Raw genomic sequence first — 143,232 nt, 5'->3', positions numbered from 1 at the left:
GTAGGCCATTCAGGCTGGCCTTAACTGGCTATGTAGCCCAGGGTAGCCTCAAACTTACAGTGATCCTCCTGCCTCAGCCTCTTGAGTGCGGCAATTACAGGCATGAGCCACCACACCCAGCTGCCATTTTTTTCTCTGTCATTTATCCTTTTCCAGAATGTCACATATTTGCAGTCATTCACTATGTAGCCTTCTCAGATTGGCTTCTTTCTCTTTTTTTAATTTTAAAGTCATTTAACTTTGTTATTAATGCTTTATAATGTTGGACTCCTTGTGTGGAGCTGGTGCATGTACATAACACACCCTAATTCCTCTTTCATCCCCTCCCCTCCTCAGTCTTCTCATCTCTTGACCCCCTTCCCATTGGAGAAAGATCCATCTCCAGACTGGGGATGTAGCTCAGTGGTGCTGTGCTGCACCTGCCTTGCAAATGTAAGGTCCTGAGTTTGATCCCTGGTACGAGGGGGAAAAAAGAAAGAATGATCTATCTACTTACTTCCTATTATCTATCTTGTATTTTGATCTTTATTTATACTTGGGTTTCTCATATAAGAGAAACCATGAAATATTTAATCTTGTGTGTCTGATTTATTTCACTTAACATTATATCCTCAAGGTACATCCATTTTACTGCAAATGACTCAAGTTAATCCTTGTATGGGGCAGAGTAGTAGGTCCATTGTGTGCAAGTATATTTTCTTTATCCATTCATGATGGACATATAGTCACTTCCAAGAGGTGGCTATTATGAATTGGACTGCTGTAAACATGGATATGCATGTATCACTATAATATAATGTCTTTAACTGCTTCAGGAAGATACCTAGAAGGGAAATAGCTAGATCAAACGAAATTTCTAGTTTTTAGTGTTTTGAGGAATCTCCATACTGATTGCCAGAGTGTTTGTACTACTTTACATTCCCACCAACAAGGTAGAAGGGTTCCTTCCAACCCTCACCTCCCACAGCCTCACCAGCATTTGTTATTATTTGATTTCTTGATAATAGCCATTCTTTCTGGGATAAGATAGACTCTCAGTGTTGTTTTAATTTGCACTTCTCTAATGGCCAGCAGTGTCAAAGATTTCTTCAAGTACCTGTGACAAATGGCGCATGGTAGGTCACCTGGACACAGGCTCTGTGGGGGCCATGAGGCGAATGTGTTCCACCTGGGTGCAGACAGGCTGAGATGGAGAAGGATGTCAGCAGTTGGCCAGAGAGGAGAGAGGAAGCAAAGTCTTCACAGGGTTTGGGGGTGCTGTCTTAAGGAATCTGGGGGTGGAATACTTGTGGTCAAGGTTCCCAGTGCAGGTGTGTAGATGACATCAGACTTCTCAGCACTGGGGAGACTGCACAACCTGTCCTCGATTTTCTTTATGGTCATGTTACTGAGGACATCATGGCCCTTTAGTGGTTTCCTGTTGTTTGTTGAGAATGGTATGGTTGCTGAGAGAGTCTCACCCAGGTCAGACATGACATTCTCATCTTTTTGTTGTTATATACAGAGAGGGGCGGAAGGTGGGCAGTGTTTCTCATGGCCACTTAATGCATGACAAATGGGGTGCCATGGGCAGCCTAATATGGAGAGAGATTTTGAGGAACAGGGGTATATAGAGGAGTGGTCAGGGTCATCATTTGCCAGTTGGTGATCTCCTGATGTGGTCCTGTAAGAACTTTGAGAAAAGTCTGAGGCATGGCCCATGAGAAGGAAGAGAATGATACAGACAAGAGATCCAGTTAATGGAAGAAGCATGAAGCCCAATCCCAAATATTGGTCCAAGAGTCTGACAAGTGCTGTCTAATTTTTTTTTCTTTTTTTTTTTCTTCTTAAATTCTTTTATTGGTACATTTTAGGTATACAATACGTTTACATTTATCACTGGGTGCTTGTGCCTGTACATGATGGATCTTGGTTCTTATTTTTTCCCCATTATCTGTGCGCCCTTCACCCCCACCGCCCTTGCCTATTTACATAGACTTCATTTCCATTTTTTTTCTTTTCTCATAATTTTTCCTTTCCCTTCTTTCTTGTAGAAACTGTCTAATTTCTTCTTTAATTTCCTCTCTGACCCATTGGTTGTTCAGGAGAGTGTTATTCAATTTCCATGTGTTTGTGGGTGTTCTGCAGTTTCTTATGTTATTGATCTCCAATTTTATTGCACTATAGTCTGATAATATACAGGGAATAACTTCAATTCTTTTACATTTACTTAGATTTGCCCTATGAGCTAGCATGTGATCTATTTTGGAGAATGACCTGTGTGCAGCTGAAAAGAATGTGTATTCTGATTTTGTGGAGTGGAACACTCTATAAACATCTAAGTCCATTTGTTCAATACATTGGTTCAGTTCTAGAATTTCATTGTTAATTTTTTTCTAGTTGATCTGTCTATTTGTGATAGAGGGGTGTTGAGGTCCCCCACTACAATTGCATTAGTGCTTATTTGGTTTTTCATGTCCATTAATATTTGTTTTGTATAGTTGGGGGCATTCATGTTTGGTGCATAAATATTTAGGATTGTCATCTCTTCCTCTTGGATCATTCCCTTCACAAGGATGTGGTGACCATCTTTGTCTCTCTTAATTAGTTTTGGTTTGAAATCTACTTTCTCTGCAAATAAGATTGCTACCCCTGCTTTTTTCTGGGTTCCTGTGGTGTGGAGAACTGTTTTCCATCCTTTTACTTTCAGTCTATGAATTTCTTTTTGAGTTAGGTGTGTTTCTTGTATACAGTATATTGTTGGGTTTTGCTTCTTAATCCATTCTGCCAGTCTGTGTCTTTTGATTGGTGAATTGAGGCCATTTATATTGATGGCTATAATTGATATTGACTCATCCTTGTCATGATGCTTTACTTTTGTTGGCTCTTTTATTTATTTTTCCCCCTTTCCCTTTAGTTTCTTACCTTGCCTGGTGGCTTCCCTCTGGTTGGACCTCATGGAGTTGTGACCTTCATTGCCTTTTTCTAGGATATTGTTTAGAATTGCTTGCAGTGCTGGTTTGGTGTTCATGAAATTTCTCAGGTGTTCTTTGTCATGGAAGTATCTAATTTCCCCATTGTTTTTTAAAGATAATTTTGCAGGATACAACAGTCTAGGTTGGAAGTTATTTTCTTTTAGGGCTTGAAATTATTCACTCCAGGCTCTCCTTGACTTGAGGGTTTGTGTTGAGAAATCTGCTGTGATTCTGATGGGCTTTCCTTTGTAGGTGATTTATTTCTTTTCTCTAACTGCCTGTAGGATTTTGTTCTTCTGTTGGGTTTCTGGGATCTTGACTATTATACGTCTAGGTATAGATTTTTTTGATCATGGCTAGTTGGAGTTCTATATGCCTCACTTGTCTGTAAGTCCAATTCTCCACCTCTGTCTAGGAAGTTTTCTACTATTACTTCTGTGAAGAGTTTTTTATGTCAATTGTACTTTCTCCTGTTTTTTCGTGGACTCCTATCAGTCTTATATTATTCTTCTTTGGATCATCTAGCTGTTGCTGGATTGATTTCTTGTGGTCCCTTACTATTTTTTTTAAATCTCTGTTTTCCTGGTCCTTAACCATGATCCTGTCTTCTATATCTGATATTCTATCCTCAGATTCCCTTAATCTGCTGTGCATACTTTCAATGGAGTTTTTAATCTCCTGAATATCTGTTTGAATCTATTTCATGGATTCCACTTCTTTCTTATGTTGGGCGATCATGGTTTCCATTTCTTTCTTATGCTGGGCATTAATGGCTTCCACTATGTTTCTGAACTCATCTTTTTTTTTTTTATCTGTTTCTGTTCTAGAGCCTTTAATCATGTCTTTCACTCAGCTCACCATCTCTGTATTTATCTGGGAGATTATTCCTGCTTTGAATTTTTCTAAAGCCTCATTCATCTGTTTTGTTACTTCCTGTGCTATCAGTTCAGGGTGTCCAGGTGGTTGATTACCAGACTTTTCCACCTCATTTCCCCCAGAGTTTACTCCTGGTGTTGTGGAAGTCTGAGTTTGTGCCTTGCTTAAATGTCTTCTCATTTTTGTTTTTGGTACTGTCCTTGGTTTATTTCCTGGGTTGATACTTCAAAATTGATTTTTGTAAATATCTTTGTTGCTTGTAATTAGAACCCTTATGGAATGATTGCTTCTCAGAGGTGTCTTCCAGATATAGCTTGTCTTTAGGTTTTGAGTCTCTAATGACTCTGAGGCTGTCTCATTTTCATTATACCAGGAAGGACCACTGACTAGATCAATAACAACACCTTAGCCCAAGTAATACAATCAGCAACACCATAGCATCAAGTACATCTTAGAAAATGACAATTTGTGGTAGTGAATTGTCTTTAACTGTGTGAATTAAATCAAAATCGAGGACCAACCCAACATATGTTTATAGTGAATAAATTCTTCAATATAGCAGCTTTACCCTTCAGGATGGGGAGTTAGAAGGAATTGGAGAGGGAGGGATAAATAGGTAGAAGGATAGGGGAAGGTTAGCAGTGAGGCCAGAGGACACAGGTGAGAGAAGGAAAAAGAGAATAAAAGAAAAATAAAGAAGAAATCCAAATTAGGGCCAGAACAGGAACAAAAAGGGAGATGAAGAACAATGCGGGACAGCAAGAGAGTGAGTGTGAGAGAGAAAGGAAAGAGAAAAGAAAGAAGAAAAAAAGAAGAGAAAAACAAAAATTTGTAAAGAGTAGGAAAAAAATAAAAAATAAGAGAGAGAAAAAACCAAACCAATACTGCTAATTTTGGAAATAAAAATGAAAATGAAGGGCCTCCTTCAGGGTATGTCTCTGCTGTCACAATAGACAATGTGGGCAGCAGTGTGCAGATCTAAGTCAGTGAGTCTCAGTAAGCCAGTAGCAGACCCCTGAGATTCAGGCAGATTTCTGGCTGTGAGTCCAAGTTTGAGCTCCCTGACCTCCTGCAGGTTCCAGCTGCCCTTCCTCTGATGATAGTCTAGGTTCCAATGGGAGGTGATGATCCCTCCAACTTACCCAGTATGGTGGTCTGGTGTCTCCTGTGTCTTTGTAGTGTGGAACCAGGTGGCAGTACAGCCAAGAGGCCAGAGAAGCTGGGGGGGGGGGGCGGGGAACTGCAGGCCCCCACGTGGCTAAGTGGATTGAAGCCATGGGAGTGGGCTGGATGGGGTGGGGCTCCCTCGGTGCTGTCTAATTTCTGAGGCCTTTTCTGTTAGTCTCTTAGCTGTGTCTCACACTATGCCTGACTGATTGGTATAAATGCAAATTTTTTTCCTAGGAAGATGCATAAGTCACGTTTTTTGGCCCCTATGATTTTGGAGGGTGACTGCCACCAGGGAGTCTATCTGGTTCTTTAAGGTAAGAATGGAGTCAGCTATTTCTTTGAGGCTGTCAGAAAGATCTCAGGAGAGGGAATGATAGTAGATCAGGGAGGTAGATAGACCTGCTATGCCGGTCCCTGCAGCAGTGGTAATACCCAGACCAACAAGTAGGGGTATTAGTTGCATAGCTCAATGTTGTTAGACCTGGGCTCTACCAGCAACAGGCAGACTCTAATTTCCCAGGGCAATGTCTATTTTGGGGCTGAGGTATGTCAGTGTGCAGGTGCTGGTCCAGTTAGTGGAGAGGCACAAGTAGGTAGAAGTCCCACAAAGGAAAGAGACATTGGCTGGGTAAGCAGCATTAGCTGTGAATGTTAAAGAGGTGTTTGAGTTTTTGTTTTCTTTTTCCCAGATACCCAGAGTATCTGACAAGGCAGTGAGTGCTTTTCAGGGGCTGGAAGCCCCCAGCAAGGAATTTGACTGGATCCTACTGTTCTGTTGTCCCATTCTAGGAAGAATCTTTTGGTGTCTATTAGGAGGCATTATGAGGAGTGGTTAAAGGTAGGCAAGAGGAGTCAGTCTGAGCAAGTGGGAGATTGATAACAAGGGGTCCATGAATGGGTGTATGGCCATGGATGGAAGGTGGCAGCTGTCGCTGACTGTCTATTGAGCAGTGATGTTGTTATAACCTTGGGAGGGCTGGAAAAGCAGGCAAGCTGAGTGAATAAGGCATCCTGAGTAACCTGGTAACTGGCACGGTCAGCTGAAGCCAATAATAGTAGTGTATAGTCACATTGAAGAGGAGGTGGATGTCCTAGTGGTACACTGGAGGACAGAGTATACTGAAAGCAAACAGGGGCTTGGAATACCAGAGTAGTATCAGTGATTATGGGGCCATGTATGGGCTTTGTTGGGCTCTCACATGCCGAGGTGTTAGCGATATAGGGCTGGAGGAGTTGGGAAGCATGTCCCGCCTGAAGCATTTTTGTCTTGTCAGTGATGGGAAAACTGGCTAAGGATTTTTTGTTGAGGAGTTGGAATGGGCCCTTTATTTCATATTTGGGTGGTATGTAAGGTTAGTAAGGACCCAGACCTGAGGAGGGATCAAAAAGTAGCCTCATAAGTGGCTGTAGACATGAAGATACTGAGCCAGCAATTTTTAGCTAAGGTAGGATTGGACTAGTTTAGCAGGAAGTGAGTTAACTGCAGGGTTCTATAGAGATAATTATGGACCATTGGGAGAAGTAGCAGGGGTACAACTGTGGGCATGGTGAAAGAAATGGGAGGGCTAGCCACACAAAGGAGTGTAGGGTGGGGGAACCTACTTAGGACAAGCTTGAGCATGAGCATGAGAAATGATTCCATCCTTCAGGCAAAAGACAATTGAGTTGGAGTCCCAGAAGAATTAAGAGTAAAACCCACAGGAAAATGTATAATAGAAATACAGAGTATTTTGGACTCCCTATATCAATCATGGACACCTCAGGAACTCTCCGGGATTCAGGAGAGTCTGGCAGAGGTGGGGGAGATTGTTTTCAATTTCCACAAAGAGAGGTACAGCTTTCCCTGAGAATGATGTATCCACTGGGGAGGGTCTCCTAGATGGACAGATGTTGGAGTGCTGTAGATGACCAGGAAGGGTCCTGTCCATTTGGGCTTTAGATACTAGAGGTTTAAATCTTTAATTAAACCCCATTTGCTAGCCAGGCCATCTTTGTAAGGCTGGGTGTTAGGAAAATGGAGGAGAAGCTTAGCAGGGAATCATATCTCTTTTCAGGCTTGTTGTAGGACAGGAGGTAGTCTCTGCTGAGGTTAGCCTCTGTGCTGAGATGTGGCCTGAGTAGAAATGTGTGGCCATAAAATAGGTCAAATGGACTATATCCCATAGGTTCCTGGGGAGTGACATAGATGGGAAGGAGAGAAATTGGGAGTAGGGAAAGCCGGTCCTCATGGAGCTAGAGTGTGAGCTTAGTAAGGTGAGCCTTGAAAAGGCCATTAGCCCTTTCTACCTTTCCAGACTATTGAGGCTGATAGGGGGTGTGGAGGTTCCATTGTAAATCAAGTGACTTTGACACCTCCTGGGTAATTTGACTAATGAAAGCTGGACCACTGTCTGATTGAATGGAGGGGGGAAAACCCAACCAGGGGCTAATGTCAGCTAGAAGGGAGTTGACTACTGCTAAGGGCTTTTCTGAGCTGGTGGGAAAGGCCTCTACCCACCGTGTGAAGGTATCAACCCAGACCAGGAGGTACCTTAGCTTATGGCATATGGGTGAAATCAATTTGCCAATCCTAAGTTGGACAAAAGCCTCATGCTTGATGGGTAGGAAAAGGAGGGGACTTTAGGAAGCCCTGAGGTGTGATCACAAGGCAAACAGCATTGAGTGGTAATGATTTTTTTTAATTTTTTATTTTTTTTACTATTTTATTATTTTTTTTTTAATTTTTATTATTTTTTTAGAGTGGTAATGGTTTTAAGAATGGTCTTCCAGAAGGGAAAACAGATAAGAGGATCAAGCATTCAGGTTAGGGGTTTGTAACCTGTGTGAAGAACATTGTCATGAAAGGATGAAAGAATGGCATGGGTCTATGAAATGGGAAAGAGAAACTTTCCTTGACATAGGAACCATCCACTGGGGATTTAGCTCAGTGGTTCCACCACCTGCCTCACAAGTGCAAGGACTTGAGTTTGATCCCTGGTATCAAAAAAAAAAAAAAAAGGACATAGAACCATCCATCTTTGGTGGGAAGATCTTGATATTGTTGGCATTCAGAGAGGGAGTAGGCCAGGGTGAAACTGGAAAGGGCAAAATATTGACCCTTAGGGGCATGAAGGGAGAGGTTGGCTGCCTCTTTTGTGGTTTTATCTGCAAAGTCACTTCTCGGGATCTGAAAGTCTCTTTGCAATGGAGCACAGCTGCCTGTGTCAGCAAGAGGGCAGCCTGGAGAAGGGCTTTAATGGGTGGGGCATTAATTATTGAAGACCCTTGGGAAATGAGAAAACCTCTTTCTGCCTGGATGGCAGGATGATTGTGTAATATATGAAATACATATTTGGAGTTTGTATAGATGTTAACCTGTAACCCTTTAGCTAGTGCAAGAACATGGGTCAGAGGAATTAATTTGGCCTGTTGGGAAGTAGTGGGCAGATGGAGAGCCACAGCTTCTATAATAGAATCATGAGAGACACAGCAAGGGAGTTGGGGGTGGGCTTGTATGAACGCCTGTCCATAAGCCAGGCATGGTTAGGGTTGGGAAGGGGGAAGATAGAAATGTGAGGAAAAGGGTAAGTTGCTTAGTGTATTAAAGACATACAGTTGTGTGGTTCAGGCCTTTTAGAAAGAAGTGGTAGGTTGATAAAGAGAGGCTGGATCAATGTCAGGGCCCAAGGCAACTGTAACTGTGGGGGGTTCCATTAAAAGCACATATAGTTGGGCCAGGGATTTAGCTCAGTGGTTTTGCAGCCTGCTGCACAAGCGCAAGGACCTGAGTTCGATCCCCAGTACAAAAAAAGAAAAAGCACATATAGTTGAAGAAGGTGAGGGGCAGAGAGAAAATTCAAGAGGTGAGATGAAGATATGAGTCCCTGAAGGTTATAAGAAGAGTAAAGGGTGAGTGGAGCATGTCTAGTGATTTTGAGTGTTTCTAGAAGCAACAGAGCCATGGTGGCAGCCACCCATAGGCATGTTGGCCAGCCCATGATGGTGGAGTCAAGCTGTTTGGACAAAAATGCAATTGGACATGGGCTGGGACCTTGTGTTAGAACCCCAGCTACACATCCTCTATAATCTACTGTATAGATGCTGAAAGGTTGGATGAGGTCTGGAAGGACCAAGGAGAGGGCTATCTTTAGGGTCTCTTTTAAGATCTGAAAGGATGAATGAGGAAAGGTTTTGTGATCCAAGGGCTCAGCAGTGTCTCTCTTTACAAGCTTGTGGAGGGGTTTTGTGAGAAGAGCAAAGCTGGGAACCCAGAGGCAGAAGTATCCTATCCAAGAAAGGAGAGAAGTTGTTGTTTTGTGGTGGGGGTTGGGATCTGGGAAATTAAATGAATGCAGTCTGGAGGTAGGGCTTGGGTATGTTTTCAGAGAACTATACCCAGATAGGTGACAGATGGGGAAGAGATTTGAGCCTTAGAGTGACAGACATGATACCCCTTGAATCTAGATATTGTAATAATAAGAGGTTGTCTTTACAGGACAAATCATAGGAGGGGCTGCAGAGGATGAGGTCATCTACATACTGTGTGAGATGAAAGGAAGAGGGATGAAAAGATCAAATCATCTACACAGCCCTGACTGAAGTAATGAGGGCTGTCCCAGAAATCCTGGGACAAGATGGTACAGGTCAGTTGTTGGGACTGATGGGTTTCAGGGTCTGTTCAGGTGAAGGCAAAGAAAGGCTGTGAAGATGGGTGTATGGGAATAATGAAAAAGGAATCTTTTAAATCTAAGACAGAATAATGAGTGGTAGACAGAGGGATGGAGGACAAAAGTGTGTAGGGCTTTGGCACTGTGTGGTGTATGGGAAGAACAATCTGATTAATAGTGCAGAGATCTTGTACCAGCCTGTAAAATCCATCTGCCTTTCATACTGGGAAAATGAGAGTGTTGTAAGGGGAGTTGACAGGGATTAAGAGACTGTGTCAAAATAAGTGAGAGATAATAGGTTTGTAGGCCCCACAAAGTCAGGTCAAGGCTGAGATACTCATTTGGCAGGGTAGGGCTTGAGAAAGATGGTAAGCCATCATTGAGATGAGGCTAGGGATGGGTGGAAGCATCCGAGACTCTGAAGTTGAGGTGAGGGGAGATGATAGGAGCCACAGGGGGAGATAGAGAAGGAGACAGTAGGGCCACTATAAGTGTTGATTGTGTCCTGGGAATGATCAGAATGGCTGACAATTTGGTTAAGATGATTCATCCCAAAGGGAAATGGGACAGGTGGGAATGGCCAAGAATGAGTGTGGGAAAAGGTATTGGCCCAACTGACACCAAATTGGGTGTGTTTTGAAAGGTCTGGAGACTTTGCCATCTATGCTCACAATAGTAGTTGGGGCCAGAAAGAGTGGTCCTTGGAAAGAAGGAAGGGTGGAGTGAGTGGCCCCTCTATTGATCAGGAAAGGGATGGACTTACCCTCTGCCATGAGTTACCAGGAGTTCAGCATCCACAATGGTCTAGGGGACCTCCAAGGCCTCTGAACAGTGTCAGTCTTTGGTGGCCAGGCCAAGAAGGTCTGGAAAGGAGCTGGTTGAGGGTCCCTGGAATCATAGCCTAGAGGCAGTGAGGCTAGATGCCATCATTGAACAATCTGACTTCCAGTTGGGGACCCCACAGGAAGGACATGGCTTGGGGGGAATCCCAGCTATGGGCATTCCCTAGCCCAGTGACTGTTCTGGTGGCATTTGAAACACAACCTTGGAGGGGTGCTTCAAGTCAAGGGAGTTTTCGATCCTTTTTTGGCCAACTCAGTGGTTGACTTTTGGGGGTTTCATACGATGGAGGCTAGCAACTGCAGGTCAGAAATGTGCTGCTTTTGAGCACTTTCAACTCTATTATTAAAAACGTTAAAGGCCAAATGGATTGGCTCCTGCTGTGCAGTTTAAGGGCAAATCTTCAGCTTTTGTAGTTTTTTTACAAATGTCTGGGGCAGACTTAGTAATGAAATGCATCTTAAGGATGAGTTGCCCGTCTGGCTTTTCTGGGTCTAATGCTGTTTATTGCCTAAGGGGACCAGCCAGGTGAGCCATAAACTGGACCAGATTTTCATCTCTGACCTGAGTGGTCTCTGAGCACCGCCTTATGAGCCACCAGCAAAATCCCTCTATCAAGTAAGAAACCATGTGGTCTCAGTTGGCTACATGCCTAAATCTTGCCTGATGGTTCCAGTTTGGGTTTTCCCAGGGGACAGCTGCAGTGCCCACTGGGAGGTCAGTCTGAAGGAGGTATTTTTCATCCCCATAAGACTGGGCCAGGGAGTTCACTTGTTCTTGCTCATCTGAGGAGAGTAGAGCCAAGGATAACATTTAAATCGGCCCAGGTGAGGTTATATGACTGGGTTAGGTATTGGAATTCTTGAATATATTAGGTGAGATCTGAGGAGAAAGAACCTAGGTACTGGTTAATTTGGGAGAGGTCTGTCAAAGAGAAAGGAACATAAACTCTTAACTATTCCCTCCACCCTTGCCACCTCGCTGAGCAGGAAGTAAGGGGCAGAGGACAAGGGTTTGGAGGTGAAGCAAGGGGCAAGAAGTGGGGGGCCAAACCATAATCTGGACTGGGTATGAGTGGGGTGGGATTGGGCACAGCATATGGAGGAGGCTTGAGTCAGGGGGTAATGTTGGATAGACAAGAGGCCTAGAGGGGGGCTGGCTGGGAAGAACAGCAGAAAGCTCAGCAGGAAGCTGATTAGGAGCACCAGGAAGCTTTTCCAGGGGGCAGGGGCAGTTGTGTCAATGCCCACAGCAGAAGGCCCTGGGGGAGAGGAGGAAGCAGCTGTGGTGGTGGCTTCCTCAGAAGGTGTGGGGAGCTGCCAAGAGAGCAAGTTCAGTTGGATCTGTCATCATGAAGGAGTCAGCATCAGGTGGAGGGGGTGCAGATAGGAGAGAAAGAAGAGGATTTGAAAGGAATTTCAGGAGACACACAAACTGAGAGGGTTATGGCATGTAAAGAATGCCTGGACATAGGGCACCTTGAACCATTTGCTTGGATCATTTGATCCCACAGAATAGAGAAGTCAAAAATGCTGTTTTCTGGCCATTGTGAGCCATTTTCTAGTTTATTCACATGTGACCATTCAATGTTACAGAAGAATATTAGATATTTGGGCTTCAGATCAGGATAGAGATGGAGAGGTTTCAGATTTTTTTTTTCCTTTGGTACTGGGGATCAAACTCAGGACTTTGCACTTACGAGGCAGGCAGTGGAGCCACTGAGCTAAATCCCTGGCTCAGGTTTCAGATTTTTTAAGAGACAGGCTAGGGGAGGGGAGGGAGGAATAGAAGAAGGATGGTTTCCCATGGAGAACATAGAGAAGTAATGAGAGCAGCAGCAAGGTCGATAGCAGATGTCTTAAGCTGTGACTCAGGGCCATAACAGAGCATGGGCAAGTGGCCAAAGCAGACATTTCCATGGTTGGCCAGACATCAAAGGAAGATAGTTCCCCTCAGGAAGTGTTGTGTGACCAGTGCTGGATTTAAAGAGCACAGAAGGCAGGATGTCTCTTCTACCCCAGTGGGCAGAGGGTATAAAAGCAGAGGTGAAGTGGCTAAGAGGCAAGGAGAAAGCCTTACCCAATCTGAAGTGGCTAGAGTGATAGGAGCTCCCTGGAGTGCTGAAGCAAGGTCTGGGGGCCAGCGTCACTGGGTAGACTCAGTAGGACAAGAGGTTCAGGATAGGGTGTAAGGAACCCCCAGGAGGGGTACCGTATCCCAGGTTTTGGCACCAAATGTGACAAATGGTGCATGAAAGACCACCTGGACACAGGCTTTGTGGGGGCAATGAGGCTATCTATCCCACCTGGGTGCAGATAGGCTGAGATTGAGAAAGATGTCAGCAATTGGCCAGAGAGGAAACAAAGTTTTTATAGGATTTGAGGGGGGTGCTAGTCTAAGGAATCTGTGGTGGAATGTTTGTGGTTGAGGTTCCCAGGATGCTCAGTACAGGTGTATAGATAATATTGGACTTCTCAGTGCTGGGGATATTGCACATCCTGTCCTCACTTTTCTTTATGATCATCTGTTCTGTTTACTGAGAAAAACATGGCCCTTTAGTGGTTTCCTGTTGTTTGTTGAGAATGGCATGCTTGCTCAAAGGGTCTCACTCAGGTCAGGCATGACAGTACTTATTCACCATTTGTACTTCTCCTCAGAAATATCTATTCATTTCCCTTGCCTATTTTTTGATTGGGTTTTTTGTTTTTGTTTCATTTTGTTTTTTGAGACAGGGTCTTGTTGTGTAGTTCAGGCTGGCCTTGAACTCACTGTGTAGCCCAGGGTGGCCACAAACTCACAGGGATCCTTCTGCCTCAGCCTCCAAAGTGCTGAGATCACAGGCATGCACCATCACACCCAGCTGATTGGGTTTTTAATTTTTGGTGGGGGTCTAATTTTTTTTAGTTCTTTATGTATTCTAAATATTAGTCCTCTTGAGGTGGTATAGAACAAATTAAAAATAGGCAAAAGGAAAACAAAAAAAATCAAGATTTTACAATTATATTTAGTTTTAGTTTTTAAGACGCAAAAGTTACTCAAGCTTTTCCCCTTCCAAAAATCTCAAAAAAATTCCTAAAGACCTTAAAAACACAATAAGCCTATAAATTGGGCTCTAGACCTATACTTTTCACCTGTAAGCTGCACTTCCTCCACCCTCAGGAAATAGCAGTATTGGTAGGCAGCATATATGAAATTCAAACACATGTAGATGGCTTGCATTCTGACATAATCTGCAAGATGGGTAACCTGACAGACAGTAGAAACACACAACCTAGATCATTCATCTTGAAGATACCCCCAAGGCCCCCTAAGTATACCAGCTCTGGATCATAATGCATCTCATTTTTCTCTGAGCACCTGCAATTCATGCTTGAATACATCCTAAAATCAGTGTCTAATAAACCCTTCTCATGCCTCTTCACACATCCTAAAAATTCTTTTTCTGTGATGGGAGTCAGCAAACCTGCTGCAAAAGGTGATCATTTCTTCATGTATTGGTCATTGGTACTTTTTCTGTGAAGTGTCTTCATTTCCTTATTTCAGTTGTGGGAACCTCGCAGACCCAACCTGGTGCCATTCTTTCTGAGGAATCGCTGGCAAAATTATTTTCCCATTCTGAAAGGAAAAGATATGAGAAAAGGAAAGAATGGAAACAAAGTCATTGTAAATAAGGAGGGGTGGAGGGGTTGAAGAGAGGGCAGGGGAAGAGGTAAAAAATAAGAACCAAGATACATCATGTAAAGGTACAAGTTCCCAATGATGAATGTAACTGTATTGTATATCTAAAATGTACCAATAAACTTAATGGAAGAAAAAATTATTTTCCCTTTCTGTAGGGTATTTTTTACACTCTATTGGTTCTTTCTTTTGCTGTGTGGACCTTTTTAAATTTGACATGATTTAATTTGATATGATCTCATTGAGACAGGAAGGTAGGGTGTGGCTAAAACTGTCTGGGAAAGGAGACATAACAAGTCCTTGAACATATGTGCAGAATGGTTCCCAAAGCCCTGCATGTGGACTTCTCACAAGAACTTGAGCAGGTTTTCAACAGGATGGCCTAGACCTGAGGAGCCTGAGGAGTGGTGATACAAAAAGGACAGTCCATACTGAGCTTTTGGCTGCTGTTCACTCTTGAATAGTGGCCTGTCCTTGTGCTGTAGGGTGTACTTCTTTTCCTAATTTTACTTGGCTCAAACTCACTCTGCAGAGCCTGTTTCTTTTCCTACCTTTAATAAAATTTTGCTGCTGTTTGTGCTTGTCTTGACCAATTCTTTGCTCAAGACAGAAGGAACCTAGAAACCACCTCCAGAAGGAGACTCCAGCACCTCAAAATCCAGTAACACCATTTATTGGTTCTTGGAACTATTTCCTGTGCAATTGGTGTTCTGTTCAGAAAGTCCTTGCCTATACCTATGACTTCAAGAGTTTTACCAGCATGGCGCATACCTGTAATCCCAGCATTTGGGAGGCTGAGGCAGGAAGATCACTGTGAGTTTGAGGCCAGCCTGGGCTACGTAGTGAGTCCAAGGCCAGCCTGAATTACACAGTGAGACCCTGTCTCAAAATGAAACAAAAACAACAAAAAAAAGTTTCACCTACAGTATTTTATCTTCTGATGGGTTAAGTGTTTCTGGTTTAGCATTTAGTTCTTTGATCCATTTTGATTTTAGTTTAGTACCAGGTACAAAATATGGTCTAAAGTCAGTCTTCTGCACATCTATAGCCAGTTTTCCCAGCACCATTATTAAAGAGTCTGTCTTTCCTCCAGTGTGTGTTTTTAGCCCCTTTCTCAATGATCAAATAGTTGAGTGCACTTGTTTCTGCATCCTCTATTCTGTTCCATCGATCCTCATGTCTGTTTTGTGTCACTACCATGCTGCTTTTATTACAGTAGCTTTGTAATATAATTTCAAGTCTGGGATTGTGATGCTTCCTGCTTTGCTCTTGTTATTCAGTGTAGAAAATATTTTATTTAGGTAGCTTATCCATAAGGCAGCTAGCTAGTGGAAGGGCCTGCGATAGACCAGCAGTATTGGTAAAAATTAAGAATAGACAGTGAAGCAAGACTTTGGACCAAGAATGAGTTTCCTCAGGCAATATGGGATGCAGCCTGTAGGGAACAGGGAAAGGGGATGTTACTAGAACCTCTGCAGTAAGTCCTAGTCTCCTGCGAGCCACGACAGCACAAGGTGAACCAACGCCTCTGTGATCCAGCATGCAGGCCTTTCTGCTCTCCCCAGAGTCAGAAGACCTCAAATGTATCAGGTTACTTCTATGATTTAAACCCTTCAGTGGCCCCTTCCCTATCCTGCCCAGTAAGGCCCTTCCTGCCCTCCTATTTACACAGCCAGCCTCACCCTCTCCACCACTCTGCTCAGTCAGCTCTTTGTTCCAGCCATTCTGAACTGCACCTTCTGTCTTCATTGGCCATGCTTGGCCATGCTATTCTCTCTTCCCAGAAACTTCCCTTCTCTCCACCCCATTTTTCAGGCAGCCAAATCCTCTTTCAAGTCTCAGCTGACATATCACTTTCTGTGCATGTCTTCATGAATCTCCCAAATTTGGATACAGCCAAAGTAATGCAGGACTCTACTAGTCACAATGCCTGTGGAGTATTTTGTCCAAGAACAAATCAGTCAGATTTGCAGACAGTCAACAGCACAGGGTAAGCGCTCTGAAACAGTGTTTAAGATATGATGTGCTAAGTTACTGACTTCAGGGGTAGTAGTCCACATAATGCCCACATGATCCTGTTGACTCAAATACAGGTGAGATAGGTACAGGTGAGGAAATGGAGATTTAAAGATGTTGAGCAATTTGTTTACGGTCTCCTAAACAGTAAATGGTACTGTGATGTTTGGATCCAGATCTGCAAATTCAGAGCCCTTGTCTTCTATCTCTGCATAATACCACATCTGGACTGCTTTGGTAAGAAAACAAAAGTTATTTAGCCTGAAGAACAGATGACCAAGAAGAAGTGTGAGCACTCCATTCACCCCAACAGTGCAAAGGCTACCACTTGGAAGAGTAATGGGGAAGTAGATGGCTCAATAGAAGATAGTCCTGGAGAGAAGATGGGCCTCTGAGGGGAGAGGCTCAAGTCCCAGTCATCTGTGTGCTCAATATCTGGCACAGAGAGGGGGCTTCATAAACGGGGAGAGGTAGTGATACAGAAAGGCTTTAGATAACTTAATAGATTGAATACTAAGATAGTTGTAGAAGCAAAATAAGTAATGCTTTCTTTTAAGATTTGCTTTTCCCATAACTCCTTGTTTAAGGTGAGGATTATCTGACTCTAACAGGTAACTTCATTAACCTAACAAAGTTTCCAGGCCAGGGTGAATTTACCATGTATATGGCCTATCTTGTGTCTGTGACTTGTAAATAGGAACTGGAATTGTATTTACACATCAAAGACAACTGGGGATGAGATAATGGCTTAAAAGGATACAAAAAGGGAAATGGTGCACAAAGGGGGCACGGATGCTGACCAGACTGGTTTCTGGCATTCCTATCCCCTCGCGAGAAGAAATTTTATTATTTTATCCAAATTCTGTGTCTCTGTGTATTTCTTTCCGAGATTTCCGTAACAGTAGAGCTGCCCACAGTACAATGTGCTCCCCAGGAGAAAGTGAAGCCCCACTGACACTCCCCAGACTGGGGCTGGTTGGACTCCTGACACAACCCCACCAGAGGGGTCATAGGAAAGAGATTCCGCATTCTGCATCATTAACCTGGAGCTGTAAAGCTCTTGGCCATTCCAGGATTCTTCAGTCACTGGACTGAGTGTAAAGTCAGAGAGCATCCAGCACTCTTCAGGACATCAAGCTGTCAGGGAGTGGAGACCATGGCAGAAGGACTTCCGGGTGTCTAGGACCCAAGTTACCACACTTCCAGCTCCACCCTGAGGAGTCTGAAGTGGTTTACCATTCTAGGGAGCTAGAAACCTCTCAACTCTGTCCCTAAACTGATGTGGAGTAACAGACATCTCAGTCATTGGCAGAGAAAGGCTCTGTTTGTTGGTTTTGGTGGCCATCAAGGAATGGAAGAGAGAAAACTTCCTTCCTAGCAGATGATTAGAAGAAATATGCTGTCAACAAATGTGCTGAACAGGATTCCATGGGCCCCACAAAGTACACCCTAGGCCACCCACTGGTCTCAAGGCATAGTCTCCTTCATGCTATGCTGCCTGTGGGAGAAAAGCACTTGGCGCCACCTCTTCTACCTGGCACAGTGAGTCCCAAAGCATGGCCAGAAGCAAGTGCTTCTGCCTGGCCTAAGGGCTTCGCAGGTGTGGGAAGCTCACAGAGATGGCTGTTCACACAGTCACTGCCAGACCTTCACACCCACTTCCCAAAGGTTCTTGCTCCCTAAAATGCACAGATGCTGCTGGAAGACAGAGTCCTTCTTGAAGGGGTAGGTCTGCGGTGGGACCACAAGCTGCAGCTCCTGCCAAGGTACACAGATCACCACACACAACTCCAGCTGATGAGGCATGTCTCACTTGCCGTGCGTCTTTTTAAAGAACAAAGGGAGATATTTATTTATTTATTTATTCAATGAGACTGAGACCTTGCTTTGTAGTGCAGGCTGGTCTTGAACTCATGGGGATCTTCTTGCCTCAGCCTCCTGACTGCTAGGATTACAGGCGTGCACCACCACGCCCAGCTTTGTGGAGTTTGTTTCTTTCCTTCTTTCCATAAATCTCTTTAGAACTCTGCACCCTAGCAGCCTCTGGGTGGTCCGACTTCATTATTACCCATGGTCCCTTGACCCTTCTCTTCCCACGGTCAACCCTCCAGGCTTTCCACTTGCTTCTCTGGGCTTAGGGATTAAATATCTCCAACTCAGGGTGCAGCAAGAGCCTCACATTGTTCCTGCAGCTGCTTGTGGATGGTGAATCTCCCATGGGTCACCGACACCATCAGAGCCTAGCCCTGTCCTTGGGATCTGAGCTCAGAGGCCTTCTACAACGTTTTCTGTCTCTACAGTGACATGAGTCAGATGTACACAACAAGTAACCATGCAAAACCCCCAAACAGCAAGGGATGATCTCTCACACTTCACAGAAGGGCAAAAACTCCCACTTGCCAACAGCAAACAATGGATGCTGAGGAAGTGCCAGGTACTTGAACCTAAAAAATGGGTTCTGCCTTACTTACTTTCTTCATCTTTGAAACACAATGTCGGACACTCACAATTTAAAGGAGGAGAGATTTATTTTAGCTTACAGTTTGTAGAGGTATCAGTCCATTGTCAGCTGGTCCCAAGGCAGGGTGACATGGCAGAGAGGCATCTCAGAGGAGAAATAGCTCAGGGCCTGGTGGTAGGAAGCAGAGAGCGGTCAAAGGAGGGAGGGAGATAGGCTATTTCGGGCCACACCCCCAGTGACCACCTCCTTCAGCTTCCCCTCCCAAATCACATGTATCTATTTATTTGGTTTTCTGTTTGTTTTTATTTTTGTTTTTTTTTGAGACTGGGTCGGCCTATGTAGTTCAGGCTGGCCTTGAACTCTTGATCCTTCTGCCTCAGGCTCCCGAGTGCTGGAATTACAGGCAGGCACCACCACACCTGGCTTCAAATCACATTTAGCTGTGAATTCATCAGTGGGAAAAAGTCCACTGAGTATCACACCTCCATGATCCACTCACCTCCCAAAGCCCCACCTATGTGTGCACAAGGCTTTGGGGCAACAGCTAGATATAAACCATGACAGGTTCCCTCATAATTCTGGACAAAACCACTTATGCCTTTCTAGCAATCTGCCTTCTTCCACTGCTCTCAGTAACAAGTTCATTTCCAAGGAAATATCTTAAGAAGAAAATGTGGTACATAGGAGTTGAATATAGACACACAAACTTCCCAGGACACAGTCTGCTCAGAGGGGTGCTGCCCCTCAGATGTGGCCTGCAGACACACATGCTTCCCATAGACAGCCACAAAGACAGAGGCTATTCAGGTAGACAGAAGTCTGCCAGGATCATGACATGTACCAGTGGTCCCCAGGGTGTCTTGACCAAAAGTGTCTGGTTCTCAGGGGTGTTCTCAGGATTGTTCCCTGGGTCCTAAGGGCACTGGAGAGATGTACAGGGTCCCAACAGCAGCATTCCAGCCAGCTATCTGCTCCTGCCTTGGGCTTAACCTATTTCCACGCCCCTCCTTGTCCATCCCCCTACTTCCTGGCAGAATGTGGCTACTCTACCCACACTTGTGCCTCCTGCCCTCCTCTGAGCTCCTTGATATAGCTGAGGTGACAGCGATGGGTGGTGGCAGAGAATGAAGCTGTGAAAGGGAAGCATCTGTTCCACTTGGGACACTCTGGGATCTCATGGCCTCACGTTCTCTGTCAACCTAGCTCCCCTACCTCACTGCACCCCCAAGCGATGGCAGTGCCAGGTGCCCCCTCTGACCAACCATGCGACGGGCTTACAAGTCCCAGGCAAGTCACAAGAAGACACAGAGATTCCGTCACTTTTTCAGGTCACCTTCCCCCACTAAAAGCTTCCGTCAGCCCCTTCTCTTGACTCTAGCATGCCGAGAGAGACCCCCCCTCACCAGTGTTTTGGCTGCTGCGACAGGGGTGAGGCAGCAGCTGGACACCAGGGCCTCACATCTTCTCCCAGAGTCCATCCCCAGGCGTTCTGGCTTGGGACTAGGGACACCGTGTCAGGGACAGCACAGACCCTCAGGGTCCCCTGTGGTGGAAGGGGCCGCTGTGGGTGGGTTGTCCCGGCCTCCGTTCCCCAGCTTTTGCAGCTCTTGCCTCCCAGAATTTCCCACAGCATCCAGGGGCAAGGTGCCCTCTGGTGCCCCCTCTCACCTGGAGGAGCAGGGAACAAAGGTAGGGGAGCCAAGCCAGGAGAGAGCCACATCTAGGGGTCTGGGAGCAGCGGCCCTCACCTCCTCTGGCTCTGCCTCTGTGGGAGCAGCAGGAGGACAGGCCAGGATGGTGGTTAGTCCTGTCACTCTTCCGCTAGTCCCAGGGGACAAGAAGGGGAAGCTGTGAGGAAGCTTGAGTCTGACCTTGAGGAGGGAAGAGAAGGGAGGGTGAGGACGGTGTGCGCTGCAGATGAAGGAGGCATGGGTGGCAGCGGCAAAGGCTGGGCTGCAGACTGTGCCCGGAGAGGGGATGGTCACTGTCCCCTGGTGAGTGGAAGGGGTGACTCCCCTCCCAGAGCCCACTCCAACCCTGGGAAAAGGATAATGACAGGAGAGGCCCCTGACGCTAACAGCTGGTGTGAATGGAATAGGGCCTGCAGAGTTCCAGCTGTCAGCTCTTTCTTTTGAGGTTTGCTCTCATGGCCTATGAGTGGGGAGCAGCCATGGAAGGGTGTCCCATGAGGCTGGGAGGCTCAGTTTAGGGAAAGGCTATGTCCTGCTGGGTAGGATGAACCAGAGAGAAAGGCACAGACAGTATGACTGGGACTCCTCACAGGAAGCAAAGTGGACCCAGCTGGGCTGCCCATGTTTTCCTATGGCCCTGCTTACTGGTGGGCCCGGAATTCCAAGCCTGATCACAGAATAGGAGTAGGAGAGATATCAGGACTTATCTGCTTTCTTTCCACCTCAGTCTCTGACTAAACCCCTGGCATAGGCCCTCAAGTCATCCCTGCCTATGCCCAGCTCTGGCCTCTGGTCACCTGCCCTGGCTCACCTACAGGCAATTGCTATGCCTCAGAATGGTGCTGGGGGCCACCTTACAGTTCTACATCTTATAGCTGCAGGGGGCTGTCCTCTCCCCACCTAGGGCTACTCTGTAACCACATGAACCTGAAGCCCACCTTCAAGTTCAGCAAAGCATCAGCCTGGTGGAGGTGTCCAGTCTGGAGTGTCCCTATAAGGAGGTCTTGCTTCCAGACTTCCTTGAGCTGAGCTGAGCCTCCTGATAAATCAGCATACCCTGGCCTCTAAACCAGGATTGAAAAAGCAGGTGTCATATCCTTGAGTCTGCCACTAGAAAAGAGTAAACTTCCTACATGTCTGGAGCTAGAGACTTCAGGGAGCCTTCCTAGGTGGCTGAGTGCCTGCCTCTCCATTGTACCAGCCAGCGGGATCTACTCTGAGATGCCTGTTTTTTTGCTGGGGTGAGAGGGTAGGAGTAGGAGGAACTGCACCAGTGTCAACTACCTGTTGACACAAGGAAAGGGGAGCTACTGCCTCTCACCCACAACCCTTTTGAACAATTGCACAAGGACTCCTGGTTTCCAAAAGTGGACTCATAATAGGCATGAGGACCAGGAAGCCAACAATGTGCTCTGAAAGCAGGAAGAAAAACAGGAGGTGGTTTCTGCATCCTTTTGGGTAATTCTGAGTTTTGGAAGCAGTTTGTGATCAGCACGGCTTTCAGTGAACTGCGGGAGGTTCATCATGTGACAAGTCTCTGCATTCTGAGAGCTCAAAGCAGGCCAAACCGGTCACATATCAGGCCAGGATGCAGCCTGTTGTTTTCCCTGCTGTTGAGCACTCCCCTCATGTGTGTGATCAGCCCATATGGCCCAGGAGACAGGTTATGCAACACAGTTGGAAAAACGTTCGAAGCATTCCTATGATGTTTAAACTTCCCCTAGAAGTAAAAACTGTGACAATCAAGTGGAACCTCCTTGATCATTTTGTTTCCAGTACTTCTCCACATCCTTGAGCCTTTACAGGCTTCTTTTTTTCCTCTTCAGTACTGAGGATCGAACCCCAGCCTTCGCACTAAGGTACATTCCCCAGCTCATTATTTGTATTTGTTTTTGTTTTTTTTTCTGGTACCTGGGATCGAACTCTGGACCTTGCCCTTTCCAGGCAGGTGCAGCGCCACTGAGCTAAATCCCCAGCCCCTGTATTTGTATTTGTAATTTTTTTTTTTTCTTTTTTTTTTTGGTACTGGGGATTGAACTCTGGTCCTTGCGCTTACGAAGCAGGTGGCAAAACCACTGAGCTAAATCCCAGGCCCTGTATTTGTATTTTGAGACAGGGTGTCATTAAGTCTCGAAGTTGCCTAGGCTGGGCTAGAACTTGCTATCCTCCTGCCTCAGCCTCCTAGAGTGCAGGAATGACAGGGGTGTGCCATCATGTCTGGCTTCCCATTACAGGCTCTTCATCTTTTTTGTTAGAAAAGACAACCAGTGTCAGGAGAGCCCTGAGGCTCAAACTGCCTTTCGACCATTTCAGTCTTGACTTTGAATTAAACTCTTGTGTTCAACTTTTGGCTTGACAACTTACTAGTAATATATGGTTCTGGGCAGGTTGCTTTTTTTTTTTTTTTTTACAGTACCAGGGATCGAACTCACGACATTGCACTTATGAGGCAGGCATGGCACCATGAGTTAAATCTTCGACCCCTGGTTTACCTATCTGCAAAGTGTTTTTAGCAATCCCTGCTCAAAGTGATCTAAAGGATTGTTTCAGGATTAAATTCTAGGATGTAGAAGGGTTTATAAACTGTATTCTCTGAAGCACAAACAGATTTAATTTGTCTTTCCATAATACCTGTTCTTTTGCTGGCCACTAGTAGCTGATGGTGAGGTAAATAACTTCAGGCAGGATTCTGTTGACACTGTCTCTGACATTCATGGGACCAGAGTAGTTGGTGTTAAATCAGATATGACACATTCACACAGAGAGTGATTGTATAGGAATTAACACTATTTTAAAATATTTAACGTTACAAGAAAATGCTCGTTGCATGTTGTGTGGAAATTACTGGCATACATGCCTACAACATAACAGAATCCAAGTTTTATGTGTATATTATAACTGCATATATGCGTAGAAGAAAATGAATTAAAATTAGCAGAGGTTATCACAGGTACTTTTTGATCTCTTCATTTTTTTCTACAATGATTATGAGTACTTTCATATGCGTCCAAAATATTATTTTTGAAAACCTAGTAGTCACTAGTTCTGAGACTTGAGACCTATTTTGATCCCAGACTCAGAAAAGTTTGCGGCTAGCTGTCTTCACACATCAGCTCTCCACTAGGGCAGGGCATTGTAACAGTTCACATCTTGGCGTGGAAGTCATCATGGAAGCCAGTTTGTTCCTCAGCAGCTTGCACCAAGACATTGTCCTAACAGTGATTTCCGTGGCAATCCCAGCAGGAAGGAATATGGATGAAACACGTGACAAGCACGAAAAGAGCCATGAGAAGCCCAAGCGAACAGTGGTTCAGAGGAGGGAGAGTGATTGGGGAGGAAGCGGGAAAGCCAAGAAGGGAAGAAAATGGCATTGGCATGGACTGTGAAGGATGGGCGGTGCTTCAAGAGACAGCAATAGAGTGTAGCTCCGGGTGTGGTGGTGCACACCTGTAATTCCAGTACTCAGGAGGCCGAGGCAGGAGGACTGTAGCGAATTTGAGGCCAACTTGGAGTGCATAGTAAGTTCAAGGCCAGCCTGAACTACATAGTGAGACCCTGTCTCAACCTCCACCACCCCCCCCAAAAAGCCTCAAATGCCGGACAATTGATTCATCAGGGAACGGAAAGACAGAGATGATTTGTGAACAGAGTAATGAAATCAGAGCTCTACTTTATGAAAAATAGACAAGTGGGCTGGTGTGGGGCTAATTTATCACAGATGTGTGCAACTATGGTGCTGTTTGTTTTTTAACAGTGCTGGCCTAACCCAAGGAAAGTCTAGGCGTTCGGTTTTGAGGCCAAGATTCCGACTGTGTTTGAAGCAGAAAGACCTCACCTGCCAGAACGAATTTTCATGCCTGCTCTCTCCAGCCAAATCTCAGCCCTGCAGGCCACAGAGGTGTTATGGCCGGCTATGGCCACCAGGTGGCAGCAGGACCTTGGCCCCCATTGCTATCAACGTGAAGGACTGCCCTTTTCCGCAGAAAATCTGATCTACCAGTTTGGAGGGCTGGGAGCTCAGAAGGCCCCCAGTCTAGGCGCCATCTCTCTCCCCAGCTCCTTCCTGTGATTTACTCCATTCCTCCTGGTGACTCAGAAGCTCATGTCTGGCCCTCCCAACAGGTCCTATGCCACAGGGATCCATTAATCTAGAAGCCTGGTAAGTAGCCTTTTGTGGGAAGCTGGATCTTCTGGGAAGCAAACACCAAGACCAGACAGGTGTGCTGGGGTTTCAGGGAGGGAAGCAGTGGTGCGGGGATGCAGGGGAGGCTGTCAGTCACGATGTGCATCTGACCCCGAGTGAGCAAGGAGGGGAGCGGCTTGGTTAGACAACTGCAGCATAGTCCAAGTAAGGATTGCTGAGACTTTTAGGGAGCCACACTCGGCCTTCCTTCAAGAGAGTTCTGTGTCCTCCCAGGAATGGGCTTGCCAACCTCCACTATTGGCTGGGTTGCTCTGTGCTGAATGTGGCCACCGGAAATGCAGCTTCAGGTAGACACTCGGAGCCAAAGACCCTCCCTGTACGGAGGTCTGTGAGGCCCATCAATGTGGCCTGCGTGCCTTCCTTTAGTGAAGGGGCAGCCTCAGCCCTCAGGAGTCTTTGCCAAGAGCCCTGTCTGCTCCCACCTCTGGAGGAGGCAGTTTGCTCCTCAACTCTGACCTCCTGTGCTGATCTCACACCTGTCTCCCAATTCTTCTCCAGCGACCAGAACATGGACTTTGCCTAACCCTGGAATCAGACTCTGCCCCTGGTCTTCTGGATGAATCAGGCCAGTCCTAGCTTTGCCATGCCTCTGCCTTTGAGTCTTTCTTGTGCTAAGTCCTAACCCATGAAAGGAGTAATGGGATTACCTGGCTGTTGGGCTCAGCCCCTATCCATAGGCCAGGTGCCTCCTGCCCTGGCAAGAAACTGGTTGGGTGGCATCAGGCCCCACTGTTTTCCTGGGGTCCCTGTTTCTAAACTGGACCTTCCTGGCACCAGATTCCTCAGTGAGGTTGTGGCCCTGGCAAGGAGGTGCTTGGGCATCAGGAAGAATATGCTGGTAACTACTGGAAGAAAGCAGGAATTTGGTGAAGAGGATGTTTAGGGACAAGAATGCTGGATGTAGGGCACGTCTTGGGGACTGACAGGTCTCTAGTCCCCTTTGGGGGTCTGCAAGGCTCTTGAGGAGGGAAGAACAGAGGTGGGGTTGAGGTCTCTGAACTCAGCTCCTCTCGCCCTAGCTGGTCCCCAGCTAAAAGGGGATGAATGCAGTTATCTCTCTAGAGGAAAAAGTAGGGTGTAGGGAAACCAAGGCTTCCACGAGACTATGCCTGGGTCAGACGACACTCCAGAGTCCCCATGAGAAGTGAGAAGGAAAAACTGGGCTTTGAACAGGAATCCAGAGAATCCCTGGTAAGGGGACAGCAGAGAAAGGTCCAGAAACCCACTGAGATTGCATTCACTGACACCTTGGGTGCCAAAGGCAAAGCTGAGGACTGGCATAGAGTTTTTCCATTTTCCCTCTAGGACAAGGAAAGACAGGAAAGAAGGTGGAGTTGGGCAGCAGAGTAAAAGAAAGATGCCTGGCTAGGGCCGGGGATGTAGCTCAGTGGTTTCACCGCCTGCTGCGCAAGCGCAAGGACCTGAGTTCGATCCCCGGTACCAAAAAAAAAAAAAGAAAGATGCCTGGTGGGCCTTCCAAACAGCACCTAATCTGGGACCAGGACCGCAGTTATCAGCCTTGAGTGGAGCTCTGTGCAAGGATGGGTGGTGGTGGGACTGGCAGAAATAAGGCTGAGCAAGTGTCCTACCCTGTTCAGCATGTTTATTCCGTGATTGAAAAGCGCTACTTACCAGACAAGATACGGGAAGTCCCTGCTCACACTTAGCAGATGGCAAGTTCTGGTATGTTTCCATCCCAATATCCCCCACCCTAGCAACCTTTTCTGATCCCTGGGTAGTAGGAGTAATTTGGGGGTAAACCACTAGATTACCAGAGCACTGAGTACAGTACACATAAGTAGAAACTTTAGGAATACTGCTGCATCACTCTATCTCAAGCCGTTCTATTGTCCTCCCTGACACTAGGAGCTCCTCTACTGGGAAAGGCCCCTTCTCCCTTCCTGACCTCCTGTCCCATCTCATATTACCAGTCTGCGCCCATCAGATGCTGACTTGGGTAGTTTGCTATTGTGCTTTGTCCTATTTCTCTTAGAAATCTGTATGCTCCCCAGAGGGGGCAGCAGAGCTTTGGCTCTGTCCCCACACAGAGGAGAGCAGTGACTTTCTGCCGGACACAGGGCAGGCTCTGTCAATCCTCAGCTCCCGGGTGGATACTTTGGCACGATGTGTTGGGACGTTGGCGATGCAGGTTCCTCGCTGGGAAATGCTCTGGGCCAGCTTGGCTTAGGCCATGGGCAGCTGCCCTCTGGACTGTGTAACCCTGCTGTGTCTGGCTCAGTGCCTTGTCAGTGCAAAGCAAGGGTGACATCAGTATGGGTGAGGTTATTTTAGGGCAAAAGGAAGGTCAGGGAGAGCGGGGTGGTTGCTGGTGCTCCTTTGGCACCCAAATCTAGATGGATGTCTTGTAGGGAAAGCAGCTGGGGAAAGAAAGAGGAGTGGAGAGGAGTGAGAACAGAGACTGAGGAGGCGAGAATGGCTACTCACCAAAGGAGGACAGAGAGGTGCTGCTTCAGGCCTCTGGAGGGCAGGTGGGACCTCCCTCTGGGCACTCCTGACCGCTGCAGGAAGCCAGTGGGGATGCCTCTCTGTGACCATAAAGACAGGGCTGGGCGAGTCCCTCTTCTGTCCTCACCTTGGCCCAGAAGCTGAGTCAGAAAAAGAAGGACTTTCAGCTCGCTCATTTGTCAGTTGTGGCCCTGGGCCTGGATCTGTCTGTCCTCTCTGGGTCCATCCTCAATGGGAGGCTCAGGTGTGGCTGGCTCTCCAGGCTGGGGAGATTCCTGAGGTTCCTAGAGGGATTCCAGAGGTGGGAGGGAGAGGGTGAGGTCTGGAAAGAGCCATCCTTTCTAGGTCGGGGCATTCAGAAAATCTCCAGCCCTAGGCCTGTCCTAAGACCTTTGTCCTCAGGTGCCACCTGCTTAGGCTGTCAGCCCCCGCCTCACACCCAGTCCCTGAGACATTAGGTGTCCCAGTCACACCCACTCTGATCTGCAGAGCTGTCACCAGATCCCAGTAGTAGCCTGGTAGAAGCTGCTCCCCTCATACCCTGTGCCAGCAGATAGGCCTGTGCACACATGTGTGTGTTAGTACACATGCACCACCTGCATACTTCAGCTCTGTGTGCAGCGGCAAGAAGAACTGGAGTAAGAGGGAGATCGGGGGCATCTCTGTGCACAGTGAGGCATGTCTGGCACCTTGGGGAGCTTGGTGGGACAAGTGCACTGGTCTCTTCTGGATTGGGGCCACTTAGCAAAAGATCCACAGTACCCTCTCTCTAGCCTGGGGTCCAAGAGGAGCCAGGTGTAATGGTCCTAATCCCTGAAATGTCACTCTAGACCATTTCTTTCCCTTAAGTGAGCCTCTGAAGTGTCACATGCTTCTCTCCATATCTAATCCCAATGTCCCCTTGGGATTTTACATCATCACCTCCTCCAGGAAGTCTTCCATGCTTCTCCCAGGCCAGTCTGGCCTGTGCCTTCCCTCTGGAGTCCTCGGTGCTCTGTGCTGAGCTCTAGAGCTGGAGTCATAGAGATCTCCTTCATGATGGGAATGCTCAAGGGAAGCTCCTGGGGCCTCAGCTCTTACCCTGAGCCTGGGCCCTGGGTGTTCCATAAACATGTGCTGAAGGAGTAAGCTCCATGTTCGTGACAGTAAAGGCCCCATGGTTCTCTCCGCCCCATCTCCTCTGGAAGCCAGTGGTGCCCAGACAGGCTGCAGGAGGGCAGATTAGCCTGGGCCCTGGCACTGGGCCAAGAGGAAGGGGCATCCATTTGCACCATCTCTCTGAGCTCTCTGCTGCCTGGGACTCAGCCTGAACCCTGGGACAGGGCAGAGCCCATAGCCTGGGAGGGCCTTTCCCCTTTCTCTGGGCCCAGAGAACTGGCTGGGGCCCTTCTGGGACATGAGCAGGTGCTGGTTTCCCTTCTTCCCTCCCTCCCCATGTTACCCAAAGTCATGTGAATCCTGTCAGGTCCATGGTTATGAGGACAGTTTTGCTCTGACCTCCTGCTTTAATACCACCATGCCAGGCGTAGTGTGAATGGACAGGTATGTGGGGCTGGTTGCATAACAATGTGTCTCAGTGGACATGTTTATTTAAGCAAGATGACAATCTCAGGATCTGCAGTGGCTGAAGTCAATGTGGCTAGATGTTTTTTGAGATATATGTTTTATACTATATAATTCACCCACTTAAATCACATAATTTAATGGCTTTTAGCATCTTTATAGGTTGATCACTACAATCAGTTTTTAAATGTTTTTATTACCCCCCCACCCCTGTATGCCTCAGTTATTATCTCTCTCCATCCTCCCTCCCAGATCTGGGCAACAAATAATCTGCTTTCTCTCTCCATAAAATTTCCTATTCTGGACATATCATATAGATAGAAGTATGTACTATGTGGTCCTTTGCCACTGGCTTTTTTCACTTAGAGTTCTATTTTCAAGGTTCATTTATGTTGTAGCACATGCCAGTACTTTTTTTTTTATTTAACAGTACTAGGGAAACCCAGGGCCTTCACACTCCCCCCCCCCACTTTTTTTATTGGTACATTTTAGGTATACAATAGAATGACATTCATCATTGGGAATTTGCACCTTTACATAATCTATCTTGGTTATTTTTTCCCCATTTCCCCTTTTTTTTGGTATGGGAGGATTGAACTTAGGACCTTGTCCTTGTGAGGCAGGACAGTGCCACTGAGCTAAATCCCTGGCGCCCACGGTTCCCTTTTTCTTTTCTTTTCTTTTCTTTTTTTTTATGGTACCAGGGATCAAACTCGGGACCTTGTACTTGGAGGCAGGTGGCAGCACCCCTGAGCTAAGGTCCTGGTCCACTTCCCTTTTGTTTTTTATTTTGAGAAATTATTTTCCCCAAGTAGAGCTCCACCTTGTGGTCCTATCCCAGATTCCCAGAGTGCTGGGACCACTCTCTGCTTCCATTCTTTTTTATTGTTAAATAATATTCCATTGTGTGGCTATATCACTTCTTATTTATCAGTCAGTGGATGTTTACACTTTTGCTGTTATAAATAAAGCAGCTATGAATATTTGTACTCAAGTTCGTGTGTGTGTATACCTGTTTTCACACTCTTAGATATACACATAGGAGTGGGATCACTGGGTAATATTTTGAAAGAGAAAGTTGAATAGAAGGAAAAGTTGTGAGGACAGAGCATGTTTAGAAATCAGTAGGCGGGCCAGGGATTTAGTGAAGTTCCACTAGGCTTCCCTCACAAGGGCAAGGTCCTGAGTCCGAGCACCGGGACTGAAAAAACATAAAATAAAAAGTAGAAATCAGTAGGAGTTATCTTGTGATTGAGATCAAGTATAGAAATCAGTAAGAATGTAATCTTGGTGAAGATAAAAGTTATGCTAGTGAGATATGGGAATTCAGTTCAGAAGAGCACATTCAGAAAAAAATTACAGACAGCTCTGGATGTCCAAACAAAGTAGCCTGGATGTAAATGAAATAAGGATTGCAACTTACTGTGTGCCTATTGCAAGGCACTATTGTACTTGCACGTACTGATTGTCTCAATACATCATTAAACAATCTGCTAAAACAAATGTCCTCATTTTGCAGCCGAGGACATTGAAGCTCATAGAATAAATTCAATTGCCAGTGGTTACCTGGTGTCAGTAAATTTCAGAAGCAGGATCTCAGCCTAATATTTTCCTTCTCTTCCATAATATAGTTTTACATTGTTGAGATCACATAAAGGTATTTTTACATCCTTATAAGTAAACAGCAACATAGTATGAACATACTCCAATATAATTAGAAATGCTTCTTAAGCAATATACTTTTTTCCCAGAGTGCTAGGGCCAGAACCCAGGGCATGTTTCGTGCTGTGCAAGCACTCTACCGTGAAACTACTCACCAATCCATTAAACTACTTTTTAGTGTTGGCGCAGAATGTAAACAGCATATATTCATAGGTGTATATATGCAACATATATTGGAAATATATTGAAGAAACTATGATATAGCTATATCATAATCTATCATTGTTTATCATTTATAATTGTTTTATTATATTATTTTGAAATATTAATATAAAATTGTGGTGACTATGTTTGTGAACCAATTTATCCTGCCACCAGAAGTTTTATCTCAACTCACTGAGCGTGGTGGTTGGTGCACGCCTGTAATCCCAGCACTATTAACTGGGAGTCGAAGGCCAGCCTGCATGACTACATAGCGACAGCTTGTCGCAAAAAAAAAAAAAAAAAAAAAAAAAAGGTTTATCTCAGCTGAGTGTGGTGGCACACGCCTATAATTCCAGCGCTCTGGTAAACTGAAGCAGGAGGATAACAAGTTTGAGTTTCGCCTCGCAATTTAGTAATTTAGCAAAACTGTCTCAGAATGAAAAGGGGCTGGGAATGTAGCTCAGGGCGAAGATCCTGAGTCCAATCCCCAGTAACGCACAAAAAAGAAAAAAACCCAAAAAACCAACAACCCGGATTGCTCATCTCATCCTCTCAGCACTGACTATTTTGGCCAGTCTTCGGCAGTGCCAATTCCCTACCATTCTTATTTTCCTTTAATAAGTGTTGCATCCACCCACACGCTCCCTCCCGCAGTGCCCGGCGGTGGCCGTGCCCGCGGTGCGCCCGTGCAGGCGCACACATCTGTCTGCGCCTGGAGGCGGCCGAGCTCGCGGCCTCGGGTCGACCAGTGCTGGTGGGGAGGCTGCGTCAGCGTTCGCTGCGGCCGGAGCCCCTGGCCCACTGGCCTCCAGCCGGCCGTTCGGGGTAGGAAAGGCAGTTTCCCTCCCCCGTGTCTGGGCAATGGGAAGCGAGCATGGAGCTGGAGTGGTTCCCCACATTCCCTGTGTGATCGATCTCTCCACTGCTCCCCCTGGCCCTGAGCGCGGGTAGAGCGTTGAGTTTGTGCTCCACCCCCACTGCCGAACCGAACACTCTCGACAGAGACCTCGGAGCGCCCCGAAGCCCCGGGATGCCGGGCCGCAGCCCAACGGCGGGTCGGACTCAGACAAGAAAAAGAGGGGGAGGGGAGAGAGGAGCGGGCGGCAGAGGGAACAGCAGATTGCTTCGAACCAATGGCAACGGCAGAACGAAGTGGCACCAAATTCCCTTCGGCCAATGGCAGGCCGCAGCTTTCAGGAGTCATTAGCATTTCCCCGGAGGCAGGGGCCCCGGCGCGGGCGTCGGGTCTGCAGCATCCCGGCTCCGGGGCTCCGGTCTCCAGCTCCTCGGCTCCCAATCCCCTCCCTTCTCCCGCCCTCGCCTCCACGCGGGGCTGCCTGGGCCGGCCTGCTCCGTGCACTTTGCCCCTTTTTGGCAGCGGATAAAAGAAGTCAGGAAATACGGGACTCGGCCGGCCGCTGCCAACTCTACCCTTTAAATCCACGGCTCCGGAGACCACGCACAGCGAGGCAGGCCTGGACGCCCGGCCGCACGCAGCAGGTTTGGAGCGCAGCTTCACCAGATCGCCTCGCGGAAGAGGCCTCTGGCACCGAAGTCCACCCTCTGGATCAGAGGTACCACTTTGCGCAGTCCCAGCCCTCGGAAGTGATCCCAGCAACCGAGAGCCGAGATGCCGGCCCACATGCTGCAGGAGGTGAGCTCCCCGGGACCTGCCCGCGCCGCCCGGTAGCCGGCCGGGCTGCGCCTCCCCGTGACGCGCCTTGGGGGCGAGGTGGGGGCGCCGAGGGGCCCTTGCACGTCTTCCGAGCTGCACTGCCTTCCCTGATGGGGTATGGATTATAATCGGGAGCGCTGATTCCCCAACACTTACTTCCTAAGGGTCAAAGCAAGAAAAATGCGGTCGTGCCTGTCCCTTTATTATGCGCACGGGGTTTCCTTTGTGCGTTGCTAAGGGTGCGAGAGTTTCGTCCTCCCTTGCCTCTTCACCTTAAGGTTTCATTTCCAATCTCTGCACAGAGTCTGCAGGCTGCCTTCTATTCCATCTCTGGGTGCACCCTACTCCCGGGTAACTTCTGCCCTGCCCTGGGCGGGGCAGTGCCTTCGTGCCCTTTCCCCGGCTGCGGTACAGACCTGAGTCCCCTGCTGTCCTCGCTTGTCCTACGTCTCCCAAGTCTCCCCTCATCTGCTTCCAGATGTCTGGCTCCTACACCACCACCACTACCATCACAGCGCCCCCTGGGGGCCTGCAGAATGGAGTACAGAAGCCGGACCCGGCTCCCCAGTACGCGGAAGCAGACGTCCGCCCTGAAATAGATGACACGCACGACCCCAGCTACCAGGACGAGGAGGGCCCCCCGCCCAAGCTGGAGTACGTCTGGAGAAACATCATCCTGATGACCCTGCTGCACACGGGAGCCCTGTACGGGATCACACTGGTTCCCACCTGCAAGTTCTACACTGTCCTGTGGGGTAAGCAGAACCCTTGCCCCCTCGGCCAGTACCCAGAGCTCTCGCCGCTCTTGACAAGCTGGGTGGGATCGTAGAGCAGCAGGGCTCCTGGCCACATCTTTTTGGTGCCTGGGAATGCAGCCCAGTGGGATTGGGATGCAGCCATGTCAGGTCTGGGGTCCCCTTACCAGGAGTCTTGGGGAATGAGCCTGACTGAGGCTCTGTGCAGGGCACTGAGGTGAAGACCAGGGCAGAGGGCAGCTGCCCTGGGAAAAGCTCTGCTGATGGAGCCGAGGTCTCTTCCTGGGGAAATGTGGGCATGGGCACTTGGTTCTGGAGCATGGGCTTCACAGGCTCTATGCTGAGCCAGTCAGGGGGCAGAGTGAGGGGAAACTGCTCAGAAAAGGATATCATTGAAAGGAAGTTACCCACAAAACTATAATATTTGATGCCTGGCATGGCGGTGCACGCCTGTAATCCCAGCACTTGGGAGGCTGAGGCAGGAGGATCACCACAGAGTTCAAAGCAAGCCGGGACTACATAGCGAGAACCTGTCTCAAAACAAACAAAACACTCTGGCCCTCTTGGCTGAGCCAGGCCGATTTGTCCTGGAGGGAGATGAAGACAGCTCCTGTATGAGCCAGTTGTACAGATCTGTTGCTCTCACTCCAAGCAGGCCTCACAGTGCAGCATGTGCCAGTCAACCAAATGTTCTTAGCACAGTATGGTGGAAGTGTCTCATGTTCCACTCCCCAACCCGCCTGCTCCAGCCCCTCTCTGCTGAGGCCATGGCATGCCAAGGGCCAGAGAAGAGGGCTTTGAGCAGCTCTGCCACCAAGGTAGATGGTCACCGCCCTGTCCTGCCCTGCCCTTATGGTCAGGGATCTTCTGGAGCTGAGAGCAGTGTCTATGCCAGGGACCCACACATGCTTTGCGGGGGATTGGGAAGCGGAGTAGGGAGCGGTCCAGGCCCAGGGCCCCATCACTGCCCTCTCAGGGTCAGTGGGCAGGACAACCTTCGGAACACAACCGGAGGTCTGGAGCAGTCTCTGCTGCCCGTTACTAGTCGTGTCAAAGAACTGGTTGGCCAGGTGCTTGCTGTCTCTTTTTGGGCTTTTTAAGGTTTTCTAGGTGGTAAGGTCTGGTCTCTGGAGCTCTGTTTGGGAAAATTCTCTAGGAGCCCCAGGGAACTGTAACTGATAAGATCCTCTTTCTCAGAAACACCGTTATTCAGTGTACCAAGCAGGTGTGTCAGTACCTTTTAGGGTTAGAAAGTTGTATTCCTTAGGTAAGTGTGTCATCTCAGCATTGCTCCCGTCTCCGCTATCTCTGAGTTTTATGTTGTTTTGCAGACTCTAGAAGAGCCTGTAAGACAAGGGTGAAGAGGTGTCCCTGGCAACAGCTTTGCCAAAGGGCAAAACTCCTCTGGTCTTCTCCGTAGGGCAGAGTTGTGAGGTGTTGTTTTATTTAACCATCAGTGTGACACTAACAATCCTTTCCTGAGTCAGAGGGAGAATGTGTCTTAACTGACCCGAGTCTTCTACTTGATGGAACTAGTAGTGTGGTTAGAATGGAACGAGTGTGCCTGGGTCCTTTTCCCAGTTCCCCTGTTAATAAGGGGTCCTAGGTACTTTACGAGCTAATCCCACATGAAACAAATGGAGATGTTTCCTTGGCCCTCATCTGCTTCTACTTTGCCCAAGGCCTCATTTTGTTGTGGGGTTTTTTGGTTTTTTTGAGCAGGGTCACCTTGTGTAGTTCAGGCTGGCCTTGAACTCAAGGCCGTCCTCCTGCCCCAGCCTCCCAGGTGCTGGGATTACAGCCATGTGCCACCATGCCCAGCTTTGCTCTGGGTTTTTGAAACAGGGACTTGCTACATAATTCAGGCTGACCTTGAACTCTTATGTAGTCCAGGCTGGCCTCGAACTTGTGGCAATCCTCCTGCCCCAGCCTCCCAAATGTGTATGCCACCATGCCTGGCCCAAAGCCTGTTCCTGAAGATTCCACAGCTCTGGCCCCACAGGGCTTTACCAGGTGCAGGTGTAGTCAGACACTGAAGAACAGCTGGAAGATCAGGGCTGCTGAAGGTTTGTCGATCATCAGACGAGCAGGTTCTGTCGATCAGCTGGGACCTCGAGCCCAGCTCAGAGGAAATGTGCCAGAATTTTACTAGGGCAGATGCTGCTGGCAGTGTGGCTCTCCTGGAGATCCTGTGGGAGGGACAGGACCAGGTGCAGAAGGGAGAGGGAGAGATGAGTTTGTTTGGAAACTTATCTCTGGAGAACACAGGACAGTTTGTCACAATATGTGGTGTCTTCAACCACAGCTAAGTCCTGTGATCACTGAGGATCCATTGTTTCCAGCTGCCCCCAAGGAGTGATACATTGTTAACAGTTTCCATTAGGGCCTCAGCCCCTGCCTCTGGCAACCGGTCAGAGGAAGAGATGGTTACACCCTGTACCCCTTCCCTGTTAGAATACAGGCTGCCTCTGGACTTGCAGGCCTGGAGGATGATGAGGCAAGACAGTGTCTCAGAACTGTCTAGAACTGGTGTTGGGCAGAGTCTGGGCTGGCAGAGGGATGCAGTGAAGGAGAGACCTGGGAACTGGGCATAGGTTGTTCAGGGTGGGTGGTAGGTCTACAACGTGAACTGGGTGGTCACAGAAAACCTAGTTCTTTTAGTTTTACTGTGTAACCCTGGACGCACACAGCATCTGTTTCCTCAGCTGGGATGTGTAGTATTATGAGCACCTACACCAGTCAAGCTATGTAATATATCCGCAAATGTAAGCATCCTTGGTGAAGCTTTGGCCCCTGAAAATATGGCTGTGTCCAGGACTGACGCTCCCCGATCTGGCCACACTGCTTGCTGTAATACTGAGATGTTTAGTACCCGCTGGTCAATAGCCTCAGCTCTGAATCCCTAGTGTCTTTGACGGCATGAGACTCCACCAGTCGGTCAGCTCCCAGATTTCTCTGGCTATCATTTTCAGAATGCCCTTGATCATGGGTTCTAAGCTTGAGCAGAGTAGTTTGGTCCCTGAACACCTTAATGAAGGTCAAAGGAGAAAGGTCCTGGGCCAATGCCTTTTCAGACTGACAAATGGCTCAGTGGTGAAAGCCCTATTCCCTCTTCTTTGCGCTTCCTTCATTACTGGCATTTCTGAGCTTATCTCCATTCCTAGGTGGAGAGGCTGGGAGGTGATGGTTGTTTTTTTTTTCAAGTGCCAAAAGCTAGGGTTCAGGGGAAAGCAGATCCTCAGCCAAAGCATAAAAACTTAAGACTGTGACACAAGGAGAGTGTCCTTGGCATGCTTTCCCAGATGGACTTTGCATATTGCTGACTCCTATGACTTGTCCTGGCAGCATATCTGTACTATGTGGTCAGTGCCCTGGGCATCACGGCAGGAGCTCATCGACTGTGGAGTCATCGAACTTACAAAGCACGGCTGCCTCTGAGGATCTTCCTGATCATGGCCAACACAATGGCTTTCCAGGTAAGAAGCTGGTGCAGCTGAGCCATCCTGTCTCCACCCTATTCATGGTACAGGGTGGAAAGAAGAGGAGATCTGTGCTCAGAGAGGAGTCCTAGCAGGGTGGTCATTGCTTTTTCCCTCTCCTGTGGTCAACTCAAGTGCTGGCGCAGTGCTGAAGTCCATCAGTCATAGGGAGCTTCAGAGTCACTGGGATGGGAAATGGGAGGTAAATAGGTCATGCTCTTGAGGTACAGATTTATTTTTATCCCAAGGAGCATCTGTTACCACGGCGTGGCTGCTGTCCTTCAATGTAAGGGCCAGGTCACAAAGCCAGGTGCTGAGTTTGTTTTCCTGGACAGAAAGTGGGCACTAAACTCTCACATCACAAGGACCCTCTTAGGAATGGCCGCCCACGGACACACACAATGGGCCAGGAGGTGATGTGTCACAGATACTGACAGCAATCACTTCTCTGTTGCACCAGCTATGTGCCAGGTTCTGTGCTAAGCACTAGGCACAGACTAATTCATTAAACCCTTCCAGCATCTTAGGAAGTGAGTCTTAGTATTAATTTTCATTTGAAAGACGAGAAAACTGTGGCACTGGGAAGTTGGGCACACCAGTGTTGTGGTCCTGTCTGGGGTTGGCATTCTGGCTATGTCAAGTGTGGGAAATGATTCAGACAAGTTTGTAAGAGACAAAGTGAAGGGAGTTGGGGAGGAGAATTTCGTAGTTATTAGGCTCTAACAATGGGCAAAAGACAGCTCCTGGTGCGGGGCATAGCTTGCAACAAGAACAAAACAGGAAGACAAATTAGCCCCCTTTGTGTTGATGATATCCCCAGTACTTACCACCTTTACATATTCATCTTTTCCCCAGCAACTTTTTGGTACCTGGGATCGAACTCGGGTCCTTGCGCTTGCGCAGCAGGTGGCAAAACCACTGAGCTAAATCCCGGCCCCACTTCCCCAGCAACTTTTAAACCCTGAGATTCCTGATGGGTGGGGCAAAAGAAAAGAAGAGATATATTGGTACATTTTTGAATGGAAGGAAAGAATCCCAAACAAGCCCTGAAGTCCTCATGAGTTACATGTGGCCTTGTTATTGGGTTGGGTGAACGTCGCTCAGGAAGGCATCAGGGTAGAGCTCCCCGAAGCTCTACTCAGAGACCAGCACCCTTGGACCTGCGGTACCTACCTCTCTCTCTCTATGACCAGGGATTAGGGACACCATGAGGACTTGTCCCACATTCCACAAGGATCTTTCCTAAAGAAGCTGAGTGTTGGATTCACCCCCATTCTCCCCACACTCAGCCTTGAGGATGCAGCAGTGCTATTCCTGTGGTCTGAGACTGTAAGGTGCTTTTCCCTGTAAACTTCTGGGCAAGGATGCAGAAGAAAGCATCTTCTTTGTGGCTCCTTTGGAGCCAGACTCTTGGCTATGCTGTGAGGCTGGGCTGACAGCAGTGAGCCCATGCAGACGTCTGGGCATTTATCCTCTCAGGGGGACATGTCTCCTCAGGCCTCTGTTCTCTTTCTCCATCCTCCAGAACGATGTGTATGAATGGGCCCGAGACCATCGTGCCCACCACAAGTTCTCAGAGACACACGCTGACCCTCACAATTCTCGACGTGGCTTTTTCTTCTCTCACGTGGGCTGGCTGCTTGTGCGCAAACACCCAGCTGTCAAAGAGAAGGGTGGTTTGCTGGACATGTCTGACCTCAAAGCCGAGAAACTGGTGATGTTCCAGAGAAGGTGAGTGGGGCAGGATGGAGCTGGGACTGTAGCTTTGGGCACCTGGGTTGGGGATCCAACCTTTTTCCTTAGGACTTATAAAATAAAAGCTGAGGAATTTATTTGGTCTGCATGTTTAAAATCATATAAAAGCCCAATTTTCAACATTTCACGGGCCCACACCCATAACTTATTGCTATGTTCCTTTCTCTGAGTTATCTTAATGAAATCAACTAATGCAACATTCACTGTCCTAAAATGGTTATGGACACAAACATGAGTACAGCCGAGTCCTTCCCTTCATGAAGTCTGTAGGCAATTACAGGTAGAATGATAAGCCCAGGGCCCAAATAACCACAATATAGGTCAGAATGCTGTCTGTACCACGAGAGGTTCAGCGGAGAAGGATTTGGTTGCTCAAAGGAGTACTCCAGGGAAGGGTTTGTGAAAAAAATAGCAGCGAATCCACCCAGGGATAGACTTTCACTTCTGTGTGAGCAGGCACAATGTAAAAGGAAGAACAGAATGAGCTATAGCACCATCCATGAGTGAGGCCCTTCTGCCAAAGTATGGAGCTTGAGAGAAAAAGGACCAAAAAGAGGCTGTCATAGAGAGTCCTACATGCAGATCAGGATCTGATTCTGTTGCAACAGAACCACTGAAGGTTTCTCCAGCATAACTGTGCTGATCAGGTGTGCTGCAGCTGGGCTGCTTTCAGGACAGGGATGGGACTGTAGACACCAGGGAGAATGTAGGGACCAGCCAGGCTGAGGAAGCATTGGCAGCAAGGGAAGAAGTTGGGCAGTGGCAGTGGGGCCACTGCTGAGGGATGCAGGCCTCCGGTTCCCTTGGAATGTCAACGACCAGGTCTGTGTGAGCGTGGGGAGTGGGCCGGAGCCTGTGGAAGGGTATGCCTACAAGGGTCAAGCACACTCGGGGTGCCTTCTAGGGAAAGGCACAGCAAAAGATTGGGGGTGATTGCAGGAAAGGGAAGCAGAAAACTTAACACACCCTCTGTGCAAAGACTGGGGTGGGTAAGAAAGGAGCCCGGGGCAGATGGGCAACAGCTTAGGCAGCAGAACTGGGCTGATGACTTCATGACTCGACCAGCAGGGCTTTATGCTCTTGTGAAAAAGAATGAATTTCAAGTCAGAAGACAGGTGTTCCTATCATTCCTCCACTGTTTCTCAGTGGGGTGATCCCAGAAAAGGGACTGAACAGGTTGCCACATCCAGGAAATGAGGTAAGAACACTATGTGTTCCAAAGATTTTCGACTCCATTCCTTCATGTTGACTTCTGCTACCTGTGCTCTTGGTGGTGGAGAAAACACAGCCCATGCTAGTGAGAGAGAACCATACAGGTAAGCGTGAGAGTTCTCCCTCCACAGACTCTGCTTGTTCTCTCCACATAGGTACTATAAGCCTGGCCTCCTGTTGATGTGTTTCATCCTGCCCACACTAGTTCCCTGGTACTGTTGGGGTGAAACTTTTCTACACAGCTTGTATGTTGCCACTTTCCTGAGGTACGCTGTGGTGCTCAATGCCACCTGGCTGGTGAACAGTGCTGCCCACCTCTTCGGATATCGCCCTTACGATAAGAACATTGAATCTCGGGAGAACATCCTGGTTTCACTAGGAGCTGTAGGTAAGTCAGCTGTCCATAGCAAGACCACATCTGGGCTCTGATGATAAGGGTATTTGGCTAGGAGATGTAGAACCAGAAAGACCTGCTTTTATGGCTTGTCTGTAGCTCATTTTTTCACTTTAAAAAAAAGGGGTTCATATATTGGGAAACGCTTAGTAGAGGCAAACCGCTCTTATGTAAAATGGAAAGGGTAAACATAATACTGCTTTTGATTTCAAATTGTAAAACAATCTCCAAATGGTACTAGTTATCTCTGAGCAGGTCTGTAGTCTTACTTGGTGCCACAGATGCATAAATAGAAAAATATGGTCATCTGGGTGGCCTGTAGGCCTAGTGCTTTATATTTAAATGTCTTGTAAAATGTAGGAAATTATAATTTAGTTCAGTAATCTTCAAGTTTGTCACATTTATAGTATTTTTATCTCCCCATTGTAGTTGGACATAGCATACTTTATTGTGGGCTGTGCCTTATTGGCTCTGATGCCAGTATGAAACATATCAGTGCCACTCTTGGGGACGCTTCCCCACTGCCTATCCTTTATTTTTCTGTCTTCTTTTCCTGCTGTCTGTTAGGAACTCTCCTTTCCCCAACATGGGTTTGGGAGCCCTCAGATAATGCAAATGGTTTTCTCAGAGGTACTATTCCAGGATCTGATGTTGACTATTCCTGAAGTCACTTCTCTATAATTCAAGTCTCAATTGCCATATCAAAGAAAACAGAGTTCTACCATTTGTCTTATTTCCCCCAGTCTTCTTTCCAGATGAACACAGGCTTTGACATCCCAAGTTGGTCTTACCTGTGTAGATTCAGGGGCCTCTTTACCTTGTCATCAGAGCTGTTGTTCATCCAGTAATGCCTATGCCTTGTCAAACACTGCTCACAGCTTCATGCACATCATTACAAAATACTTGTTCTCACTGATATCTTCCTGTATACTCTCAACCTTGGTCATATTTGCTATCTTTTCTTTTTTCTTTTTTGTACTGCGGATCGAACTCGACCTTGCACTTGAGAGGCAGGTGACTGAACCACTGAGCTAAATCCCTGGCCCCGTATTTGCTATCTTTATTTGACTTTCAAACATCTCCTTCATCCTTCTAGGGACCTTTCATTGTGCATATTTGTTCTTTGACCCATCTTTGAAATAAATCACCTACGCTGTACAAATCTGCGGTTTGCTAGAAGTGCGGTAGTCTTGACTGAGATGCGTCCTGTATTGTTAGCTGAACTGTAGTGATCTTTCCCACCTGCATCCTGTGTGACCATCAGTTCAGAGTGGCTGCCAACTTTGTCCTGGATGTCACTGACTTCCACAACCCTGCTCTTTCCTTTGACACCTGTTCTCTTCTCCAGCTGTCTTTGCTTCTTGAATTACCTCCCTCACAGTCACATGCTCATCTTCTCTGACACAGCTCACCTTCCCCTTCAGCCTTCCCTGGGCTGTGTCTTGCTGCCCCAGTCGTCACTTACAACTCCCCTCTCTCCAGAGCCTGGCCTGTGTGGAAGCCAGCCCTGCTCTGTCAGGACCTTGGCCTTGGCGTGATCCTACACAGTTCACACCTTGGGCAATCCATGTGCATGGTTAGCACATTCCTGGGAAGCCCTAAGTGGAATCATTGCTACCCTAGCTTGGGTATTGTTATCTACACAGTGTTCAACAACCTTTTTATTAGGAGTTTTTTTTACCCTGGTCCGATAAGGGTCAGTATTGTTAGTTTTGGAAATGATTCAGAAAGAAGATTTGCAAAGAGTTGGCAAAAATTTCCCGATTTCAGAAAATTGTCCTCTGCAGCACCGTGAAGCATTTATCCCAGAGATCTTAGAATCTCAGAGGGGATCTCTTAAGTATTTTCACAGAGGTTCTGTTTTATCAGCACATCCCTCACTTCAGGGTCAAAGCTCGGAGACTTAGAAGCTAGCAAATCACTGTGACCCAGCCGTGGCTGAGAAAACCCCAGCCCCTCCGTGGACCTCCTTCCCTCTGGCTTTTGCCAGCTGAAATCCATTCTCTCCAAACCTCCCGCTCTCTTAGGGAGCACTAATATGGTGGAAAAAGGAGTTCCTCCTTTGGATCCTGCTGTCTGTGCCCCAACACATGACACAAGAGCCTGTGTGGTCTTGGGCCAGTATAACTGAAGCTCTGTTGTTTTTTTTTTTTTGAAGCTCTGTTATTTCCTACTGTAAAATCTTATCCCAGCAATACCAGCTTTTCTGTTGTCCTCTTATCCTCTTGAGAGAAACATCCTCTCACCAAGGCCTCCCCACAAGTCATGGGTGACTAGAGCCTCTGAACTCTTTGCTTAGTGTGCCTCTGAGGACATTTGCTTCAGAATTAAAGACACTAGGTTCATCCATTCATTGACAAACAGCTGATTTCTCTGAGCTTTGAGGTACACTGCCAGATAATAGATCTGCCAAGATGAAGAAGCCAACAATCCACTGAGTTCCATAACCTCTCTCCTTGCTTTGTTCCAGGCGAGGGCTTCCACAACTACCACCATGCCTTCCCCTACGACTACTCCGCCAGTGAGTACCGCTGGCACATCAACTTAACCACATTCTTCATTGATTGCATGGCTGCCCTCGGTCTAGCTTATGACCGGAAGAAAGTATCCAAGGCCGCTGTCTTGGCCAGGATTAAAAGAACTGGAGATGGAAGCTACAAGAGTGGTTGAGTTGGGTCATCTGGGTTTCTTTTCCAAAAGCCAGACTGTCAGAGGTTTAATGTGTTAATTAACTACTGAAAAATGCTACCAGGATGCTAAAGATATATTAACCTATTCCGGTACAGTATTCTTTAAAATGGGAAAGTTTTGATAACTTTTTAAGGTAATACATATTTTAATTAGCCAGATTTAACCATACCACAATATATGTACAAACATGTTGTACATGATAAATACATGGCAATTTTATGTGTCAATTTTTAAAAATAAATAATAAATTGGAACATTCTTTAAAAAGAGTATTGAAAAGCCAGCAACTATGCTCATAATGTTAAACAGACATGCTTCTCTCTTCTCTTTCCATTGCCCTTTGCACTGTTTCTACCACCTTCCTTTCTCTTCTTCCTCATAGCCTCCCAGGCAAATAGCTGGTCAGTCACGGATCTGTGCCCACCTTGTAAAGTGTACACAACCTTCCTAAAGGTCTAAAGGTGATGATCTTTCTCTATATAACTTTATTTGATCTCCCCTGAGTTTCAAGATAGGTGCCTCAAACCAGAGATAAAATTTTCTGGGAAGTCCTCTGCTAATTGTCTTCAACCCCAGGCTTTGCTTGATGGAAAGGAAAAATGTATTTGGCACACAACTTGTAAAGCAGGAGAAAGTTAACATGTGGGAGGGATATGGTTCATTAGTAAGGATAGCAGATTAGTAAGGATAGGAGAGAAATGGGGAAAGAGGAGAAGGCAGATCAGGCCCAGCTGCCTGCCTAGCAAAGCATGGAGCCCTCCACACAGCACACCTTCCTTCTCTCCTGATTGTGCCAGGAGTTGGATGATGTGGAACACAACAGGTCAGTGACTGAAGATAAGGAGGAAGCATTTACTGTGTAGAAAATGTGGTCTCTGCTGGAAGTATTTTTTATTGATAACAAGAAGAGTTCTATGCAGCAGCTGTTTTGAGGATTCCATGAGCTGCTTATCTAACTCCTTTGATCTTTCTGCTCTCCATCCTTAGGATATTTGTTGTTCCCTCACAGTAATAGGATTTCTATGGCATTTCTACACATCCAGAAATGAGAGGATTTTAACACGTGAAGTCGAGTCAAACAAAAATATTCAGACATGTAATCTTTGCCTGGAACATGAAAATAATTAGTATATTTCCTTCTGAAGGAAAAGCCAAGGAAACTTGGAGAGGAGAAGTTAGCTGCTTGTCTCTTCCTCCCATCACTGGACAGGAGCTAGATTGAGGGGCAGCGTTTGTAGCAGCTCCTTAGATAACTTTCCAAAGGACTCGGAGAACACATCCGGGGGATTCAGAATTAATATATGGAGTTATTAGGTGTCCTAACGGAGCACGTTCGATGAGACCTCCATGTAGCAGCCCCATTTGCTGCAGATTGAATAAAAATTAGTCATTTCTCCAAGGCATTGTGCTCTTGCACTCATTGCTCGCCCTGTGACCATCAGCCTATTGTGTATGACTGCCTGGGAGTAGGGTAGGAGTCAGTAACTGTCCTGATTCTTGCTTCCTGCTTCTACCCCATGTATCCCTTTCCACTTACAATTGTCTCTGTTCCCTGACCTTTGCTTCTTCCTGCCTGTTTTCAGGCAGCCCCCTTTCCTGCAGACAATGCTCACAGGCTCTGAACTTCCGTGTTTTGCAGTGGAGATGACTGTTACTTTCCTGTGGCCTCTAGATTTCTCTGCACCTTCACTATGCCCACCCTCCCCCCATGGCTCCAGAAGAAGTTTCCCATAATTTGTAGAGGTGTCAGTGACTCAGAGGTTCTCTGACGGAGCAAGGCCAGTAAGCTAGCCATGGAGCTTGTCAGTCTCCTATGGGTCAAAACAGGATTCTAAGGGCCCTGTGTGCTCAGCAATGCTGCCCCATTTGATCAGCACTCCCACTTGGCATTGTAATGGTTGCATTTTTTTTTTTTGGTGCCCAAGATCGAACTTGGGACCTTGGCCTTTCAAGGCAGGTGCTGGAACCATTGAGCTAAAATCCCCGGCCCTATCTGTAATGGTTGTAGAAAGAGCAAGCTGCTCAGTCCTCGCTGGGAAGCACAAGAAGCAAGGGCAAGTTCCCAGGTGCCTCACATTGAAAGGAGACCCCAATCTCTGGAGCCAGGCTGTTCTACCAGTCTTCAACTGAGACATTAGATCTGATGGCATCTCAGATGAACTTTGCAGAACATTGTGTGTGTTTTGAGGACCAGGGATCTTTCCTGTTCCTGTACCACAGGTGTCAGTGCAGAAGCCTGGCTCTGCTCTGTCAGGATTAACAGTGCCCAGTACCAAATGTTTTGTCCATTGTTGATTCCTAGTGGTGAAAAGGAGCAGAGTCTTCCTGTGTCCATTTAATCGAGGCTGCAGCCACCAGCCTGTGCTGGGTCAGCCTTGTCTTTGACCTGTTCATTAAAGTAGAAAAGAGTCGTGGAAGATCACTGATCAAATCTGCAGACCTATATGCTTACCCCTTGCCTACTGCCTGTTAGGTGTTTTTAATTCTACAGGTTATTAGATGCCTGCTTTAAAATATATGGACAATAAAATCAACTTTCTCTTCTAATCCTATTCCATGGATCTGATCCATTCCATGTCCCTATAACAAGGCTGGACATGGAGACCACAGAATGAGACACCCAGCGTACACTTGGGTGTGTATGCAGGGGTATGTCAGTTCAGTGAGGAACACTTTGAGATTCTGAAGCTCAGTTCAAGTGGCACATTAATGAGAAACTGATCTCAAGAGTGAATTTCTAAGTCCTTGTATGGATATGGATTCATCCGTGTGGATTCACTCAAGGTTGAATTTCTTTTCTTTTCTGGTACCGGGGATCGAACTCAGGACCTTATGCTTGCAAGGCAGGCAACAGCACCACTGAGCTAAACCCCTGGCCCAAGAGTGAATTTCTAACAGTCCTTCCCATATGGACAACGTACTTACTCGGTGCCTTACCTCTTTTCTAATCCATGTTGCATGTGAGCCTGGCCTCCCTCTTCCAGTGTCAGCAAGAGACTGGCTGGAAGATTATCAGTACAGCGAATAGCAGGATTCTTCTGGGTTTCATTTTGGGAACTTTAGGGATACTTTTACCAAGAGCACAAAATTGATGAAGGTTGGAAATTATTTGAATGTGTGTGATTTATTATCTTTAAACATGTGGTAGCACTTAAAATGGAAAGTTTTCTCCTTAGTTTGCTAATATTCTGACTGAATTCTCTAAGTGTAGCTCACATGAATTACTGTAAAAGGCAAACAAAGCAATGTGACTAAGTTACATTGGTTGCCAAAGCGGTCCTCTCCTACCACTATGCTACTGACTTCTCTCTGATCCTCTGTTTTGTAACAATCGTACTTCTGAGATAAGGTCATTAATCTCTTCACAACCCTTCGAAACTAATCACCTCTTAAATGTCCCACCTCAAACTGTTGCATTGGGGATGAGTTTTACAATTCATGAACTTGGGGGAGACTGAAACCATTGCACTAGGCAAATCACATAACTATAATGTGCCTCACTTTTCCTTCTGTTACAATGGGGTAATAAAACTGACCTACCTCAAAGAGCAGTTCTGGGGTGTGACTAGAGCTTTTATTAAGCATTTTGGCATCCTCAGCAGAGGAACTGTCAAGTCATGGAGACCTTTATAGTAGCAGTGTCCACCGTGAACTTGACATGTATGTATGTTCTGGATACCATCATTAGTCTATATGGTTCTTTCAAGAGATTCAGTACTTCCACTGGAAAAGTGGTGTATAACTACAAGTTAAGACAGAACTTGCGAATGTATACTTATTGCCATGAAAACATATGCAGTATACTTTTTCCTTGCCTGGGTGGGATTTTTTTCTTTTTTATGTGAAATAGTAGTTTGTAAGCTAAGAAATTTTGAAATGATTCTCATTAATATCAATTCTGAAGCTAGCTGTACTGATCTGAGATCATGTTTGTTCATAATAAATGTGAATCTGTACTGTCTGGAAGCTTTTTGGCTGTGGTATAGTTCCTGGGACCTGTCGCTGTGGTCCACCTCACTATATATGTCCTGTACTTTTAAGAGTAATAACTAGAAGCTACAAAGGGTCGACTTTCCTTTAAACCCTAGGCAGCTGGAAAGCAAGGGTGGAGTCTGCCTCGGTTACACATGCTCCTGCCAGCTGGCATCTTGGCCTAGTAAATGCCAGTTTTCTGCACATGTCATGTAGTCACATGGTTCCCAAATGGAGACCCTGGGGGAGGCCAAGCAGCAGGGAGTGCACCGTGGAGAAGCGATCCCTACCAGGCAGCCCTGGGCTGGGCAGCCTGGAATGTCCTCCCCTGGAGGGAATAAAGGGCTTTCTGGGAGTGCAGATGCTCAAAGCAACTGGAGGAAGGAAACAGCTCAGAGGTTGTGTTTTCTGAAGTAGAGAGGACTTCAGGGTCCCTAGGTGGAAAAGGTGGCTTCAGAGTTTCTGCTCTGTTACTTTAGCTTTTACTTCTTTAAGACCTTTTCTGGGGGAAAGAAGACCAGACTTTATGCAGTTTGTAGAAGCTCCATGTTCCAGCAGGAGCCTCCTTGACTACACTGAGCCTCCTAAGAGCTCTGAGAACCAGCTCTGCCAGTTCACCTCGGTCTCGTTTAGGGTGTCCTCACCTTGGACAAGAAGCATAACTCTGAGTCATTCTGAAGTTTATCCACGGTCAAAGGTTTATGTACATCAGGACTTTGAATTGATGATGCCATTTTCCCCGTCAATTAATATCTGGCTTTCTAACTTGAGCCCCACTCTCTTCTTATTTTGTTTAAATTATTTAGGCCAGAACATGTTTTCATTTGCTCCCCCTTTCCCATCTGTTTTGGTTCTCATGAACTGGCCTCCAATATATTTATTTATTTATTTATTTATTTATTTGGAGACAGGGTCTTGCTATGTAGCCCAGGCTGGCCTAGAACTCACAGCGATCTGAGTGTTGGGATTACAGGCATGCACCTCCACGCCCAGCTGGCCTCCAATTTAAACAACGTGTACTCACTGTGTTCTTCACTACTTTCTTTTTTTTGGTACTGGGGATCGAACTCAGGTCCTTGTGCTTGCGAAGCAGGCGGTGGAACCACTGAGCTAAATCCCTGGCCCAGTGAGATATCTAAGCAAGAAATTTTTTTTTTTTGGTGCCAGGGATCGAACTCGGGTCCTTGTGCTTGCCGGACAGGCGGCAGAACCACTGAGCTAAATCCCCGGCCCTCTTCACTACTTTCTTACTCCTATTCTACACTTGATTGTCCTGCCTTTGAACACTCCACTACCCATCCTCCAAGAAATCTGTATTTTCATATTTATTTCAGCCTAAGGCTGTTTTTGTCTTCTTGTCTGCAAAAGTTCTGAAAGAAAATGGAAGAGGGAGAGACCTAGAGCTGAGGGAGTTGAGGTAATCAACAACGGGCTTCCCTGCAGGGCAAAAGATTCCAGGGGCAAAACAGTCAACCCTAATTCCGACATGTTTTGTGTGGGAAGAGGTAAAAACATTAAGGTACATTTCAGGCATAAAGATAAACAATAGGGGCTGGGGATTTAGCTCAGTGGTTCTGCCGCCTGCCTTGTAAGCGGAAGGTCCTGAGTTAGACTGGTACCAAAAAGAAAAGATTAACTAATAGGATAAAAGAATAAAAAATGTTTTAAGATAATAGACAAATGGGCCAGGGATTTAGCTCAGTGGTTTCGCCGCCTGCTGCACAAGCGCAAGGACCCGAGTTCGATCCCCGGTACCAAAAATAATAATAATAATAATAATAATAATAATAGACAAGCTAAGTAATAAAATTCCTTATACCCGGTGACAACCATATTTTCCCTTTTCCCTAAAAAACCAAGATAGCCCCTAAAGTGACCCCCGGTCAGGAAAAGAAGGGGAAGTGGGTGTGCCAGCATACGCTTATAATTGCAGCACTCTTGAGGTTGAGGCAGGTAGACCAAGAATTGCTATGAGTTTGAGGCCAACCTGGACTACATATCTAGACTGTTTCTCAAAAATCAACAAAAAACCAGAAAATTCACAGGGAAACTCAAGAGACCCAGAATAGGCAAAACAAACTTGCAATAGGAAGCTAAAAATTGAAGGACTTAACTGGGCATGGTGGCACACTCCTGTGATCCCAGCACTCAAGAGGCTGAGGCAGGAGGATCCTCATAAATTCGAGGCTAGCCTGGCCTACATAGTGAGTTCAAGACCAGCCTAAACTACATATTGAGACCCTGCCTCAAAAAAAAGAAAGAAACAAAGAAACAAAGAAAGAAAATTGGAGGACTTTCTGATTTCAAAATTACTTAACAGGTCCCTAGTATGATGGTGCATACCTGTAATCCCAGCACCTGGAAGGCTGAGGCTAGCCTAGGCTTCATAGCAAGTTCAAAGGCAGCCTGGAATATATAGCAAGATCCTGGCTCAAAAATCCAAAACAGAAAAAAACAAAAAACAAATTTACTTAAATGGTCAGTAAATAAAATCAGACATATTATTGATCAATGGAATGGAATTGAGGGTATAAATGTCAACTCATATCTAGGGTTAATTGAGTTTTGACAAAAGTAGACAACTTAATAAGGAAAGAATAGTTTTTTCAACAAAGGTTGCTGGATATCCATATGCAAAGGAATGCTGGTCTGCTACTTGGTACCATATACAAATATTAATCCAAATAAAGCAGCTAATGCTATAAAACTCTTAGGAGAAAACACAGGTATAAATCTCTACTAACTTGGATTAGGCAGTGGCTTATTAGATATGACACCAAAAACATAAACAAAAGAAACAAATAGCTGGGACTTCAAAAGAACTTCTGCACTCCCAAATATGCTATTGAGAAAGTGAAAAGGGAAATCACAGAATGGAAGATAATATGAAAGGAATGCTTAGCCAGGTGTGGTGGGACACATCTTTTAAACCCAGCACTTGGGAGGCTGAGGCAAGAGGATCGAAATGAGTTTGAGGCCAGCCTGGGCTACACAGTGAGTTCAAGGACACCCTGAACTACATAGAGAGACCCTGTTTTAAAAAGAAAAAAAAGCCAGGGATTTATCTCAGTGGTTCTGTTCCCCGCCTTGCCAGTGCAAGGACCCGAGTTCAATCCCAGGTAGAAAAGAGAGATGAGAGAGAGCGAGAGAGAGAGAGAGAGAGAGAGAGAGAGAGAGAGAGAGAGACACTTACAACTCAACAATAGAAAGACAACCCAATTATAAAATAGGAAAGTATTTGAATATATATTTTGAAAGAAGATGTAGGAATGGCCAAAAACCCATAACTAGTTGGTTCACATTATTAGCCACCATGAAATTACCAATCAAAATCATAAAGACACATCACTTCACACCTACTAGGAAGGCTATAATTAAGAACAATTGGCCAGGGATTTAGCTCAGTGGTTTCGCCGCCTGCTGTGCAAGTGCAAGGACCGGAGTTCGATCCCCGGTGCCAAAGAAAAAAAGAACAATCATTAACAACCATTAGTGAAGATATAGAGAAATTTCATACATGCTGGTGGAGATGGAAAATGGCACAGCTGCTTTGGAAGTGTTCAGCAAAAGGTTAAAAATGTAGAGGTAACTAAAGGGGTAGGGGAAGTGGGAGGGGCAGGGGAAAGAAAAGAAGGGAAAAAAAATATGAGAAAAGGAAAAATTGGAAACAAAGTCTTTGTAAATAGGGAGAGGTGAAGGGGTTGAAGGGAGGGCAGGGGAAGGGGGAAAAATAAGAACCAAGATACATCATGTACAGGTACAAGTTCCCAATAATGAATGTAACTGTATTGTATACCTAAAATGTACCAAGAAACCTAATGGGGAAAAAAAATGTAGAAGTACCATGTGACCAGCAATTTTACTTGTAAGAATATACTCAAATGAAAGGAAAACACGTGCCCACACAGAAACATGAATGTTCATAGTTGTATTGTATGAGCTGAAAAGGAACAATCCATGTGTGTATCAACAAGTGAATTACTAAACAATGTGATATGTTCATTCAAAAGAATACTATTCAGCTGTCAAAAATTAATTTTTTTGTATTAAATTCTTTTATTGGTACATTGTAGGTATACAACACAATTACATTTCTCACTGGGAATTGTACCTTTACATAATGCATCTTGGTTCTTATTTTTTCCCCATTCCTAGCCCTCCCTTCATGCCCTCCACCCTTCCCTATTTACAAAGACTTTATTTCCATTTTTTCCATTTCTCAGCATTTTTTCCTTTCCCTTCTTTCCTTTCCCCTGCTCCTCCCACTACCCCTACCCCTTTGGACCTTTTCTTCCTATTTTACATTATCGATTATTCATTCTAATCATTGGTACATTTTAGGTATACAATATAATGACATTCATCATTGGAAATTTGCACCTTTACATAGTCTCTTATTTTTCCCCCTTGCCCAGCCCTCCCTTTAACCCCTCCAGTCCTCCCTATTTACAAAGATTTTGTTCCTATTTTTCCATTTTCTCATATTAATCCCATTCCCTTCTATCCTTTCCCCTAGCCCTCCCACTTCCTTCCCTTTTGCCCCTTTTCTTCCTATTTCACATTACCTATTATACATTTAGTCCTTATTTACACTTTCAGTTTCTCACACCAGAGAAACTATTCGGTATTTACACGTGTGTCCTATTTATTTCACTTAAGAGTATTGCCTCAATGTGCATCCAATTAGCTATAAATGTCTCTAATTTCTCATTTTTTATGGCTGAGTAGTACTCCATTTTATAAAAAAACCACATTTTCTTTATCCAGTCTCCAGTTGATGGGCATTTGGGCTGTTTCCAAGTTTTAGCTATTACAAACTGCGCTGCTATGAACATGGGTACACATATATCACTGTAGTATGATTCTTTTAATTCTTTGGGGAAGATCCCCAGCAGTGGAATAGCAAGGTCAAATGGGACTTCCAGTCCTAGTTCTTTGAGGTATCTCCATACTGATTTCCACAGTGGTTGCACCAGTCTACACTCCCACCAGCAGTGGAGCAGGGTTCCTCTTTCCCCACAGCCCCGCCCCCATTTGTTATTGGTTGATTTCATGATAGCAGCCATTCTTTCTGGAGTGAAGTGGAATCTCAGCATTGTTTTCATTTGCATCTCTCGAATGACCAGTGATGTTGAACATTTTTTCATGTATTTATTTGCTATTTCTACTTCTTTGTCCGAGAAATGCCTGTTCATTTCAGATGCCCATTTTTGGATTGGGTCTTTAAATTTGGGAGGTCTGATCTTTTTAAGTTCTTTATAGATTCGAGATAGTAGACCTTTGTCTGAGGAAGAGCAAGTGAAGATTTTTTCCCACATTGTGGGTTGGCTCTTCACACTGCTGGTGGTTTCTCTTGCTGTGCAGAAGCCTTTTAATAAGAAGAGATCCCACTTGTTGATTGTTTGTGCTAGTTCACGGGCAACTGAGGTTTTGTTCATAAAATCTTTTCCTACACCAATGTCTTCAAGGGTTCTACCTAACCTCTGTTCCAACTGGTTCAGAGTTTCTATTTTAATATTGAGATCTTTAATCCATTTTGATTTTAGTTTAGTGCATGGTGAGAGATATAGGTCTAATTTTAATCTTTGGCAAGTTGAAGCCCAATTTTCCAGCACCATTTATTAAAGAGGCTATCTTTCCTCCAGTGAGGGTGTTTGGCTCCTTGGTAGAAGATGAGACAGCTGAGTGTGTCTGGCGTTGTTTCTGCATCTTCTAATCTGTTCCACTGGTCCTCAAGTCTGTTTCTTTGCCAGTACCATGCTGTTTTTATCACAGTAGCTTTGTAGCAGAGTTGCAGGTTGGGGATTGTGATACCCCCTGCCATGTCTCTGTTACCTAGAATTGCTTTTACTATTCTGGGTCTCTTCTAGCTCCAAATGAATAAAAAATTAAATATTGCTGCATGATACTACATGGATGGACCTTGAAAACATTATTAGACACAAAAGAACATACACCGTATGACTTCATTTATTCAAAATGTCCAAACTGAGCCAGCTGTGGTGGTGCGTGTCTGTAATACCAGCACTCAGGAGGCTGATGCAGGAGGGTCCCTGTGAGTTCAAGGCCACCATGCACTACCTGGCAAGACCCCGTCTCACAAAAGCAAAAAACAAAGCAAGACAGCAAATAGAACGAAATGTCCAAAATAGGCAGATATAGACACCAAGCAAATTGGTAGTTGCCAGATGCGATAGGTAGGAAAATAGGAAGCCACTGTTAATGTGCCTAAGTTACATGGCATGAAACTATTCAAAAGTTAGATTGTGCTATTGCTTACATGGAAGTAAAAATGTACAAGTTTGATCCCCAGCACCAAAAAATAAAAACCAAAGCAAAACAAAAAAAGTACTAAAATAGAATTGGGCTGAGGATTGAGCTCAGTGGTTCTGCTGCTTGCCTGGCAAGCACAAGGACCCGAGTTCGATCCCCAGTACCAAAAAAATAAAAATAAATAAAATTTAAAATTAAATATAGTAAATTAAAATGTATTCAAATACACTAAGGGAGCAGTGATGCAAATGTCTGATTAAAGGAAGCACTTCATATTCTCTTAATTGTACAGTGATATACTCTCCAGTTTCAAATTTCCATGGGAACAAATATTAGCCACGTGACAAAAACAGCTCTTATAATTAGAGTCTAAGATGGCAATCTTGATATGCCAAATTACAGTCATTGGAAATATCCGAATACTGTGTGCTACATTAATAATAGAGGTTTAGGTCACTGTACAAACACAGATCCAACTTCCTTCAGAGTGGGAAGTCCAAGTACGCAGCCCACCAGACTGAAGACAGGGTGGTCACACCAATAGAACCTGTCTATGGGCAGGCGTTGCACTGCGTGCTGGACAGCATGTTGCCTCTCCCTACCAGAAGCACACACTCTTACTGCCCAAACTGAACTCGTGTGTTGAGTTCACCTAGAGAAAACTGTGAGACAGTGAGCATTCTTGCTGTGGTCTGGCTCCAGAATGGTGGCCTTGTCTCCTGGCTCTTCTGGGTGTGGAGCACAGGACAAAGGAGACAGATCTGAATCTCTTTTTTGCCCAAGTACCTGCTGGTGACATCCAGTTATACTCAGAGGCGAAGCCTGGTGGTTATTACGGGGTTGGGTCTGTGACTTCCTCGAGGCTGAAATAAAGAACCTATCCCACCCTTTTAAAGCAAGTCTGCAGATTCACTGGCTGCTGTCCCAGAAAAAGAATTTTCAGTATGTGCCCGTAAAAAAGAGACAGGAGAAGGGTGTATTTGGGTGGACTCCATTCTTGGAGTGGAGGTGGTCAGAGAAATGTGGACGAGTTACGAGCCGGAGCAGGGCACCTTTAAAGGTTGTTTTCAAAATAGGTGATCTAGCGTGTGTGTCCTCACTGTTGGGTTCCAGTGCAGGTGGTCTACTTGGGTCTGAAGTTAGACACTTGACCCCAGTGCAGCTGCTTCCTGGGGTGGAAGAAGGGCAATCTGCAGGCGCAATTTACAGGTGAAAAGGACAGGGAGGCTGCCCAGAATTTATAGACTATTGTGAAAGGACTTATAGGAATTTAACACTATTCTCTGTAGGGAAGGCGGGGAGGGGTGGTTCACAAGCTAGGGTGGCCTCCAGACGCAGGAAAAAAGCTTGTCTTGAAACTGCAGTTTTTCTTAAAAGTACAACCTTAGAATCTCGGTTTTCTTGTCTCCTTTCTATCTACGTTTTATTTCTTCTGTCCTGCCCCAGAGTGGCCCTTGTGTCAGCTAGCAATGGCAGGGAGCTGGATTTGTGCGCAAACAGCATAAGCGTTCTTTGTTCTGAGGAGTTCAACCCACACCATCTCATAACTCATTTAACATTCGACTGTACCTGAGTTTTAAGCCCACTTCTCTGCCATAGGAGATCTGATATTTCCTTTCTACTTTTCCAATTCTACTTCAACTCTCTGTAAAGTCTGAGCTCCTTCAAAGACGTTTTCCTTTATTGGAAAAGTTTCCCACCACCTGAAGAGTCAGTATTTCATGGAATGATGGAAAGATCTCACGTCTTTTGGATTCCGTCTGCTACAAAATGTGGGAAGTGTCACGGGGAGGGAAAGTGCTATTCTGTGACCTATAGTTAACTTTCTGTATCTTTGAGTGCTGATTGTTCAACACTGACTTTAGGGCAAATTCCACAAGCTCTAATCACAGGCTTCAAGGAGAATCCTCTCATTTGGGTATTCAGGCCTTCCCTCCCTCACAGTACTCCCCAGCCTGCTGAGCCCAGGCCACAGAGGCTCACAAAAGGTCAGGGTATGCTGTGCTGACTCATGGTGCGTCTGGCCTCAGGCAAGGACCTTCCCAGAAGAACCGACAGACCCCCGTACTCTTTGGCTGGTTATTTCCTAGTGGAAGCAGCTAGGGAACACCTAGCTAGACCAGGCTTTCACACATCTTGTGAACCAGGACAGGAGCTGAGTGAAGGAGGAAAGTGTGCTTGAGAGGCCCCAGAAGGCCCAGGCTTGCTCCTGCCTCCCTCTTCATTCCTTTCTAAGAATATTTTGGACAACAGGAAAAGTTCCTTTTAGATTGTTCCTTTCAGAGATACATACATTTTATTTGAAGAAGAATTGACACAACAGAAAAGTAACTGTTTTAAAGTAAACAATTCTGTGGCATTGAGTACATTTGAAATATTGTGCAACTACCAAACATTTTCATCACTCCAAAGGAAGCCCCACACTCGTCAGCAGTGATTCTTCACCCGCCACTACCCTGAGCGATAGCAATGTGTGGTCAGTCTGTGCACTTACCTGTTAAAGCTCTTTTGCAGAAAAGGAATCACACAACACGTGACCTTGTGTCTCACTTTCCTTCTCAGCATAATGCTTCCAGCATTCACCCACAGTGGTGACGCAGGGACAGCACTTCATTGCTTTTTACTGTTGAGTAACATTCCATTGTATGTGTGTACCACAGCTCCTTTATCAGTTCGTCCTCTACTGAACCCTAATTAGAGTTGTTTCCACCGGTTGACTAGTGTGAATAGTCCTGCCATGGACATTGTGTACAAACCTTTGTGCACCTGCTTTCTTTTTTTTTTTTTAATTCTTTTATTGGTACATTGTAGGTATACAACACAATTACATTTCTCATTGGGAATTGTACCTTTACATAATGCATCTTGGTTCTTATTTTTTCCCCATTCCTAGCCCTCCCTTCACCCCCTCCACCCTTCCCTATTTACAAAGACTTTATTTCCATTTTTTCCATTTCTCAGCATTTTTCCTTTCCCTTCTTTCCTTTCCCCTGCCCCTCCCACTACCCCTACCCCTTTGGACCTTTTCTTCCTATTTTGCATTATTGATTATTCATTCTAACCATTGGTACATTTTAGGTATACAATATAATGACATTCATCATTGGAAATTTGCACCTTTACATAGTCTCTTGGTTCTTATTTTTCCCCCTTGCCCAGCCCTCCCTTCAACCCCTCCAGTCCTCCCTATTTACAAAGATTTTGTTCCTATTTTTCCATTTTCTCATATTAATTCCTACCCTTCTTCCTTTTCCCCTAACCCTCCCCCTTCCCCTTCCCCTTTGCCCCTTTTCTTCCTATTTCACATTACCTATTCATACATTTTAGTCCTTATTTACACTTTCAGTTTCTCACACCAGAGAAACTATTTGGTATTTATACATGTGTGTTCTATTTATTTCACTTAAGAGTATCGCCTCAATGTGCATCCATTTAGCTGTAAATGTCTCTAATTTCTCATTTTTTATGGCTGAGTAGTACTCCATTTTATTAAAAAATCCCCACATTTTCTTTATCCAGTCTCCAGTTGATGGGCATTTGGGCTGCTTCCAAGCTTTAGCTATCACAAGCTGTGCTGCTATGAACATGGGTGCACATATATCACTGCGGTACGATTCTGCTTTCAATTCATTCGGGTTCACAGCTCCCGTGCACTGCAGGGGTAATTCTTTGCCTGTCATTTCAATTCTGTTTCCCACGGTGGGTGAATGTTCCACATTCCCACCTAGACTGTATGACTGTCACCCTTTATTCTTTACACACGGAGCCCCTCCTGTCCCCACTCCTTCCAAGAAAGCTAGCCCCACAGACCCCCCTTGTCCCTGGGACAGAGGGTGGGAGATGCTGCACTGGGGCGAGACTGTCCTCAGGCCAGAGCCTCCAGACCTCAAGGAACTGCACAGTGTAAGGCTAGAGAGGGCAGCTGCCACCACATCCAATCACGTGACCCTAAAACAGTCCCAGCGACCTCCACGCCTCCGCCCTCAGCCCCACTGAACTGAGCAGCAGAGATGTAGGAGCCAGGAGGCCGCTCGGATCCGGCGGGCAGCCCAGCTCCCTGGCGATGGCTGCAAGACTCGCCCCGGCCGCCGAACAGGGCGGTGCCAAGCTCGCCCCGTTCCTCCCTGGGGTTACCACCGTTCACAGACCGGCTTGGGGGTTATTTACGTTCACTCTCCTGACAGAGCCTGACCCCACACAGCCAATCAGCGGCCACCCCGCCTATCTGCCAGCGTCCGCACCAATCAGGTGGCCTTGCCCCTGGAGGCCTGCCGGCACGTCCAACGCCCATAGCACAGGCCTTTCCTTCCGGCGCCAAGCGCCTGCTGCTCCGCTGGCCGCGGGAGCCGGGCGAGCCAGTCCTTGTTGCTCCTGGGCCGGAGAGGTCTCCTGGGTTGGGAGGCGCAGGCCTGCCCCCGGAGGAGACGCGGGCGCCCCAGACGCCCGCCCTCCCGCCCGCGCTCGCCCTCCCGCCCGCGCTCGTCCTCCCATCCGCCTGTTCCTCGGCGCGGGCTCCTGGCCGAGGAAACCGAAGCTCCAGTCAGCGGAGCAGCCGAGATGGGGCGGGCGGGGTGTCGCCGGCCTGCGGGGCGTGTAGGGGAGCTGTGACGCTGGCGTGGGCGAGCGGACCGCTTCTTCCGTGATAAGGAGTTGTCGGCTGAACCCAAGGGACAGAGCAGACTGTTTGAGAAAGATGCTCCGAGCCGAGGGACCAGACTTGGTCTGGAAGGTCAGATGGGGGCTTTGTCGCTACTGAGCTGAGGCCCCGTGGGAGCGGGCCCCCACCTCGAAGACCGCCTTGCTGGGAGCACTTTCGCTTTGGCGCAGAATCAGCAGTGGCCACCGGGATTGGATCTTGAGATGGTGGAGGAGAGCAGTCAGGACGCCTAAGTGTTAGCCCAGAGGACCGCAAGGAGGGCACCTGCACCAACCCGGGCGACCCGGTGGAAAGGAGCAGAGTTTGAAAAGGTAGAACCGCGGGGCGTGGTGTCGCACGCTTGTGATCCCAGCTCTCTGGAGGCAGAAAGGTCACTGCAAGTTCCAGGCCAACTTGGCCTACATAATGAGTTCAAGGCCAGTCTGAATCACACAGCAAGGCCCTGGCTCAAAAAACAAACAACAGGGCGGGGGATTTAGCTCAGAGGTGCTGCCTCCTGCCTCCCAAGCTCAAGGTCCCGAGTTCGATCTCCAGTACCGCAAAAAACAAAACAAAAAACCCAAAGACAGACTAAAGATTCAATGACAGGATGTTGGGAAGTAGCAACATAATAGGTAGAAAGGTCACATAGTGACAAAAAATAGACAAAAGGCAAAACTAGAGTAATGTAATTGAAAAATAATTCCACCAAGAGGGAGCAGGAAAACATAAATACCCATTCATGAAAAAGAACTTGGGAGGCTGGGGATTTAGCTCAGTGGTTCCACCGCCTGCCTCACAAGCAGAAGGACCCGAGTTCAATCCCTGGTACCAAAAAAAAAAAAGAAAGAAAAAGAAAAAGGACTTCGGTTAAATTTTTGTCTTTCGCTTTGTATGCTTTTTACTCCCCCTCCGCTGCTTTGATAAAATAAATTTGGCACAGCCATTTGAGGGACTACTATACAGCTGTTAAAATTATGTTGTGGGACTGGATACTGTAGTTCAGTGGTAGAACATGTGCTTAGCATGCGCAAGGCTGTGTCTCCAAATCTCATCATCAAACAACAAAAACCCCATTGTCATGGAAACACATTAATTGCCTAAAAATGCTCAGTGCATTTTAAGAGAAACATTTGAGTTAAAGAGTACTATGTATGCAGTTATGACATTTTAAAAAATTACATATGTACTCTGGTTTCTCTTCAGATTGAATAAGTCTTTCGCCTTTTACTAAAGATTTCCGTGGAAAGAAGTCTTGAGTTCTTAACTAATTTTTTGAGGCCTTGCTTTGGCAGGATTTAAAAAAAAATGTGACAGCAAAAAGGCATGAGAGGGAAAAAAAGACATGAGTGAACTTTTAGGGTGCGGGACCTGTTCTGTTTTGGTCGCAGTGGTAGTTACAACAGCCACAAATCCTCAAACTATAAGGCCAGTTTAAAAAGAGACAGCTGTTGCTAGTCTCAGCTTCATAGGGCTGCATCTTATAATGTAAGATACCAGAAAAATATGATTAAATTTACGTATGATGTTTTATAAAATGACTTGTTGCTCAAGAAGTATACTTTCTATATTTGGTTTCTTTGTATGCTTTGAGACAGGTCTCACTATGTAGCCCAGCCTGGCCTCGAACTTGTGGCGATCCTCCTGCCTCAGCCTCCTAAGTGCTGGGATTACAGGCGTGCACCACAATGCTGGACTTTCTATATTTGTAAATAATATTTGATCATGATAATGATAGAATTTAAATGTCTTCAGCCAAATAGACCTTCCAAAGAACAGAATCATGATATTTATATTTACATAATGCATTGAATTGATTTCTGCAGTCCACACTCGTATCTCTAGTAGGCTTGCCATTGTTCTGGGCATGGGAAATGCAGACAAGTAAGACATGAGCCTTGCCCTTATATAAGAAAATACAGTCAACTAGTCAGAAATTTGAGAGAGCAAAAAGAAGCTCTCCTTTCACACAGTTACTGCTTTTTTTTTTTTTTTTTTTGAGACAAGGTCTATTCTGGGTTGGCCTTGAGCTCACTGTGTAGCCCAGGCTGGCCTCAAACTCACAGCAATCCACCTGCTTCAGCTTCCGCAGTGCTGGGATTACAGGCATGTGCCACCACACCCAGCAGAAATTTTAGAAATGGATGTAACCTTTCTGCAAAAGAAGGTAAGAGGATATGAAGGATTTACAGGAACAGTGAATGGTCAGAGAAGTAAGGGAAAAAGGAGACCATCTCACATCTAATGATACAGACTTTACACCTTTGTGGTCTTGCCTAGTATCTTACATAGCACTATCTTAGCTGACTTAAAGCACACCTATGATCATATTTTTTTACCTGCTCTAGAGCCTGCAAGAATTATGTTAACTACTTAATAAAATCTAAATTCCTTAGGATGGTATTTTATCCCTGACATAATGAGGGCCAAACTTTTAAAAACACTTTATGAAAAATTCAAGATATAGATAGCCACCTAAATAATACATAGTTAAGTTTTACAACATTTGATCTGTACATAACATAATAGGAATTTTCTTGAGGCCCTGGATTTTCTCCACTTATTATTACATTTTTAATATTTTCCACATTGACACATGTATCTCATCAGTAGTACATAAGTTTCTACTGCTCCACTTTTCATCAACACTTGATTCCACCATACCTACTTGTTGACCTACTTCTGTAGATTTAATTCCCGTGTCTCTGTCTCTGTCAGTGTCTCTGTCTGCCTCTGTGTCTCTGTCTCTTTCTCAGTCTCTCCCTCTCTTTCAATTTCTTATTTACAGTGTAGTGGATAAAATCCAGGACACTCCACCATGGAGCTACATTGTCAGGCTGAAATTTTTTTGAGAGAGGGTCTTGCTAAGTTATCCAGGCTAGTTTTGAACTTCTTTTTCTTTCTTTTTTTTTTTTTTTTTGGTACTGGAGATTGAACTCGGGTCCTTGTGCTTGCACAGCAGGCGGTGAAACCACTGAGCTAAATCCCCGGCCGACGCTTCAAATATTTAAAAATTGCTAAATTGGACAGCTATTAGCTGTTGCCAAACTAACAGAAAGACTTTTTAAAAACATCGCTGACTCTTTTTTAGCTGTTTAATTTGTAGAGAAGAGGAGTTTATCTGGCTGGTGGTTCTAGAGGCTGGAAGAATGAGGGAAGGTCCTGCATCTGCTCAGGGCCTGCGGAGGCCTCTTGCTGCGCCCTAGCACAGTGGAGAGCATCACTCGGGGACGGGGACGGGACGGAGGGAGTGTGCTCGCTCAAGTGTCCTCTACAAGCAAGCAAACAAAAGGAAGGGATAAAACCCAAAAATAACAAAGAGAAAATTATTGAGTGTTTCCTTTTCTTCTTCCTAGTGCCACCCCAGGGACCCCGCCCTGGTGATCTTGTCGAACCCTAGTGACCTCCCAGAGGCTCCACCTTCAAATACCATCAGTGCACAAATTTGAGGACTAGATTTCTAACAACTGAAGTTTGGATGACGCATTCGAACTATGACAGAGGCTAAAACAACTTAAGTAGTGATCGAGGGAAAGACACAAACAGAAGCCCTTGGAGACGGGCAGACGGGGCAAGAGCTTAAAAAAAATCTGGAAAGGAAACTGAGGAAGCAGAAAGGCAAAGACTTGACAAATGAGAGGAACAAGAGGATGAGCCAGAGGATCAGATGCGGGAGCAGCCACGGAGTGAGATGCAGGCTGTGAGGGAAAAGACAGAGAGGGAGCGGAGGGAGGAGACGAAGACAAAAGCTGCGCCCGGCACCCCTGCCGGTCCTTTCCAGGGACACAGCTTCCTGGTGAGCTTCGCAAACTTGGAGAAACACCACGGACTCTTTTTTCAGTACCAGGGGCCAAACTCAGGACCTTGCATTTGGGAGGCAGGCGCGGTACCACTGAGCTAGACCCCAGCCCAGCACCACCGGACTCTGACCGTCACTTTCCCTATCCACTGTTCCCTTGCTGCAGTGGACACGGGCAGCATTTTACAATCCGGCCGACCCGTGGGGTGACCTAGGGTCCCCTTCCCCTCCTCCTCCTCCTCCTCCTCCTCCTCCTCCTCCTCCTCCAGCTCCTATTCCTTCTTCCCCTTCCCCTTCCCCTTCCCTTTCTCCCTCGCTGTGTCCCTCTCCCTCTCCTTTTCCTTCTTCGCCTTCTTCTTCTTTTTGAGCCAGGGTTTCTCCGTGTAGTTCAGGCTGGCCTTGAACTCACTGTGTAGCCCAGGCTGGCCTCAGACTTGTGGTAATACTCCTGCCTCGGTCTCCCGAGGGCTGGCATCACAAGCGCCCACCCCATGCCCGCCTTCTGCTCCTTTAGGAAATGTGATGTCGTCGTTTCAGAACACCCACCCCATGCTGACCAAGGAGCAATCTACCCACCAGCACAATGAAAAGCACTGCACATCTTTCGGCTGCAGATGCGAGGATGAAGAAGGGAGCGAGTGAGGGAGGACAGGGAGGCTGGTGACTTATACGCTCTCTATAGAATGAATCTCCCTTGTTCTAATACTGGGGACAATCGAAAGCCGTCTGCTTTGAGCCATTTAGCACATACAGTAGGCTTATAAAGGACCACTCAGGTCCGGGGAGCTGAACTCAGGTTACTTACATCAGACTTGCAGAAGTGTCACCATTGTGCCAGGCTTCAGGAGTGCCCTTGAGAGCACAGTGTCCTAGGGAGGGAGCTGCCAGCTGAACCCAGCAGAGCCCAGCCATCTAACATTCAGGGCCTGGTGAGGGAAGGCCTGCCGCGTGTCAGGTCATTGTCCACACTCAGCTCCCATCCCATATGGATCAGGGAGTTGGATTCTGCCCCAGACTTCTGTGAGAGGTGTGTGCTAACACTTAGCTCCAGGCCTGCGTGAAATAGGCTTCGTCCTTCTCCCATAGTTTTCTATGCATAGCTACCCAATGGCATTATCTATAAAGGTGAGATCAGAACATTGTAGATCCTGAGGTGGAAGCCTCTCCACATGGGCTTCTGCAGCCCTGTGTCCTAACCCAGGCTTGAGGTAGACAACGGTGGAGCCAGCAGCAAAGACGCCCCAGGGTCTCTGTGCCCCTGAGTCCTAGCCCTCACCTGGACACACCCACGGAAGCTGGGCTTGGAGCCAGTCTCCTGACCGGTCGACTCGACGGAGGTGGGGGTGCTGTCCCATCAAGGAGGAGGGAGGCTGGGATTTGCATATCCTAGTGAGAAGATTTTGGTTCCCTTCATGAGGGAATTCACTTGCATGTAGGCTTGGGACCAAGATGTGAAGAAAAGGAAGAAATGATGATCTTCATGAAGACATTTGCAGAACAATTGCAGTGTTTTAATTTTCTTGCAAGATTTCACAGAAACTCTCTTTTTGCAATCAAAGGATTAGCTGCCCTGAGAACCAGGAGGACACCTGCAAGAGTTGTGCTGTGCGGGGCTCTCAGCATGAAGACGAGGCTCCTGCTTCCCTCCACACGGACCTCAGATGGAGAAAGTGAAGGTCCTTGGGCTGTTTCTGGGGTGAGGGGCTGGGGGCCTCCGCAGCATGAGCAGGTGCTGAGACTCAGCAGGGCTCTTGGTGCTGGTGGGGCAGTGCTCAGCTGGGGCAGGACAGGATGGGGCTTCCTTTCTCCTGCCACAGCTCTGCCTTTAGGTCCACAGGCCTAGGTCAGCGCCCTGCCCACCTGCTCCATACCACACGCTGTCTGGGAGGACCAGGTGCCTCAGACTCCTGTAGTTGGGACCACCCGGAGGGTGCAATTCAATTATCTTGGGCTTCAGAGACCCACAGAATCCACCACCCGGCCCCCACTCCCTAGCCAGGTAATTAAATGAATGATGCAAAAAAGGAAAAAGGATTGGTCAAGCTTTTTTGGATGTAACTGAAAAGCATACTTTCTCATCTTTTATATTCATCCCAACAAAGGTAACCCTATTTTAAAGCCCTGTATTTGTATCCTGTGTGACCGAGACTAATTTAACCCAAAGTAAGACAAGCGTCACGCTCCGCCTGAGGCCAGCGGCCGCTCCTGCCTCTTGTGAGCATCACTCACCTCAAACTCTCACACATTGTAATACTCGAGAAGCTTAGGCCTGGAAGGGCTGTGTCTCCGTGGGTCGACCCAGGAGACTTTGCACAGAATTGTCCCTTTACATGAAGTCAGTGTCAGGCACAGCCAAAAGTTTTTGGGTTACCTCTTTGTAAATCAACAGTTGAGATTGTTGTTGTGCGTACGTGGGTGTGGCTGGAATCAAATGCCCTCTGTGACCAACAGTTCTTTCTTCACACTGCACTGCTTTCATGCTGGTTCTCATGAATAAAACATATTCACATGACAGCTTGTACTTTTCCGTCTTTGCTCGGCTTATGCAGATAGCCACTTCCTTCAGGCAGTGTGAGGAGAGTCTGGCCCCTGTGGGGAGTGCTATGAAGAGGCTCCCAGCAGCTCAGAGTTGTTGCAGAGCAAGCAGAGGGCCCACCCGGGAAAGGGAGGTGTCCTTGACTCTGGGTGCATAAATTAGTCCACCTGCTTCCCTTAACAAGCGTGTTTGCTTTCCAGGACAAAAGAAACCCCACTAAATTTCTCTTTCTGGGAACAGATGTCTGTGTACCCTGTCAGGCAGGCCGGCAGGCAGGCGGGCGGGCGGGCGGGCAGGCAGGCAGGAAGGAAGGAAGGAAGGAATTAGGGAGCGGGGAGGGAGGTAGGGAGGGAAAAGGGTGGTTCTTCAGAAAAACACAAACTTTGGCCAGTTTGGGAAAATGAACTCTCAGCACCCTGTACAGGGCATCCTGCCATCTTGGCATTTGCAGAGGAAGGGACTCGCCTGGAGGATCCTGTCCAGCAGGACAGCGGGGCGCTCTGCATGGAGCTGAGGCAGCCACAATGCCCAGCCCAAAGTGCGGGGGCACTGCGCCCACTGTACCCGGGGTGGGGGTCTCCAGCGGCTGACACTTGGCTGTAAAGTGACTGCTTGGCACCTGCCCGCTGTGCTCATAGCTGAATTTTTCCTCTGCCAACTTGGCTTATGACACGTTCACCCCCAATATATAGCACTATGACAACAGGCAAGCCCAGAGGGCTTATAAAACTCTACTTTCTGGGCCAGGGATTTAGCTCAGTGGTTCCGCCGCCTATCTTGCAAGCACAAGGTCCTGAGTTCGATCCCCAGTGCAAAAAAACCAAAACAAAACTCTACTTTCCTAATTTCTGTTTTTAGAATGATGGGGTAGAAAGCAACTGACCAGGGGGGTTGTACAACAGGCCCATGCTACCGCTCACAGGCCCGTGATGGAGAAGCAGGGAAGGCCGGGGACCTGGGTGTGTAAAGCAAGCTGGCAAACTGATCAATGAAATGCACCTTTATTTTCTTTCCTGTCACCTGGAGACACATGGGCCTTCTTACCCTTGAAGGCCTGGCCTGGATTTAGCATTCTCAAACCCCTCAGAGGCCCACAGCAGAATGTGGTGGTGTGGGATGAACCGGCCACCGGCCCTGGCCTCTGGCACCTGGCAGAGGGCAGATACCCCAATGCCAGCGAAATGCTGCATTCTTCACCCAATGGAGGATTCTTCACTGCCCTTGGGTGCAGCACCCCCCCAGGCGCCTCCCTCAGCAGGGTTCTTTCCATCCTCCTCGGCCTCCAGCAGGACACCCCACTTCTGCTCAGACTGCGGCTCCCCACTCGGGGCACCTCTCTACCTGCACGCCACCTAACTGCCGTGGAGATGCCACTCTGTTTACCTAATGTCATTTGGGTTGAAATCGTTCAGGAAGGGAAGGAAGAGGGGAGAAAGACAGAGAAGGGAGAGGGGAAGCACACTGGGTTACCGTCATTACGGAGAATATGGGAATAGTCTGAATCAATTTTTTTTTTTTTTTCGGAGACTGGGTCTCGCTTTGTAATTCGGGCTGGCCTTGAACTCACAATGTAGCCCAGGCTGGCCTCGAACTCATGGTGATCCTCCTGCCTCAGCCTCCCGGAGTGCCTGTATTATAGGAATGTGCCAAAGTCTGAATTAATCTTAATTCCACATTAGAAAATATTTACTTTGCATCTGAAAATGACAGAGAATAACTGAGTCCACCAACTTTTAACTATCATTTTTCCTGTTGGTAAGGTGAGCTCACACTGTGGCGTCACTGTAATACAGAAAAACTGAGAAAGGGTTTTCTCTAGGTGAACTGGCAAACGATTTGCTGTCTAGAATTAAACCTTTACAGGGTGAAGCCTGTGGCGCCTTCGCCTGGCTAGTTCTTGTGTTTGGTGAGTAGTGATAGGCAGAGGCCATGCCCACAGGCTCCCATTCCTGCTGGACAAAAGATCCCCCACTGATCTGCTGTATCTCCACTCCGCCCTTCAGCACACCCTGAAACGTGGGCAACATGTCATCCCTTTGTGGAAGAAACAGAAAAACAGAACACATCCCTGGAACACAGCTCCCGGTAAGTCTGCTAAATGCACATTTAATTGCACGAAAGACCGCAGTCCTTAAAGAGAGTGCTTAAAATGTCTCCTAGCTATGATTTATATGAGAAGTTCACTGAACAAATACCTACTGAAAACCCCCCTTGGGCCATGTCCTGCTGGGGAGATGGCAGTGAACCGGCTAGGAATGGCAGTGTGCTCTAGACAGAGGGAAAGGAACGTTTTCAGGCTTCAGCAGAGGAGCGTCCTGGCACTATGGGGAAGGAGGGCATGATGGAGAGACTTAGCACAGAGAGCGCCACGCAAGCCATGGGGAAGGCAAGTGAGAGCGAGTGTGGGAACATGGCCCTCGGAGCAACCTCCAGGACACGAAAGTGCAGGGCTAGGAGAAGAGTCACCGGCAGGAAGGTGGCCCATGAACTGGGTCAAAGGGCACCAGAAGATGATAGAGTCAGGAAATTCAAAGGAAGAATGTTTCCAAAATATCCAAGGACAGAGTACAAGGAGGAACTTGAAAGATCTTCATTGGCTGTATTTTTCTTATTCTAGAATCAGGCATGACGTCCTTCAATAAAGGAATGCGTATTTCAGTGGCCTGAGCAGAAAGACGGGTTTATTAGATGAAGTTTGAAGAACTCTGACAGGAAAGAACAAAAAGGAGGTTAGTCATCTCATCTGTGAGGAGGGGAGAGAACCGGAGAAAGTGGCTGCTTCGTTAACATCAGGAAACTTCAGGTTGCCTTTTCATGCGCAGACTGAGGCCAGAGGGACAGCATTAATGTGGCAATTGAAACTGGCCTGCTTGGAAAATTTGACTGCTACCTCTCGAATCCTGGCAGACAGCTGAGCTTCAGCATGGTGAGAAACTAACGCAAGTGACTCCGCTTTGATTTTTCGTCTGGTCTCTTGGAACCTGGTGCAGGAGCTCAGTCCACAACAATGCCCTCCTGTGGTTTCTCCTACAACACACAGTAAGTCCCCGACTTACTTACGAACGAGTTCCATTTCGGGAGAATGTTCGTAAGTCACATTGGTTCATAAGTCCAACAAAGTGTGTCTTACACACCTTTGACAGATACACAGCGTGTGTTGCTCTGAGCTTCCTAGCAGTCCCCTCCGCATCACTGCTGCTTTTCCTCTTGCTGCCGGACGCCCTGGGCTCCGGCTGGGCACTGGACTGCTGTGCACTGTCACACTGTACATCAGCGCACAGCAGCACAACTGTTACACTGTCCGGCAGACCCATGAGCTACTTCGATTTGTTCGATTTGTTTGTACGAAGGTTTGTAATGTGAGGTCTGTTTGCATCTGTGAAAGTTTGGAGACTTACCGTACATGGTGGAGTCAATCGAGCCCAATGCTTCCGAGATGTCAAACAATGGAGGAAAAGGACAAAGAGTCACACTACAGTGGCGGGCCAGAGCCAGACTGACTGGAGGTGAGAGTGGAGAGAAATTTGTTCAGCGAAAGCGGTCACTTCCTTTGTTAGGTGATGAGGCAGCTGTGTCTCGGAGGACTATTCAGAGAGCGGCAGATAAAATCGAACATTTTATTTCTATATTTCTGGGGTGCTGTGCTGGGTATTGAACTCAGGATCTTGTGCATGCTAAGTATGTGCTCCACCACAAAGCTACACGAGCCCCAGAAGGTGATTTCTTTAAAAAGAGGGAGACTAAAGTAGGACCTTATTCAAGCCCTTCAGGAGGAGACAACACAGGCTCAGGGCCAGGACGCCCAACGTGGGGCATCTGGAGGATGCAATTATTGTGTCATTTTGCCCTAGGTGGCCTGATCCCGGGCTTCAAAGAGGGTCAAGGGTTCCTGTCAGGACTGTCAGTTGACCAGTGGAACGGCTCCTCCCATGAACTGATCTTGTTAAGTCCTTACTGAAATAATAGACGATAAAGCCCTCTTGAGACATTCCAGCACATTTCTGTCATCTCAACCTCTCCTCTGCAATGATGCTATGCAGTACAGAGAGCAAATCACATCTAACAGTAGGATCAGAACCTCTGTCAGCTGAGCAGACAGACAAAGTCACGGTTAACTGTCTTTTGGTTTAGGGATGGGATTTGCCGTGAGTCACCACACCCACCTGTGTGGGAGCCCTAAGCCTTTCTGCCCATGGTAACACTGCAGGGTGACACTGCCTTGCCTAAGGGTGCTGCATCAAACGCTAACCTAGCCTACCACTTCCCATGCAGCTTTACGCACTCAGCCCATTGCTGAGGAGACTCTCTTGGGAAAGTGCTCTGCTCTTGCTATCTGGTCAGGAAAAGTTGGTGCGAAAAATGTCTTCGCAAGCCTTTAGGACACAAAAGCAGACCTTCGAACATCCCAGACCTCTGACGTCTGTCTCACACTGAGCCCTGAGTGCCCTTGGATCCTCCTAGCCCTGCAGTCAGGGTGCCGAACACTCCCCTGCTCTGTCTGGCAGTCAGCTCTCAGCTACTTTGATTCCTGAAGCCATAGCTTTTTAGTCTAAGGGGATGGAGGGAGAACAGCCCCCTCCTCTGGGCAGTGCAGTCAGACACACACACACACACACACACACACACACACGCACACACGCACACATCGCCACATCCTCACCCCTACCACAGAACTAACTCCTGGCTCAGAAGAGGCTAAAGTTGCTCTGAGCAGAAATGTGGACTAAAGAGCAGAGAAAGGCAGATGGCAGTCTCTTGTTAATAGGTGTGTTAGTTCAGAAGTGAGGCAAAATCAACAAAGAAGGAAAGGATAGGAAAAATTTAAAAAACAAACAAACAAAAAACAAGGAAAAGATAGGAAAGCTGGCCTTCCCATATTCTTTGGTACCTGCTCACATGTTTTTGTGCATCTGTGTTTTCACTCAGCCCTGTTCCCTATGGACATTTGAGATAATGAGGTTTAAGGGATTTACAGATAAGCTCAAAAACACCAAGACTGGAGCTCCAAAAATGATAAATCTTCATTTCCCTTAATCTTTACTCAGCTCTTCTGCCCAGCAAGTTTTTCTGGACACCAAAACCCCTTCTACGAACATTTTCATTTATCTTACAATCTAGCAGAGGGCCCTTAAGTGAATTCCCTGAAATGCATTCAATCAGCAAATACTTATTAGTTTCCTTTTATTTTAATTTGGTATCAAGCCCTGTAATGCAGATGCAAATTAGACAGCACCATGGGCTTCACAGAACCTACGGTTTAGTGATGAGGAGAGGGTAAGTTTTCTGGAGCAGTGACCGTACACAGATGTCCCTTGTAGACTCAGTCCAAACACACCCGTGCAGGCTGGCATAGATGATGGCACGGCTACATTTTATCTATTTTCATTGCTGTTGTTTTCCTTTGTTTTGGGGGACAGGGTCTCTCTGTGTAGTTCAGGCTGCTCTTGAACTCGCTATGCAGCCCAGGCTGGCCTCAATCTCACACAGACCCTCCTGTCTCAAGTGCTGGACTTATAGGCATATGCCAGTCCTCCCAGTAACAGGTAAAATTTCAAACTGGTACTTAAGGGAAGGGCGTTCCCCACTGATTTAAGCAAACTTATCAATTTTGAGAGTCAAAGCCACATCTGATAATAAGCACTGTCTGTGGTGAATAGAAGAATAGAATAGAATAGAATTTTCTATTCTCCCTTTTGGCTTCTCACTTTGGCTTATTTGTTCGCTTGTTCGTTGCAGTAGTGGGGGTTGACCCCAGGTCCTCACAGGGAAGTACATACAGCCTCAGCCCATTTCATTTGTTATTCTGAGGTCTTCCTGAGTCATTACATTGATAGGGTGGGCTCAGACTCACAATCTTCCTGCTTCAGCCTCCCAGAATGCTGGGATGGCAAGCGTGTGCCACCACTTCCACATGTTCTGTTGGCTTTGTTTGTTTTATTTAAAAAGCCACGTACTAACTTAGTCTGTATAATTCATATTGAACAACAGCTTTAAAAGCTGAGTTTCGACATACCTATTTGGTTAATTCATTTGACTATCATGACAATGATCTTACAGTTTATTATTTTGAATTTATTTTTATTTAATTTTGTCTGTTTCATTGTTAGTTTGCTTGTTTGTTCGAGACAGGGTCTCACCATATAGTTCACGTAGCCCAGGTTGGCTTTGAACGCGAAGTGACGCTCTTGCCTCGGCCTCCCGAGTGTGTGGGTTACAGGTATGCGCCACCACGCCTGGCTTGTTTTTACAGTTCAAGAATTGGGCTCCTCTCTGAAAACACTTGGGACTTTTTTTTTTTTTTTTGGTACCGGGGTCACACTCGGGACCTTGCGCTTGCGAGGCAGGCGGCGGAACCACTGAGCTAAATCCCAGGCCCACACTTGGTGCTTTTAACTGAGCCACACCATGAAAATGACACTAACTTCAAGATGTTTTATCCCAACAATTATTTGATATTTATTTTTTCTTTTATTTTCTAACTCTGTCCAAGAAGTTTTGACTAACTTCTAACTCATAACCTGTATGTCTTAATGAATGCCCAGTAGATTTATGCACAGCCATGTGTAGCCCATGAGTTCAAAATCAAGTTATCTTGTGTGTATTAAATACTCAATCAACATTTCATTACTTCATCTAATAACATTTATTGGGCCACCCTACAGGGCAGGCATTGGCAGACAGACAAAAGACCCTGCCGCAGTAGACTGACATTTTAGTGAACTTTACATTCGTTTAACCAAAATTCTCAAGAAACCAGGGCCGGGCATTTAGCTCAGTGGTTTCGCCACCCGCTGCGCAAGCTCAAGGACCCGAGTTCGATCCGCAGTCCCCCCCCCCAAAAAAAAAAGAAACCAATTTTGAGACTGACACAAAAATAAAGACAAATAGCAAGACTCTCCCATCACTGCACACCGTGGTATCCCTGGCTGTCCAAAAGGTCCCTGCTATGCTAGGTTCCAACCTCTCTCATTTGGTGTACAATGGTATTAAGTTTCATAATTTCAGAGGCCTTATGGATTGAATGATGGAACAGCGTATCATATGTAACAGGCACTTACTTACGTAACTATAGAATATTTACACATAATAAAAGCACAGATGACAACCATTTATTTATTTTTGCCGTGCTAGGAATCAAATCCAATGCCTCACCCATGCCAGGCAAGCGCTCTCCCACTGAGTTACACGAGTAACCTCCTAAAGAAACATGCAGGAGCCGCTCTAAATTTTGATGCCTTTTGCAGGTTCAGTAAGTATGGAATTGCATATCATGTTCCGGGTAGCGATTCTGGGGTATTGCAGGGCCCCGAATCACTAAGAGAGATTAAATTGGGTGCAAACATCATAAAAGTGTGGGTGTCCCAGAGAGACAGGCAGACGGGGGCATCGAGGACCATATGCATAATTAGAGCTCCACTGCCGGCCCAACCGCATTCTTTCAACACGCACCGCGGGCGGAAATATCCGCGGGCAAGAGGCCCGATCCACTCATTACCGCCTGGCTCGTGGGTCCCAGAGCAGAGCTTTCCAACACCTGTCTGACGGCGGTGCCATCGCCGACTGTGTTCACGGTCGCACGGTGCCGCGGGGTGCACCGAGTTTCACCCGGATCGAGCCGAGCGGCTTTGGCCTCAGCACGAGGCTTGCTCTTCCCCTCGCAGCCGGCCTCCCCGGGTCCTTCGGGTTTCGCGGCGTGGAGGTCCTGGCTTCTGGCCGGGCACCGACGCTGCCGGCACCCGGAGCGAGCGTGGGGACGCGCTGCCCCCTGCAGGCCGCGCGGACACCTGCAGGCCGACGTCGGTTCGGGCTCTCGGGGCGCGCAGGACCGCTGCCCTCCGCCACGCGGCGCTGCAGTCGCGAGCGTCCTTGGCCCGCCAATGGACAGCAGGAAAGATGCGGTGACAGCGAGAATGAAAGGGTCAGGGAGGGATCCAGGCAAGTGGAGGAAGGAGAGGCGGAGGAAGAAAGCCAGCAGGCGCTTTCTGCCAGGAGGGGGTTCGCTAGCACCGCGCGTCTGACCCATCTCCACCGGGAAAGTTGTCCCTTCCCCTGGCGCCCAGCCATTGGTTCTGGGATAGCTTCATCCAATATTGTTCCAAACCTGGCTGAACAACAGAAGCACCAGGGAGGCTTTTAAAAGGCATACAGATTCCCAGATCTTATCCCAAGAAACTCATTCATAAATTTGAGGCGGGGCCAGGTCATCTCTTTTTAAGAAGCTCACCGGGAACCACTGGTGTATTTTTAACGTCCGGATTGTTTTGGGACAACGAATATTGAAGCCGATGAAACAGCAAACAGCAAGTGGCGGGGGATGGCCACATGTGTGTTTACTAGAAAGAATAAAAGAGCAGCTCTCCAGCAGTCGGAGAGAGCTGTTCCCTAAGGCGGACACTGCAGACGTGTAGGTCTATTGGGGTTTTCTACAGTCTTTGGGACCAGTGTAAGTGACAGAAAGCAGAGACGCTCCTGGTTGCAGGTAGGCCTTTGAGGTCTGGAAAGCAAGCTGCTTCATTTGCATTTTACTTCCTCCAAGGTGTCCCATTTGGTTAGGGACCTGTTCTTTTTGTCTCTTGCATTTCATTAGGCCGGGTAGTCTGTTTTGGTGTGCTAATTTGCTTAGGCCCTGACTTTCCGTTTACTTTAACTATTCAGCACCTGTGCCCTATCTGCCTAAAGTCCCCTGTCTCCTGGCTTCATTTACACAGACCACGGAGAAGTTATGTGGAGGGGAATCGGTCCTTGCAGGACTCTGGGAGCAGGGGTTCGCCCTCAGTCCCATGAGCACAAGCCCACGGCCAATGCATCCCAGGAGACAGGCGCCTGCCCTGCCGACTAAGCTCATCTGTGTCCTCCAGGAACCTGCCTGCCTGCGTGGCCTCTGCTCAGGGTCCCCTGCAGCCCGGGCTGTGGCCCTACAGATCGCCCTTCCCTACAGCACCCCACTGGCTCCCTTCTGCATACTGTGCATTCAGGGACAGAGCCTGGGTTTGAATCCGATCTCAACAACACATTCGCTGTGAGACAACAGGAAGGTCCCTAACCTCTCCGAACCCTGATGTGCACCGGGAGTCCACACACACCTGCCCCCGAAGGCCGTTAGAAGGCTTGGTGAGGCCGTGTGACATCATGGGCACCCATGCGTGTTACTCATGAGTAGTGTCGGTGGGGGGGGGGGGTTTGCTGTTTGCTGCCTTCACCTCTACAGCTTCCCTCCTGTGGCCTTGGTGATGGGCAGCTTTAGGCAGGTGTTCTTTCCTCATCCTAAAGTCCCACTTTAGGTCAGCTGCTTGGCCTTTGCTCCAATAACCTGGAAAGAAGGCAGACCAAAGGAAGTGTCCTTCCTCTTCCAGTCAAGGCAGCTGGATAACCACTGTATTCTCCGTCCATCTCCACTTTCATCCACCCCCTGTCTCGCACAGTGATGTCCTTGGAACTCCCTTCAGCAGTGGCTTTCAAAGGTTGGGAGCAAAGAGCACATATTAAAGGGGGAACACATTAAAGTGCCATTTCCTGAGTGACTCTGCAAGATTCTGAATTGGTGCACTGGATGCAGAGCCCACGAACCCTCAATTTAACACCTCCTTGTTCGAACCCAGAGAGAAACATGGTCTCATAAGTGACCCAGTCCCAGGTTACACTCTCCAAAGCTGTCAGGGCCAAGCAAACAACATGGGAGGTGGGAGGGAGGAGGGACAAAGGGGCAGGATTTACCAAACAGAGCTAGATGGCGCGTGCCCTGCCTATCTCCTTGACCTGCTTGCAATGAGATTTAAGTGCATTTGAAACAGTTTGCTAGACAAATAAAACTTGCCTGTGAGCCCAGAGTAGGAAAGCAACTAGCTCAGTGTGATTCAGGCTGTGGCGGAAAGGAGCCAGACGCCTCCTCCTTTGGCCCAACATTAATCCTGGTTCCCGGGGTGTGGTGGCGCATGCCTGTAATCCCAGCACTTGGGAGGCAGAGGCAGGAGGATAGTGAGTGAAGGGTCAGGCTGAGCTGCATAGCAAGACCCTGTCTCACACAATTTAACAAAAAAAGAAGAAGATTAAACCTCATGCCCAGTTGGGGAAATGGAAGAGCAGCCCTGAGAAATCTCAGGCCAGAGGGACCCTTTGCCTTCACTACACTCCAAGCGGGATTTGCTTAAAGCAAAGCCTGCGCACAAATACCCCAAGTGCTTGTCATGGGCTTGAACATGAGCTAAATGTTTACTTTCAAGTCACTAGAAGCTCTCTGTATCCTTTGAAAAGACGATCCACTTAGCGACTATTGTGCTTTGTGTCTAGATGTCCCCCCAAAGCCTGCTGTGCTCATAGCCTTTTGCAGATGTGGCTTGATCTAGATTGTGTGATGCTGGAACTGATTCATGATGCAGTGCTAGGCTCAAGGGCACTAGGATTAGGGTGTTAGTGCTACCCACCTTAAGTAGTCTGAATAAGATGAAAGGGGCAGGAAGACACTATTAAATTCCCTGTTGCTTTACTACCATCTCTCTGCCATGAATTGTTCTCTTTTTCAGTTACCCTCTGCCAAGCTGCCTTGCTTTGGAGCCAGCTGATTATGGACTGAAACTTCTACAAACTGTGAGCTAAAGAAACTTTTCTCCCTTTAACTTTGAGTGTTGAGTATTTTTGTCTCAGAAATGAGAGAATAGTAACTAACATAGTGACTATGATCAATAGCAAAAGCTATTGGAATTTACCGGTCTTTAGAGACATCCCCAAGAGTATTCCTGTTAAGTGGAAAACAAAGCTGTGAGATGGGTGTGTGGCTCAGTAGTGCAGCTTACTTAGCATGCCTGAGGCCCTTGATTCTATCCTTAGCACTGCATTTATATAAAATCACCATGATCAGCCTGCTGCAGACAGGCAGGTATGTGGATGTGGTCCCGAGGTTGCCAGTCTCGCAGAAAACACCGATTCAGCCTGTGCCCCAGCAGCAAACCACTGGACACCCCCCTGCCCCACTCCTTCTGCCTCTTCTCTGTACAGCCACCTGGTTCCACACTACAAAGACGCAGAGGACACCGGACCACCAGGCCACTGTACTGGAGCTAATCAAGTTCTCAGCATTTAAAGAATTCCTGCCCAGAGGTAGGGGCTTCTAAGCCACCGTCCAACTGCTCCTGGTCCAGAGGAAGGGGCTTTTGGGCCACCATCCCTACTACCGCTCCCGGCCTCTGGCCCACCTCTCCCAGCTCAGAGGAGGTGAGCCGTGCAGATGCCAACAACACACCCCCTGCTCCCCCAGACAAAATGAGAAAACACATAAATACATCTCAAAACCAGACTTCCAGATCACCTACAGCAACCCCAAAGGGAAATGAGATGGAACACTCTGGTACTCAACCACCTGGACCCACTGAACTGGCAACAAAGGGGGATCTGGAAAAAATGAAATCAGAAATAATTTCTCAGATAACAGGAGAAATTGTGCCCCTAGTGCAAGACATGAGTAATAAATCTAGAGAGGAGCTCAGGAACATGATGGAATCCCAACATAGGAAGCAAATGGAATCCATAAAACAGATGCAAATAGATTTCCAGGAGATGAAAAACTACATTGAAAGTCTACACAGCAGAATGAGCCAATGTGAGGACCGAATTTCAGATATAGAAGATAAGACTGGAATTAATGACCAGGAAAAGAAAAATTGTTTCAAAATTATAAAGGAACATGAGAAATCAATCCAGCAGCTGCTAGATGATGCAAAGAAGAATAACATAAAACTGATTGGAGTCAGTGAAGAAACAGGAGAGAGTGCAGATGACATAAAAAAATCTCTTCACAGAAGTAATGGCAGAAAACTTTCCAAGCAGGGGAAAAGAACTTGACATGCAGATAAGTGAGGCATATAGGACTCCAAATAGCCTTGATCAAAAAAAAATCTACACATAGGCATATAATTGTTAAGATTCCATAAACTCACCAGAGGAACAAAGTTCTACAAGCAGTTAGAGAAAGGAAACAAATCACATACAAAGGAAAGCCCATCAGAATCACAGCAGACTTCTCAACACAAACCATCAAGGCAAGAACAGCTTGGAGTGACATATTCCAAACCCTTAAGGAAAACAGCCTCCAACCCAGATTGATGTACCCTGCAAGACTATCTTTCAAAATGGATGGAGAAATAAGATACTTTCATGACAAAGAGCACCTTAGGAACTTTGTGAATACCAAACCAGCACTCCAAAGAATTTTATACAATATCCTAGGAACAGACATTGAGGATCACAACCCCAGGAAGCAAAGCAAAATGAACCCATCTGGCATGACAAGAAATTAAATGTAAAGGGGGAGAACCCAACAAGAAGAAAAAGTCATGGCAATGATAAGTCAATACATTTCAGTTATAACCATTAATGTTAATGGTCTCAATTCACCAATCAAAAGAAACAGACTGGCAGAATGGGTCAAGAAGCAAAATCGAACAATATGCTGCATACAAGAAACACAGTTGATTCAAAAGGAAACTCATAGACTGAAAGTTAAAGGGTAGAAAACAATACTCCACGCAACAGGAACCAAAAAAAAAAAAGCAGGAGTAGCTATCCTCTTGGCAGATCAAGTAGATTTCAAACCAACACTGATTAAGAGAGATGAAGAAGGATACTACATCCTTGTAAAGGGAACAATCCAACAGGAAGAGATGACAATCATAAATATCTATGCACCAAACACTAGTGCACCCAACTATATAAAACAAATACTAACGGACATGAAAAGTCATATATGCACTAATACAATTGTAGTGGGGAACCTCAACACCCCACTGTCACAAATAGATAGATCCACTAGACAAAAAATAAGTAATGAAATACTAGAACTCAATCGAACTCTTGAACAAATGAACTTAACAGATGTTTACAGAGTGTTCCACCCCACAAAATCAGAATACACATTCTTCTCAGCTGCACATGGGTCATTCTCCAAAATAGACCACATACTCACACATAGAACATGTTTAAGTAAGTGCAAAGGAATTGAAGTTATCCCCTGTATATCATCAGACCATAGTGTGATGAAATTGGAGATCCATAGCAAAAGAAACTCGAAAAATTTCATAAACACATGGAAATTGAACAACACACTTCTGAATAGCCAATGGGTCACAGAGGAAATTGAAGAAGAAAGCAGACAGTTCCTTCAATTAAATGACAATGACAATACAACATATCGGAATCTATGGGACCCAATGAAAGCAGTCTTACAAGGGAAATTCATAGCAGTGAATATGCATATTAGGAAAACAGAACAAGCCCAATTAAATAACCTGATGCTGAACCTCAAGCTTCTAGAAAAAGAAGAGCAGGACAAACCCAAAGCTCATACAAGGGAGGAAATTATAAACATCAGAACAGAAAGCAATGCAATGGAGACTAAGAGAACAATACAAAAAAATCAATGAAGCCAAGAGTTGGTTCTTTGAAAGAATCAACAAAATTGACAAACCCCTAGCCAACCTTATCAGAACAAGGAAAGAAAAGGCCCAAATCCATGCAATTAGGAATGAAAAGTGTGAAATTACAACAGACCCAGCAGAAATCCAGAGGATCACCAATACATACTTCCAGAACCTATATGCCAATAAGATGGAAAACACAGAATGGACAGATTCCTAGATATGTATGAATTACCAAAGTTGAACGAAGAAGACCTAAAAATTCTAAGCAACTCAATATCAATCAATGAAATTGAAAGCATAATTAAAAACTTAACAACTAAGAAAAGCTTGGATCCTGATGGCTTCACTGCTGAATTCTACAAGACATTTAGAGAGGAACTACTGCCACTACTCTTTAAACTCTTCAATGAAATTGAAAGGGAAGCAATACTCCCCAATTCATTCCTAGAAGCAAGCATCACCTTGATCCCCAAAGCAGAGAAAGACACAATCGAAAAGGAGAGCTATAGGCCAATCTCACTAATGAACATAGATTCAAAAAATCCCTAATAAGATACTGGCAAACAGAATGCAGAAGATCATCAAGAAGATCATACACCCTGATCAAGTGGGATTCATCCCAGGGATGCAGGGATGGTTCAACATATGCAAATCAATCACTGCAATACACTATATCAATTAGAGCCAAGGACAAAAACCATATGATCATCTCCATAGACGCAGAAAAAGCATTTGACAAAATCCAACATGCATTTATGATAAAAACCCTACAAAAAACTGGAATAGATGATCTCTACCTCAAACTGATAAAAGCCATCTATGAAAAACCAACAGCCAGTCATACTAAATGGTCAAAAATTGAAATCCTTCACACTAAAATCAGGAACAAGACAAGGATGTTCACTATCACCACTCTTGTTCAATATAGTATTGGAAACATTAGCCACAGCAATTAGACAAGAGAAAGAAATAAAAGGAATAAAGATAGGAAATGAGGAAGTCAAATTGTCATTATTTGCAGATGACATGATACTCTATATAGAAGACCCCAAGAATGTCATGAAAAGCCTTCTAGACTTAATAACTAAATTCAGTAGAGTAGCTCGATACAAGATCGACACACAAAAATCAATAGCTTTCCTGTACACAAACAAGAGACTCACCGAGAGAGAAATGGAGCAAACAATTCCTTTCACAATGGCATCCAAAAATTGAAATACCTATTAATCAACCTAACGAAAGAAATCAAAGACCTCTACTCTGAAAATTATAGCACTCTGAAAAGAGAGATTGAAGGCGATACTAGAAAATGGAAAGACAACCCTTGCTCCTGAGTAGGAAGACTCAACATAGTGAAAATGGCCAAACTTCCAAAACTGCTATATAGAAATGCAATCCCAATTGAAATCCCGGCAGCATACTTCATGGACATTGAGAAAACATTTGGAATAAGAAGAGACCCAGAATAGCAAAAGGAATTCTAGGCAACAGAGGCATGCCAGGGGTATCACAATCCCCAACTTGCAACTATACTACAAAGCTACTGTGATAAAAACAGCATGGTACTGGCAAAGAAACAGACCTGAAGACCAGTGGAACAGATTAGAAGATGCAGAAACTACTCCAGACACACTCAGCCTCCTCATCTTCAACAAAGGAGCTGAACACCCTCACTGGAGGAAAGATAGCCTCTTTAATAAATGGTGCTGGAAAAATTGGGTTTCAACTTGCCAAAGATTAAAACTAGACCTATATCTCTCACCATGCACTAAGCTAAAATCAAAATGCATTAAAGATCTAAATATTAAAATAGAAATGCTGAACTAGTTGGAACAGAGGTTAGGCAGAACTCTTGAAGACATTGGTATAGGAAAAGATTTTATGAACAAAACCTCAGTTGCCCGTGAACTAGCACAAACAATCAACAAGTGGGATCTCTTCTTATTAAAAAGCTTCTGCACAGCAAGAGAAACCACCAGCAGTGTGAAGAGCCAACCCAAAATGTGGGAAAAAAATCTTCACCTGCTTTTCCTCAGACAAAGGTCTACTATCTCGAATCTATAAAGAACTTAAAAAGATCAGACCTCCCAAATTTAAAGACCCAACCCGAAAATGGGCATCTGACATGAACAGACATTTCTCAGACAAAGAAGTAGAAATAGCAAATAAGTACATGAAAAATGTTTAACATCACTGGTCATTCAAGAGATGCAAATGAAAGCAACGCTGAGATGGCACCTCACTCCAGAAAGAATGGCTGCTATCATGAAATCAACCAATAACAAATGCTGGCAGGGCTGTGGGGAAAGAGGAACCCTGCTCCACTGCTGATGGGAGTGCAGACTGTTGGAACCACTGTGGAAATCAGTATGGAGATACCTCAAAGAACTAGGACTGGAAGTCCCATTTGACCCCACTATTCCACTGCTGGGTATCTTCCCCCAAAAATTAAAAGAATCATACCACAGTGATATATGTGTGCCATGTTCATAGCAGCACAGTTTGTGATAGCTAAAACTTGGAAACAGCCCAAATGCCCATCAACTAGAGACTGGATAAAGAAAATGTGGTTTTTTTATAAAATGGAGTACAACTCAGCCATAAAAAATGAGAAATTAGAGACATTTATAGCTAAATGGATGCACATTGAGGTGATACTCTTAAGTGAAATAAATAGGACACACATGTGTAAATACCAAATAGTTTCTCTAGTGTGAGAAACTGAAAGTGTAAATAAGGACTAAAATGTATAATAGGTAATGTGAAGTAGGAAGAAAAGGGGCAAAGGGGAAGGAAGCGGGAGGGGGAGGGGAAAGGAAAGAAGGGAATGGGATTAATATGAGAAAATGGAAAAATAGGAACAAAATCTTTGTAAATAGGGAGGAATGGAGGGGTTGAAGGGAGGGCTGGGCAAGGGTGAAAAATAAGAACCAAGAGAGACTATGTAAAGGTGCAAATTTCCAATGATGAATGTCATTATATTGTATACCTAAAATGTACCAATAAAATAAAATTTTTAAAAAAGGAAAAACTGCAATAAAAATGTTAACCAGAAGGTTAAAAAAAATCCACAAAAAATGACAGAAGCCAGGTGTGGCGGCACACATCTGCAATCCCAGCACCCAGGAGGCTGAGGCAGGGGGATCCTGAGTTCGAGGCCAGCCTGGGCTGCACAGTGAGAACCCATCTCCAAAAACCAAAAAGAGAAAGAAAGATTACAAAACACATAAAAAGAAAGCAGCATGAGTGTGAGCTAGAAAGAAAAATAAAATGAGAAATTGACTAAAAAGAGTTTAGACATTTGAATTATCTAGCACAGGATTCAAAATAAATATCTTGAGGCTGGCACAGTAGCACACACCTGTGATCCCAGCACTCAGGAGGCTGAGGCAGGAGGATTGCTGAGAGTTCGAGGCCAGCCTGGGCTGCACAGTGAGTTCAGGTCCCACCTGAACTACAAAGCAAGACCCTGTCTCAAAAAAAAAAAAAATGCAAAATAAATAAATAAATAAAAATATCTTTTTTTTGGTACCAGCAATTGAACTCGGGACCTTGTGCGTGGAACCACTGAGCTAAATCCCAGGCCCTAAATATCTTCATGAGTATTTAATAATATTTATATCTTAATATCTTAAAAATAAAAGCCTGTAAAATTACAGCAAAGATTTTTAAATAAGCATATAAAAGTATCGAAGTGGGCCGGGGATTTAGCTCGGTGGTTACACCACCTGCCTTGGAAGCGCAAGGTCCCGAGTTTGAGCCCCAGTTCCAAAAAAAACCAAAAACAAAAACTATTGAATTGAAAAACATACCAAATGAAATTTAAAACTCAATGGAAATGTTTAGCAGCAAAAGCCAAGAAAAAGAAAACCAGTGAACTGGAAGATAGATGTGAAAAATTATCCAAAATGCAAACAGAATGACAAATATGAAAAAGAAGAAAAGGGGGGTAGAGTGAGGAAGCATTAACATAGATTCAATCACAACTCCAGAAGAAGAGGAGCAAGATGATGGGGCAAATGCAATACTTGAAAAAGAAAATGGCTGAGAATTTTCTAGAACTAACAACAAGAACAACAAGAACAACAACAGCGCAGCAAACCACAGACTGAGGAAACCTAACAAATCACAAGAAATGCAAGTAAAAATAAACCCACCTTTGCAGACAGCATAGTGAAACTGCAGAACACTCAAGGCAAATAGCATCTTCAAGGCAGTGGGGCAGGAAACCGTTCAAAGGAATGATTATTAAACTTACAGCTGACGTTCCAACAGGAGTGGCAAAGGTCAGGGAACAGTGGCAGGGTGGGAGGGGTAAAAGAGGAGGATAAAGAGAAAGCCAAGAGGGAGAACAGGATGCTGTGCAATTTATAATGAACCCAAAGGAAATAGTGAGGGTACAATCAGAAAATAAGGCCAGGCGTGGCGGCACGCACCTGTGATCCCAGCACTCTGGAGGCTGAGGCAGGAGGATTGCCATGAGTTCAAGGCCAGCCTGGGCTACACAGTGAGTTCAAGGCCAGGCTGAACTACATAGTGAGACTCTCAAAAAAAAATTATATATATATATATATATATAGAGAGAGAGAGAGAGAGAGAGAGAGAGAGAGAGAGAGAGAAATTAACATTTCCATGTTCCTTAGGAAAAAGTACAACAAAAACACTATCACAGCCACAGAGATTAAACAATATAGGATCAGGGCATTAATAATAATTTAAAAGAATTATATCAGAAATATTGCTTTCTTCCTTGTGCCTTAATTTCCACACTTTGAGGTCTAAAATAATATTACAATATATTTATCAATAATATTATTAACCTTTAGAAGATAAACTAGGACTGAGGCAGGAGGATCGCTGTGAGTTCAAGCCCAGCCTGGGTTGCACAGAAAGAGCCTGCCTCAAAAAACAAAACAAAACACACACAGCCAAAAGGAAGATAAACTAGGATAGAAAAAGATTAAGAAATTTAGTTGTAAAATGCTTCTGCATATCAGTTGCTGGTATAAACTCCCAGGAGGTCTAAGAATATCTTATTTTCAAATATCTATACTTGTAAAAGATACTGATAATGTAATACTGTATTCTTTTTTCTAGAGGACTGATGCAAAGGAAGTTTATTGTTGTGTGGGACCTCTCATTTGAAGGCACCAAGAAGAAATTCCAAAACTAGCATTTGGACATGATGAGAGGAGATTAAGAGGTTCATAAAACTGAGAACAAGTGGGGCTGGGAATTTAGCTCAGTGGTTCCACTGACTGCCTTGTAGGCACAAGGTCCCAAGTTCAATCCCCAGAACCAAGAAAAAAAAATTGAAAACAAATGCAAAGTACAGTGGAACTTGTGGTTCTACTTATAACCACTGTGCCTGACCCACTGAGCTAGACACTGCCTCAGTAGGTCTCTATTTTTTATTCCCCACTATCAAAGTGATTGAAGTAGCAATAATTAAATCAAAATTGAAAAAAATTAAAAGGTTGTCAATTTCTTCAATATGCTGAACACAACTCAAATATTTAGCAAAATACTAAAATTACCTGCATACCTGACAATTTACACTATCCCAGTCCTTAACAGAAAGAGAAAGAAAGATACAAAGAAAAAGACAGAGAGAGACAGTGAGAGTTAGATTTTTAGGCCCTAATATAGAAAGTTATACACAGGCAGGGACTTAGCTCAGTGGCACTGCAGCTGCACAAGGTCCTGAGTTTGATCCCTGGTACCAGAAAAAAATATATATACATACAATATATGCAACTATATTATTAAGTGAGTAAAAGTACTTGCAAAATATAATGTACATAGCCAGGTTTCTATAAAAATGTTTATATACATATTTGTGTATGTATGTTAAAAACTTGAAAGACTGTTCAAAACTTAACATTGTTTTCCTGGAGGGAAGAGAGAAGGGCATTAAAGGGGACTTGCACTCTGCATATTTCTGTCATGTTAGAGATTTTATAAAGAGAATTATTAAACAATAAAAACAGTAGAACAATAAAAAATTAAATTTTTACCTGGTGGAATAAATTCTGAGAGAATGGGGTGTACTCCAAGGAACTCATTTTTTTAAATTAATGTTATTGGTATATTTCAGATGGGGACTAATGGGGGGCTCATTTTAAATCAGCTCTCTCTTTTCACACAAAAATTACCCCAATCTGCTCTACCTCCTACAAGTTTTTCCATCCCCTAGGAATTCTCTGGTCAAGGAAATGTGGAGAACTTGCCCCCTGTGGTGGAAGGAGTTGCTGCTCCTTCCCTTCCAAGGACTCAGTTCTGAGCCTAGACTCCATCTGCTACTGCCCTCTGGAGGCAGAGACAAAGTGGGACCCAAAATAGTTAATTACAGGTTAAAACTGACCGAGCCCTTCTCACAACAAAGCTTGGAATCCCAGTGAAGACCTGGTCTGGGGCTGGGGATGTAGCTCAGTGGTGCTGTGCCTTCCTGGCAAGGACAAGGCCCTGAGTTCGATCCCCGGGACAAAGAAAGAGAGCTGGTCTGGAGGATTCCAAGTGGACACCAAACTTATCCAGTCAAAATATTGAGGGCACGACCCTACATCAGCTGGCCTGAATCAGCTAGATAATGAAATAGCTTAACAACTGCATTCAAGTTTAGGCTGGCAGGGTGGATCTGGCCAGAGAGGATTTTGAAGCAACACAAAGACCGTCATACCTTGGAAGCCACCGAGAAACATGATGTGGATCGTAGAAGGCATGGACACAGGAAGGTAACTGCGGCGACTGCAGAGCACCAGCTGCACTGTGGCTGGAGTGACCTTTCCTCCCTAGGTCAGCAGAAGGGACTACCACTCAGAGAAGCAGGAGAAAGGGCCTTGCGGGCCCTCCCGGCTCCATTATGGATGTTACAGTGGGTGGGAGTGTGAGGGCATTATTTTCTGTCTTTTGAAAAGTCATCCCTTCTTTAAAACCCAAGTACCACCTTCTTCAGAAAACTTTCCCTAAATAAAGCTAAATGACTGATGTGCCATTTGTAGCAGTGTAATCGTTCATTAAACTGCATCCTTCCATCATCACCTTATTAGACTGTACATGTCTTTAGGAAGAAATCACGTTTTGGTTTTCCACAATGCCTAGCGTGAGGCTGAGAACATCACATGTCTTCAGTAAATAACTGCTTGATGGAAAAGTTGAAAGGAAGAAACCATCAGGCGTCTGAAGATTCCTAACTTTCTTCCCAGTTTAAACAATACATACCTGCATTCTCAAGTCAGAGGGGCTGAGCTTCAGCCAGACCTGGTATCTTCTTTTCTGAGGAAAGCTATCCTGAATGCAAATTTAATCTCAAAGCACTACAAAGAACAACCGAGAAAGCAGTTTCCTCTCAATCCCCTTTGGGTACCAGGCTCCTCCTGTCTGTCTGTCTGTCTGTGTGTGGGGAGGGGATGCTTGTGATGTGGTGGCTGGAGAAAAGCAAGGGAGAGGAGAGAGAGGCTGCGGGCAGTGATTATGCGGAAGGGATTTGCGATGTCCCCTCCTTTCTTTGTCCTCTTTCTCCTCGTCCCCTTCTGCATTTGTCTGGGAGGATCCTGGAGTGTTCTTTTGATCGACTCAATCTTTCTCTGGCTCTTGAGTTCTGATTGGCTGAAGGACTTGGGGCGAAAAAACTTTAATTAAGTAGATAATCTCTTCTTTGGACGTTTGGCAGCTCCATTTCACCTCTCCTTAACTCTGTTTGGGATCGCTTACACACCAAGGAAGTTGGGCTTTGAGGAGAATTCCATCCCACTACCACTGAGAAGAAGAATACCTCATCTTATTTCTGTCTCCCAATTTTTCAGAATTTTCTCTCTGGGTTACTCAGAAGATTATGTTTCTAATGAAGCCGTCCATGTGCATCTTTCTTTTCACCTGTGTCTTCCAACTCAGCCACCCCTGGTAAGTAACCTGGACCCCTACCTGGTACTGGGAATAGGTCAGTGTATGTAATATATAGGACAATGCTCATTTTCATTTCCAGAAATGTAGGAGACCTTGAGATTTCTCCTGGGAAATACCATCCTATGAAACAGGGCTCTTCCTAAACTGATGGCTGATTTCAGTAAATCTTTAGGCCCCTCAGTGTACCAAATCTTGGTATCAGCACTGTGGACAAGGGGAAGTGCTTTAAAATAGATTCTGCTTTGTGTTCAAGGTGAAGGCTGGAGACAAAATTTGATAAGATCTGATACTGCACTTTCCAACTTAACTCTAATTTCCTCAGAATACTTGAAATAACTTCTTTTGTTGTCACTTCCCTAGACATTAAAAATGTATTTGAACTACTAAATTGGTATTGGGTAAACAAACACATTTGAAATAAAATATTTAAAAAATCTAAACCTCTACAAATGTATTTAATTTGTTCAATTTATTAAAAAATGTTTAAATTGCTCAGAAAATAAGACAGTGTATGTGAAAGTGTTTTTGCAAACTTTGAATCATTGCCTAAGCTACCAATAATATTATTCACCTCATTTAGCTCTTAGAAAGCATATATATCATCTGTATACATGCAGTGGTTAAGAAGCAAGCATACAATAGCAGAAGCACAGCTCGAGAAAACCATGTTGTTGGAGTCCCCCAGTTCACATACAAGTTCAGCCAGCCTCTCCCATCAGTTCTCATTTGGACCATCTACTTAACTAACATACAAATCCAAGTGCTTCGTAAAATGTCTGGGAAGCTAGAATAAAAATTCTTTTGCTGAAATAAGCTTCTGGTGCTAATTGAGAGCATATTCTTATCATAAATGAGACTAGCCATCTTTATTGGAGGGTTGATTTCAAAATATGTCAACCTAGTGAACTATCTGCAAGTAAATGCAATAATTTGCAATATTTCCAGAAGCATAAAAAAACTGGTAAAATTTTAAGTGTCATTTTAATTGAATATTTCAACATTTAAAAATCTCTTCTCTCTCCTACATGAGAACAAAAAGACAAAAGGGAGAGGCAATTTCAGAGCATTTCTACTGATGCTCATAGTATTCTTCAGCTGATTCAGTATCAGCAAAAGAGAAACACGAGATTCCTTTCCCTAGTCACCAGGGGAGTGTGAAGAATCGCTCTATAAAAATACCTTTACTGTGTGTTCCCTTCCCCGCTAAGGGGTCATGTTCACTTCATTCCTGTACTGACACAGCCACTCTGAAAGGTGGCTGGGTTGCTTGTCTGTCCAAATTCAAGTGTCTGGATTCAAAAAGAAAAAAGAAAAAGGAGATGTGAAAGAAGTTCTAATTTAAACACTGAGTCTCAGAATCCCCTCTTGCCTTGCCTGAGTTGGAGTAGAAAATGTGCAAATTTTCTGTGTAATGCAGTTAGATTTTAATTGCACTCTCCTATCAGTCTCACTTTGAATTAAACATTTGTACTTTGCCCAAGATTCTGTTTTTTGGTAATGTTAGTTTTAAATTTAACACTAAATCTTGGTTATTCTTATAATGCAACAATCAAGGCTTTGCGTAAGGTCATCGTCCCCTTTGTGCCAGCAGAAAAGTTTGACCAACCACAGCCTTTGAGATGTTTCTCTTAATACTTCATTATCAACCTTTTATGTAAGGACCTCAAAAGCGTTTAACAGATAGAGAACCATGATTTCTGCTTGCTGTTCAGATATAGGCCTGCCTGAAATAGCTGTCTAAAAGAGTCCAGCAACAGCAATCCCTGGGCTTGAAAAGGAGAGAATAATGGCATGCATCCACAATGTGTGTATTTACTGAGAAAATCAGTGTAAGACTAATAATTATTATTATTAAGAGGAGAATTTGCGACAAAAAAAAAAAAAAGAGGAGAATTTACCACAGTTTTCTTAATAGTGGGACACTTCCAAGGAGGATTATGCTTTACAACTCGGGAAAAATCTTTCCCTTTGTTTTTCTTAATCTTTATGGCTCCTAAAAAATAGAAGGGGGATTCATGAAACAGCTGAGGAGATGAACAGGCCTGTGTATACTATTTCCTTAAACACTGACCCCATTGTATTTGAAATGGTGTTTTAGAATATTAGAGGTCTTGTCCTCCAGCTCTCTCTGCCTCTGTCTGTATCTCTGCTTCTGTCTCCTCTGTCTCTCTCTCTCTCTCTCTCTCTCTCTCTCTCTCTCTGTCTCTCTCTCCCTCTCTCTCTCTCTGTCTCTCTCTCTCTCTCTCTCTCAAAATCAGAGAGATGTGACAGGATGCGGAGGTAATCTATGCCTTACTCTTGTTCCTTTATTTCTTTCTAAAGTGTGTAGTATGGGTTCAGACAGGCTCAGTTTCTCTTCTGCAGGAGGGTAAAACTTTGTCTGAAATATTTGGATTTTTAAGGCAATGTTTGCGAAAATATCATTGTTTGGCTCTCATTATTTAGGTTTTTAGAGTAACCTTTCTATGGATATTGAAATTTCATCTGATAGTAATATTCCAGAGCCCTGATTAGTGAAGGAATTTTTTGTTTTTGTTTTAAGTAGTGCTGGAGAAGGAACTCAGAATCTTCTGCAGGATAAGTGAGTGCTCACCACTGTGCGACAAACCCAGCGTGGGAGGCAGTTATTGTAGCAGGGTCTCTACACCCATACTCTCTCCAAGCACTGCTTATAGATAAAACTATTGCACTCCATATATACCTGCTACTATTTTTAGATGTATATAGTGAACAGTAAAATACAAATTTATTTAAAATTACTAAATTCATACACTTTTGGATTTTTTTTTCATGTAAATATTTTCCACAAACAGATATTAAAAGAATATGTTCAGGCAAGTGAAAGTCTACTAAACTTATCCCATTAGTAAAGGATTCTCCTCCTCAAGGAGGCTATAATCTCTGAAATTAGGGGGAAAAAAGATGTGAGGAGCTGCTGTGGAATGTGGAAAACAATACACTGATGTAAAAGATGCACTCACCTAATGACTTCCTGGGTCCATTAAAAGATGCAGAACCCATAAAAAGCCTGGAAACCTGAGAGTGGCCCTGAGAGGGACAAGATGAGCATCAGTCCTGCAGGCAGGCAGCCTGAGGGCTTGAGACAGGACCCGAGCAGTTCCATTCCCAGTCTGTCCTGGGTTTCAGTCTTCATTTCTCCTGCCATGGAAGACAATAATGACTATTATTATAGTAATTACTAACAAAGCTGATGATATTCTGGAAAGTGACAGTTCCTTCAGCTTTACTTAGGAAAACTGGATTAGGATAGTAATGCTTTGAGGCACATCTTCATTGTGTGCGGGGGCGTACTATGACGTGCAGCGGGATCTCCAATTTGTGATGTTACACAGGGAGAAAGAGGGCATGAAAAAGGGACCAGAAGCAAAGGAATTTTAATCCAAACCCTTTCTCTTCCATGCAGATTACTCTTTTCTTTTTCCTAGCTGGACATTGGTTTAAAGCTGGCTCTATATCAGGTAATACTATTCTTCCATGGGTTTAAAATAAAATTCCTTTACAAGGGGCTCAAAGTACTCATTTCTATTTCCATCAGAAAAGCTGATGAGAATTCATATGGCTTAGAGTGAGGTCAAGACAATTTTTCTTAGGACAAATCCTTATTTTTCTGAAAGCAGATTTTTCTTACCAAGTAAAGGATCGGGTCCATCAAAAATGTTCCCCTTTGCCTCCCACTTGACATATACCCAGACTCTGAGGGCCCTCAGAAGAAACTACCACACACTGTGGACAGACTCTGCAGTCTCATTACGAGCGAAACTTTTAGGGTTTGATTGTTTCGATCTGTACTTTAAATCCCATTATTGATCATATCGTTTCTCTGCACGCTTCTTAGGTGAGAGCTTTCTCTAAGCCGAGAGAAAATCAGACCTGAAGGGATCATTTAAATTCACTATTATCTGACCATCTCAAGTTCACTTTCTAAATGGGTTGTGTTCCCAGCTTCAGGATCCTCTGGTGCCAGCACATTATGAGGTGATGTTCCAGTGTCCCAGCCAGACACCATAGAGGGTTAATTGTTCAGTCTTCTATCCAGCTCCATGGATGAAATTCTCTTCTTCTCCAGGCCACATGTAAACCATCCTTACAAGGAGGAGTTTCCCTGTCACTCAAAACTGTGATTTCCGTTTGCTGTCACAAGCCCCAGTCCTTTTCCCTCACTCAGGCTCTTCAGGTCCATCCTGGCAGACTGGGAAGATTTCATTTCATACCAAGATCCAGGAAAGGAAGTGCAAACCAATAGCTTGTCCACATTATCCTGCCTGGCATTTCTCGCTTCATCCAAGGCATCTATGGAGCCCAGATTAGTGCTTTGGGAGTGTCATTTGGTTTTAAATCTTATATTATGGAATTTTTCACTTTCTTTTACAAAGATAGAGCAAATAGATCTATAATGAACACCCTTAGCTCAGCTTTGGCCATTCTGGGGGGGTTTGAGGGGGGGGTACCAGGGATTGAACTCAGGACCTTGCACTTGTGGGACAGGCGGCGGCACCACTGAGCTAAATCCCCGGCTCAAGCTGTGGCCATTATGAATCCTTGACCAATCATGGTTCGGCATTTTCAAATGTACTGTATCTACTTCTCTTAGTTTAAGCCATCTAAACACTACCATGGCTGGGAGCAGAAAGACTGGGGAAATGAAAAGGACTCTCCTACGCTATGTCTGAGAGATCTACAGTGAGGAACCGGAATGAGTCTTGGGAAATATTTCATGGAGATGAAATATTGCCACTAGGTTGGAGCTGGAAAATCCAGATTATAAATTAGCCAAGGAGGATGAGTTATTCAAGTACAGATTTGAGTTTATTTCTGCTTCAGCAGTGGCTGATTAGCAAAGGAAACAGAAATTGATGGATGGAGAGGATGAGAAGAGAAATTTTTTACTATCCACTTGGGTTTGGTTTCATTAGGAGTGAGAATACTGTGAAAAGAGCCAAAGCCTGTCTATTTTGTTATCTTGAACTATTTACCTGGATGTTTTACAGGATAATTCTTGGGGTCACCATGCATACCCACCTCTTGATACAGAAATAAACTGGCATTGCAACCATCAGTGCAATGGATAACATGAGTATTTTCAAAAGTCCAGAATATAGGATCCAAGGAAATGAAATCGGGAACAAAACAAAATTCCCTACCTCCATTGAGACTGGGAGAAGTTCCTGCGAAGCCAGGCTTCACAGGAACTTGGGCTGTTCCTTAGCAGCTTTCACTGAGGGACCTAGGAAAGGAGAGTGCAGCAGCTTATTTTCAGCTGTCCTCATTTAACTGATAAGTGCTGAAATGCTTTTCTGTAGCTCAGTATTTTTCAGCAGAGTTTGTTACAATACACAAAGAACGAAGGGAACAAAAACAAGGAAAGACAGCCTGTTGTTCTGGAAATATCCTGGAATACAGATGACATGTCCCTTTCAGAAGAAAAGGCCATCCCTGGAAAACATGATTTCCTTGGGAAGGAATCTGCCTGAGAAGGCGTTGCAGAGATCTGTAGTACACAGCTGTCCCAGGGCCATTCCTTGGCCTCTGCCAATAGTTGTTTGGTAAAGGCTAGATTTGAGAAGATGTGGGATTTTAATAGACAGTTGACTTAAAGACTATTTTTTTTTGGTACCGGGGATCGAACTCGGGACCTTGTGCTTGCGAGACAGGTGGTGGAACCACTGAGCTAAATCTCTGGCCCCTCAAGGCTTTTTTTTTTTTTGGTACTGGGGATCGAACTCGGGTCCTTGCGCTTGCGAGGCAGGCAACAGAACCACTGAGCTAAATCCCCACCCCCCACCCCAAGGCTATTATTAAAATGGACATACCTCGGGCCGGGGATTTAGCTCAGTGGTTCCGCCACCTGCCTCGCAAGCACAAGGACCCGAGTTCGATCCCCGGTACCAAAAAAAAAAAGAAAACAAAAAACACACATAAAATGGACATACCTTTTAAGCTTTTCTTTTTTAGCTAATTGATTTACAAGATTTTTTCATGCATTAATGTACTTCATTATTATATTGAAAAAAGAAACAGTTGAAAGAGATAGAGTTTAAATCAGTGAACTGCACAGGGGAGCGTGACCCAGAGCCACACACTCCTGAGTTTCCCCTTTTATGCGCCTTCCCTAACCCCAGTCTCTGTCACGGCCATTTTTGTTTTCTCTCTTCCTTCTAGTGCCACACCCTACCAGGAGTCCACACTAACTGCCTTCATGTCCTAATTCTCTGCTCCCTGAAACAGGGCCTCCTTCCTGGCCCTCATGGGAGATCTCTGCTGATACTGGCTTTGCTCCTCACTGACACTTTCCTAAATAGGTGTAAATTGGTCTTTGGAATTCTGAATTTTTCTCTTTCTTGCAAGACTTCAGCTGTCTGCACTTTCTGCTTCCTGCTCCCTTTGCCCAGCTCTATAAGAAAAGGCCTCATTTCAATTATTTGTACTTTACAATGGAAAATAATTAGTCATGCTGTTCACCCTTAACAAAAAAAATTTTTTTTTGGTTTTTTGAAACAGGGTCATACCATGTAGTTCAGACTAGCTTTGAACACACTATGTAGCCTAGGCTGGCCTTGAACTTGCAGTGATCCTCCTGCCTCTGACTCCCAAGAGCTGGGATTACAGGTGTGCACCCCCATGCCTGGCCCTTAACGAAACTTTACCTTTAAAGGACACTCCCTCTCAGTGTACAGTGGGTTGCTCCCATTTAAACACCCTTGGGAATCATCAGAGAGGGGTGGTAAGGAAAACTTTTGAGAGCCTGGGATTCAGCTTCACAGTTATCCGTGAGACCTTCTGACTGTGTAATTGTGTGCATGTGCACATGCCTGTTGGCACGTGTGCTCTTGTGCTGTCCTGGAAGACAAAGAAGCACATGAAATCTCACAGAAGAACTGACTCTGGGCTCTCCTAGGCCAGGCATGGTTCGAGCTCTATGGACCAGAAGCTGCATTGGAGATGCAGTCTGACAGGAAGTTGTTGTCTGAAGTTTGGACCCTTCTGGACCTTTCCCCTGCCTCCCTGGAGGCCCCATGTCAGTCTCCAGGGGAAACCCTCAGCCCATGCTTTTACCACTCCTTCTGTCCCCAGGGCTGCCACTCAATCATAGCAACTGAGGATCTCTCCCAAGGGATGCCTGTGGATGCCTCAAGACTCCTGATTTTTGAGGATTTTGAGAGATGTGATTGAAGGTTTGGGAGAAGTCAAAAGTGTCACTCAAAGACTTATGGGGGAAATGAAGAGACACAGAAGCAAAGGGAAACAGAGGATATTAGGAAAAAGAGATATGGGTATTGTGACGAAAACATCAAATTCTGGAGACTCATACTAAAAATCTGCTTTGAAAAAGCATGGATGGAGGGCTGGAGATTTAGCTCAGTGGTTCCGCTGCCTGCCTTGCAAGCTCAAGGTCCCGAGTTCAATCCCCGGTACCAAAAAAAAAGCTTACAGGGACACTGTAGTACAAAGGATAAGTTGAAGCCTCACTTCTGGATTGGTGACTAGCATGCAGGATGTGAATGAGTAGCTGCTTCATGAAAGATTTCTGTGAGTGGAGGCAGAGAGCACAGCGGTAGAGGGTAGATGGTCCCTGGCAGCCCACGGGAGCTGGTGGGGTGTGGCAGTTGCTTCTACCTTCCTGCACCAGGGCTCACAGAAAGGCTAGAGGCAGATCTGGGGGAGAAGCTGTCACCAAAGCCACCTCTTCAGGGTCCTGGGGATAACAGTGAGGCTAAAGCTTCAGGGTTTTTCTGAGAAATTATCCTACTTATCTGGTGACCCAAGTCCCCATGGGTTTGCTTTCCAGTCGATGGAAACTGCCAGGAATCAAGATAATAATGAGCCTGAGGGTCTTCTGTGAAATCAGGAAGCTCTGGTGCTGCTTCTTCAGAGGGTCACCCCAGGGCGGGAGAGGCCATGAGCTGCAGGTCGATAGTGGCCGAGGCCATGGCCACTGCACACGGCACAAGTGCCCCTGAAGGCTGAGCCCAGGAGGGCAGCACAGGACAGAGACTCCGCTAGACCGTGTTTTCTACTCTCCCTCTCCTGTGCATGGATGGCAGTACCCAAAAGGACAGCCTCTGTAGGGTGTAGGGCTCCAAGCAGGGCTACCACATGGCTCTACACATCTGGGTGTGTCAGAGAACTGGTGGGCTGTGGGCACCAGAGATTTCTTGAACTGAGTGACTGTATCACCCACCAGTGCACTTGCTCTAAGAAGAGAACTGAGAAGGCCCAGCAACGCTGCTGGTCACCTGACTTTGTCAGCAGCTCTTCTGTCCAATGAAGGAATTGGAGGGCCCTACACAGAGTGCTCTGAGCCTCCACTGACAGAACTATGTTAGCAAAACTGTGTAAGGCCAAGTGCAAGGACCCAAGTTCGATCCCCGGCACCAAAAGAAAAAGCTGTGTAAGGCCATTGTGCACACAAGACACTCTCGATAATCATGTGGAAAATAAAACTGAGCCTAAAAGACATGGCTCCCTACTTAACATTTTTAAAGAGACTTACCTTTTTTCTTTGCAGGGCATTCATTTATGAGGTTGTTTCTCCACTTCCCCAACATCCCATATGCACCCCAAACAAGTCATTAAATAATAAATTATGTATTCATCCCATTAGAGAATTAGGTAAACCTCAGATTATAAAACCAAGGCTGAGGGCTAAGGATTTAGCTCAGTAGCATCTTGCCTGTCTTAGAAGCACAAGGTCCTCAGTTCAATCCCCGGTACCCCCCACCCCCAAAAAACCCCACCAAGGCCAAAATAATTTTGCAGAATTAGAATGTGTTCAAGAAAGCAGGCACAGTTTAACTGGATTTGACTTCCACACGAGATAATTGTGCTCCAAGTAACGCTCACTACGGAAGATCACATTCCTCTCACACGTGGAAACCTGTAGGTGCACTTTCTTCTCCTGGTCACTGAGGAAGACATTCTCTGTCTTGGTGGCTAACACTATTTATTCACTGCCTTTTTCCTTCTTCTTTCCTTGGTTTCCCTGTCCACGAAGTTTCTCCTTTTCACGAAGCTTCTTTAATGCCTTTGCTTATCTTTGAAATTCTGGTGCTCATCTCTGTAGAGGTCGAGAAAACGGGGAGTGGCCATGAGAGCGCAATGCATGCTGCGGTCTGGATGCCAGCTGTAGCCTCCTTCCTCTTAGCCATGGCCGCTCACTGAAAAGCTTCACCACTTTCAAGATTTGGGGGGCCAGGGATTTACCGCAAGGTCCCGAGTTCGATCCCCGGTACAAAAAAAAAAAGGATTTGGAGTCAGTCGGCCTGGCAACCTCACCGAAGAGCCAGGGACTCACAGGACTCGTGCCCAAGGCATATTCTGAAAGTGAAGACATTTCCTTCCAAGGAGCAAGACTCCTTGGCCTGACCCAGAAGCAAGACTTACTTTTTTAGAGCTGTTTTAGGCTCACAGAAAAGTTGAGCTAAAAGTGCAGCATTCCACGTGTCTTCCCCTCCACTCCTGCAAACAGTGTCCCCTTTTATCCATCTCTCCCTATGTTTTATACATAGAACCCAGCATGGAAGCATCAGGCCCCGGCAAACAAGCCCATTCCAAGCAGTGTGGTGGCTCCAGATAAAGCAGAGCCCTAGCCAGGAAGATGCAGTCATCCTGTAGACCTGGAAGCAGAAGAGAGGGCTGGGAAGCAAGAGAATAAGGACACAGCAGCAGTGACGTGTGTGGCCTGGGCTTCCTGTGGGGATTCAGGAGTCAGGAGTCCTGGATCAGTAAGGGGAATAGGAGCAAGGGAAATATGGGCTGCAGAAAAACACAGCTGTTGAGGAATACTTGTTCTAAAATCCTACTGCCCAAGTAAAGTGCCAGCTTGGCCACTTAACTGGCTGGGTGATGCAGGTTAAGCTCTTTCTCTACACTTCAGTTTCTCTACCCATGAAATGGAAGATAGAATCATTTCTACCTCAAATATGTGTTGTAATAATCAGATGAACTTCAAACATATGAAACACTTAATAGTATTTAGTCTATACACAATAAACAGTGAATACAGAGCATCATACCTAACACATTGAGTTATGAGAATTTCAAAACATGGTAGAGGGGTGAAGTACTTTGGACAATCCCCGATACACACCATAAGTTTGGCTATTGTTATGTGACATGAATTATACTTTATAAAATATCAATCATATATATTAGTTATATTGTAAGACTAACAAAAGGAGAAGAAATAATTATGAAATATTTACTTGGAAAAACATTTTTAAAAGTATTAGGCAGGCGTGGTGGCACATGCCTGTAATCCTAGCACTCGGGAGGCTGAGGCAGAAGGATCACCACGAGTTTGAGGGCAGCCTGTGCCATGTAGCGAATTCAAGACAAGTCTGAACTACCTAGTGCAATCCTATCTCAAAAACAAACAAACCAAAAAATTTACCTGGCAATGTTTTTAAGCCAAGTACAGTTATTTATGCAAATTATGGACCATTCATGTCCAAATACTATGAGACGCAATGACAATTGTGCACAGTGTGAAGGGGGTAGGATCGACTTTGCAAAAGGTTTGATTACAGTGCCAGCCTCTGTGTTTACACGCTGAGTGCTCAGGGCCTGTCACCTCATGGCGTGATCATCTGCTAAGGCCCCAGGGGCATCTTTCCACTCTGCAACACATCAGCAGCAGCCCTGCTCGGGCCAGACTTCCTTCTCATATCCTGCAATATTTTTTCCAGTCATTAATCTTTTGAGATTTTCATTTGGGTCTGATGATTCCTTCATTCCTTTTTTCCCAAAACCCTTTAATCCAACCCATTTGTCTAGAGCACTTCCTATGTTCAAGGTGGTATACAAGGAGCTCGAGGGAAACAAAGGTGATTGTGGTGCCTGTATTTATAGTCTGATAGGAGGTAGTAAAGGGAAACCTCAGTATGAGGCAGGAAAGTTTTGATGTGATGTTTCAAGAAGTTCCAGCTGTGGCTTCTGCATTGCATTCAAGAATTCTAGGATGGTGGCTTTATTGGAATACAGTACTGTATACATGCCACAGACTTCAGGCCTTTAAAGTAGCAGTTTTGAGTAGATTCCCAGACTTATGCACCCTCATCAGAACAGACTTCAGATCATTTCATCACCCCAAGAACAAAGCCTTTACTCTCCGGCAGGCACGCTCCTCTCTCCCTCCCTCTGACAACTGCCAATCTGCTTCAGTTTCTGTGGAATTGCCTTGCCCAGCCACTTCATATAGATAGGGTCAGACAGTTTATGAGTGGCCTTTACATCTGGCTTCTTTAAGTTAGAATAATCTTTTCAAAGTTCATCCATGTGGAAGCATGTGGCAGTGCTTTATTTTTTATGACCAAATAATATTCCATTACGGATATACCACATTTTATTTACCCATTCAACTGAGAGACATTTGGGTTGTTTTGCTTCGGGGCTATTACAAGTGAGGCTGCTATGAACACTAACGTACAAGTTTTTTTGGCATATGTTTTCAATTCTCTTGAACATACTCATACCTAGGAGAAGAAATGCTGGGTTATACTGTAACTCTTTTTATGTAATCTTTTGAAGAATTTCCAGACTGTCTCCACAAGTATCTGCACCATTTTACAAGCTCACCAGCAACGTATGTGGATTCAGATTTCCCCACCTCCTCATCAATGTTGGTTGCCTGTGATTTTTATGTTAGTGATCTTAGTGAGTGCAAATTCTTATTGTGTTTCTTTGATGACCAAAGATACTGAGTATCTTTTCATGTGCTTATTGTCACTTGTATATCTTCTTCGGAGAAATGTTGACTCATGTTCTTTGTCCAGTTATTAACTGAGTTGCTTTGTTCTTGTTAAGAACTCTCTCTATATTCCTGATATTATTTACCGGATATATGAAAATATTTTCTCCCACTCCTCCTCTTTTCTTCTTTTTTAATTAAACATTTTATCTTATTTTTCCAGGGTTGCACACAGGGCTTTCACATGGAGCTACATCCCCAGCCCTTTTCCATTTATTTTGAGACAGGGTCTCCCAGAGTGCTGGGATTTCAGGTTTGTGCTTACCACACCTGGCTCTCCTCCCACTCTGTTCGGTCATTTTCTTGGTGTTTTGGGGTTTTTTTGTTTTGTTTTGATTGTTTTTGTTTTTGGTTTTTTGGGGGGGTTTTTTTGGTATCGGGGATCGAACTTGGGTCCTTGTGCTTTCAAGGCAGGCAGCAGAACCACTGAGCTAAATCCCCGGCTGTTTTGTTTTGTTTGAAACAGGGTCTCACTCTGTGCTGCAGACTGCCTTGAACTACTCACTAAGTGGCGCAGGCTGGCCTGGAACGCACACTGATTCTGCCCCAGCCTCCCAAGTGCTGGGACCACAGGCGTGCACCCCGACAAGGGGCTCTGGCAGTATCTTTTGAACTACAAAAGTTTTTAATTGGGATGAGGTCCAATTTATTTATACTTTTTTGTCGCTTATGCTTTTGGTATCACATCTATAAAACGTGGTTGTATCACATTCTGTCTGTAGAGAAGCCACAGTTTATTATACAAATTTTATGTCTTTCACGTTTGCTAGCATCTTTCCTTCAAGCCCATGCCTGTCCCATGTGACACCCATACAAACATTCAAACTCCTCCGTTGGCTCTCTTTGCATCTTCTCACAATGCACATTCACTATGCTCCCTGCACTCTATATTTCACTCCCTCCAAAGCACGTCAAGCCACTGTCTCCTTAATCAAGAACAAGCCCTTCCTCCTTTGGTGCTCACTAGTCTCTTCTAACGCTGCACACTGTGGACACGAGTGAGCCAGCCATGGTGTAAGTGTGTCTGCAAATAATTCAGGAATTAATGACACAAGTCTCTTTATGGGGCTTTTTTGTCATTTTTTCCCATGACAGGTGTGCAGTTTAATCTGATTGATTAATCACTTGGGCTACACCAATGTATTACACAGATCTATGTATTTTAGGGTCTCCTGGGAGAGGAGAATCTTCTACAATTGCTGCCCTTCACTCCTTCTAGTGTCAACACAGAATCTTCTCACGGGAAGAATCTTTAGGCTGTGGCAAAGCTGTGTCTTTGTCACTCACTTTTTGTCTTGTTCTGCTTTCTTTCCTAACAATGTCTGTCCTGAGAGAATTCGCTTGCAAAATAAAAATTAAATATTACTTCCAATTTTCTGAATCAGTTATCTTTAGAGTATTATGCATAATGTTGTCTTAATAAAACTAGTTTCCTTTTCTTCTAATGAATTATACTTCCTGAAGTGATGCTTACTACTCCTGGAGGCAGAGATAAGCTGGTGTCTCTCCATTATACGCTGGTTGTTCTCTCTCCTAGGTCAGTGAACAATTTCCTGATGACTGGTCCGAAGGTAAGAAAACACTTCTTTGAGGGCCGGGGATGTAGCTCCAGGTACCACGCCTGCCTGGCAAGTGCAAGGTCCGAAGTTCAATTCCCAGTACCCGCCCCCCCAAAAGGAAAGAAAAAGTCCTCTGATTAACATGGATATTACCAAGCTTCACTTGTCGACTAAAGATGACACATGTTGATTTATTTTCACTTTCTCCACATCTTTTATTACATTGAGCTACATATTACAGACAGAAAAACTGAGGCCCAGGGAGTTAGGACACACGCAGAGCCACCCAGCAAACTAGTCAGAGCCCAGAAAAGCACTTAGGAGCACTGATTCTGACTTTTTGGTTGGAATTTCCAGAAACATCAGCAGGCTTCCCTGGGTATCAGGCTGCAGTCACACGTCCTGCTCAGTGCAGCAGTGGAATGTAATTCCCCATCGTTAAGCTGCTGGAACTGTATTATTCGATCTCCACAGAGAAGGGCATTTCCAGATCCAAAACATTATTTTCTCTTTTTTTTTAACTTATTGATTGATTGATTGATTGATTTACTTGGCAGTACTGAGTATTAAATCCAAGCGAGGCCTCATGCATGCTAGGCAAGCACTCTAGTGCTAAACTACATCCCCAGCCCTCTTATCTTATCTCCCCCACCATTCGCCCTGCAATCCCACCTCCCCCAGTCCCACATTTTGGGGTGCTCAGTGTGTATACTTTGCTCATGTCCATTCCCCATTACTTGCCCTTACACCCCTCCCTCTTATCCTCTCCCTCTTCTTTCCTCCTCCTTCCGTTTACTTTCTTATAATCTTTTTTGAGGTTCCACATATTAGAGAGAACATGCAATATTTGTCTTTCTGAGTCTGGCTTATTTCACTCAACATGATAATCTCCAGAGCCATCCATTTTCTTACAAGTGGCAGAATTTTGTTTCTCCTTGTAGCTGAATAACATTCCAATGTGTACATATACTACATTTTCTTTATCTGTTCATCTACTGATGGCCACTGTTCTGATTACTTTTTTCATTGCTGAGGCAAAATGCCTGACACCCAAAGTTAAAGGAGGAGAGGTTTATTTGGGTAACAGTTTGTGGAGGTTTCAGTTCATCATTGGCTGGCTCCAAGGCAGGGTGGCCTGCCAGAGGAGGGGCATCGCAGAGGAGAAATAGTTCATGGCATGGCAAAGCAGGTAGAAGGCAGTAAGCAGCAAGCAACATCAGCACCAGAAGCAGCAGCAGCCACCTTCTTTCAGTCCCTTTTATTCCACGCAGCTACCCACCCTTTGGACAGTGCCACCCACACTCACGGTGGGTCTTTCCATTATCCACACCCAAAACTATGCTAAATCAACCAGTGGGCTACTTATCACGCACCCTTCATCCCAGCATCACCCACCTTAGTTCCAACCACCTTCAAAAGCCCCACCTTGTCACCCCATGAGGTGGGGGTCTATAGAAACACAAGTCATAACAGGCGTCTGGGCTGATTCTATGTCTTGGCTATTTTGAACGGTGCCACAGTAAACACAGGTATACAAGTATCCCTATGGTATGCTGTCTTAACTGCTTCAGGTAGTGATATATTTTCAGTTTTTGAGGAACCTCCATATTGATTTCCATAGTAGCCATATTAACTTACACGCCCACCTTGTTCCTTCTCCTACACTCTCTCACCAGCATTTACTGTTTTTGTATTCTTGATGTTAGCCATTCTTATTAGGGTGAGATGGAATCTCAGTATAGCTCTGATTTGTGCTATGGTTTATATGCAGATGTCCCTGAGAGTCTCATGCACTCATAGGTAGGGCAGGTGATTGGATTACGGGGCGCTGGAGCTGACTTGCTGTTGGGAGTGAGATCTGGTCAGGAGCGGCAGGTTACCAGGGGTGTGACCTGGGAGGGTTTATCTCCTTTCATTCTCACTGCTTCCTGGCCACCACGAGGTGAGCAGCTCTCCTCGGTGATGCCCCTCTGCCATGCCACCCTGCGGTGGAGCCAGCCATGGACTGAAACATGAGCCAAAGTAAACCTTTCCTCCTTTAAGCTGTAACCGTTGGGTATTTTGTACCAGCAATGAGGGAAGTGACTAAGACAATTTGCATTTCCCTAATGGCTAAAGATATTAAGCATTTTTTCATATACTTATTGGCCATTTGTATTTCTTTTTTGAGAAGCATCTATTCAATTAATTTGCCTATTTGTTGATTAGGCTATTTGATTTTTTTTGGTGTTATCTTTCTTGAGTTCGTTATATATTCTAGATACAGTGGTACCTCAGTTCACAAATGTTTCTGTTTACAAACAGTTCAGTTCACAAACAGAAGCATTTGCCAAAATGTTGCTTCCATGCATGAACTCATCAGGCGACACTGAACCTTATGGGAAATTTTGATTCAGTTCGTGACCAATTAGGTTCACAATCAGAATCACGGAAAGAGTTAAGTTCATGAACTGAGGCACCTCTGCATCAATCCTCTGTTGGAAGAGTAGCTAGTAAAGATCGTCTCCCATTCTGTAGGCTGCCTATTCACTCTCTTAGTTGTTTCCTTTGCTGTGCATAAACTTTAATTTGAAGTACTCCTGTTTATTGAGCTTCTTGCTATTATTTCCTGGGCTACTGGAGTCCTATTCAGCAAGACTTTGCCTGTGCCTATGGCTCCAAGAGTTTCCTCTGTTTTCTGTCAGCAGTTTCAGAATTTCAGATCTTAACCCTAGGTTTCTGTATGGGTGAGAGCTAGGGGTCTAGTTTCAGTCTGCTACAAGTGCACGTCCAGTTTTCCCAGCACCACTTGTTAAAGAAACTGTGTTTTCTCCAATGTATATTTTTGGCTCCTTTGAGACAAGACCTGTTACCCAGGCTGGCCTCCAACTTGTGACCATCTAGCCTTAGCCTGCTGAGGAGCTAGAATTAGAGGTATGTGCTACCATGCCAAGCTCAAAATGTTATTTTCTGACATAGTAATGGGTATGAATAGCTGAAAATTCATTAGTTGTATGGCTGGGGCTTGTTTTGGAGAGGCAGTTTATATAACAAATAAAGGCTAGTGGGAACTAGAGTCTAAGAAAAAGTTTCTCTTCTAATTCTGCCATTTGCTAGCTATAGGACCCTAGGCAACTTAGTTTACTTCTGCTCTCTAAGCCTCCGTTCCCTAACCTATACCATGGCCCCTGTTTCATAAGGTCATTTGTAGGGTTAAATGAGACAGCATATTTAAAGTGCTTCCTCCAACATCGTTTGGGAGGGATGGACAAGAACTTTTGGGCAAATGCCTCTTCAATTCAGGCTGAATTCTGACCCCGTAGGCTTACCTGATCTACTCCAGCAGTGTGGCAGCTGGTGCCCAGAGTGGAATCGAAGAATGCAAATATCAGTTTGCCTGGGACCGCTGGAACTGCCCTGAGAGAGCACTGCAGCTGTCCAGCCATGGTGGACTTCGAAGTGGTAAGGACAGCTTTGGCCACAAGTCCCCAGATCCCCTGGGAATGGCACCTTTCTTCCCCCACACCTTATTCGCTTCCTCTCTTCTCTCAGACATCTCCCTCTTCTCAGCTCTTCTCTTCTCTTTACCTCCACTTTCCCATCTATAGAGTGTTTTTCTTTCTACCCCAACACCCTCTCTGCTGAACAAATGGACCTTGTCTCATCTCCAATCCCATTTCATCCTTGGCTGCCCAATCAGCGAAAGGTTTCCTGACAGCGGAAGTAACATCAGGAGGAGGGTCGGGGTCCTAATTCCGCATACCTGTCAGCCCTGCTTTCAGCTTGCTCAGCCGAGAGGCACTGGGCGAGAGAAAACTTGCACTGGGAAATCAGATTCCCATAGAGGTGATAAATAGTGGCCACGCCAGGCAATGAAAGGCTGCCAGGGATTCCTCTGCAGATCAACTGAGCATGCCTCTCAGGCTCCACAGTCCCAGGAGGAAGGGAAGGCGGGCTCTTCACAACCTGGCTCCACACTCATCTCCTTCGGCTCCTCCTCAGGCTTCTTCCCACCCAGACCCTTTATAATCGTGCATGTCGACAACAGCGCACCCACCTAGTCCCAAAATGCATGGCCTGAAAGGATGGGAGGAGGCCAGGGATGGAGCAGACTGGGTGAGGGTTCGGCTCCTCATAAAGAGGAGGCGATAGGACCGAGCTTCTGGCGGAGGCACTAAAATCGGGCCGCTTTGGGCTACGACGTCTCTCCCCGACTCTCCGCCCTTTGGCTCCCGCCAGCTAACCGGGAGACGGCCTTTGTGCACGCCATCAGCTCCGCGGGCGTCATGTACACCCTGACTCGGAACTGCAGCCTCGGAGACTTCGACAGCTGTGGCTGCGATGACTCCCGGAACGGGCAACGGGGTGAGTCACGCTGCGGGGTCAGAGCGGCCAGGTCCGCTCACGTCAAGGGCGAGGCTCAGCCGCTCCCTCCGAACCCTGACGACAGGCAGCTGCTGTGGGGCTCGCCTGGGATCCCAGCACTGGTGAGGGCTGGGCCAGAAGATGGGGGTTCACGGCCAGCCTGGGCTACACAGTCAGGCTTTGTCGTATGAAAATCACACTGAGAGAGTGACCCAGTCTGAGCCCGAATCCTGCACGGGAAAACCAGGCTTCATGTAGCCTTCTTCTCGCACTGGGCGGTTCCTTCCAGCACGGTAACGACGGCGAGGGAACAACGCCCCGCAGGGAGCCCCTGCTCTGCTCTCAAACACCTGTTTCCTGTGCCTCTGCTTTCCGCCCTTTCCCGCCACTGTGGCCCCGGCCCCGGGCCTCCCTGCTCCGTTTCCGACCTCCTCGTTCCTCCCTGTTTCCATCGCGCCCCTCTCCCTCTAGACGACGGAACTCCCGGCTCTTCCTGCCGCCTCTCCCGTGCTCCGCTTCTGCAGGAGTGGGAGGCCCCCGGGCTGGGGCGGCTGAGGCTGGCGGTGGGAACGGCAACAGCAACAAACCTTGCAGACGCAGAGGAATCCGGAGCCAGGGCGCTGGCCCACCCTGAATCCTTTCCGGTCCGACCCCACCCCTGCCCAGCAATTAGAAACACCCATGTGGGAAACTCTGGACGCAGAGCCACTTCCGCTTTTCCAGGGGGCCAAGGCTGGCTGTGGGGAGGCTGCAGTGACAACGTGGGCTTCGGAGAGGCGATTTCCAAACAGTTCGTCGATGCCCTGGAGACGGGACAGGACGCCCGGGCAGCTATGAACCTGCACAACAACGAGGCCGGACGCAAGGTGAGCCGGGCTAGGCCCTGCCCGTGCGGCGCCCGCACCTCACGGGCGGGCGGGCGGCGCCGGGCTCACCCGCTCTCTCCCCAGGCGGTCCAGGGCACCATGAAGCGCACGTGCAAGTGCCACGGCGTGTCCGGCAGCTGCACCACGCAGACCTGCTGGCTGCAGCTGCCCGAGTTCCGCGAGGTGGGCGCGCACCTGAAAGAGAAGTACCACGCGGCGCTCAAGGTGGAGCTGCTGCAGGGCGCCGGCAACAGCGCGGCGGGCCGCGGCGCCATCGCCGACACCTTCCGTGCCATCTCCACGCGCGAGCTGGTGCACCTGGAGGACTCGCCCGACTACTGCCTGGAGAACAAGACGCTCGGGCTGCTGGGCACGGAGGGCCGCGAGTGCCTTCGGCGAGGGCGGGCACTGGGCCGCTGGGAGCGCCGCAGCTGCCGCCGGCTGTGCGGGGACTGCGGGCTGGCGGTGGAGGAGCGCCGCGCCGAGACCGTGACGAGCTGCAACTGCAAGTTCCACTGGTGCTGCGCGGTCCGCTGCGACCAGTGCCGCCGCCGCGTCGCCAAGTTCTTCTGCAGCCGCGCGGAGCGGGCGCGGGAAGCGCTGCGCCCGGCCCGGGGCTAAAGCCCTGAGGCCTCCCTCGCCTGTCGGGGCTTCTGTTAGATTCCAGTACCGGGGAGCCGGGGCCGGGCACCCTGCGCCCCCAAGCCCCGAGTCCTGAGGGAAAGATGCGTTCTCCCCAAGCTCGCACTTGCCAGGAGGGTTTCCCAGCTCCTCTGCGCGCTCCTCCCAGACCTGGGTCTGAGAGCTGTGCTAACACCGAGCTCCATGGATCTTCCGCGGACTAGGAAGACTCTAGGCCTCCCACCACAGCTCCCCAGCTGCCCTGTGCCTGGCCTCGCCTATCGAGCCTCCGGAAAGGAAAGGACCTTTCTTAGACGCAGGCCCCGGGTGAAGCCCAGGCATTTCCCTTTGCCTGCCGTCTGCTACCAAGCCTGCAGCACCCCTCCCTGGCTCTCTTCCTGCAGAGCCCTGCCCATGGCTTCTGAGTCCCTGCTGTGGATAGCGTCCACAGAAATATCTAACGCTTTCCTTCTTCACTACTAAAAAGAAACCATGAGGAAACAGACCTGGGACCAGGCATACCTTGGAGGCAGCTAAGGTGGGACCCGGGGAGGAGGGAGGCCTGGGCTCCCCACCCATCCTCCCGACACTGCTTCTCTACAGGACCTGCCTAACAGTCCCCCGGAATATTCCAGACACATCCAAGAGGACTAGGGACTGACTGTGTAAGAACAGGGTACCAGGCATTTCCTACCCTTTAAAGCTAGCTTTCCCTGCTCCTAGCCTATTTTGTCCTGGCAGCGAAACCACTTTTTCTCCTTCCCCAAAGGAGCCAAGACAGAGGTAAATAAAGCCAATTTCCCTTCCAGAACCTGGTCTGCACCTCTGAAGGCAAGTCATTGGAGGGACAAGCTGGTTCTCAATAGGCACTGGACACCTTCCTTCAGTGAGGGAACTTCCTGCAGTGAAGCTGTTGCTAATACGAACTTCAGCACCTTGAACTTTAATTGATTGCAGTCACTGTGATATGTGCCACCCTCTCCACTTCAGGTACTGCACTTACTATGCAGGATAGGGGAGCAGGGTAGGGTGAGTCAACCTCTAGGCTCTCTCCTCCCTCCGTCCTCAGCGGGATACAAAACCTCCCAAGAGCCCTGCTTCCCTGATGGCCTGCACAGTGAGCCTGACTTGACTGCCTGCACATCATCTTCCACAGACACATTCCCTCTCACTCAAGAGCCAGGAGCTTGCTGCTGTGATAGAGTCTTCCAGTTGCATTCTCTGACAGAAGCAGTTCAGCAGGGACTTGTTTATGAAACAGAGCTCTAGCCAAGGAAGCGAAAATTCCCTGCAGCCCAAGGAGCTTCCCAGCCTACTCCTTTGTCCTGCGCTAGCCCTGGGTCTGGCACCAGGCAGCTTCTCTGCAGAGCTGGTCTGCACCCTCTTCTCCTAGGGTAGGAGAAAGTGCAGAGGCCACAAAACTAAAGTTCTAGGGGCTGACCAGGACAAGAAGAGCTCTCGTATGGCAAACTGAGCCAAGGCCCCTGGCCCTACTCTCCCACGTCTTCTGGTCCTACTAACACTCACTGGAAGAGGCGGCCCTTCCTACCACGGGGCATACATCTCTTCAGGGTCCCTCAGTGCTTCATTTCCAGTTTTATTAACAAAGGGTCCTTTCCTCATTCCTTCAGCTCGTCTGGGCCTCTTAAGTCACCTTCCCTAATCAAGCAGCGACTTCACTAAGCTGTGCCATTTGCCAGAGTTAACATGATAGTGTTCATGAAGAAAATGTGGCAAGGCAGTTAGAAAATATAAAAGTACAGTGTGGCAAGGCAAAGCTGCATCTCAGCATAAAAGTAGGAGACTTACTATGCTCCATATTTGCGAACTTCGGGTCACCATTCTAAACACGTCACACTGTCAGAAAGTTCTCACTGAATCCCCCAGTAGGGGGCTAATACCAGACCCACCCGAGTTCTGCAAAGAGGAAGTTACAGAGCTCCTAGATCTTACTGGCCCTCCTCCACCCCCTTTGCTTTATGCGTTGTTTACTCAGGAGGCACTGGCGTGGAGACACTGTGAGCCACACACTGGCATCTTGCACTCGTGGGTCCTTGTCTCACACTCGGAAACCACGGCCGTGTCCCCCTCACCAACGTGGGCAACTCCAGAACTGTGGCTTGGGGAGACACCTTGGAGGTCAGGTAGTCAAACCCTGTGTCTTACAGACTTAGGCTGATGCCGAGAGGCCCTGTAAGTGAGCTTGGGATGAGCGCTGGGATCCAGGCCCTGCCCACCTCTCGGTGCTCTTTAGGAGCCCATCTCCCTCCACTTGAGGGCAGAAGCAGAGGGAGGTCCTGAGAAGTGACAAGAACATGGGGTAGGGGGGCAAAACCCCATCCCCTTCCTGGGCCTGGCCTGTGGGCCTACACACAGGCAGGGGTCACGTTTTTGAAAAGAATTCCCACTTTAACTGGCCTCAGCTGGGTCGGGGCAGAGACAGACAGGTCATGTCAGCATGCTGGTGGTGCTGCTGGTGGTGGAGGGGAGAGCAGGCCGGGGCACTCGCCTATTGTGGGGCTGGATTGGATGCTTCCACTCATTCATTTCCTTTTAATTAACCCGCATTCCTGCAGGAGAAATATTTATGTTGGCTCCCATAGAGGCAGTCCTCAGACTGGAGAGAAGGGGAAAGAAAGCCTGTCTTAGCAAAACAATATCTCTAAAGAGCTCAGGAAGAGAAAATAGGGGAACAAAATGCCATTAAAATAGCCGTGTACCCCCACTGGAGTCAATGAAAACTTCATTTCACATGTTAATCCGCCAGTCCGCCCCTTCTCTTCTCACAACAGCATTTCGGAAAGTGTTTGGGAAAAGTCTTCCCAGTTGGGACACAGCGCCCTGCAGCTCAGACTTCTTCTTGTGTTAGTTCAGGGCTCCAAGCAGGGCCACTGCTCCAGCAGCGGCTTTTCTCTCCCCCCCTTTAATTTAAACAAAAACCTCAGAGTTCATCAACCTCCCACTGAAATTCACAGCTGCTGAACAAACTAATCCCCTCTCCCAGCCTTTCTTCCCTTCAATGGGCTCTTGGCTTCAAAGACACTTTGGGAAAGGACTTTGCTGGGGCTCACACTGCTTCATCAATAGAAGTTAGTGCAAGTATTATCTGAAGAGCAAGTGGCTTTACAAACAAATACTGCCTAACAATCCCTCCCTCCAAACACACACATCTAGCCTGCAGACACGATGGGATCGAAGACAGGGTTAGGCCCAGCAGCCCCTGGCTTCACACCCAGTGCTTTTGTGCAGCTCAGCCCTGAAGTGGTGTGGAGAAAGCTCCGGAGCTGACATCGGGCACGAATGCACACAGGGACACACACAGACAGGCACGCATGTATGGCAACGATCAGCAAGTCCATGGGAGCGGGCTGAAAGTGTGAAAGACAGGAAATGGCAAAACAGGCCCCGAGGAGGCAACAGTTGGGAGATGGACTGAAGGAGCCTCACCAAAGCAGCTTCATCGCACTCTTAAATACATCAGTGTGCCCAATGCTGTTTGTCCACGAACCTGCAATCAGAGGGCAGCCCTGAGCTGTGCGGGGGCTAACAGGGAGAAAGGCCCCAAGCCGTGAGAAGCAGTGCCGAAGGACAATCTTTTGCTCACATGGCTCCTGTGCAGTGTGGCTGATCCCCACAGAACGATCAGCCTAAGGCCTTGGGCCAGGTTCAAATCCAAGTGGAGCTGAGGGCTTTTCCCAAGACACTGGGGTCCTTCCGCTCCCACCTTCTGACCTAAGACAGCCTCCAGCAAAAGGCAGTTCATTCACCCCTTCTAGCTGTCCCCTAACCCAGCCCCCCCTTAGTAATGCTGGCACATGAGAAATTCCATTTAAAAGGGACCTGAGTTTCCTCTCTGATTCTGCCCAACTCCAAGCCCTCACATCAAGACTTGTTCAAAGGGCGAAAAAAAGCCAACTCTCTACCAGCCCGCGGGGCTACAGAGGAATATAGCCTTGAAAATATGAAACCAGAGGCAGAAATAAGGTGAGGTCAGACTCAGAGGTAGACTTGGAAGCAATGACGCAGAAGCGACTGGAACAGAGCATCCCTGGGGGAGGGATCAGAAAGGTAAGACCTGGCTCTCCACCCTGCCCCCAGACAGAGGATACCGTGGAGGGACCCTAAGTGGCCAGACACAAAAGGGTGAAAAGCAGGTCCTCAGCTGTTCGATCTGAACCTATAGCCTCATATACTGAGCAGCAGGGTAAGGGGTTGGGAAATAAACTCGATCTGCAGGAGGCAAATGACAGCAGAAGTGGCCCCTGGCAAAAGGCTGCCTGGCCCAGCCTTGCAGCTTATGGGCAATGCTGAGGACAGCCTTCAGGACAGGCATGAAGCTGGACACCACTGAAGTTGCTGCAGCCTGCCACCTGGGCATGTACCTCAAGGCCCTGTGCGAAACTTCCTGCATCCACACATCGGGCAGCTTCATGAAGCCCAGCCACAACATGCGGTGAGAGCTGTGGAAATTGACCCTGAGGTTAGTGAGCCTCCCCTACCCCTACCCTGGCAGAATGGGGGGCATAAGAGAGCACTCAGGTTCTAGCACACAATCCAGGCAAGTTGTATTTGTAGGCAGGGGCAGGTTTGTAAAGACCCACAGGAACAAAAGACACTGTGCTACTTTGGCTATGGGCAGTCGGGGAGGGCACAGGGCAGAGCACAGCTAGGTACTTACTGTCCCTTCACACAGCTTCTCGTGTAGACCTTCTAGGCACTGGGCCGCCTCATCCAGCTTCCTTCTTGTCTTCTGCAGAGAGGGAAACAGATTCTGACCCAGCCCCTAAGTCTGACACTATACAGGAGTAGATTAAAGATAGAACGGCTCAATGCTGCTTCCCTCATTTCACACAGGAAGAAAGGAAGCCCAAAGATGGTAAGTTACTGGCTCAAGCTGACCCAGCTAGCAAATGAATAGCAGTATCGCTTCCTCCTGGCCCACCCTCTTCCTGTACTCCCTGCTACCCTTAGGTTTCCATGCTGTTGGCTCCTGCTACCTAGGAGCTAGACTTCAGAACACACTCCAACTGCCTCCTGTACTCGCTATGGACATCACAGGAGTACAAGATGCAGTCACCATATCCAGGGACAGTGAGGGAACTGGTCTACATCCAAGGCATCCTGGAGCCAGCTGAAGGTGTGAGGAGGGTACTGCAGAAGGTCCAAACTTACAAAATCAGTTGCAGACAGTGAGCAGTGCTGGAGAAGTCCCTCAAAGCTAGTCTTCAAGGACTGATGCTCTGGGGGCAGCTCTTTCCTTTCCACCTTCTTAGGAGGCAGTTGCTGAAGCTGTTAATGAAGGAACAGGAAGGAAGGACAGGCAGGCAAGCTGACCTTCTTATGGCTTCCCTGAGGTCTAGCCCTCAGTGACTCAGGGCCATGCTGTTCCCACTAGAGCGAGGCAAAGATGGGATCAGGGCCCCTCTCCTTCTCTGCGGTAAGAATACCTTCAGCTCAGGGACTACTCTGCCTTAAAGAATAAGGCCCAGCTCCAGGCTCCCCTCCTTGCCACACCCAGAGGGCCTAAAGTTTTCCCAGGGAGGAGGAACACACTGTCCCTGTCACCTGCAAACTGAGGTCCCCTGGAGCTCCTCCGGGGGGTGCGTGACTCACACTGGAGACAGGGAGCTGTGATAGAAGAACATGGGGTGGCTCAGGACTGAGGTTCTTAACTGGAGTAGTGATTGGTGCTGGGGGCATAAATGTCTCTGGCAGCTAAAGAGAGAAAAACACATGAGTCTAGGCAGAGTGACTCTAAAGTTCCTGGCTTTAAGGCATGTCACGAAACAGGATACTGGGTGGAGAACAAGGAAATGGGAAGCCAGGTGACTATATGTAGGAGGGAAAGAGGGTAGCAGAGGGGAGCAGGAGAACTGGGAGAACAGGGAGGTCACCCCAAGAAAGAGAAGGATGGAGCTGAATGCTGTATGCACCTAGAGAGTGGATCACCGGTGAACGTATGAAGGGGTGAATGGGGAAAGATGTACTAACCTTTTTTCTCCTAAAGTTTCCCCTGGGGGCTGGAGAATCTTTCCAGGAATCTTGAGGTCCTGTAGAATAAAAAAATAAGGGTTTTTAGGGGTATGGTCAGGAATATTGGAAATTTTTGATTTGAAGGCTAGAAATATTATTTTGGCCAGAGACCCCTGACCTCCCTCTGCAGATCAGCCACACTCCTAGCTGCCATTCTCTAACCCCAAAGGACCCAGTTCATTGGCTTCAGAAAAAGACTCCCTGGATGGTGGAGGAGAGGGAAGGAAAGGGAGAAAATAACCCACAGAGGCATGAGAGGAAGACTGACCTGGAGGAGAAGCCGAGATGCTAGCACATTGGAGGGGACTAGAACACAGAACATCTGGCCCTCCAGGAGAGTACAGCAATGGGAAGCTGGCAGAAGGGGCTGGGAGCACAGGAGCCAGAGAGAGTAGCTGCAGTGTCTCAGACAGGGAGGCAGAGCCATGCCCTACCATGTCTGGGAGTGTTCTGGGTAGAGGGGCCGGGTAGAGGGGCCGGGAAAGGCCAAGTTCTAGGGGACCTCAGAGAGTCTGGAACTTGAGCCCTTTGTCCTCCCAACAGCTGCAGCTGAGACAAAGCTAAAGCAGAACGGAAATAGGTCATCTGCCACCAAACTTCAATTTGGGAAAGGCCCAGAGCACATCGGGGGGGAATAGGTCAGCAATAACAAAACAAGCCAAATATGGTGACACATGCATGTAGACCCAACTACCTTGAGCCCAGGAGTTCAAGGCCAGCCTAGGCAGCACAGCAAGACCCAGCCTCAAAAAAAAAAAAAAAAAAATCAAGCCAGGCATGGTGGTGTATACCTGAGATCCTGGCAGTCAGGAGGTCGAGGCAAAAGAATCATGAGTTTGAGGCCAACCTGGGCTTCATAGTTCAAGGCCAGCCTGAACCACACAGCAAGACCCTATCTTGAAACCTTCCCCAGTCAAAAAAAAAGAAAAAGAAAACCAAGATACAAAACCCCACAACTAATAATAATTAATATTCATATGTGCATACAGTGATCTACAATTTACTAAGTACTTTTAACTATGTATCTTATTTGATCTCTCAGAATAGTCCTATAAGGATTGAAATGACCAACATAAGTACATTGTTATATTAACAAAAAGCACAAAGGCTTTTACCTAAGAAACAGTATTAGAAATTTAGTAAAGGATAGTTATTAAGAATTCAAATTTTCATTTCTCACAAAAAAATTTTTTTTAATTTTAAATTAAAAAAACAAACACCAGGGCCGGGGATTTGGCTCAGTGATGCCGCCGCCTGCCTCGAAAGCACAAGGTCCCAAGTTCGATCCCTGGTACCAAAAAACAAACACACAAACAAATAAACAAAACCCAAAAGCCAAACATGAACAAGCAAACAACAACAAAAACTCAAGTTCTCTACATAGGTATGATCAGCATGGGTTCAGGAGTCAATGTGTCCTCTGTGCTCTGCCCAGACAGGCCCCTGTAACACTCAGACACTCAGTTACTCACCAGGCCGAGCCCTGGGCCCGCAGGCCAGCCTGCCTGGGGTCCAGGTGCCATGTTAGCATCTGCAGTCTGCATGCTGGAGCCCTGGCAAGGGCTGGCAGGAACAGGTGCCAAGGGCATCAGTGATGACTGAGATTCAGCCTGTGGCCTTGGAAATGGTGCTGGAACCTGTGAAGAGAGAAAAGGTCAGCTCTTAGGAAGAATAGAAAGTAATGGAAATCAGAAAACCAGTGCAGAAAATTAGTGAAACAAAAAATAGTTCGTTGGTACTATATACTGCTACACAGACTGATAAAGACAGAGCAAGCCAGGCATAGTGGTACACATCTGTAATCTCAGCTACTCTGGTTGAGGAAGGAGTATTCCACATTCAAGGCCAGCACAGCCAATTTAGTACAACCCTTTCTCAAAATAAAATAAAATAAAAACTAAAGAAATGAAAAGGGCCAGGGTATATAGTTCAGCTCTCCCTGGATTCAACCCTCAGTACCAAGGGAGGGGCAAAAGATAGAAGATATAAAGAATGAAATAGGGAATATTACAACAGACCCTGAAGACATAAAAGGACAATAAAGAAATATTCATATTACGTTAAATTCATAAACTTGAAAACTTAGGAGAAATAGACTAACTCCTCAAGAATAATATACCACCAAAACTTAGCCAAAATGAAGGATAAGTTGAGTTGTCCTATAATTATTAAAGACATTGAATTTGTAATTTAAAAATTTACCCCATTCTCCAAAAGCATCTTAGGCCTCAATAGTTTCATTGGAAAATTTTATCAAACATTCAAAGAATGCAAAGTTGATATAAGTTTTTCCAGAAATGAGTTTTCCCTAACTCGTTTTATGAAGCCACTACGAGTATTACCCTGATGTCAAAACCAAGCAGAGTGTGGTCCTGGCTACTGTGGAGGCTACGGCAGGGGGAGTGGGTCAGGTCAGCCTGAGCAACACAGACCTTGGTTTTTGTTTTTCGGGTTTATTTTTGGAACCAGGGATCGAACTCAGGACCTTCTACTTGCAAGGCAGGCGCGGTGCCACTGAGCTACATCCCCAGCCCAGACCTTGTTTTGTAAAAAACGAGACTTTTGGGCTGGGGATTTAGCTCATGGTAGAGTGCTTGTCTGGCATGTGCAAGGCCCTGCATTTGATTCCTAGCACTACCAAAAAAAGACAAAAATATCAATAAACTACAAACCAATACTCTTATGAACTTAGATACAAAACTCCTTAATAAAATTTTAGCAAAACAAATCCAACAATGCATATAAAAATAATATTTCACAACCAATTGGGATTGACTCCAGGTTATGTAAGGCTGGTCCAAAATATTTACAAATCAATCAGTGACCCAGGCATTGTGGCACACGCCTATAATCCCAGCACTCAGGAGGCTGAGGTAGGAGCACTTGGCATGAGTTTGAGGCCAGCCTGGGCTACACAGCAAGCCCAGCCTGTCTCAAAAAAAAAAAAAAAAAAAAAAAAAAATATATATATATATATATATGTATATATCTCAACAAAATCCATCATATCAGCAAACTGATTAAGAAAAATCATATAACTACATAAAGTGATGCAGAAAACAATTTGACAAAATTAAATACTCATTCATGATCCACTATAAAAGGTGCTGTGGTCTGAACGTGTCTCCCAAAACTCATGTGTTGGAACCCTAATTTCCGACCAGCAGGGGCGTTCGGAAGTAAGGGCAGGGCCGCCCTCAGGGACGAGTGCCCCACACAAAGGGCTTTCGGGGGGTGCCCTTTCTTACCCTTCCACTTTTCTGCCACATGAGGACACAGCACTGATCCTCTCCTCTAAACTTCATGTCTTATCCAAAAAATAACTACAAAATGAAACATGCACTTATTTTATCTTTTAAAAAAGTTTTATTTTATTGGCACATTTTAGATCTACATAACACTCATTGTAGGAAATTTGTACCTGTGTGTGATAGATCTTACTTTTTCCCCCTTCCCCTCCCCTCCCTTCAACCTCTCTTCCCCTCCTTGTTTACAAAAGCTTTTGAAACATGTACTTAAATATAAAACTATAAAACTTCTATAAAGGACATAGAAAATTTAGAGGAGTTAGCATGATATATGAGAAATTTTATAAACTGAATCTCATAAAATTAAAAACCTTTGCTCTGTGAAAGCTCCTGGTAAAAATATGAAGACAAGTCAGGTATGGTGGCACATGCCTATAAGGTCAACACTTGGAGCCTGACGCAGGAGGATCATAAATTGGAGGCCACCCTGAGCTACTGTAAGTACAACAAAGCCACCCTGAGCTACACAGTGAGACTCTGTCTCAAAAAAAGGCAAGTCGGGCATAGTGGCACATGCCTGTAATCCCAGTACAGGAAGCTGAGGTAGGAGGATCACCTCAAGTTCAAGGCTAACCCAGGCTACATAGTGAGTTCAAGGCCAGCCTGAGTTATACAGCAAGACTTTGTCTCAACACAAAACAGAACCCTACCAGTGAGTGGCAAGTGTCAAGCTGATCTGTTGGCAGGCTTTGTAGTGGCAAGTGAGTTGATATATTCAATTGTACAGCTGTGCCTGGTGGCAGCTTTAAGTCAGAATATGACACTTATTTTACTCTGTTTGTGGCCTGTCCATGATCTTATTTACCACGTTTATCTGTGCCTCTTTCCTCTACTGTGCAGTGGTCTCAGCCAGTTTGTGGCGAGCCATCAGCTCTAGTAAAAAATAAACATCACTGAAGAGCTTCTTTGAAAAGGAGGAGAGACCAAATGATGAGACAGAAGACTCTACAATGGCCAATAAAAAGAAAGCTGCATTTAAAAGAAAGTAACAAAAGTCCTTCTTAAATTACAGGTTCACTGCAACAAGTGATTCACATTCTCCAAGCCCGCTTTTTATAACATGTGACGATAGCTATCCAATGAAGCCATGAAACTCTCAAAACTGCTTCACCCCTTGGACATCAAGCACCCTGCATTAAAAGACAAGCCTGTGGAGTTTCTCAAAAGAAAAATGTGAACACGAAGAACAGAAGCAGTTATCGAAGGCCACCACTTCATCAAATGTGTCTGCACTGAGAGCATCATTCTTTTTTTTTTTGGTACTGGGGATTGAACTCGGGACCTTGCACTTGCAAGGCAGGCGGAGGAACCACTGAGCTAAATCCCCAGCCCCAGAGAGCATCACTCTTACTGGCTGACTGCATTGCTAAAGCTTAAATGGAGTTCATCCTGCCTGCTGTTAAGGACATTTGTTGTGAACTCTTAGGATGGGGCTGCAGTTCAAAAGGTGGTGTGTCTTCCTCTTTTGGCTAGCACAGTAACTAGGTGGATTGATGAAATCACAGAGGATCACTGAGGCACAATTGTTAGAAAGGACTAATGAGTCACCATGGTATACAATCCAGGTTGATGAGTCTACCGATGTTGAAAACAAGTCAACAATGCTTGTTTTTGTGTGATGTATTTTTCAAGAGGATGTGCATGAGGGTATATTATGTGCAATTTTTTTGCCAACTAACATCACAGCTGCAGGACTATTCAAATCTTTGAATGATTACACAACAGGAAAATTGAACTGGTTATTCTGTGTAGGTATATGCATGTATACAGTGGTTGCCATGACTGGAAAGCTTTCTGGTTTCACTACTCTATTATCAAAGCTCTCTGGATTTTGTTCCCCACCCTTCTAGTAAGTGCCTGGCCTCACATGTTAATGGTACCCAATTTACTTGGGCACTTTGTCCAAAATTTAAGGATTAATCCCAATTTCATCTCCTCTCAGTCCTTCTGCCACACACATGCACATACCTCTAAACAATTGGGAATTTCTGGTTAAATAGGTCACTTCTGAATGTGAGTCTATGCACTATGGGCTAGCTTAAAAAGTGAACAATGTTTTTGCAGGATGTAATTAAAACTATCAACTGCATTAGAGTACTTGCCCTTACCCTATGTTAGTGCATGCAGCTGTGTGAGGAATGGAAACAGAGCACACAGGCCTTCTCCTATATACAAAAATGAAATGGCTTTCTAAGGGTAGCTTTTTAGTTATGTTTTCATTGCTGGAAGAAAATATCTGATACCCACAAGTTAAAAGAGGAAAAGTTTATTGTAGCTCACAGTTTTTATAGGTTACAGTCCATAGTTGGCTGGCTCAAAGGCAGAGTGACATGGCAGAGGGCCATCCCAGAGGAAAAACAGTTCATGGCAAAGCACGGCAGGCAGAAGGCAGCAAAGCAGCAAGCAGCAGTAGCAGCTGCCTCTCTTTCCCTTTTATCCCACTGAGGCTACATGCCTTTTGGGTGGTGCCACCCACATCCAGGGTGGGCTTTCCCAATATCCACACCCAGAACTATACTAAACCAATCAGAGGACTAATTTAGTCATCACACTCTTAATCCATATTCACATACCCTAGATCCAGCCATCTCCAAAAATCCCACCTATGAGCACATGAGACTTTGGAGGGCATCTAGATATAAGCTATAACAGTAGATCACTGGCCAGAGTTTTTGAGTTATGAGAGCCACTCCAGGGATTTCTTTTAGAAAAACAGTCAACTCTGGAAGCACAGAGAATGGGTTGTAAAACTTGCTTACTTGTGTAACATATTCAACCTGCTAATAACTCAATCTGTCACTTCAGGGGAGGAGACAATTGTATTCAAGTTAGCAGATAAAGTGGCTACATTCAAAGCCAAACAAATTATGAGGGTATCAAGTGAACACTGAGATTTTTGACATGCTTCAAACATTAGCAGAGATTTTGAAAGATGTGGAACCAGGCCCTTATTACTCCCAACTGGTATATGATCACTTATCTCTGTTTTCAAAAGAGTTTGAGCATTACTTCCCAACCACAAAAGATCTCCAAGCTGGAAGAAACATATCTCCAACCCATTTGTGAATAGGCCAGATGAATTGACTTTGTCTGTGCTAGAAAAGGATCAACTGCTTGAGATCACAAATGTGGTGGCCTAAAAGTATGTCTGAGTCAACTTCAAATCTCCATACATTCTGGATTAAAGACAAAATATCTTGATATTGCCACCAATGCACTGAAAAGTCTGCTTCCATTTCCAACATCCCATCTTTGTGAAGCAGAGTTTTCTGACAGTGGCCAAAACAAGACTGCAGAGTAGCCTGGGCATAAGCAACACACCTAGGTGTCACTGTCTCCCATCACCCACAGATGGAACTGTCAAGTTGCAGAAAACAAAGATCAGAGTCCCCACTAATCTGGCTCTATGGAGAGCATAGTATTATTTCATTATATATTACAATGTAATAAAAATAGAAATAAAGTCCACAATGAATGTAATGCACTTGAATCATCCCGAAATCACTCCTGCCCCTATCTAGAGGAAAAATTGCCTCCCACGAAACCAGTCCCTGGTGCCAAAAAGGTTGAGGACCACTGGATTACACTAAGGACAACTTCTTCATCTGGATTTTGTTCTATGCCAGTAATAGCGAACGTTTTAGGGCTTTCAATGATAACAAACAGCCCGCCGCAGCACGCGTGGTCTGCCACCACTGTGGTGGAGTGCGGAAGCTTGAGATTTCCCAACATATTCTTTACGACCTCCTATGAATCTATAATTATTCAGCATAGAAAAGATAACAGGGAGAGAAAGGGAAAGGAGAGGAGAAGATAGAAAAGGGACAAGCGATGGAGTTAGGGTGGGAATTGAAAGTGGGACAAGATGAATCGTCAGAGCTCTGGCCGATGCCCCCATTGTCACAGCTCTCTGGATTTTGTTCCCCAGCCCTCAAGTAAGCACCAGATTTCGCGTGTTAATGGCGCCCAATTTACCTGGGCACTTTGTCCAAAACCTGGGGATTATTTCCGACATCATCCTCTCTCAGTCCCTCTGCCGCGCACGCACACACGCACACACACACGCACACGCGCACTCACACACCGCTCTAAGCAATCACGACTTTCTGTTAATTCTACCTACCACCTCAAATCCAACCCACTGCCCAGGTTCAGGGTTTCACATCCTTCTCACCCCTGCTGTATAGCTTCTGCACACGTGGGTGATCATGTCATTCCCCACATGGGAGTGTTCAGCAGCTCCTCCCTGCCTTCAGAGCTTCAGTGCTCTGACCCTACGTGTTGTTCCACCTTCACCTGTGTTACAGCCCCATTAAAATATCGGTGGTTCTCCAGAAGGCCTCTGCTTATCCTTGTTTAGCCTCTGTATACGCTGCTCTCCACGCCTGAGACAGCCTCATCTACCCATCCCCTCAGGTCACACATCACACTCGTTCTGAAACATTCCCTGAACTGCCTCCTCCAGCACATGCGAAGAGTAAACTGCCTTCTTCCGTGCGATGTCACAGCACCATGCCATACACCAACTGTGGCGTTTCCCAACATTACCGTAATTTTTACATATCTATCTTTCCACTAGACGATGAGCCACTTGGGGGCAAAGATCATCACCTGTGCATGCTCATGCTCTAGGAGCCAAGGAGTTATTCAACAGTTATTAGAAAAATAACTGAATCTATGCTCCAGGAAGTCATGAATTTTCATCTGTTTTGTTCATATTAATATTCCAAGTGCCTGGCACATAAGTATTTTTGAGTGAATGAACAAATGAATTAACAAATAAGACCTACCTGGTGAGAAGCCTGGGATCTCGATCTGTACGATGATATCTCTTTAGGGTAGGGTTAGCTCCCACAACAACCCGGGGGAAAGGAAAAGGGGGAAACTGTTGGCCCAAGACAGCAGAACCTTGGGCATGAAAAAGCTGATCTCTCAGCTGCTGAACTGGTGGCTGTAAGAGTTGTAATAAGGAAGAGCTATGTTAAGTAAATTAAAACAAGCAAACATCTTCTAAGACTGGCCCCTTTCAGCAGATGAACTCCTGATGAGCCTCTATATTCCAGCCACCTTAAATAACTAAAAATTCCTGAATCTCTGCCAAACACTTGTATATCTCCCTCTTGGCTATTCTTTCTGTCTGGAATGTCTTACACATACTAGGAGGCTACTTCTATTTAAAGATCCAGTCCAATTGTTTTAATCATTGGAAGCCTTCTTTTAACGTCTCCAAACAAAATCAGCTCCTTCCCTGGAGCCCCACAGCGCTTAATACTTGATCTCCCCCAACAGAGAGCGAGCTGCTTACAGAACAATACCCTATTTATTTAGGAGCTTTGGCATTAACACAGTGCCTGAAACATGGCTGTGCTTGGGCAGCATTAATGATTGAATGAAATGGTTTGCTCTCTCACATGGCCTCACTCACCTGAGCATAGTCACGGGTAGGACGTTCATGGCAGTGGCCAGGCTGCCCTGAGATGCCAGGAAGTTGGCATACTGGGTGATCCTGTAGGTTGTGGTAGGGCCTGGGCTCACCCTGGCAGAGCCCTGCAGTGCCAAGCTCCTGTGAAGGACCATCACTTTCTCCATCAGACCCTACAGGGACGACAAGGTGAGGGTCGTCAGACTCTGCAAAGCACATCTTGCTCCTAAGACCAGGACGTTCACCCAGGAACACCCTACTACCCGCAGGGGAGAAGGCAGAAGGTGATGCTAGGAGAGACATGACTGAGAAGAGCCACGTCGCCTCACCTCCTAAATGGTTAGCATGGGCTCAGACGGACCCACTGGGTCTTGGACTCGTAGACACCTGTGACTCCTGTTTTTGTTTTCTCTACCTTTCCGGGGCATACATCAGCAGCCACAGACTCTTGGATACTAATTGTTTCATGTGCGACTTTTGTGTCCTCGTGAGTCTGTGACTCCCACCTTCTCTGGTCACCCACAGAGCACTGGTACAGTTTAGATCCACAGAACTTTTCTCAGAAGCTAATAGAAAAGCTAGTCTCATAACTACTCAAATATTGAATAAACTTGTATAACTAACCTGAAATAGGAAAAACTGACAAAGGTTGGTGCCCAAGCATCTGCTGCTCAGTCTCTGCTGAGGGAAGGAGGTAATATTTCACTCCTGGGAGAAGATTCCAAGCACTGAGGGCCCTCTGCCCCTGCCTGCCAGCTTAGCTCCAGCCTGTGGCCAGAAGACTCACATCTGGTTATCCCTGCACACCTGCACCACTAGCCTTTCCCAAGAGGCTGGTATGGAGGGGCCAGGCCTACAGAGAAGAGGTACCCGCAGAGCCATGGGGTTCGAGGCCTGGTGGCATCTCGCCCAGCCCTCTACCAGCTGCTCCACATTCCCTGAGCACACATAACAGAGTCTGGCTTCAGGAGTTAGTGCCCTGCCGCCCTCCTGTTCCACGCGAGTTCCTCGGATGTCTGTAGAGATACAAACTTCATTAGTGGCACAGCTTCCCTTCGCTGCTCCTCCTTTCCCTGTTTGGAAATAAGTAGGAGACCACGAACTATGGGACGAGTAGTAGCAATGGCTCTAAGACACACTGAGGCTGACCCTGGTCTACAGTGAAGGACAAAGCTCTGCCCCAAGATGCGACGCAGGAAAGTGAAACAGAATAACAAATGATCCCTACTGGAAATAGAAGCACACATTGCAGTTCTCCTTTCCCAGCTGAGCAGATCCCAGCCCTGACAGCATGGCCTGGCCTCCCAGAGCTCAGACTGCCCTTTGCCCCCTCCTTAGAGTGCCCAGGCCCCATGCTGGAGCCACGTCACTCCATCCCAAGGCCTAGCACCACACCTACCACAAAGCTCAGGGAATTTCTCTGGCTCCGAGTATGTCAGTAGTAAGGCCAGTGCCTGTCTCCAGTTCTTCAGGCTGCAGGTACACACCAGTTCCTTCCAATTCTTCTGTACAACACAGGCGAGAAGCTGTAATGGGCCAAGAGGGAAGGAGGACTTCAGCTATCCATTCAGCAAATGACATATGCCAAGAAAGTTGCTTGTAAGCAGGCCTCCCGTTAGATCACTGAGTAGGGCTAGCAATGAGGGAGGGGTGGTTAGAGTAGAAAGAGGAGTCAGCAGATTAATACCAGTCCCAAGGTGTGGGTGTCTACCTAACAAGGCCCAAGTAATCCCCTCCCCACTCCTCTGCAAGATGGGCAGTTACCAAGGAGATTTTGGTTCTCCTCTTGGCAAAGTAGCTCTCCTGGGTCCGCTTCAGCAGATCTGTGCCCCCAACCTGAGCCAGGATGACAGCATCAACAAAGCGCTGTTCCTTCAGACATAACTCCACAGCAGGGCCCAGTTCCCCCAGCAGCAGGGCCTGGCTCAGGATTCCATCCGTGTCTGTGGGCAGAGGCAGCTCCTCTGCACTAGCCTGCCCTCAGACCCTCACTTCCTGTCCCTTCAGCCCCTCTATCTCTATATAACTCAGCCTGCCTTGTTCCAAACTAAACCCTCAAGTTTTGCTCCTTGGCAGTAAAATGTAGAGAGGTGTCCCGGGGTAACCGGGTCCAGCAGTAACTCTCCAGAGACGGGACTCAAGACAAGGGAGGCAACTCTGGCAATACCATAGGTATATGTGCCTGTTCAGTATGGGCAGGGTCACATGGAGACGCAGGATAGGAAAAAAGACTCTGGTAAGAAGCCTTCCATAGATAGGACCCACTGATGAAAGTCTGCAAGGAAAGAGAGCTGTAATTAGCATTTGAGATGGTGGGAGGCAGGCAGGAGACAGAATGGGACTGTCCCAGGTCCGAGAACTCTGGGGCCAGCTGCTCCCAGAAGAGTTTCTCTCTCGTGGGGCCAGCGCAACTTCTGTGACAGGCTCTCCATGGAGTCAAGTCTGAGGGGCCAGCCCATCGCAGGGGCAGAGGGTGCAGAGGACTCCTCTGTGCTGTTTGGAGGCCTGCACCAAGAGTGACCGGCGTGATGAAGCAGGAAATGGCCCCGAACAGAGACAGCCAGCTTAGGGTCTCCTCACCACCTCGTCCTCAGCTCTACTGGCCGGATCTTAATGGGGAAGACTAAAAGAATGACCAGGCAAGATCTGGGCAGGCCCAGTTCACGGTGCAGTCACAGCTCCACTTTAGACAGACTTCACTATCTCTGAAGCACAGACCCTGTGTTCCTCGCAGACCCCTGGGCCAGGCCCCGTCCTCCTCTGAGCTCTCCTCTGCAGTCTCTCAGTCTTCCCACCACCGGGCCAGTCCTTTCCTTTGATAGGTATAGCATATCTCTCAGTGTCACAAGTAGCCACTGCCTTACTCTTGTTCCGAGAGAGCGAGGGATTGAAGCCTCCTGCAGAAGTCGAGCTCTGAGAGCTAAGCCGAGAGCCAACAAGGCCAGCATCCTGCACTGTCCCGGGTCGGGCTGCTTGTGCTCTCACCATACCTGGCTACAGAAGGCCTGCCGTCTGCTGCTGCTAAGGTCATCTCCCTGGGGCTGAGGTCTTTCCACTGACCCCAAGTCACTCTTCAACTGCCCAGCCACCTGCATGGAGAGATCTGAGTACTGCCTTCCCAACATAAGCTCAAAGAAGCCTAGTGCACTCTTCCCACCTCCACGCCCCACCAACTAAACTCTCTAAGATCCTTCATCGACTTTCCTGGGAAAAAGCCTAACTCTGGGAGCTAAAATGCTCATACATGCATTAAATAGGCCCAGGAAGAGGTGTTCTGAGATGGTTTTGAGAGGATTTTCTTGTTCTCTGCAGCAAGTCCATGTGTCAGAGATGAAAAGCAGCTTACCTTCTTCTGAAGCTCATCTTTATCATATCCCAATAGCTTTAGGAATTTCACTCTGGAATCTTGCTCTAAAGTCACCTAAGAAACCAGAGAATATAGAAAAGTCTCCATTAATGCATGTAAATGACCCTCTCTTGCACCAAGCTGGACTTCTGCACCAGTGTACCTTCAAATATAGTTCTGGGTGCTATCAAAAGTGTCCTCAGTTGGCAATTTAACAAGACCTTGTCTCTAAATAAAACACTAAAAAAAGGGCTGGAGATGTAACTCAGTGCAACAGCCCTAGGTTCAATCCACAGTACTGCAAAAACAAAAAAATTAAAACACAAACAAAACAGTGCAAACAGAAAGGCAATGCCACTTCTCCATTTTGATTTATTGCTGGGCTCTAAGCAGTCTTAATATAATCCTTTGCCCTTTATACATGAAAACTGGAACTTCAGTTGACTCTCTAGCTCTGTTAGTCCAATCTGACAAGAGTAAAATGTCAGCTGTTTCAAAGCAACATTGCTCGTGATTAGTAGGCTGCATCTGGCTTGGAACTATGTAAACTACAAATAACTGATATAGACATCTGCTCAGGGTTTCGCTGGTTGCAATGACTCTTTTACTGGACACGTGTCCTCTGCAGGGACTGTGGGAGGTATGCTGTTGGAGCTGGTACAGAGATATCGGCCTTTGTGGGCAACCAGCTTCTAAGCCAGAGCACCTTACACACCTGCCCAATACCCATCTCATTGCCCTGCATCCAAGCTAACGTCTGGGCAGCTGAAGAAGTGAACTCTGAATTGCTGCATGAACCACTGAAAGGACTGCCTGACACTGTGCTGCTGACAAGCTTCAGTCCCTGTCACATAACTCCTGAGGAGACTGAGGTCTGAGTCTCAATATACCGTTGGGAAGACAAACGGTACAAGTTGTACTGACAGAGTAAACAAAGTCCGGTTTCCACTCTGTGAGAATAATGAGAGCCAAGAAGTGCTGACGCTTCCATCTAATCCAGGTGAGCTGCCCTGGGAACTTTATTCCATGCTAAACTATGAATCATGACTATAATCTTTCACAGTCTCCCTGGACTCCCTCCTCCTTCAATGCTCTTCCCTTGGAAACATTTCTCCACACTCAGCCTCAGGAGCCATGATGGCGGACAGCTCCTAGGCAGCTTTGAAATCAGAATCCCCTCTGTCCGAGACACAGCCACCTCCTCTGTTCAGCAGAGCAAAGCCTGTCCTTCTGACCACTCCTATTCTCTTTCCCACCTCACCATTCCTGGAATTTGTATCCCACTTACACCAAAAGCATCATTCCTACTCTTCTTCCTACATCTTGCTCAAATCTTTTTCTCTCTCCCAGAGAAAAATCCACCTAACGCTTTACTATTTCCGAAGCACAGATTGAATCTCTCTCAGACTCCCGAGACAGGCCTTGTCATTTTTTCATTCTTCTCTATAATCCCAAAGAGTCAGACAGTCTTCCTACCACCTGACCAGCCAGCTGCTTCCCTATCTTCCTTCAGATGTCTCATTTTCTCATTTCCTTTGATAGGCACGGCACTCCTGACGTCATAAGCAACTCACACAACTTAGAACTGGAACCAATTCCCTGCCTCCACAGTGGTGGCCCCTGAACCCTGGGGCCCACACAGGACTTGCCTTGGGTTACCTGAAATAAACTCAAAGGCTTCTTATGATGATGTACCTTTGCAGCTAATCTTTTCCTCTTTTTCTTTCCTTCCTGTCTTCTTCCTCCCCATCACCTTATCTGCCCTTTGGCATGATACTGTGAAAGTCTTCACCACAGCTTTGGTAAAGTCCCCAGGACATCAGCCACAGCAGCAATGAAGGAAAAAGTCTCTTGTTCACCTCATGTTCACCAGAGGCCTCTGAGCCTCTGGTAAAGGGTGAAGATTCAGTGTCTAGAGGCTACAAAAAACACCCACTGGAGGTTAGAGTCTCGACAGTCTGGGTCACAGTGTAATCGCACATCTCCTGAAGTTGACAACGGTTGGGGTTTTGGGCTTTAGGGAACCATTTATAAGCAGTCAGCCTGTAACCCTCCTACCTTCAGGAACTTCCAGAGCATCTTCTCACTTGGCAGTGAAGCTTGCTGGCTCTTGTTCTGACAGTAATTCAGGAGATTTCTTGATCCCAAGGCCTCCTGCAGCTCAGCCGCCCTCTTCAGGAATTCAGACTCTGTGGTGACTTGGCTGACGAAGGCAGGGCAGGGCAAGGCTGCGGCATGTGCTGGGCAGCAGTGCTGGGAAGGCCAAAAGTAGCCAGTTCCCCCAAGCTGGCGAGAAACGTCAGAAGGGAGAAGGGTGGGCTTAGAGCTTAAGTTAGCCAAGAGGTAGCCAAGTCAGGGTCACAGGGATGCTATCTGTAGGAAAGCAATAAAAGGAGAGCTCCTGGGCTGGATAGGGTCAGGAGCTGAGTAGAGAATGTGCCCCATAGCAAACCCACTTCTGCATTCTTAGCGCCACCACCTGCAAATGTCACCACCTAGTGCTTATCTCCTTCTCTCCTGGGCCAGTACTACCACTCTCCTCGGAACCTGGCCTAAACACCTCAGCATGATCTCAGCCTACACTCACTCCAGCCAAGCAAAAACTTTCTTCAGTGGTTCAATGCTGGTTCAGTGTCTCTCATGTCTTCAAGATCCCTCCCATCCCATTCCCACTGCTACCACACCCAGATTGCTAGAAGAGTTTACCAACCTTTGTTTTCTTGTTGTTGTTGTTTTCTTTCCCTCCTCCAACCCAGGTCTGAGATCTCAACCTACAGCTTCTACTATCTAGCTGCTACTCAGGATCTTTGAGGGGATTCACAAGCTACAGGAGAGCACTTACATTCCTCTGCCTAAAAACCCTAAATGCACAAAACTCCACAAAGTCAGCCAAACCTGTCTTTCTCTGCACCTCTTTCTTGCTGCTCATTTATGTGATTGCTTCATTACCCTAAAATGCCCAGTCATTCCTGCCTCTGTGCCTTGACCCACACCTGCACCCACATCTGCAGCACCCTTCTTGCCAAATCTGATACTTTATGAAAGCATCTAGCCCAAAGGAGAAGCCTGAACCAGGTCCTTCCTCTAGCAGTTGTCAGCCATGGGAGCACATTCAAGCTCCCATAGAGACCACCAGGCCACCAGATGGATCCCAGACGATAATATCATGAAGTCTGGGACAGTGAGGAAGCCAGCATCAAGATTTTTTAAACCTTCAGATTATTCCACTATATAGCCCAGGCTGACAACTATTGCTTTACTATTTCCTTTCCTAGGACTCACCTTTCCCTAATAAAATTCAGTCAGAATTACTTCATCTCTGGACTCCTACAGCACAAAATCTATACCATGTCTTAGTGCTTCACAAAACCATCTCAACTTCTGATCTGTATGGTGCTCACATCCATCCTCATCCGAGGCTCATCACAATTCACTAACTGAAGCTAGGCAGGTATTACTATATCTGCTTTATAAATAAGAACAAAGAAGTCCTGAGGGGTTAAATGTCTTGCTCACGGTTACCCTGCTCATAAACGAGGGAGCTTTGATAAGAAGTTGGCCTCTTGGCCTCAGGCTTCTTCACCTCACTAACCTCCTCCTCCTCCTTTTCTCTTCACTTCGCGTTCTCTTGTGTATGTTAGTCTTACCTTCCTAATAAAACTGGGTTCTAAAAACAAGAACCTCTACTTTTATGCATCTGTCTTCAATTCAAATCTAATATTGAAGGCATTGTACTAAAGCAGTGATGGCAAACCTTTTAGAGCTTTCAATGGTAACAAACAGCTGGCCGCAGCATGTGTGCCACAGGTTCGCTACCACTGTACTAGAGGCTTCAGAGCCTCAGACCAGCAGCAAAGATATCATCTGAGAACTTGTTGGAAATCAAATATTGAGCCCTACCCCAGACCAAATGACCCAGAATCTGAATTTTAATACGATCCTCGTGTCATTTGCATGCACATTGAAGTTTGAGAAACACTACTTTAAGGCTATAAAAATCAACAAGATATGGTGCCTATCCTTATGGAGTTTATTATGTAGTAAGGTCTCCAGATATGTGTGTAAATATAGTACAGACAGAACAGACCATTACAGGAATATAAATCTGTGGATTACAAAGGAAGGTTAATTTTCTTTTGTTTCTTGAGACAGGGTCTTGCTTTGTGGTTTAGGCTGGCCTTGAACTCACAGCAATCCTCCAAGTGCTGGGATTACAGACATGCACCACCACACTTCACAGGAAGGTTAATTCTGACAGGGTTAAAGACAGGCAATATGGAGGAGATGGTATGCAAGTGGGAGGCCCTGAAAAGCCATAGCAGGCCTCAGTGAGCCAGGCGGGCAGAGTATAAGCAGAGGCAAGACAGTCAAGGAGTTATTAATGGGTGAAAGGATCGGACATGGCTGGGATGTAGGAAGTACATGAGAATAAGACGGCAACCAGACTGGAAAGGTAAGCCCTGTGCACACTCAGTCTTGAGTCTACAAAGCAGCGAGGGACCCAACTTGCTCTTTGAGCAGGGGAAGCACAGGATAAAGTCTACTTTTTTTTTTCTTTCCTTCTTTGTATTCCTTGCCACCAGTCCAGTCATGTAAGGCTTAGAAAAATCTCAAGTAGAATCTTAAGCCATCACCCACAGCGGGGAGGTCTAAGCCAATCAATACCTTTAAGACAAGCCTGGCACAGCAGACAGGGTTCAGGATGGACAAGAGGGTAGAGAGATCAGTTAGAGCAACTGCTTGAGAGGTAGAGTAGAACCTGACCCTGGACAAAGGCAGTGGAATGGACCTCCAGTGGAACTTAGCTTCTTGCTAAGCACATGGGCTGCTTCACACACAAGATCCCACCGCATACCCATGAAGCTTACAGCAAAGGAAACACCTGCTGGCCTTCAAATCCATCTGAGGGGCTTTCCCAGGGGAGGTACTCGTGATGCTCGGGCCCCTTGCCCTGGCACCTGCAGTGGTGGGAGAGGCTGGCCTTTGCTGAAAGAAGAAATCCGAGGAGAAAGGATAGCTGCATCGCTGGCCTGAAGTGGCAGCTTTGCCAGAAACTCCACCTACAAACTCCATTTCTGGAGGAGCCCTAAGACCTAGAGAGGCCAGACTCCCACATCTAAGAGATGGAGATGGGACTGGAGTGAGGGTGGGGCTCCTACGCAGTGGGTTCCTAGAAACCCTATTCCATTTGAAGTCTACAAGGACCGGAAGAGAGAGGGAAAGAAAATAGCCCAGGTTCCTGTGACAGCTGTCTAAGCATGGAGGCCCAATATTCCTGAAATATCCCAGGGAACATCTAGTAAAAGAATCAAGGTGAAGGTCTCCACCACATCGTGTCAGAAACTGACATCCTCCCAGGAAGATGGGCCATGGAACAAGGTACAGCCTTCCAAAGCCCTGGGCTCTGGCCTCCCCATTGCCCCCACTTCTTCCCAGGCCATGTGCCCTTCTCTCTTGCCCAAAACACAGGTAGCCCCTTCCCTCCAGCACCTTACATTGAGCCCTTCAAACCTTATCAGCCTGGACTTCCCAGCTCCAACCCATCACAGAGTACAAACTGATCCAGCCGTCAAAGGAGGCAGCAGAGAACATTGAAGGGTCCCGAGGGCAGCACTGCACGTCAGAACACCAGCTGCTCAGTGCGGACAGTTTATACACCACCTAAGGGAACAGAGCTACTGGGTGTCACCGAGTCCAGGAGACTCTGCCTTAAGTAAGGCAGCCCAAACACATAGCTGGGGCCCTCTGCCATCTCATCTCCATGCCACTGGGCCTAAAGAAAGGTCACCCTACCTCGCTGCTCCTCAGGTTCCAGCACAAGATCTGGTTGTCCTCTGCACTGCTGAGTAAGAGCTCAGCATCAGCCTGGTTCCACGACACTGACAAGATCCCCCTAAGAAGGAACAGAGAGACAGAGAGAGCAACTAACATTTGCTAAATGCCCACTCTAGTAAAGTGCCTTATGTATTTCAGGTCAATCTCAGTGTCCAATTAGTGGTCTGGTTTCATTGAAAATGAGGCTTCGAAAAATTAAATCACTTTCAAGAGCTCCACAGAGAGAACCCAAGTCAAACTCCAGGGCACTGCACCACTCAGCCTTCTTAGGTCACTGCTGGAAGGCCTACTTTGCACAATTAGAGCAGGATCCTGAATCTGTAGGAGGCACATGGAACCCATTCCTATAGTGCTTTTGGTGAAGACCCAACCCTCAAAAGTCCCCAAGGACACACAAAGGCACATGGTCCTTCTGTCGAAAGAACAGCCGAAGAAGTCCAGCTGCAGAGGCAGACCTGGTCACTGGGTCCCAGGAGCCAAGCTGCTCTTCAGAAGTCCTGGAGAAGCTCGCCTCATCGCTCAGACAAATGAGCGTGCCCTCCAACCAGAGCCTAGGGGTGCTCTCGGAAGGACTGGCACACTGTGGGTCTCCAGTGTCCTACCCAAGGTCTGTGTGACGGGCCCAGTGCCCGGGGTACTGTCGGAGGCAGTGCAGCCTTTATGAGCTGCACCACCGGGACGTCTCTGGGTGTTGAGTGTGCCCGGAGAAGACTGGGCGACCTCGGCCCTTCCTCATTCTCGCTTGCTCCCTGGCCACAAGGTATTTTGCTCTGCCACAAGCTGCAGCCATGGTCTGCTGCCTCACCCCAGGCCTGAAGACAGTGGGATTAATCAGTCATGAACTGAAACCTGCAAAACTGCTCACTCAGACAAACCTTCCCTTTTAGGTTACTGCCTCAGGTATTTTGCTATAGTGATGACAAACTAACACAGGAGTGAGACATGGGCTCAAACACTTACAATCCCATTGCTACTCCCTGACAGGAGATGGAACCACAGGCTCTTCTCCACACCTTCAGGTCTCAAGGAACGCATCTTCGCTAGGCTGGAGCTAGCACTGGCCATGAGTTCACTGCAATGGCCTGGAAGCTAGAATACTTGGTAGCTAAAGTGAGGCACTCACTGCCTCCTGTCCGGGTCACTTGTACCAAGACGTGAGTGGGTTTTGAGATGTCACCTGCTGTGGTTGTCTAGCACCTTCAGAGGTGAGGAGGCAAAGCACAAGTCCCACAACTGAAGCACAGGAAGACGGTCATCCTCTGAGCACAGCATTAACTGAGTGGCTATGTCTGGGTGCCAGGCCAGGCCTGAGCAATGCATCTGTGAACAAAACAGGCCCCAGTGGGTGATGTAACCTGACTCTTCTAGTTATGAACCTTTTCTTCCCAGTTGGAACGGGACCACTGTGAGGGCAAGTTTGGTGTCTCTTCCACGTGACTAGGAATACCACAGCCATCACTCTTAGCAGGAAATATACTAAGAGGCTGAATCCACATGTCCAGAAGTTAGAAATGGAACACTGGTCTGGAACAGAGCAGCTCTAACTGATCAGCATAAGAGAGCAGGCAGAGCCCAGGCCTGTACTCTGGCTTCCACTCCCTACCCTGCTGCGGTGGTCGCTGACTTTGATGACAGGCTCATTCTTCCTGAGATCCCATACAACCGCCAGGCTGCTGGGGTGCGCAGAAGGCAGAGCGTGCTGGACTTCCGGTTCCAAGAGAGTGCCCTGCTGTCTTCCGAGGGCTGCAGAGTCAGGGTAGTAGGGAGGACCACTCATCATGCCATGGACCAGGAGGCCTCTGCTCTTCCACTGCTCCAGAGTGCACATGGGGCCCCCCACACTAAGACAGTCTTAGGGAGGTGGGGGCTGGATTTTCCCAGGATGGTCCTTTAGGCTCCTGGTGTAGAAGTGGGGGAAAGGCAGACATGCTTGGGTTTTCCCCGAGCCCAAAGTTCTCCTGAGAGGATACAGTCAAGATTTTAAAACAGCCCACCTGCTGGGAATTGAGCTCAGTGGTTCCGCCACCTGCCACAAAAGCACAAGGACCAGAGTTCGATCCCCAGGACCAAAAAACAAAAACAAAAACAAAAAAACCCCAGCCCTCTTATCTAACATTAAGAAAGAGGGATAGAAGGAGGAAGGTGAAAGAGGGAGGGAAACATAGGTACTCAAGACACCTAGATAATGTGAGAAAGAAGGAAAAACCAATGCTACTTTCAGGGTATGAGGTGCTATCAAATTCATATCTAATCTACCTCACAATGCCATAAACATAAGAGAGAGAAAAGCCAGGAAATTGGAAAAAAAAAAAAAAGGCCCAGTTAGACAGAAAGACACACTCAGAAGACACACCAGACACCAAATGCATGGAAGACAACACTCACCCTTCCCACACAGAGGACAAACGCATGCTCAGGCTCTCCACTGAGTCCAGGGCCGCAGGCAACTCTGACCAGCCCACACTGTGCCGACAGCATCCCCACCCCTTTCTCAGAGTTATCTGTACCCTTGCCCTTTATCTTCCTCCCAGAAACTCAGAACAGCTAAGAACCACAAACCAATCACTCCACACGCTGCCTCGGCCACACCCGCTGTGCCCGTTCTCATCTGGCCAGTAGCATGTTAATCTGTGAAGTTTTATCGCCCTCCAGTGGTAAAGCCTGAAATCTCTTGTGCTCTAGCTGGCTCCAGAATTCAAAACTTCGCCTGGGAAAATCAGCTACACGCCTTAAGCAGCAGCCCAAGTCGGGGGAAGGGGAGTCCTCACCTGTAACTTGGATCCTGGGGTCATTGGAACACTCAGGCTACTCACATCCCAAATGAAGATTTCAGAATCACTGGCCCCTGAGGCGAGGAGGTTTCCCTGTACGGATAAGGCATTTGGAGGCACTATCCCAGAAAGAGATGTGATCAAGGAAGAGGTAAAGGGCCCACATTTGGAATATCCAAAGCCTCCCCTGCTGAGCTTGGAAAAGCCTCAGAGGCCACAAGTGAAAGCTTCCATTCAGACCTACTGTTCCATTGCTTGGCTATATGTGATTCACTAAAATGTAGTGCCTGGAAAGGATTGAAGTCGAGGGCTCTCACAGGCCCTGTGTGCTTCTGTTTCTGGGCAATCACAGGCTCCTTTCCTGAAGACAGGATGTGAGTCACATTGTATAGAGTAAGCATGCCATTATCCCCGCTGCCTGCAATAACCCCAGAGCTTTCCAGAAGCCCACTGCCAAAGCTCCCCCAAATCAGCTTGTGAAACCTAGAAAAAGTGGGAACTGGCATCAGTACAATCTTAGGTCTATGTCACAAACAGAGGACAGGTATCTTTGCCAGACTCTGTCATCATGTGGGTATCCCCACCCCATGCTGGGACCTTCCTGTCTCTTTCATTTCCCAAGCAGAAAAGGAGGTCTCCACTGTCTGGTCCTGCCCTTTCCTGAAAGAATATTCCATCTATGGTACACAAAAAGCCAGGAAGCCATGGCTCTGAGTTGTGTAGGAGTGTTTTAAAAAATTTTTTTTAACATTGGGGTTATAGGGGACCTGTGATCACTACTTCAAATAATTAACCTTCACGAGTCAAATAAGTAATAATAACAACAACCTACACTTCCTGATAACAGTACTCATTATGTACCAGGCATTGTTCTGAGTGCTTTACATGTATTAGCTGATTTAATATTTAACAGCTCTCTGAGATATTATTATCCTCATTGTCATCCAAGGGAACTGTAGCTCAGAGAAGCTACACAATTTTTACACACAGAGCTAGTAATTTCATCCTCATTTTGGAGCTACAAAGTGGCAGAGTCAAGGTTCAAAGTCAGGACAGTCTTACTGCAGAGCCTGAGCTTTACACCTTAAAATACTGCCTCCCATTGATATAAAGATCCAAACTTTCCTGTAACTGATAAGAAGCAGGCCTCCTAGGCTAACAATTACTGTCCTCTTCTCTCTCAAACTAGAATGAGGGAAAAAATAAAACAGGACCTCCTCACCACATATCTCTCCCACGAGGCTGCCATGGGGCAACCTTAGAGACAGAGGCATGAAATGATAAATGTCCTAATTGGGAAACATTTTTCTGGTGTCTGAGGATGTTCTAAAAAGACATGCATTAAAAAAAAAAAAAAGACGGACCCTGGTTCCCCTGCAGAGGGTTTCAGTCCCCTGCAAAGGCAGGTATGTGAGCTCCCTGAAGCCTGATGGTGGGAGTCTGTCTCCCACCACACAGCCCTTCAGAGAAGCCAGATTTCATACCACATGACATCACAAGATCCCTAAGTGGAATGAAATATTCCCACACCCTGGAAACAGCAAAGAACTTGAGTGGGGTGATCAAGCAGGAGCCTGTTTGTCAGGCATCCAAGCAAAGTCAACCTGCCAGGACTGCAGAGCTGAGCACCAGTTCAGAGGGCCAGCAACTAAAGGAGAAGGGGAGCCAGGGATTCAGCTCAGTGGTTCCGTCACCTGCCTCACAAGAGCAAGGACCCGAGTTCGATCCCCGGCACCAAATAAATAAATAAATAAAGGAGAAAGGCATAGCTGACAATGGCAGCTCCAAGACTACATGCAAAAGGTAGCTATCTACCATTGCAGATTTTTCATGTGGCAGAAGAATGTGTCCACACTGGCTCAAGAGGCTGCCATGTCATTGAGGGTGACAGCAGAGGGCAAGCATCAGAGTACCAGAGAAGCTCATGACGGGTCACACAGGAACCAGAGCAGGATACAGCCAGAAACAACACTCACAAGAATGGGGAGGTCAGGCTGACCTCAGTACGGTCAGAGCACCAGGCATGCACACAGATCCCGGCCCTCAAGATGGGGTCACAGATGAGGGCCGTTACGTCAGAGGGGCTGAGCTGCAGAACCCCAGGTGTGACAAAATGGTTTTCTTCTATCTACTTTCAGAAAGCACATTTCTGTTACTCATCTCACTGATGAGGGGAAAGCTGACACCTGTAGAAGCTGTGCTAGGGAGCACCAAAAAGTGGAAGCACCGGCTTGAGTTAAGCAAGGGAGGAGGCTGGCTTAGTCACTATTATCATTGCTGGGATAAAATTCCAAACACCTGCAACTACAAGAAGCGGAGGTTTAGTTTGGCTCACATTTCGGTCCCTAGTCAGCTGGCTCCAAGGCAGGACCACGTGGCACAGGGGCATGGAGGAGGCCAGCTGCTCACCTCATGGAAGTCTGAATGTAGAGAGCTGCGGGAGAACTGGGAAGGGAGAATGACCCTTCAAGGCCAAACCCCATGACCCACTTCTTCCAACCAGACCCCACCTCCTGACAGCAGGCAGCTGTAAGCCAGCATGACTCAGTCACTGTAGGGAGCAGGGGAAGGGGACGTTACCAGAACCTCTGCAGTGAGTCCTAGTCTCCTGTGAGCCACGGCAGCACACAGCGAATTACAGGAAAGGTAGACAAATGAGACTGAGAAGAAGCTGAGCTTTGGGTCTGATCAGTGCTGCTCTGGGCGGCAAAAGCAAAAGACCCCTAGCGTGCAGCACCCTTTATTCAGTACATGGGGAAATAGATGTAACAAGTGAAAAATAGAGTTCAGTACTTCACATTGGGATAAACAAGGTGTAACAAAAGGCTGGGTGGGGGTGACGGAAATCTAAGAACAATGAGGAACTATGCAGATGAAGATTTGGCTCCTCCCAGGGCGGCTCCCGCAGGTGTGGTCTTGTCCTGGAGCATTACAGCATCACGGGATCATTGAGATCTCCCTTGTGACCTGAGGCCAAAATGGAATTATGTCTTGGAGTGTTATAGCTGGCCTGTAGGCCGGAGAACCAGGCCTACTCAAATGATTTTTCCCTAGAATTATGTAGCATTGCTCCCAACAAGTCACCTCCCAATCCCATGAGGGCCTGAGGGCCATTTTAGGTCCAAACCCAGAACAGACTTAGCTATCACCCAGTGAGCTCAAGGAGTGTCAACCACCTCTGGCCTGCCAAGGGACAAAAACTGAGGGCCGCCCACTGGGACACAGAGAGGGGAGTGACAAGACAAAATGTTGACAAATGATGTGTCTAAGTGAAGGGCGTATAACTTTCCATAATTTTCCTTTTTTGTGTGTGGTACTGGGGGATCAAACCCAGGGGTTTTCTACCACTGAGGTATATCCTTAGCCCTTTTTCCAAAATTATTTTTTATTTTGAGAGAGGGTTTTGCTAAGTTGTCCAGGGCTTGAACTTCCCATCCTCCTGCCTCAGCCTCCCAGAGTGCTAGAATTACAGGTGTGCACCACCGCATCCAGTTTTTTGTATGGTGGTGTTTTAACCTTACTTTTTTTTTTTCTTTTGGTACCGGGAATGAAACTTGGGACCTGGCGCTTGCTAGGCAGGCAGCAGAACCACTGAGCTAAATCCCCAGCCCCCTTAACCTTACTTTCTAAAAATTCAAACCTCACACTGACACACACCTGTAATCCTAGCACTATGGGAGGCTGAGGCAGGAGGACGGAAAGTTCAAGTCCCTCCTGAGAAATTTAGAGACTCAACAAGAATTCAACTCAAAAAAGGGCTGGCCATGTAGCTCCATGCAATGGCCCTAGGTTTAATCTCCAGTACCACACACACACACACACACACACACACACACACACACACACACACACACACAAAAGAAAAAAAAGAAAGGAAGGAAGGAAAAAAAGGACTTTATCCTAAAAATAGGGACAGAGAGATTTAAGGAGAAGGTATAGGAAAAAGGATTAAGAGCTTATCCAGGAAGGTGGGGATTTTGTGTGTGTGTGTGTGGTTTTTGAGACAGGGTCTTGCTCTGTATTTCAGACTAACCTTGAACTCACTACATAGCCCAGGCTAGCCTCAAACTCACGGAGATCCTCCTGCCTCTGCCTCCCAAGTGGTGGGATTACAGGCATGTACCACCATGCCCGACAGGAATTTATTTTAAACATGAGAATACAGGTGGATTTCTTTGCTAGAGGGTTTCCAAGGACAATGATGACAGTAATGGAGACAATATGGCATAGTGGAATAATGACTGGGTGAGGCATGGGTTTGGTGAAAAAGGCAGCAGAGGAAAGGGGATGATTTTGCAAACCGTATGTAGTTAATAATGAAGAGACACAGGAAGAGGTTAAAAGAAAAACAAAGGAAAGGAGCTGAGATTGCAAAGGAAAAGCGAGGACAGACCAAATGTGAGACCTAAATCTGGGTCTCAGCAGGTTCTTAGAAGTCATTTTCTATGACTTCTTATACACGCAAAAACCTAAGACAACTAGCTTGACTTAACACAGTGTCACAGATCTACTGGCCAAGGCTATACCCCAACACAACTAAAAGTTCAAAGAGATCTAAAACATTGCAAAATAAGGGATGCTGTCATAAAGCAATACATGGACTCAAAAACTGGCAAACCAACCTTTCATTATTAGGTTAAACCATGAAAAGAAAGAAGAGAGTGTGCTTCTGCTTAAATATTTAATCTCTTAGAGGGACCAAGAAAGATACAAGAAGGGCTGGGGATTCAGTTCAGCAGCACCACTCCTGCCTCGCAAGCGCAAGGTACAGAGTTCAATCCTTGGTACCAAAAAAAAGAAAGAAAGACAAATACACAAAGGGTTCATCAATCATCTGATAGAAGGCTGCCTTCTAGCCCAGTTATCTCCTTATTGATGATTTTTCTTTCTTTTTATTTTTTGCTAAATCCTTGGCAGCCCATTTATCTCTAAAGCAGGATGGACAAGATCATTCACTGGACTGTACGAAAAAGATGCATATATTTAATCTGAAAAATTATAGAAAACATACTTCATTAATAGTATAGTAATACATGTATATTTTATACTGACTATATGAGTATAATGCATATTTATATTTTGTCTAATGATGTAAATATCTACAGACCATTGCTTCAAACTAAGTCCCACCTTTAAAAAATCTTTTAAAAACCAGGGATTTAGCTCAGTGGTGCCACACCTGCCTCAAAAGCACAAGGTCCTGAGTTTGATCCCCCGTAAAAGGCAGTGGAATGGAAAGAAGGAAGCTTTGGACTCAAGAGTTTCAGTTCCCTCCTATGTAAAATGGAAATAATGGTACTGTCACTTCGGTTTATATTGAGGAACAAATTAAACATACAGGACCCTTAGCATAGTGTCTGGCATACACATAAGTATTCACTGAATAACGGTACCTGGCCTTTTAAGGCCTAGAAGACCTTCTAGCTTTTTCTGCTAACAAGAAAGAGAAGGAACAAGTCTGTCCTCATTGTTGTTACACAGTATCACACTGAAAACCAGAGTACCAGCCTGCCAGAGCCGTGAAATCCATGGGCACCCAAATAGTGCCTAAGAACAATGAGGAGAGGGTCATTTGTTCTCCTCCTCCTTGTTGGCAGAAAAGGGCGGGCGGGGGATTTAGCTCAGTGGTCCCGCTCCAAGCTCAAGGACCGGAGTTCGATCACTGGTACCAAAACAAACAAACAGAAAAGGGTGGTACTGTGTAAGGTTGTTAGCTTCACCTAACACAAAGGGAAGAGCTAAGGGGGGCAGGAGGCAACATCTCTAGCGCAAAGGGAAATCGAGTACATACATGCACTCTATTACACACAGTCAGCATCAGACTGTTGCTACTGCTGCTGACCAGGAGCAGCAGAAATGTGGAGGTAGTTCATTTCTAAATCCTTTTGCAAAATAAGCCCAAAATTAACTTGCTTCCTACTTGGTGGAACTCCTCCTCCCCTCCCTTGTCGCTTCCTGTACACACACTATTCCCAGGATTCCCCAGAAGTATCTTCAACAAGCTCTGCCCTGCATACCCATCAACAGTCCAAAGTACCTGCTTGAGGCAGAAAGAACTCCTTTGTGTTTCAAGTCCAGAGAAGGGTCCCTGAAATCAATCTCATAGATTTCCAATGTGCCTTTTGTGCTAAAAGAGGCATCCAGCTGCTGGGCAGATGTTCCTAAGCACAAGAAAAAGTCAAGAAGCAGCATATGAGCAACAATACACGCAGGTATAAATGGTTTAGAGTGAAGAGGAGAAGAGAAGAGAGTTGAATGTACATACTCCTTTCCTTTTCAGGGCGATTCTTTTTTTTTTGGTACCGGGGATCGAACTCCGTTCCTTGCTTGCTTGTGCAGCAGGTAGCAAAACCACTGAGCTAAATCCCTGGCTTCCTTCCTTTCCTTTTCAAAGGGTAAACTCCAAGAGAAAGGGAGGGAGGGGAGGAGAGGGAAGGAGAGGGAGGAGAGGAGAAGGGAGGGAGAGGGGGAGGGAGAATGGGAAGGGGGTGGAAGGGGGCGGGAGATCCCTAGACTTGAACCATAGTCCAAGGCTGGTCCCAGGTACCTAAAACCCACTACCCCCTAGTTTATGCTGTGAATTGTTACCATCCAAATGCTTTGATACTCAATAAAGAATTTTACCTGCTAAGACATCCCTCAACCTATGTACTTCTAGTATCACCATACCTGTGGCCAGACACACCGGGTACTGGCTGGCTAGGCTCCACATTTGGACAGCTGGCCGCTCAAGTTCCTCCAGCTTCATGGTCTGTCCCATAGGTGGCAGAAAACAGACATGGCTCTTGGCCCACTGAAAACGGAAACTAGCAAGCTTAAGGGTCAGATCCAGAGAGCATCTGGATCATGAGGCAGGGCACATCAGGACAACGCAAGAGTGACAAGTACAAGACCTCTAAGGACTGTTCATTTACAGTTACTGAGATCTAATTCTTTAAACCCCAAACGATATTTAACCACACTGACTGCCTCAGGACCAAAGGTGATAACCATCGAGCCAGATAATTTCTCAGTGATTCTGTCCATTTCCTTGGCTTTAAATATTGCCCATATGCTGACAGTTCCCACATTTATAACCCTAACAAGAATCTCTCATCTGAGCACCAAGTTCTTACATGTACTTGTTAACTAGTTCTTTTGGGATATAGCAAAGATACATTAGTTTGCCTAAAATGGAAAACTCTGTTCTAACCTCTCTTCCCACACCATTCAGTTTTCCCTCCACTTTTCTTCACTTTGGTAAATGGCACCGCTAATTCACCCAAGTGCTCAGCCCCAAAAACCTGAAAACCACCCTTCATCACTCCTTCTCCCTCATCATCCTCTTCTAATCCATCACTCAGTCTTCCTAATTTTACCTCCAAAATACCCCTGGTCTGTCTATTTTTCTCTGTCTCCACTGCCACCAGCTTACTTGAAGGTGCTGGCATGTCGCACCTGGATCATGGCAACAGTTTCCAACTGATTGTCCCCTTGCTACTCACGCCATCATCCAAATCATTCTCTACACCGAAGCAAGAGTGAAGTTCTGAAACAAAGAACAGATTGCGGCATTCCATGCACAAAATCTTTCGATGATCTATTATACTCAGAATAAAATTCAAGCTCAGCCTACCATTCCAACCTCATCTCCTACTACGTTTCACCTTACTCGTTTCTCCCACAGTAGAGCTTTTGCAAATTACGTTCACTACCCTCTTAATACTGTTCCTTTCACTCCGCATGACTGGCTCTTTACACCCTCCACCTCGCTGCCCGGGATAGAACTCGGGAGTTTGCCGCCACTGAGCTAAATACCCGGCCCCTGACTAGCTCTTTATTACATCTTTCTGGCTTCAAGGTCTGACTTTTTCAGAGGTGACCCACCCAAAAACCCTCAATTCTTTGCTTAGCCTTTTATATATATTTGTATTTACGCTGTTGGTCTCTTGCACTAATGTGTAAACTCTCCAAGTGCCAACACTCCTTCCGCTTTGTTTTACCGTAACTGCTGCCCAGCGCAATGACTGGCACTGAAGTGTGGTACTTGAAAAAACAGCCTCTGACCGACTGCTCCCTGTGCAGTCACCAGCGCCACCTGCTGGTCACAGCCATTTTCGCGTTTCTTGGGCGATCCCCTGGTGACGAACGCAGGAGGGGCAAAAGCAATTGTGCGTTCCACTTCACATCCCAGTGTTTCTCTCGGTTGTTCTACACGTTAAGCACCACCACTATTCCCGCTTCCTGAGAAGACACCCGGACAGGCCGAGAGGTGAACCGGCCGGCCCAGGGACACTCGGACCCCGAGTGTCGGGCCCCGCGGCTGGCGGCCTGGGACCTGGCGCCGGAGCAGAGCGGCTCCTCCGAAGCCCGCGTTCACGCCGGCAGGGCTGGGCTGGCGCTGGCAGTTGGCGGCGCGGTCCCCGCGCTCTGGGCTAGCGGTAGTGACCCCGCGCCAGCGGTCCGCAGTGGGGGGCGGCGGCCCCGGGACCCACAAGGCCGCGCCCCACCCCAACCTGGCCGGACCCACCTGCGCGGCGGCGGCGGCGGCGACAGACAGCGGACAGACAGCGGACAGACAGCGGACAGCGGACAGACAGCGGACAGACAGCGGACAGCGGACAGACAGCGGACAGCGGACAGACAGACAGAGGACAGACAGCGGACAGCGGACAGACAGCAGACAGCAGACAGCGGACAGACAGCAGACAGGGGACAGCAGACAGCGGACAGCGGACAGACAGCAGACAGACAGCGGACAGCGGACAGCGGACAGACAGCGGACAGCGGACAGACAGCGGACAGCGGACAGCGGACAGCGGACAGACAGACAGCGGACAGACAGCGGACAGACAGCAGACAGTGGACAGACAGCGGACAGACAGCGGACAGCGGACAGACAGCGGACAGACAGCAGACAGTGGACAGCAGACAGCGGACAGACAGCAGACAGCAGACAGTGGACAGGCAGCAGACAGTGGACAGACAGCGGACAGCGGACAGCAGACAGACAGCAGACAGGGGACAGCAGACAGCGGACAGACAGCAGACAGCAGACAGTGGACAGGCAGCAGACAGCGGACAGACAGCGGACAGCAGACAGCAGACAGACAGCAGACAGGGGACAGCAGACAGCGGACAGGCAGCAGACAGCGGACAGACAGCGGACAGACAGCAGACAGTGGACAGCAGACAGCGGACAGACAGCAGACAGCAGACAGTGGACAGGCAGCAGACAGTGGACAGACAGCGGACAGCGGACAGCAGACAGACAGCAGACAGGGGACAGCAGACAGCGGACAGACAGCAGACAGCAGACAGTGGACAGGCAGCAGACAGCGGACAGACAGCGGACAGCAGACAGCAGACAGACAGCAGACAGGGGACAGCAGACAGCGGACAGACAGCAGACAGCAGACAGTGGACAGGCAGCAGACAGCGGACAGACAACGGCAGCCGCAGCCGGGCCCCAGGCACTGCGGAAGGCGGCTGCTGAGGGCCACAGCAGTTCCAGCCTGGCCGCACGCGGACAGCCCACACAAAAGGTTCCAGAGTACATTAGGATCGCAGCTTTAACCTGGCCTGCCTCACCTGTCTTGTGGTTGCACCGTCCTGACACAGAGGGTTAGCTCCTAGACCAGTAAATATATTCACGTGAGCCAGGCTCCCGGAGCCTGATCTGTGTCTCCTTGCTCTTTGGAAAAGTTTGAGTTCTGGGTAGGCGCTAGGACCAACTTTGGCTGCCTCCGGGAGGCCCCAGTTCTCCAACTCGGAGGACACAGATTCCTGGAGGAGAAAAGCTCTGTGTGGAGGACCTGCCCCTCTGGTTCTCCACTTCCAGTCTTTGTTCAGCTTCATCCTCCCTCTTGGGCCCCCTCTGAATAACTGTGGTCACTAGAACGGTATTTGAAGTCTGTTGTGGTAGCTAGCTTGGCCTAAATGCATAAAGACGGTATATAAATTTATTAACTAGGATCAACTTTTAGAGTCTCTGTTACAGGATAATGGCTTGTTAGTTTAACTAAGCCCTCGGACCTTGCTGAGAAATGTTATTCAGAGAAAATATTGACTGAGGTTCAATCTTTACCAGAAGGCTTGTCTTAGTTACTTTTCTCTCATTGGTGAGACAAAATACCTGACACCCAAAGTTAAAGGGGGAAAGGTTTATTTGGCTTACAGTTTGTAGAGGTTCAGTCCATAATTGACTGGCTCTAAGGCAGGGTGGCACATGGCAGACAGGCATTGAGTTGTTTATGGCTGGCAGAAGGTAGCAAAGCAACGAGGGATGATCACAGCTCTTTCTGTCCCTTATGTCTTATTCAGGCTACTTGGGGTGGGTAGCACTCAAACCCTTAATCCTGTGCCCTTGATCCTAGCATTGCACCATGAATCAATCACACGATCTAGATCCAGCCACCTCTGAAAAAGCCCCACCTATGACTGCATGAGGCTTTGGGGGACTTCTACACACAGCCATGACAGCTTACGTCTATGCAATTCATTCACACTCGCCTGTGAGTCTTTGTCTCTCAGAAACCAGCAAATGTGGCCGAGATCTTAACATATGGATTGTCAGGGTCTAAGTGAGCAGATGCGCCAGTGATTCTCTCTGCTTAACATTAGACCCTTTTATTTATCTTTAGCTTTCACTCATCTGTCAATGTGTTGGTTACATTTTCTCCTCTTGTCTATATATTAGAAATGCGTATCTAGCGCTGGTATTCTTAGGGCTATCATTTGTTTGAAGCTATGCCCTTATTCTATACAATTTCCTTAACTATTATAGTAATAATAGTGATAATAATACTAATGATAGTCAAGCCTTGGTATCTGATTAGCATTTATGGTCAACCCGGTGATTTCTTTTGCATTAATCATCTGATCCCTCTGAGGTATGAGATAGTGTAGTCCAGTGATGGAGAACCTTTTAGAGACTGAGTGCCCAGACTGCATCCCAAAACCCACCTACTTATCACAAAGTACAATTAAACCTGAATACCGTACTGAGGTTTTAGTTTTTAAAAAACAACTGTTATCCAATGCTCGGTTGCTGGGGCAACCTGACTCGTGTGCTTACAGAGAAGGCTCTGTGGACCCGAGGTGGCACGCATGCCGTATGTTTGCCACCACTGGGGCAGCCCAATGGTTAGGAGTAAAGGTTTTGGGTCAAAGACCTGGGAGCAGATCCCAGCTTCATCTTTGACTAGATAAGAGATCCAGGGCAAGTTACTTAACTTTCTTATGGAAAATGCTAGTACTTTCCAGCGCAAGGCGGAATTCTCTTTTCCTGTTCTCCAGTGTCATGTGTCCACAGAGTTTGTCTCTCTGCATCTGGCCAGTGGCTGAAGCTTGTTCCCCATCTGCCACCCAGCTGACCAATGCTAGCCAGGGCTTGGCAAGGACCCATCCCTTACACTATGACTGGAAGTCAGCTCGACTGCCTTCTCTTCTGCTCCTTCCCATTCCTGTCCACACCCACAAAACCTACACATTGAAAACATATGTTTGTGAGGATGCTTATTCAAAACGTTGAATGGTTTCAGTTATAGGGAGTAATCATTGCCAAATATGACTCAGTCCTAATTTCCTTATACCAAACACATGTTTTATTGTTGGGTGTACTTCCTTCACACACAACCCACCTTTATAGGATCAAAGTTTTCCAGGTTTCCCAAGGGCTTAGCTTGGGGGCCCATATGTGCCTTTGTTCATGGATCTGGAACAGATGTAGGTGGGAGGGCATCAGAGGTGTTTAGATAAGGGGAGGGTTTGGTTTCATTGTGGCTTTTAAAAAGGTTGGACCCTTCCTGAGGGATGGGAGGCTTTGAAGGACAGGTGTTCTGGCTGGAAACAGTGAGGGGAACTTCCAGTCCAACATGCCAGAGCTGCTCCTGGCACCTCCTTTCCTCCCTCTGCCCTCACGGGGGGTCCTCAGGGACCCCGGCATTGGGTCTACCATGCTTGATACAAACTCATCTTATTGCACATTTGGGATCCGGCCACTAGGGGGCACAAAAAGCAGGCACCCAAAGTCTGTAATACAGCACTCAAATTTCAGACTCCATATTGATGTGTTCTATTATGATCTCAGCTGCCTCCTGTGATGAGGAGCTTGGCAGGTGGTGAGGGCCAGGGGGTATGATGTGTATGATGTGCTCACCTCTTCCTGTCCTCAACAGTTTTATTAATGGGCAATTTGGTATTTCAGCCTTGATATGTTAGTTATCTCTTGCTGTGTAACAGATTACCTAAAAAGTTAGCAGCTTCTAAAGACAATAAATATTGACTATCTTTCACAATGCCTATGAGCGAGGAATTCAGGGCAGCTTTTTGTAATTGAGGCTCAGAGCCATAGGGCCACAAATGAGGCTGGAGTTAAAATGTTGAGTGGGGCTCCATCATCCGAAGATTTCATTAGGGTTGGATCAGTCTATCCAAGAGGGCTTCTTCACGTGCTGG

The 143,232-nt window shown here is 46.6% G+C and overlaps 2 protein-coding genes, 2 long non-coding RNA genes, 1 other non-coding gene and 1 pseudogene across 5 annotated transcripts; 4 read left to right on the top strand and 2 right to left on the bottom strand.

Moving 5' to 3' along the window:
* Positions 1-13,438: 13,438 nt before the first annotated feature.
* On the bottom strand, positions 13,439-27,251 carry LOC147825508 (uncharacterized). The gene is made up of 3 exons (XR_015440695.1): positions 26,982-27,251; positions 18,721-18,809; positions 13,439-14,101 (listed from the first exon to the last, which is right to left on the bottom strand). It is a non-coding gene; the product is annotated as an uncharacterized LOC147825508 (long non-coding RNA).
* Positions 27,252-31,646: 4,395 nt separating this feature from the next.
* On the top strand, positions 31,647-46,353 carry LOC101715076 (acyl-CoA desaturase 1). Its single transcript, NM_001310266.1, has 6 exons — positions 31,647-32,085; positions 32,585-32,861; positions 36,207-36,337; positions 37,866-38,071; positions 39,463-39,695; positions 42,172-46,353. The coding sequence occupies exons 1-6, from the start codon at positions 32,062-32,064 to the stop codon at positions 42,369-42,371; spliced, it is 1,071 nt and encodes a 356-aa protein (NP_001297195.1). The 5' UTR covers positions 31,647-32,061; the 3' UTR covers positions 42,372-46,353.
* A 10,320-nt stretch (positions 46,354-56,673) lies between these two features.
* Positions 56,674-63,584, top strand: LOC147825506 (uncharacterized). The gene is made up of 2 exons (XR_015440694.1): positions 56,674-57,605; positions 60,630-63,584. It is a non-coding gene; the product is annotated as an uncharacterized LOC147825506 (long non-coding RNA).
* On the top strand, positions 58,460-58,572 carry LOC147825507 (U5 spliceosomal RNA). Its single transcript, XR_015440721.1, has one exon. It is a non-coding gene; the product is annotated as a U5 spliceosomal RNA (small nuclear RNA).
* An 18,064-nt stretch (positions 63,585-81,648) lies between the features above and the next one.
* Wnt8b (Wnt family member 8B) lies at positions 81,649-107,870 on the top strand. Its single transcript, XM_087185844.1, has 6 exons — positions 81,649-84,919; positions 98,227-98,260; positions 101,551-101,689; positions 102,467-102,592; positions 103,316-103,458; positions 103,543-107,870. Exons 1-6 carry the CDS (start codon positions 84,852-84,854, stop codon positions 104,077-104,079), a joined length of 1,047 nt encoding a protein of 348 aa, XP_087041970.1. The 5' UTR covers positions 81,649-84,851; the 3' UTR covers positions 104,080-107,870.
* On the bottom strand, positions 93,885-94,274 carry LOC147825505 (small ribosomal subunit protein mS33 pseudogene; annotated as a pseudogene).
* Positions 107,871-143,232: the final 35,362 nt, after the last annotated feature.

Source organism: Heterocephalus glaber, unplaced genomic scaffold, assembly GCF_053883595.1.
Source record: "Heterocephalus glaber isolate CG9 unplaced genomic scaffold, H.glaber_assembly_v1.0 deba00001498, whole genome shotgun sequence".
Lineage (NCBI taxonomy): Eukaryota > Metazoa > Chordata > Mammalia > Rodentia > Bathyergidae > Heterocephalus > Heterocephalus glaber.
This window is presented reverse-complemented; position numbering and strand designations above follow the sequence as displayed.

What these genes read in the sequence shown, in the direction of transcription:
- LOC101715076 (NM_001310266.1), top strand. Translation starts at nt 32,062, where the DNA reads ATGCCGGCCCACATGCTGCAGGAG. An exon ending in CGGCCCACATGCTGCAGGAG is followed by an intron (nt 32,086 to 32,584) that starts GTGAGCTCCCCG and finishes ATCTGCTTCCAG; the next exon opens with ATGTCTGGCTCCTACACCAC. An exon ending in GGTTTCACTAGGAGCTGTAG is followed by an intron (nt 39,696 to 42,171) that starts GTAAGTCAGCTG and finishes GCTTTGTTCCAG; the next exon opens with GCGAGGGCTTCCACAACTAC.
- Wnt8b (XM_087185844.1), top strand. Translation starts at nt 84,852, where the DNA reads ATGTTTCTAATGAAGCCGTCCATGTGCATCTTTCTTTTCACCTGTGTC. An exon ending in TCCTGATGACTGGTCCGAAG is followed by an intron (nt 98,261 to 101,550) that starts GTAAGAAAACAC and finishes CTGACCCCGTAG; the next exon opens with GCTTACCTGATCTACTCCAG. An exon ending in CTCCCGGAACGGGCAACGGG is followed by an intron (nt 102,593 to 103,315) that starts GTGAGTCACGCT and finishes CCGCTTTTCCAG; the next exon opens with GGGGCCAAGGCTGGCTGTGG.